The 144,179-nt window shown below is 48.8% G+C and overlaps 2 protein-coding genes across 2 annotated transcripts; one reads left to right on the plus strand and one right to left on the minus strand.

Annotated features, from left to right (window-relative positions):
* Window positions 1–6,656: 6,656 nt before the first annotated feature.
* On the minus strand, window positions 6,657–110,642 carry LOC134983845 (zinc finger protein 271-like). The gene is made up of 8 exons (XM_063949468.1): window positions 110,578–110,642; window positions 96,188–96,378; window positions 94,385–94,463; window positions 94,169–94,266; window positions 77,478–77,556; window positions 77,258–77,359; window positions 58,053–58,301; window positions 6,657–10,613 (listed from the first exon to the last, which is right to left on the minus strand). The coding sequence occupies exons 2-8, from the start codon at window positions 96,251–96,253 to the stop codon at window positions 8,290–8,292; spliced, it is 2,997 nt and encodes a 998-aa protein (XP_063805538.1). The 5' UTR covers window positions 96,254–96,378; window positions 110,578–110,642; the 3' UTR covers window positions 6,657–8,289.
* Window positions 110,643–123,911: 13,269 nt separating this feature from the next.
* LOC134983847 (oocyte zinc finger protein XlCOF6.1-like) lies at window positions 123,912–134,211 on the plus strand. The gene is made up of 3 exons (XM_063949469.1): window positions 123,912–124,004; window positions 124,161–124,416; window positions 128,846–134,211. Exons 2-3 carry the CDS (start codon window positions 124,275–124,277, stop codon window positions 129,700–129,702), a joined length of 999 nt encoding a protein of 332 aa, XP_063805539.1. The 5' UTR covers window positions 123,912–124,004; window positions 124,161–124,274; the 3' UTR covers window positions 129,703–134,211.
* Window positions 134,212–144,179: the final 9,968 nt, after the last annotated feature.

The raw sequence follows: 144,179 nt of genomic DNA on the forward strand, positions 1-144,179 counted from the left end.
ACCTTTGAGGAAGTAATACATCCCTATCCTAGTCATGTACCTCTCATCACACCCCTAGACACAAGAAACAAAAGAAAAGAGGAAAAAGAAGAGTACCCAAACAGATGTAAACAGCTACCCCTGATAGCCAGATGTATTTGTAAATATTGCGGACGAAACCCTGAACAAAGATGGATAGATTGGTGCCAAAATGATCCACTGCTTTATGGAGGTGCACGCACAGTCAGGGCCCCCATAGAACAGACCGAGTGCCACAAGATGGTAAATGTGTATAGATGTATCTGTGTACACTGTGGGAGAATCTCCCAGAATGATTGTATAGTATGGTGTTATGAAGGTGAGGAGAGGAATCAGACACAACACTCAGACACACACCTTACAATCCATGGGGGAATCAGGAATGATCAGGAATGGCCCCCCGTGGAAAGGGAAAATAAGAATAAAAACACAAAGACAGATGAAAGCCCCTATGAGGGCCCAGTGGAAAAAGCTAGGGTATATGAGAGGAACACCTTTGTAGAACTGGCCACAGCTGCCGCCCATAGTAATGCTTTCTGTGTAGTACCACCCAAACATGTGGGAGAAGCTTACAAGACCTGCTTTATATGTATTCCAATAACAATAGAAGAAATGGAGAAGATAGAATTGCTACCAGGGAAAATATCACCTTTATAGACATTAACATGGAAACATTAGGGACCAACAACCCGGAAGATAAAATCGGGCAGTATCACACCACCAGATATAAGCTGGAGATCCAGCCTAGTATATCTGAAAAGAACTGTTGGGATATTGTTGGTAAGCCACAGTTTGAGTCTTTAGGGGTTACCCCAAAGTGTACTTCCTTGGTAACAATAAGCAGCCCTAGAATTGATATATACATGCCCAGGGGCTTATTTTTAGTATGTGGGGATATTGCATATTCTTATTACCCAGCAGATCACATGGGTATTTGTTATTTGGGCAGACTCACCTTTGTAGCAGCTCACGCAAACATAACTACTTTAGACTCTCACAGTAAAGAAAAAAGGTCTTTAGATCCTGATTGCCAGTCAGACTTACCATTACTTAGCAAGGCACAATACTCAGCATTAGCCATTTCACTCATAGAAGCCCCAGGACTCAGCCTGTATAACACAAGGGTGATAAATAGCATAGCCTGCGGATTGGCTAAAACCATAAATGCCACCAGTACGGCTATTGCTCTTATAAATGAAGAACTTAGAGAAGTAAGAGATGGTATGATACAAAATAGGGTAGCCATTGAGTGGTTGTGATCAATTTAAAGGAATGTGTTGTTTTAACATCTCAGATAATTATAATCCCATTGAACAGAAGGTTAAGTTATTGCAGGATATACAAGAACATATGGCCCAATCGGCTGATTGGGACCCCTTCGGATGGATGGGAGCCGGAATCTCAAAATGGCTTTACCACATACTACACTTCAGATGGATGGGAGCCGGAATTTCAAAATGGCTTTACCACATACTACACTATGTTATGATACTACTTATAATTTGTATAAGTTATGTAACAATCAAATGCCTGCCTGTCCTTGGACGATCGTGTGGGAAAGTACTCACACGGCCTGAAAGGAAGCCAAGAACCAAGCTTATGGTAATGACTCCCGTTACCTACACTGCAGTAGCCACACACAGTGAATCAGTAGTATTATCACACATAGTAATATAGTAGTATTATCACACACAGTGAATCAGTAGTATTATCACGCACAGTGAATCAGTAGTATTATCACACACAGTGAATCAGTAGTATTATCACACACAGTCAGATTATCAGAAATATACCCCAATAGGTACTTACACGCTCATGCTTCATATATATATACACTTAGTAAGAAGGAACCTCCACCTATAGCCAGGTTGTAGAAGACAAGAACACATCCTGTCGCTACCTCTTTCATTTCTCTTATCTGTCCAAGTTTTCTGGAGGGTTGAGACTTTTCGCATCGATACTCAATGGACTCGTGCCGGCGATTGCATCCAGAGAACGGATTTTCCTTTTCCTAGCTCATATCTCACACTCATTTGAAAATTAATTTGAATATAATGAATATTTGATTTACTATATGTTGTGTTTAGAGATTAAACAAAAGACAGGAATGATGGGAGGAAAAATGAAATATACATCTGTATTGCCTCAGAAATTGTGCTTTCAGACTTATAGGCCCTACACACTGGCCGATTTTCACTCCCCCCGTTACTGCCCCCCTGCCGCCGGGTCGCTCGTCGGAAGTATCCGCCGTCCGGCAGCTCGGCGGCGGGTCGGCCAGTGTGTAGGGCCCCTTACAGTTATATATCTGTAATTGGCACTTTAATTCCCATAATGGTCATTCTTTCTTACAGTGGAGTTTTCTGTCATCCTTTGTCCTAGCTTGTGACTAAGACTGTACGTGTCTAAATAGAGAGCCTTGTATTTAGATAACCAGAACTTAATGACATTTTATGGGGTTTGATAAATAAATATCAGATGAACCTTCAGCTCTGAAAAGAGCACCATGACATAGGAACAGGAATAACCTCTTTGCTGACGAAGCTTATTGTGCGACTCTATTGATGTGAATGGGAGATCCAAGACTCATGGAACCAGTCTGCCATCTTCAGAAGATCAGCCATTTCATCTAGCCCAGCTGACCATATTTGAGATTTCCTTTTGGTGACCAACAACCAATCTATAATCCCCATGTTATCTGAATACACGCCCCATTGATTAATCAATTATGAATTATTGTATAATTATGTACTATGTATGTAAGCCTGAAATCCCCTGAAGGGACGGACATCATTGATGAAGTCTGTGTAGGGTCACGTCTCTGCGTAGAAAAATATAGGCGTGGTCTCTTCTTTGATAATAAATTCTATATGCTGAATATTATCACAATGGAGACTCCCCAATTCCTTTAAAATAATTAGGCATTAACATAGTGATTGACATTAAGTGGGTGTTTCTGGGTGTCAACTGACCGTTTTCATGGAGTGTTCAAAAAAATGCAGGCGTGCCAGGAAAAACGCAGGCGTGGCTGGCTGAACGCAGGGCGTGTTTGTGACATCAAATCAGGAACAGAACAGTCTGAAGTGATCACAAGCGCTGAGAAGGTCTGGAGCTACTCTGAAACTGCACAAAATTATTTTGCAGCTGCTCTGCGATCCTTACGTTCGCACTTCTGCTAAGCTTTTTTTTTAGCGGTTTGAAAAATTGTTGTTGGCCTTACCCTAGTCTCTTGCTCCAAGTGATCTGTATTGAGGCCATTAGTACCACAGCGTTGGTTTCTTGACCTCATTGTCTTGGACTTCTGATCATTGGCCCTCATTCCGAGTTGATCGGTCGCAATACGAATTTAGCAGAGTTACACACGCTAAGCCGCCGCCTACTGGGAGTGAATCTTAGCTTCTTAAAAGTGCGACCGATGTATTCGCAATATTGCGATCACAAACGACTTAGTTTTTGAGTAGCTCCACACTTACTCTGCCTGTGCGATCAGTTCAGTGCTTGTCGTTCCTGGTTGACGTCGCAAACACACCCAGCGTTCGCCCAGGCACTCCCACCGTTTCTCCGGCCACTCCTGCGTTTTTTCCGGAAACGGTAGCGTTTTCAGCCACACGCCCATAAAACGCTGTGTTTCCGCCCAGTAACACCCATTTCCTGTCAATCACATTACGATCGCCGGAGCGATGAAAAAGCCGTGAGTAAAAATACTATCTTCATTGTAAAGTTACTTGGCGCAGTCGCAGTGCGAACTTTGCGCATGCGTACTAAGCGGATTTTCACTGCGATGCGATGAAAAAGAACGAGCGAACAACTCGGAATGAGGGCCATTGTGATCTATGCACGTCTTGTGTTCCTTCTAAAAGCACTGTTCAGAAATCTGCACTTTATCTTCTCTCCCCAATGTACGGTGGCAGCGCTGATATTCTGTGGGATACGCCTGATTCCTCCACTGGTTACTGTTGGCATAGTCCTTGCTAAGAAGTCTCTTGTTCTCCTGCTAGAGTCAATGAGTCCAGACCAGAATTGGTGATTTTCTTCTATTTTTTATATATAAAGTTTTTTTTTTGTGGTTTTTTTTTTTACTTGCGTTGTGTTTTTCTTGTTTAATTAATGGTTGTTAATGCAAATGTCATTTTGTGTAACATATTTTTGAAAAAATCAGAGGGTCAGCGAGACGTTATGGAGACAATGTATCATTTACTATTTGCTGCTAATGCACCAAAAACAACCGGACCTCCCAAATGTAAGTAGAATGGACTGCAGCAGGTATCTCCCATACCTTCATACATGGACATTTCCAGGCAAGGGTCAGGTAAGTTTTTAAAAAAAAATACAACAACCCTAATTCACCTACAAGTTGTCAAAGTCAAATTGCACATTTCAATATTTAGAATACACTATGGAATTTACCAATGGATGCGTCTACGATGCATGCGTCAAATACGCATGCTAATGGCTAATACGGTAGGGGGCGCGAATGACAGTAACAGCAAGTTACTGTGCGCATTACGGTAGAAGATGCATTTGTGAATAAATATACTGTAACAAAATAGCAAATATTTCTTACATACACTCAAATGTATTACAGCCAGAAATACAAATTCCTATAGTGTGTAACATACAGTATCAGATTGCTCTGTCCAAACAGCCATTGTTTCCATGGAAGACAGACCTTGGACTGAGTGAATGTGTAAATACCGTTGTTTGCCCCAATTGCTAACACGAACAATTGCGTCTTGGTCCCGTGTTGCTCTGACAAACAATAAGCCAGGTACGATACAATAGCTAAAGATACGCAGATTCTTGATCGTGTGCTTAACACACATTCATGCACACCAGAATCCTGTGTATTTATATTCAATAAAATACAGACCAGATATTGATACTTGTATTAAGGGTGATATGTCATATGTATTATGTATTCTGGCTTTATGGTTTACACAGCACTGACCTGTCCCCTACACAATGAGTTATACATAGCCTTTACACAACTGGTTAACTGTGTGTGTGTGTGTGTGTGTGTGTGTGTATATATATATATATATATATATAGGTATTGTTCCATTGAATATCAAGGACACCGTGTGTGGGATCAAATTGTTCAGGGTCACATAAGTAATAATTCGGTGGTTGTGAGGATATTGTCACATATTGCGGCAACAAGTTATTAGCAATACCGGATTCATGTATATTACTGTATGATACTGTGGTCGGTTTGAACTGGTCTTTAGGTGGGAGCCCAGAAGTAAACTGTAATCACATCACAAGATTAGGTGTCGCTCAGTGTTCCAGCTGACCAATGACACATGGTGTACTGAATATGTCCCGCCCCTGGACCAACGGAAGACCTTACATTCCCCATTGTACTGTTATTGGAACATTGTATAAAAGGACGCACCTGGGCCAGGTTTCAGTCACCTTTCTCAGAGGTCATCTTGTAAGACGACTGAGGCCTGGAATCCGTTGGCGCAGCGTATGTATGAAGGTAACTGTTACTATTGTATTGGTATAGTTGTATTGCTAATTGTACTCGCATTTATTTCCCGTCTGTTGTATATTATTGTACGTATTACTGTATCTTTGAATTGTATTGTGTTGCTACAGTGCAGCATTGTTATCCCTTTGTGTCCGCTAGGGACTAATATATATAGTTAATGGGTTGGACCTCTAATCCTAATTTACCCATCTGTCTCCACTAAGTTATTTTGTTAATCTGGTGAAGCGTCAGGGACACTTCCGACACTATACTAAGGTCTAAGTGTGTGTTATATTGCTGGAGCCATATATATTCACCAAGGTAATACGAGAGCGTCAGAACGCTCAAAAGGTACGCTAAGTGGCGCTACACGTAGCGTAACATTGAGAAACTGCGCAACTGACTTATTGTCCATCGGTTTATTTTAAAAACAGTTTATCACAAAGTAAAAGAAAAAAACAGAACAGTTGAATAGACATAATTTATTTAAAACCAACAAATGATAAAATTAATTACACAGAGACCACCCCTTCCCCCCGTAATATCATCCCACTATTCAAATGAGCTGTCAAAATCGGACACAGCCAAAATTACACCAGAAATCTTGTTTTTAAACAACTTTTTTTCATATCTTTAATACACATATTTTTGTCTATATTTTAAACTTAAAAAATACTTTACCCTACACAACAGCCTATAGGGGTCATTCAGACTCTTCCGCAATAGCGTCTCCGAGCAGTTTACCCGGTGCTGGCAAAATACACATGCACAGCGGCCACACAGACACACATTGTGGTTGCATCCCTGAGGGGTGAACGCGGGCGGGCCGGGACCATTTCCCTGGGGGGTGGGGGGATTGGGCTGTGTGATGTCACATCTGCGATCATCTCTGATTAACCCCCTATAAGCTTCCAGAGTGCACCTCATATCTCATCTTTTCCAAGTTACTACAAATGATATGAGATCGGTGGCAGCACTACTTTACTACATAAAGGGTGACATAGCAAATAACAGTAACACATACAAGGAATTAATTAGAAATAAGCATAATAATCATTAGGTCTAATTATCAACTGATTCTGTCTGGCACCCATACACCTCTTTACTGTCTCCAGCAGCCCCTGGTACTGCACTGTGACCACCCGCCCCATCTCCCCCCACTATTGCCATCCACCCCGTGTCTACCCCACTACTGCCACCTGCCCTGTCTCCCCGCTCTGACACCTCAGCCCTACTTGCAGATGTTTACTCACATAGACATTGCCTCCAGCAGCTCCCACTACTGCCACCCACCCTGTCTCCCTCCTCAGCCCTGCTTGGGGACGTTTACCCACATAGACATTGCCTCCAGCAGCTCCTACTACTGCCCCCTGCCCTGTCTCCCTCCTCAGCCCTGCTTGGGGACAATATTACCCACTTAGACACTGCCTCCAGCAGCCCCCGCTACTGCACTACTGCCACCCACCATGTCTCCCCGACATCTAAACACTGCTTGGGAATTTATGGTACTGCTAACAGTCCATCAACAGATGGAAGAAACCCAGGCAGTACGGAGGCAGCAGCTGCTTCTGGTATCATGGTCATGCAAGGCTGGGACTCAGTAAGATTACTTAATAGTGGGTCTAAATTCAGTAAGGATAGCAGATGCTGCTAATTAGCAATCCTTTTCCTAGCATGCTAGGGGCCGCCCATCGCAAGGCCACCCAGCATGCTGACCACCGCCTCCCCCCTTGATGAAGCAGAAATTGCGATTGCCTCACAATTTCTGCTTTATCGTAGAAATTAGTGAAGCCTCCTGCTGCCGCTGCTTGCGCAGGAGGCCCGCTGCATTCTTCTTGATCACGGTGGCTGCATGTGATGTCACACAGCCGTGATCATGCCCGTTTGTCCACCTCTGCCCTCCGTTCGCGCCACACTGCCCCCGCACTGATCCGTCTCCTCCCTGAAAATGGAACATTGCCCGCCCACCCCCGTGACTGCCTCTGCCTGACAGGCAATCACATTTTCTGCGTCCCCTCTGCAGAAAATGCAGATGCATGCACGGGATGGGCGCAGTGGATGCGCCCGCAACTTTTTCTCAATAATTCCGTTTGGATCACACATTGCGATCAAACCTGAATTAGGCCCTGAGTCACCATTTTACAGGCAGCCAGTGAAGGGAGCATAGAATGGGTGTTATGTGGCAGGAACGGGCTGGTTAGGTAACAGCCTGGCTGCTGCATTCTCTACAAGCTACAAGCTCTGTAATTCTTTTGCTGGGAGACCTAGGTAGAGGACATTGCAGTAGTCTGCGTGATGATACAAGTACATGTATGACTGTAGGTAGATCTTCTGAGGGAAATAAGTGCTGGAGTCTGGCTATGTTCCTCAGATGAGGATCTGATTGTGGCTGATACCTGATGTCTAAGTGTCACTTACCCATCCAGGACACCAAGATTCTGCAAAGGATCAGCATTTTGTAACTCTAAACCCCCAAGTGTAAGTCTGGTTGGTTTGCAAAGCTGAGCTGTAGCCCTGCCCTTTGTTGGTGAGCTTCTACCATAAGGACATGTTTCACCAGGACTGAGTCACAGCCAACTGGCATCACCCACACCTGGAGCTCAGCTAGACAACCATTTAGGATTGGTACTGGGTTCTCAGTATCTGGAGCAAAAGACAGATCATCTGCATAGCAGTGGTAGATGAAGGCATGACATCTGATTATTTCACCATGCAGTAGCATGTATATTGCAAAAAGCATAGAAGATAGGATAAGAACCTTGAAGAACAACGCATGGCAATGATGAGTATACTCCAGAAGATTAAAATGGCTTCTTACCTGTGTGTCTTCTCTGGTGTGTAACAAATTGTGATTTGTGTGTAAAACATTTCCCACACTGAGAACATGGAAATGGCTTCTCACCTGTGTGACTTCTGTGATGTATAACAAGAGCTGAGTTGTGTGCAAAACATTTCCCACACTCAGAACATGGAAATGGCTTCTCACCTGTGTGACTTCTATGATGTACAACAAGAGCTGATTTGTCTGCAAAACCTTTCCCACACTCAGAGCATGGAAATGGGCTCTCACCTGTGTGACTTCTCTGGTGTGTAACAAATTGTGATTTGTGTGTAAAACATTTCCCACACTGAGAACATGGAAATGGCTTCTCACCTGTGTGACTTCTGTGATGTATAACAAGAGCTGAGTTGTGTGCAAAACATTTCCCACACTCAGAACATGGAAATGGCTTCTCACCTGTGTGACTTCTATGATGTACAACAAGAGCTGATTTGTCTGCAAAACCTTTCCCACACTCAGAGCATGGAAATGGGCTCTCACCTGTGTGACTTCTCTGGTGTGTAACAAATTGTGATTTGTGTGTAAAACATTTCCCACACTCAGAACATGGAAATGGCTTCTCACCTGTGTGACTTCTGTGATGTATAACAAGAGCTGAGTTGTGTGCAAAACATTTCCCACACTCAGAACATGGAAATGGCTTCTCACCTGTGTGACTTCTGTGATGTATAACAAGAGCTGATTTGTGTGCAAAACCTTTCCCACACTCAGAGCATGGAAATTGATTCTCACCTGTGTGACTTTGCTGATGTGTAACAAGATGTGATTTCTGTCTAAAACATTTCCCACACTCAGAGCAAGAAAATGGCTTCTCACCTGTGTGACTTCTGTGATGTATAACAAGAGCTGATTTGAGTGAAAAACATTTCCCACACTCAGAGCAAGAAAATGGCTTCTCACCTGTGTGACTTTTCTCATGTATAAAAAGATCTTTTTTGTGTGAAAAACATTTCCCACACTCAGGACATGGAAATGGCTTCTCACCTGTGTGACTTCTCTGATGTGTAACAAGTTCTGATTTCTGAGTATAACTTTTCGTGCACTCAGAGCAAGAGAAAGGCTTCTCACCTGTGTGATTTCTCTGATGAATAACAAGATGTGATTTGTGTGCAAAACATTTTCCACACTCAGAACATGGAAATGGCCTCGCACCTGTGTGACTTCGCTGATGTCTAACAATATCTGATTTCCGGCCAAAACATTTCCCACACTCAGAGCAAGAAAATGGCTTCTCACCTGTGTGACTTCTGTGATGTATAACAAGTTGTGATTTCCGGGCAAAACATTTCCCACACTCAGAGCAAGGAATTGGCTTCTCACCTGTGTGACTTCTGTTATGACTAACAAGATCTGATTTTTGTGCAAAACATTTACCACACTCAGGACATGGAAATGGCTTCTCACCTGTGTGACTTCTCTGATGTATAACAAGTTGTGATTTCCGGGCAAAACATTTCCCACACTCAGAGCAAGAAATTGGATTCTCACCTGTGTGACTTTTGTTATGACTAACCAGATCTGATTTTTGTGCAAAACATTTACCACACTCAGGACATGGAAATGGCTTCTCACCTGTGTGACTTCTCTGATGTCTAGCAAGTTGTGATTTCTGTGCAAAATATTTCCCACACTCAGAACATGGAAATGGTGATGTACCTGTGTGACTTCTCTTATGTGCATCAAGAGTTGATTTGTATGTAAAACAGTTCCCACACTCAGAACAGGAATATGGTTTCTCACCTGTATGTATTCTCTTATGTATTACAAGTTGTGATTTATATGTAAAACATTTCCCACACTCAGAACATGGAAATGGATTTTCACCTGTGTGACATCGCAGATGTGTAACAAGTTGTGATTTCCAGGTAAAACATTTCCCGCACTCAGAACATGAAAATGGCTTCTCACCTGTGTGCCTTCTCTGATGTGTAACAAGACCTGATTTGTATGTAAAACATTTTCCATACTCAGAACATGGAAATTGCTTCTCACCTGCCTTAGCAGGCTGATGGGTAATAAGCTTTGTATTCTCTGTAACACATTTGGCATCTATAGAACAGGGAAACACTGTATCTACTGTCAGAGCTGTAACAGATGCACCAATATCAGAGTGATCAGGAGAACATTTCCCAGGATCAGAGGGATCAGCTGATAGAGCTGGATGTATAATTGTGGTAATGGGGTTATCTCCTGGAGAATCCTGTCTACTGTCATTATCTTTTATGTCACAATCCGGGGATAACATTAGATGTCCTTCTGAGATATTCCTGCTTGTGTGTCCATCTGCTGGAAATAAAATACATTATGGAAATGTGACATTTTCTGTAACAATATTAATCTTGTAAACAATAGGAGAAGACGACTCTCTGGGACACTTAATAGTAAATGTGTGTATTAAAACATAACTTTTAATGAAGGCTTTATAATAATGTCTCCTAACATTACTCCTGGAAGCATTGGTAAGGTAGCATTCCTTTATGTGTGTGCTCATATGCTTGTAAGCCTGTACATGTGTTACTCACCCTTATATAAGGTATATTGCTACAGCAGAGTAGGTGTGGAACAAGGTATTTTACATGCAATACACCATATAATACCCTGTAATCATCATCATCTACTAGGTTATAATCCACTGTTACACCCCCATCTTCAGTGTCTTACCTCTGTTCTCTCAATAGTAATAAGGATGATGTGTGTACAGTAAGTATGATACAGAGAATTACATATCAGGATCTATACAGCTGCCACCATACTTCTGCTTCTCATACGTGTGCTACTGGCAGCAGTGAACATCTGAGTGAGAGTGCAGGGAAGACAGCAGAGTCTGATGAGAAAGAGATTGGATCTGCCTTTGGAGGGATGTACCACACTTGTTAGTATATAAAATAATAAATAAGAGGGGCCTGAATCCATCCAGACGTGCTTTCTGGAGTTCTCCTCACTAAGTGGCTTATCTACCCTCCTTGATAGCTCTCAGCCGCCGGCTGGGACCAAGACCCAATCTATTAAGCCCCCCACTCCTCCTGCCCTAAAGCCGCTCACTCCACTCAGTCCGGGCACCGTTCACTGCTGCAGCCTAGTGACACAGCTGAAGCCATGGGCTGTATTCTGGGGCTAAGTGCGCCCAGTCTTTCCTGCACGCTCTGCGCTTTTGCCTCAGGTGGGAGAACTGGCTCTTCCGCTACTGCGGGGGGCAGAATGGGCTGCGCACAGTCACCGGAGCCCATTGGAAAGTGATGTGATGATCAAGCACTCTTGCTCCATTGCCCTTTCTCCACTAGCCGACCTGCTTAGGTATCCGTGTCGCCCCCCCCAGGAACGTTGGACCTTCGGCCCTGCTAGGTATGAAACATGGCTGCTGCTAGTAGAGAGGGTGGGGCTTGTGGGTCTCACCGGTTCTGTACAAAGGTCCACTGGTAGGCCGTCCTCTTCGATGCCAACGCCCTTAGCACTCTCTACCTCCGCCAAGCTCACGAGTGCCGCCCTCATGATGCTTCTGGACGTGTTGAAAAATAAGAATTTACTTACCGATAATTCTATTTCTCGTAGTCCGTAGTGGATGCTGGGACTCCGTAAGGACCATGGGGAATAGCGGCTCCGCAGGAGACAGGGCACAAAAAGTAAAAGCTGCTTTAGGACTAGCTGGTGTGCACTGGCTCCCCCCCTATGACCCTCCTCCAAGCCTCAGTTAGGATACTGTGCCCGGACGAGCGTACACAATAAGGAAGGATTTTGAATCCCGGGTAAGACTCATACCAGCCACACCAATCACACTGTATAACTTGTGATCTAAACCCAGTTAACAGCATGATAACAGAGGAGCCTCTGAAAAGATGGCTCACAACAATAATAACCCGATTTTTGTAACAATAACTATGTACAAGTATTGCAGACAATCCGCACTTGGGATGGGCGCCCAGCATCCACTACGGACTATGAGAAATAGAATTATCGGTAAGTAAATTCTTATTTTCTCTGACGTCCTAAGTGGATGCTGGGGACTCCGTCAGGACCATGGGGATTATACCAAAGCTCCCAAACGGGCGGGAGAGTGTGGATGACTCTGCAGCACCGAATGAGAGAACTCCAGGTCCTCCTCAGCCAGGGTATCAAATTTGTAGAATTTTGCAAACGTGTTTGCCCCTGACCAAGTAGCAGCTCGGCAAAGTTGTAAAGCCGAGACCCCTCGGGCAGCCACCCAAGATGAGCCCACCTTCCCTGTGGAATGGGCATTTACAGATTTTGGCTGTGGCAGGCCTGCCACAGAATGTGCAAGCTGAATTGTACTACAAATCCAACGAGCAATCGTCTGCTTAGAAGCAGGAGCACCCAGCTTGTTGGGTGCATACAGGATAAACAGCGAGTCAGTTTTCCTGACTCCAGCCGTCCTGGAAACATATATTTTCAGGGCCCTGACAACATCTAGCAACTTGGAGTCCTCCAAGTCCCTAGTAGCCGCAGGTACCACAATAGGTTGGTTCAGGTGAAACGATGACACCACCTTAGGAAGAAACTGGGGACGAGTCCGCAGTTCTGCCCTGTCCGAATGGAAAATCAGATATGGGCTTTTGTGAGACAAAGCCGCCAATTCTGACACTCGCCTGGCCGAGGCCAGGGCCAACAGCATGGTCACTTTCCATGTGAGATATTTTAAATCCACATATTTGAGCGGTTCAAACCAATGTGATTTGAGGAATCCCAGCACTACGTTGAGATCCCACGGTGCCACTGGAGGCACAAAAGGGGGTTGTATATGCAGTACTCCCTTGACAAACGTCTGGACTTCAGGAACTGAAGCCAATTCTTTCTGGAAGAAAATCGACAGGGCCGAAATTTGAACCTTAATGGACCCCAATTTGAGGCCCATAGACACTCCTGTTTGCAGGAAATGCAGGAATCGACCGAGTTGAAATTCCTCCGTGGGGGCCTTCCTGGCCTCACACCACGCAACATATTTTCGCCAAATGCGGTGATAATGTTGTGCGGTCACCTCCTTCCTGGCTTTGACCAGGGTAGGGATGACCTCTTCCGGAATGCCTTTTTCCTTTAGGATCCGGCGTTCAACCGCCATGCCGTCAAACGCAGCCGCGGTAAGTCTTGGAACAGACAGGGTCCTTGCTGAAGCAAGTCCCTTCTTAGCGGCAGAGGCCATGGGTCCTCTGTGAGCATCTCTTGAAGTTCCGGGTACCAAGTTCTTCTTGGCCAATCCGGAGCCACGAGTATAGTTCTTACTCCTCTCCGTCTTATAATTCTCAGTACCTTGGGTATGAGAGGCAGAGGAGGGAACACATACACTGACTGGTACACCCACGGTGTTACCAGAGCGTCCACAGCTATTGCCTGAGGGTCCCTTGACCTGGCGCAATGCCTGTCCAGTTTTTTGTTAAGGCGGGACGCCATCATGTCCACCTTTGGTTTTTCCCAACGGTTCACAATCATGTGGAAGACTTTCGGATGAAGTCCCCACTCTCCCGGGTGGAGGTCGTGCCTGCTGAGGAAGTCTGCTTCCCAGTTGTCCACTCCCGGAATGAACACTGCTGACAATGCTATCACATGATTTTCCGCCCAGCGAAGAATCCTTGCAGCTTCTGCCATTGCCCTCCTGCTTCTTGTGCCGCCCTGTCTGTTTACGTGGGCGACTGCCGTGATGTTGTCCGACTGGATCAGCACCGGTTGACCTTGAAGCAGAGGTCTTGCTAGGCTTAGAGCATTGTAAATTGCCCTTAGCTCCAGTATATTTATGTGAAGTGAAGTCTCCAGACTCGACCACACTCCCTGGAAATTTCACCCCTGTGTGACTGCTCCCCAGCCCCTCAGGCTGGCATCCGTGGTCACCAGGACCCAGTCCTGAATGCCGAATCTGCGGCCCTCTAGTAGATGAGCACTCTGCAGCCACCACAGAAGAGACACCCTTGTCCTTGGAGACAGGGTTATACGCTGATGCATCTGAAGATGCGATCCGGACCATTTGTCCAGCAGATCCCACTGAAAGGTTCTTGCGTGAAATCTGCCGAATGGAATCGCTTCGTAAGAAGCCACCTTTTCTCCCAGGACCCTTGTGCAATGATGCACTGACACTTTTCCTGGTTTTAGGAGGTTCCTGACTAGCTCGGATAACTCCCTGGCTTTCTCCTCCGGGAGAAACACCTTTTTCTGGACTGTGTCCAGAATCATCCCTAGGAACAGCAGACGTGTCATCGGGATCAGCTGCGATTTTGGAATATTTAGAATCCACCCGTGCTGTTGTAGCAGTACCCGAGATAGTGCTACTCCGACCTCCAACTGTTCCCTGGACTTCGCCCTTATTAGGAGATCGTCCAAGTAAGGGATAATTAAGATGCCTTTTCTTCGAAGAAGAATCATCATTTCGGCCATTACCTTGGTAAAGACCCGGGGTGCCGTGGACAATCCAAACGGCATCGTCTGAAACTGATAGTGGCAGTTCTGTACCACAAACCTGAGGTACCCTTGGTGAGAAGGGCAAATTGGGACATGGAGGTAAGCATCCTTGATGTCCAGGGACACCATATTGTCCCCCTCTTCCAGGTTCGCTATCACTGCTCTAAGCTATCACTGCTCTAAGTGACTCCATCTTGAATTTGAACCTTTGTATGTAAGTGTTCAAAGATTTCAGATTTAGAATAGGTCTCACCGAGCCGTCTGGCTTCAGTACCACAAATAGTGTGGAATAATACCCCTTCCCTTGTTGTAGGAGGGGTACTTTGATTATCACCTGCTGGGAATACAGCTTGTGAATTGCTTCCAATACTGCCTCCTTGTCGGAGGGAGATGTTGGTAAAGCAGACTTCAGGAACCTGCGAGGGGGAGACGTCTCGAATTCCAATCTGTACCCCTGGGATACTACCTGTAGGATCCAGGGGTCCACTTGCGAGTGAGCCCACTGCGTGCTGAAACTCTTGAGACGACCCCCCACCGCACCTGAGTCCGCTTGTAAGGCCCCAGCGTCATGCTGAGGACTTGGCAGAAGCGGTGGAGGGCTTCTGTTCCTGGGAAGGGGCTGCCTGCTGCAGTCTTTTTCCCTTTCCTCTACCCCGGGGCAGATATGACTGGCCTTTTGCCCGCTTGCCCTTATCGGGAGGAAAGGACTGAGGCTGAAAAGACGGTGTCTTTTTCTGCTGAGAGGTGACTTGGGGTAAAAAGGTGGATTTTCCAGCTGTTGCCGTGGCCACCAGGTCGATAGACCGACCCCAAATAACTCCTCCCCTTTATACGGCAATACTTCCATGTGCCGTTTGGAATCCGCATCACCTGACCACTGTCGTGTCCATAAACACCTTCTGGCAGAAATGGACATCGCACTTACTCTTGATGCCAGAGTGCAAATATCCCTCTGTGCATCTCGCATATATAGAAATGCATCCTTTAAATGCTCTATAGTCAATAAAATACTGTCCCTGTCAAGGGTATCAATATTTTCAGTCAGGGACTCCGACCAAGCCACCCCAGCGCTGCACATCCAGGCTGAGGCAATCGCTGGTCGCAGTATAACACCAGTATGTGTGTATATACTTTTTAGGATATTTTCCAGCTTCCTATCAGCTGGCTCCTTGAGGGCGGCCGTATCTGGAGACGGTAACGCCACTTGTTTTGATAAGCGTGTGAGTGCCTTATCCACCCTAGGGGGTGTTTCCCAACGCGCCCTAACTTCTGTCACACACTTCATTTAATTCATCTGATTCAGGAAAAACTACGGGTAGTTTTTTCACACCCCACATAATACCCTTTTTTGTGGTACTTGTAGTATCAGAAATATGCAAAGCCTCCTTCATTGCCGTGATCATGTAACGTGTGGCCCTACTGGAAAATACGTTTGTTTCTTCACCGTCGACACTGGAGTCAGTGTCCGTGTCTGTGTCGACCGACTGAGGTAATGGGCGCTTTAGAGCCCCTGACGGTGTTTGAGACGCCTGGACAGGCACTAACTGATTTGCCGGCTGTCTCATGTCGTCAACAGTTTTTTGTAAAGTGCTGACACTATCACGTAATTCCTTAAATAAGACCATCCAGTCAGGTGTCGACTCCCTAGGGGGTGACATCAGTAATACAGGCAATTGCTCCGCCTCCACACCATTTTCCTCCTCATACATGTCGACACACGCGTACCGACACACAGCACACACACAGGGAATGCTCTGATAGAGGACAGGACCCCACTAGCCCTTTGGGGAGACAGAGGGAGAGTTTGCCAGCACACACCAGAGCGCTATATATGTATAGGGACAACCTTATAAGTAAGTGTTTCTCCCTTATAGCTGCTATATATGTTTATATGCCAAATTAGTGCCCCCCCCCCCTCTCTTTTTTACCCTGTTTCTGTAGTGCAGGACTGCAGGGGAGAGTCAGGGAGACGTCCTTCCAGCGGAGCTGTGAGGGAAAATGGCGCTTGTGTGCTGAAGAGATAGGCTCCGCCCCCTTCACGGCGGCCTTTCTCCCGCTTTTTATTAGGTAAAATGGCAGGGGTTAAATACATCCATATAGCCCAGGAGCTATATGTGATGTATTTTTGGCCATAAATAGTGTTTTCATTGCGTCTCAGGGCGCCCCCCCCCCCAGCGCCCTGCACCCTCAGTGACCAGAGTGTGAAGTGTGCTGAGAGCAATGGCGCACAGCTGCAGTGCTGTGCGCTACCTTTCTTGAAGACAAGATGCCTTCTGCCGCCGATTTCTGGACCTCTTCACTCTTCTGGCTCTGTAAGGGGGCCGGCGGCGCGGCTCCGGGACCCATCCATGGCTGGGCCTGTGATCGTCCCTCTGGAGCTAATGTCCAGTAGCCAAGAAGCCCAATCCACTCTGCACGCAGGTGAGTTCGCTTCTTCTCCCCTTAGTCCCTCGATGCAGTGAGCCTGTTGCCAGCAGGACTCACTGAAAATAAAAAAACCTAAGTCTAACTTTTATTCTAAGCAGCTCAGGAGAGCCACCTAGATTGCACCCTTCTCGGCCGGGCACAAAAACCTAACTGAGGCTTGGAGGAGGGTCATAGGGGGAGGAGCCAGTGCACACCACCTAGTCCTAAAGCTTTTACTTTTGTGCCCTGTCTCCTGCGGAGCTGCTAATCCCCATGGTCCTGACGGAGTCCCCAGCATCCACTTAGGACGTCAGAGAAATAGGTATTATCTCGAACCAATTATTTAATTAATCAATTATGACGCCGATAAGCTTTGGCTTTAAATGAGACCTCAGCCCCCTTGACGTTACGGATGTGATCAAGCTTTTTTGTGAAACGTACGTCATCCACTGAACAGCGGGACACGGACGTACACTTAACAAGGCGGTACGGGAATCACCCGACCCGGCGTCCTTCTCCCCGTCGAGCTCCAAAGAGAGACGTTACCCTTAGCGGTAACAGGACACTGGGAATTTCCACCCTTGATGAATATTACACATGGGCGCACATGACACACCAGACAGGGAAAATCATGAATTGATGTCCAGCTCTTGCAACGTTTATAGAACAGCGGGACACTGATACACAATCACCTGAACCGACGTCCATCTCTCATTGAGACTGCTGAGCGGAGAGATCCTATTTTGCAGTGGCATTAGAAGTGGTGAACGTGACAAGGGTGTTTACTATACTCCGGGCAAACGCTGATCAGATACTCAGGGCTGCCCTCTCATCCATTGCATGGTATCTTGGCCCCCCTGCAATGCTCCCAAGTAACAGGGGTGGGGGACACTAAGCGTGGACAGTAGAAGCAGCCCGCACTGTTCTTTCCCTTCAGCCCCAGGTGGACAGCTCTTCCCCGCTCTCATTGTTCCCATTCACTGCCCAAAACGGCACATGGGACAAAAGCAGAAAGGGAATCTGTTTCCACACACCTGGGACTCTTTTTTCATCTTTGGTATCTGTACCCTGGTAAGGAAATGATAATATACTTACCGTAAATGATTATATATGATTTATTTGGAAACATTAGGTGAATAACATCAGGATATAGTGTGTCTAAATAATATATTTATCTACTATGAATGTAATTATTATGAGCACTTACAAATTGATAGTGCACCCCTGTGCCGATAATTAGCCTCCCCTGTGCCGACAATTAGCCTCAATTAAGATCCAGAGAAAGATCTCAATGAATTACAATATTGTTTAAATCTCTTATACTTAGTAGATATTTTCCAGTCTGTATATGAATTTGAATAATCATGTAAACAACCCCCTTTTTTCCTTTCTTTCTGAAGAGAAAGGATTAACAATTAATTATTAGAACAGGATATAATATGAATGTTTAATTCTCACTTGTGCCATAGTTCTTTTCTGTTCTTTCTCCAGACAAGTATACTTGAGACAGTGCAACTATTACCTGGTCTCCAGTACGATTTGTTTCATTTACTATACACTGTTGCAGAATGGTGAATGAATAAATTGTATCAAATTACATTAACACTATTACCCCAGTCCTGAACAGTAGACTGATGTAAAGAGTGCACATATGTTACAAAAACACTCATGTAAATCATCGTGCTTTCTCTGTTACTTGGATTTTCTTTGATTGGTATTTGCACAAGTAATATTTTTCTTGGGTAACCGTTACGGGCTAATCGGATAGGGATATACATTCATTTTTCCCTCCATTGAAGGGCATGCTATTCACAGCCTCTCAAGAGAGCTCAGCAGTAGCTAAATTAGCACTGACTAATTTTTATTAATATTTCATAATGCTTACTTAATCACATTTTTTTTCTCTCTTGTTCTGCCTGAACAATTAATTTATTGATAATTGGTATCAGTTTAATGCTCTAATTCCATAGGCAGATAATATGAATCTTACACTGACATAGAAAAAGAAAATAAATTAAAAAACTTCCTTTTTGCACTTTTCAGGCCATCAGATAGGATAGAATTCCTGTTCGAGATGCCAATCATTTTTTAGATATGGAAATAAAAGTCTGAAATATTTTAATATACAATAATCATTTCAAAAGAGTGCGCCACACACTAACCCTCTTTTAGTGGTAGGTCCACTAGTGACCCACACTAACAAACTCCCCCCCAAAAAATACCCCTGGGATACTACCTGAAGGATCCAGGGATCTACCTGTGAGCGAGCCCACTGTGTGCTGAAATTCTTGAGACGGGCCCCCACCGTACCCGAGTCCGCCTGTAGAGCCCCAGCGTCATGCTGAGGACTTGGCGGAAGCGGGGGAGGACTTTTGTTCCTGGGAACTGGCTGTTTGCTGCAGCTTTTTTCCTCTCCCTTTGCCACGTGGCAGAAAAGAGGAGCCTTTCGCTCGCTTGCCCTTATGGGGCCGAAAGGACTGCGTATGATAATATGGTGTCTTCTTTTGCTGAGAGGTAACCTGGGGTAAAAACGTTGATTTCCCAGCAGTTGCCGTGGAAACCAGGTCCAAAAGACCTACCCCAAATAACTCCTCCCCTTTATAAGGCAATACTTCCATATGCCTTTTAGAATCGGCATCACCTGACCACTGCCGAGTCCATAACCCTCTCCTGGCGGAAATGGACATAGCACTTACTCTTGATGCCAGCCGGCAAATATCCCTCTGTGCATCACGGATCACGCATGTATAAAAAAGCATCTTTTAAATGCTCTAAAGTCAGTAATATACTGTCCCTATCCAGGGTATCAATATTTTCTGTCAGGGAGTCTGTATAACACCAGTGTGTGTGTATATACACTTTAGTATAGTCTCCTGCTTTCTGTCAGCAGGTTCCTTAAGGGCGGCCGTATCCGGAGACGGTAGTGCCAACTGTTTGGACAAGCGTGTGAGCGCCTTATCCACCCTAGGGGGTGTTTTCCAACGTGCCCTATCCTCTGGCGGGAAAGGGTACGCTGCCAATAATCTCTTAGGAATTATCAATTTCTTATCGGGAGAAACCCACGCTTCATCACACACTTCATTTAATTCCTCAGATGCAGGAAAAACTACCGGTAGTTTTTTCTCACCAAACATAATACCCTTTTTAGTGGTACCTGGGGTATTATCAGAAATGTGTAAAACATTTTTCATTGCCTCAATCATGTAACGTGTGGCCCTACTGGAAGTTACATTTGTCTCCTCGTCGACACTGGAGTCGTTATCCGTGTCAACGTCTGTATCTGCCATCTGAGGTAGCGGGCGTTTTAGAGCCCCTGACGGCCTTTGAGACGCCTGGACAAGCACAAGCTGAGTAGCCGGCTGTCCCATGTCATCAATCTTCTCATGTAAAGAGTTGACACTTTCACGTAATTCCTTCCATAAGCCCATCCACTCAGGTGTCGACCTCGTAGGGGGTGACATCACAACTACAGGCAATTGCTCCGCCTCCACATCTCTTTCCTCTTCATACATGTCGACACAGCCGTACCGACACACAGCACACACACCGGGAATGCTCTGATAGAGGACAGGACCCCACCTAGCCCTTTGGAGAGACAGAGGGAGAGTATGCCAGCACACACCAGAGCGCTATATATACACAGGGATATCACTATATAAAGTGTTTTCCCCTATAGCTGCTGATATAATGAGTACTGCGCCTAAATAGTGCCCCCCCCTCTCTTTTTTACCCTTTTCTGTAGTGCAGGACTGCAGGGGAGAGTCAGGGAGACGTCCTTCCAGCAGAGCTGTGAGGGAAAATGGCGCCAGTGTGCTGAAGGAGATAGCTCCGCCCCCTTTTCGGCTGACTTTTCTCCCACTTTTATGGAAAATCTGGCAGGGGTTAATATACACCCATATAGCCCTGGGGGCTATATATGATGTATTTTTGCCAGCCAAGGTGTTAATATTGCTGCTCAGGGCGCCCCCCCCCCCCTCCCCCAGCGCCCTGCACCCATCAGTGACCGCAGTGTGAGGTGTGTATGAGGAGCAATGGCGCACAGCTGCAGTGCTGTGTGCTACCTTGATGAAGACTGATGTCTTCTGCCGCCGATTTTCTGGACCTCTTCTTGCTTCTGGCTCTGTAAGGGGGCCGGCGGCGCGGCTCTGGGACCGGACTCCGAGGCTGGGCCTGTGTTCGATCCCTCTGGAGCTAATGGTGTGCAGTAGCCTAAGAAGCCCAAGCTGGCTGCAAGCAGGCAGGTTCGCTTCTTCTCCCCTTAGTCCCTCGTAGCAGTGAGCCTGTTGCCAGCAGGTCTCACTGAAAATAAAAAAAACTAAATCTAACTTTCTTTCTAAGACGCTCAGGAGAGCCCCCTAGATTGCACCCAGCTCGGCCGGGCACAAAAATCTAACAGAGGCTTGGAGGAGGGTCATAGGGGGAGGAGCCAGTGCACACCAGGTAGTCCTAAAGCTTTCTATTTGTGCCCAGTCTCCTGCGGAGCCGCTATTCCCCATGGTCCTTACGGAGTCCCCAGCATCCACTTGGGCGTCAGAGAAATTAGATTTACCTGCCGTAGCAGTGGAGACCAGGTCCGAGAGACCTTCCCCAAACAATTCCTCACCCCTGTAAGGTATAACCTCCATATGCCTTTTTGAGTCGGCATCACCTGTCCATTGCCGAGTCTAAAGGACTCGTCTAGCAGAGATCGACATAGCGTTGATTCTAGTACCCAATAGACCAATGTCTCTTTGAGCATCTTTCATATATAAGACAGCATCTTTTATATGTCCTAGGGTCAATAGAATGGTATCCTTATCCAGGGTATCAATATCCGCTGGTAAGGTATCTGTCCACGCTGCTACAGCGCTACACACCCAAGCCGACGCAATAGCCGGTCTGAGTAAGGTACCCGAATGTGTATAAATGGACTTCAAGGTAACCTCCTGCTTGCGATCCGCAGGATCCCTGAGGGTAGCTGTATCTTGGGAAGGCAGCGATACCTTTTTGGACAAGCGTGTCAAAGCTTTATCCACCCTAGGGGATGATTCCCACCGTATCCTGTCCGTTGGCGTGAAAGGATACGCCATAAGAATCCTTTTGGGAATCTGCAGTTCCTTATCTGGAGATTCCCAAGCTTTTTCACATAACTCGTTCAGCTCATGAGAAAGAGTAAAGGTTACGTCCGGTTTCTTTTCCCTATACATGTGTACCCACGTGTCAGGGACAGGGGGTTCCTCTGTGATATGCAAAACATCTTTTATTGCAATAATCATATATCGAATACTTTTAGCCACCTTTGGCTGTAATTTTGCATCATCATATTCGACACTGGAGTCAGACTCCGTGTCGGTATCCGTGTCAACTATTTGGGATAGTGGGTGCTTTTGGGACCCCGAAGGTCCCTGCGACATAGGTACAGGCATGGGTTGACTCCCTGACTGTTCCCTAGCTTCAGCTTTATCCAATCTTTTGTGCAATAAATTTACATTGGCCATTAAAACATTCCACATATCCATCCAGTCAGGTGTCGGCGCCGTCGGTAGCGAGACCACATTCATTTGCTCTTCCTCCTCCCTCAAAAAGTCTTCTACCTCAGACATGTCGACACACGTACCGACACACCACACACTCAGGGAACCCTCTTATCTGAGGACAGTTCCCCCACAAGGCCCTTAGGAGAGACAGAGAGAGAGTATGCCAGCATACACCCAGCGCTGTAATAACCCAGGACAAAATCACAATATGTATGTTTACCCAGATAGCGCTTTTATACTCAATGCGCCAATTATGTGCACCCCCCTCTACTTTAAAACCCTCTTGTCACCGTGATCTAAGCAGGGGAGAGTCTGGGGAGCTTCCTCTCAGTGGTGCTGTGGAGAAAAAACTGGCGCTGGTGAGTGCTGAGGGAGAAGCCCCGCCCCCTCGGCGGCGGGCTTCTGTCCCACTCTAAAATACAAAACTTTGGCGGGGGTTCGTAGGTATATACAGTGGCCAGCTGTATATACCCATCTTTTGCCAGGAGAGGTTAATTTGCTGCCCTGGGCGCCCCCCCCCCCCTGCGCCCTGCACCCTTACAGTGACAAAGTATGTGAGGTGAATGGGAGCAATGGCGCACAGCTACACTGCTGTGCGTTACCTCAGTGAAGAACAGTGCAGTCTTCTGCTGCCTCTGATGTCTTCTAACTTCTCATACTCACGTGGCTTCTACCTTCAGGCTCTGTGAGGAGGACGGCGGCGCGGCTCCGGGACGGGCGGTGAGGAAGACCTGCGTACCGATCCCTCTGGAGCTAATGGTGTCCAGTAGCCTAAGAAGCAGAGCCTTTCAAGTCACAGAAGTAGGGCTGCTTCTCTCCCCTGAGTCCCTCGATGCAGGGAGTCTGTTGCCAGCAGGATCCCTGAAAATAAAAAACCTAACAAAATACTTTCTGTCAGAAAACTCAGGAGAGCTCTCTGAAAAGCACCCAGTCTCCTCTGGGCACAGTAATCAACTGAGGTCTGGAGGAGGGACATAGAGGGAGGAGCCAGTGCACACCCAAATCCTAAAGTCTATCTTAAAGTGCCCATGTCTCCTGCGGAGCCTGTCTATCCCCATGGTCCTTACGGAGTCCCCAGCATCCTCTAGGATGTAAGAGAAATTATCAATGGAAATCAAATTTATTAACCCATGGAGGTCTGGATCTGGAGTCACACAAAATTAAAGTGGAAAAACACACTACAGGCTGATCCAACTTTGATGTAATGTCCTTAAAACAAGTCAAAATGAGGCTCAGTAGTGTGTGTGGCCTCCACGTGCCTGTATGACCTCCCTACAACGCCTGGGCATGCTCCTGATGAGGTGGCGGATGGTCTCCTGAGGGATCTCCTCCCAGACCTGGACTAAAGCATCCGCCACTCCTGGACAGTCTGTGGTGCATCGTGGTGTCCCAGATGTGTTCAATTGGATTCAAGTCTGGGGAATGGGCGGGCCAGTCCATAGCATCAATGCCTTTGTCTTGCAAGAACTGCTAACACACTCCAGCCACATGAGGTCTAGCATTGCCTTGCATTAGGAGGAACCCAGGGCCAACCGCACCAGCATATGGTCTCACAATGGGTCTGAGGATCTCATCTTGGTACCGAATGGCAGTCAGGCTACCTCTGGTGAGCACATGGAGGGCTGTGCGGCCCTCCAAAGAAATGCCACCCCACACCACCCACTGCCAAACCAGTCATGCTGGAGGATGCTGCAGGCAGCAGAACGTTCTCCTTGGCGTCTCCAGACTCTGTCACATGTGCTCAGTGAGAACCTGCTTTCATCTGTGAAGAGCACAGGGCCCAGTGGCAAATTTGCCAATCTTGGTGTTCTCTGGCAAATGCCAAACGTCCTGCACGGTGTTGGGCTGTAACCACAACACCCACCTGTGGACGTCGGGCCCTCATACCACCCTCATGGAATCTGTTTCTAATTGTTTGAGTAGACACATGCACATTTGTAGCTTGCTGGAGGTCATTTTGCAGGGCTCTGGCAGTGCTCCTCCTGTTCCTCCTTGCACAAAGGCGGAGGTAGCGGTCCTGCTGCTGGGTTGTTGCCCTCCTACGGCCTCCTCCACATCTCCTGATGTACTGGCCTGTCTCCTGGAAGCGCCTCCATGCTCTGGACACTACGCTGACAGACACAGCAAACCTTCTTGCCACAGCTCGCATTGATGTGCCATCCTGGATGAGCTGCACCAGCTGAGCCAATTGTGTGGGTTATAGGGAGGTCATACAGGCACGTGGAGGCCACACACACGACAGACTCATTTTGACTTGTTTTAAGGACATTACATCAAAGTTGGATCAGCCTGTAGTGTGTTTTTCCACTTTAATTTTGAGTGTGACTCCAAATCCAGACCTTCATGGGTTAATAAATATGATTTCCATTGATAATTTTTGTGTGATTTTGTTGTCAACACATTCAACTATGTAAAGAACAAAGTATTTAATAAGAATATTTCATTCGTTCAGATCTAGGATGTGTTATTTGAGCAGTGTATATGGTTATTGGGTTGCACCTTTAATCCAAACAAGTTATTTTGTTAATCTGGCGAAGCGTCAGGGACGCTTCCGACACTATACTAAGGTTTAAGTGTGTATTGCTGTAGACATATATATATTCACCAAGGTGTTACGAGAGCATCACAACGCTCAAAAGGTACGCTAAGTGGCGCTACACGTAGCGTAACATTGAGGAAACTGCGCAACTGACTTATTGTCCATCGGTTTACTTTAAAAACAGTTTATCACAAAGTAAAAACAACAGAACATTTGAACAGACAATTTATTTAAAGCCAACAAATTATAAAACTATTTAATTACACAGAGACCCCTCCTTCCCCCGTAATATCATCCCACTATTCAAATGAGCTGTCAAAATCAGACATAGCCAAAATTGCACCGGAAATCTTTTGCTTTTAAACGACTTTATTTCACATCTTTAATACACATATTTTTGTCTATATTTTAAACTTAAAAAATACTTTACTCTGCACAACAGCCTATGGGGGTCATTCAGACCCAGCCGCAATAGTGGCCCGCAGCAGTTTACCCAGTGGTGGCAAAATGCACATGCGCAGCGGCCACGCAGACACACACATTGTGGCCGCTTCCCTGAGGGGTAAATGCGGGCGGGGCAGGATAAGTTTCCTGCGGGGGCTGCGTGATGTCACATCTGCATTCATCTCTGATTAACCCCCTATAAGCTTCCAGAGTGCACCTCATATCTCATCTTTTCCAAGTTACTACAAATGATATGAGATCGGTGGCAGCACTACTTTCAGGATTATTACACAGAACACACATAAAGGCTGACACAGCAAATAACAGTAACACACACAAGGGATTAATTAGAAATAAGGAAGCATAATCATCATTAAGTCTAATTATCAACTGGTTCTGTGCGGGACCCATACACCTCTTTACTGCCTCCAGCATCCCCTGGTACTGCACTGCGGCCATCTGCCCTATCTCCCCACACTACTGCCACCCGCCCTGTCTCCCCCCACTACTGCTACCCACCTTGTTTAGCCACCTACTGCCACCGTCCTGTCTCCCCCCACTACTGTTACCCATCTTGTTTAACCACATACTGCCACCGCCATCTCCCCCCACTACTGCCATCCACCCCGTGTCTCCCCCACTACTGCCACCTGCCCTGTCTCCCCGCTCTGACACCTCAGCACTGCTTGGGGACGTTTACCCACATAGACATTGCCTCCAGCAGCTACCACTACTACCCCCTGCCCTGTCTCCCTCAGCGCTGCTTGGGGACAATATTACCACTTAGACACTGCCTCCAGCAGCCCCCGCTACTGCACTACTGCCACCCACCCTGTCTCCCCGACATCTAAGCACTGCTTGGGAATTTATGGTACTGCTAACAGTCCTTCATCAACAGATGGAAGCCCGGGCAGTACGGAGGCAGAAGCTGCTTCTGGTACCATGGTCATGCAAGGCTGGGAGAGTCTGTAAGATTATTTAATAGCGGGCCTAATTCAGTAAGGATAGCAGATGCTGCTAATCAGCAGAATTAGCAATCCTTTACCTAGCGCGCTGGGGGCCGCCCATCACAGGGCAAGGCCACCTAGCATGCTGACCGCCGCCTCACACCTGATGAAGCAGAAAATGCGATTGCCTCACAATTTCTGCTTTATCGTAGAAGTTAGTGAAGCCTCCTGCTGCCGCATCATAGCTGCACCTTCAGGAGGCCTCCTGCATTCTTCTCAATCATGGTGGCTGCATGTGATGTCACACAGCCACCGTGATCATGCCTGTTTGTCTGCCTCTGCCCTTCGTTCGCGCCACACGGATCAGTCTCCTTCCTGGAAATGGAGCATTGCCCGCCCGCCCATGACTGCGTCTGCCTGACAGGCAATCGCATTTTCTGCTGCCCCTCGACAGAAAATGCAGGTGCATGCGCAGGATGAGCCCGCAACTTTTTCCTCAATAATTCCATTTGGATCGCACACTGCAATCCAACCTCAATTAGGCACAGAGTCACCATCTTACAGGCAGCCGGTGAAGGGAGCAGAGAATGGGTGTTATGTGGCAGGAACGGGCTGGTTAGGTAACAGCCTGGCTGCTGCATTCTGTACAAGCTACAAGCGGTGCAATTCTTTTGCTGGGAGACCCAGGTAGAGCACATTGCAGTAGTCTATGTGTGATGATACAAGTGCATGTATGACTGTAGGTAGATCTTCTGAGGGAATAAAGTGCTGGAGTCTGGCTATGTTCCTCAGATGAGGATCTGATTGTGGCTGATAACTGATGTCTAAGTGTCACTCCGCCTTCCAGGACACCAATATTCCGCACATGATCAGCATTTTGTAACTCTGAACACACAAGCATAAGTCTGGTTGGTAACAAAGCTGAGCTGTAGCCCTGCCCTTTGTTGGTGAGCTTCTATCAGAAGGACATGTTTCACCAGAACTGAATCACAGCCAACTGGCATCACCCACACCTGGAGCTCAGCTACACAACCATTTAGGATTGGTACTGGGTTACCCGGAGCAAGAGACAGGTCATCTGCATAGCAGTGGTAGATGAGGACATGGCATCTGATTATTTCACCCTGCGGTAGCATGTATATTGCAAAAAGCATAGGAGATAGGATAAGAAACTTGAAGAACAATGCATGGCAATGATAACTATACTCCAGAAGATTAAAATGGCTCCTCACCTGAGTGGTCTATTGTGTGCAACAAGAGCTGATTTATTTCTCAGAGTAAAGAAATGGCCTCTCACCTGTGTGACTTTTGTGATGTCTAACAAGATGTGATTTGTGTGCAAAACATTTCCCACACTCAGAGCAAGAAAATGGCTTCTCACCTGTGTGACTTTGCTGATGTCTAACAAGAGTTGATTTGAGTGCAAAACATTTCTCACACTCAGAACATGGAAATGGCTTCTCACCTGTGTGACTTCTCTGATGTATAACAAGTTCTGATTTCCGTTTAAAACATTTCCCACACTCAGAGCAAGAAATTGGATACTCCCCTGTGTGACTTCTGTTATGTATAACAAGATCTGATTTGTGTGCAAAACATTTCTCACACTCAGAACATGGAAACGGCCTCTCACCTGTGTGACTTCTCATATGTATAATAAGATATGATTTCCGAGTATAACATTTTGCGCACTCAGAGCAAGAAAAAGGCTTCTCACCTGTGTGACTTCTCTGATGTTTAACAAGATCTGTTTTCTGTGCAAACAATTTCCCACACCCAGAGCAAGAAATTGGATTCTCCCCTGTGTGACTTCTGTTATGTATAACAAGATCTGATTTCCGTGCAAAACATTTCCCACACTCAGGACATGGAAATGGCTTCTCACCTGTGTGACTTCTCTGATGTTTAACAAGACCTGATTTCTGTGCAAACCATTTCCCACACTCAGGACATGGAAATAGCTTCTGACCTGTGTGACTTTGCTGATGTGTAACAAGGTGTGATTTCCGTGCAAAACATTTTCCACAGTCAGAACATGGAAATGGCCTCTCACCTGTGTGACTTCTCTGATGTCTAGCAAGTTGTGATTTCTGTGCAAAATATTTCCCACACTCAGAACATGGAAATGGTGATGTACCTGTGTGACTTCTCTTATGTGCATCAAGAGTAGTTTTGTATGTAAACCATTTCCCACACTCAGAACAGGAATATGGTTTCTCACCAGTATGTATTCTCTTATGTTTTACAAGACATGATTTGATTGTAAAACATCTCCCACACTCAGAACATGGAAATAGATTCTCCCCTGTGTGACTTCGCTGATGTGTACCAAGTTGTGATTTCCAGGTAAAACATTTCCCGCACTCAGAGCAAGAAAATGGCCTCTCACCTGTGTGCCTTCTCTGATGTATAACAAGATGTGATTTGTATGAAAAACATTTCCCACACTCAGAACATGGAAATGGATTCTCACCTGTGTGACTTCGCTGATGTTTAACAAGTTCTGATTTCCAGATAAAACATTTCCCACACTCAGAGCATGGAAATGGCCTATCACCTGTGTGTCTTCTCTGATGTGTAACAAGACCTGATTTTTGTGTAAAACATTTCCCACACTCAGAACATGGAAATGGCCTCTCACCTGCCTTAGCTGGCTGATGGGTAATAAGTTTTGTGTTCTGTGTAAAACATTTGGCATCTACAGAACAGGGAAACACTGTATTTACTGTCAGAGCTGTAACAGATGCACCAATATCAGAGTGATCAGGAGAACATTCTCCAGGATCAGGGGGATCAGCTGATAGAGCTGGATGTATCATTGGGGTAATGGTATTATCTCCTGGAGAATCCTGTCTACTGTCATTATCTTTTATGTCACAATCCGGGGATAACATTAGATGTCCTTCTGAGATATTCCTGAGTGTGTGTCCATCTGCTGGAAATAAAATACATTATGGAAATGTGACATTTTCTGTAACAATATTAATCTTGTAAACAATAGGAGAAGATGACTCTCTGGGACATTTAATTGTAAATGTGTGTGTATAATAAAACATAATTTTTAATGAAGGCTTTATAATATTGTGTCTCAGACTATCATTGTGTTCACCCTCCTGAGAAAACTCACAATAACAAATGTAATATTATAATAAGACTTAGATATATCTCTACCTCTTGTACTGGTAACTAACCATGAAGTATAAATGGAGATATAGTCACTCGCCAAGTCCTATGTCAGCACCAATGTAAAACAATGGATGGGGAACATATCGCATGAATTGGAGATTCTAGATGAACAATAACGTCAGTCATATGAGCTGATGGATCAGAGAAATGTCTCCTAACGTTACTCCTGGAAGCATTGCTAAGGTAGCATTCTTTTATGTGTGTGCTCATACGCTGGTAAGCCTGTATATGTGTTACTCACCCTTATATAAGGTATATTGCTACAGCAGAGTAGGTGTGGTACAAGGTACTTTACATGCAATACACCATATAATACACTGCAATCATCATCATCTGCTGGGTCATAATCCACTGTTACACCCCCATCATCAGTGTCTTACCTCTATATTCTCACTAGTAATAAGGATGATGTGAGCGCAGTAAGTACGATACAGAGAATTACATATCAGAATCTATACAGCTGCCGCCATACTTCTGCTTCTCATACGTGTGCTACTGACAGCAGTGAACATCTGAGTGAGAGTGAAGGGAAGACATCAGAGTCTGATGAGAAAGAGATTGGATCTGCCTTTGCAGGGATGTACCACACCCATCACACCTGTTTAAATAATAAATAAGAGGGGACCGAGTCCAACCAGACATGCTTTCTGGAGCTTTCATTACTACGTGGCTTCATATCTACCCTACCTGATAGCTCTCAGCCACCACTGGGACCAGACCCCCACTCGTACTGCCCTAAAGCCGCTCACTCCACTCACTCTGGACACCGTTCACTGCTGCAGCCTAGTGACGCAGCTGAAGCCACGGGCTGTATTCTGGAGCTAAGTGTGCCCAGTCTTTCCTGCACGCTCCGGATAGCTGACTTGGAGGCACTTTTGCCTCAGGTGGGAGCACTGGCTCTTCCGCTACTGCTGGGGGCAGAGCGGGCTGTGCACAGTCACTGGAGCCCGGCAGTGATATTGGAAAGTGAGGTGATGATCACGCACTCTTGCTCCGTTGCCCTTTCTCCGAATTCCACTAGCCGATCTGCTAAGGTATCCGTGTCGCCCCACCTGGGACGTTGGACCTCTGGCCCTTCTAGGTATGAAACATGGCTGCAGCTAGTAGAGAGGGTGGCGCTTGTGGGTCTCACCGGTTCTGTATGAACGTCCACTGGTAGGCCGCCCTCTTCACTGCCAACGCCCTTAGCACTCTCTGCCTCCACCCGGCGGGACTCCTCCAAGCTCACGAGTGCTGCCCTCATGATGCTTCTGGACACGTTGAAAGGGATATCCACACCCTTTCTCCTGATACATGATCTCCAGATCGTCCTTGGACATTCCGCTGAGGTTCGCCATCTTGAGCATTCTCCTGCGCTGCAGTTACTCCTCTCCTGAATAACCCAGCTTCTCTAATCAGGTGACCAAAAAGCCACCTAGGATTATCCCACCGCTATGCCACCAATTTCTGTGACTGGACGGTTCTGTATGAAAGCCCTAGCCCTGCCTCACATCCCGCCCCAGTCACAGAATGGATGTTTAAGTCACACGGGATCTGGCCAATTAGGGGATTCCCACTTACTGTGAGTAACCGCCTACTACTGACACCACCCACAGCGCTGGTGGCGGATACTGCACTGCCACCACCAGACTCCTTGTTGCCATGGAGTCTGGAACCATGGTACTGCTCTGTATGCGTCGACACGCTGTCTAACCACTAGTCGCTGGACTAGGCCTCTGTACGGTAGCTGGCGGGAGGCGGAGCTTGCAGACGCTGAGTGCACCCTGGACAGTCGGAAAACGGAACTATGTTTGGCACAGCGCTGCAGGTCACAACATTAAGCTGTTATCTTGAGGCAGATGTTTATTCAGCCAGTCTTAAAAAAGACTCTTCCGTATTGCTAGGGGCAACAGCAATACAGCAAGATGTTTACAGCAGAGTGAAAATGGTATAATACCTCTGGAGGCTCACAGGCCTCCTCTTTTTATCTTACTCCAATACACATACCACAGGGGGTAAGTCCACCGTGCTGTTCTCAACCAATCATTGTTTACCCATGTGATGTGCATGCCTTGGCCACATGCACAGCTATCATTGTCCTCTACGGATGGTGGGGAGTAGTCACTCTCCTTTGACTGCCCCATCGTGGAGGATTGGTATCTGCCCTGGTGACGCTCAGTCTAGGCTGGGGGAAGTTTTCCCATCTAAACTACTTCCAGGAATCTGCCCGGGTTCCCAGCTCACCATCTCCAGCCTAAACTTGGGCTCCAGAGATGGGCAGCCTAGGTGATCCCTATGGAGCTCCAGAAAACCACTTGGCTTGTTTTAAAGCTGTGCTGTTCCTCTCTTGCTCCATGATACTTCCATGTGGGAGGCTAGAGAGGAAGGCATTCCATTCTGGGGGAAAAGTACTAGGTGAATCCAACAGCCTGCACAGTAATGGATTCCCCCCTCCTGGGGGACACAACCAAGTAAGTGCATTTCACTTTAAATACAACTCAAATACACATTGTTGCTTAAATATAACACTGCAGTGCCTATATATATATATATATATATATTATATACACACATACATACATACATACCGATATAGTTACACACACATACATACAGTGTTCGCAAATACGCGCTATAGCGCATATTTTACCCAGATCGGAGGACGGGGACTCACTTTTAAAAAAATGTGTGGGTCCCCGAGGATGCGCTCCGCTGCAGCCAATTCCTGGCTCTCAATCGACTGCGCTTCGTGCCTGTAAAGAGGAGGTAGAGCCTTACCACTACCAGTCCTCTGGCGGTGCCTCCCCCTTCTGGTCACATGCAGCCGCGGCTTCACACGGGGGCTGGGCCGAGAGTGAAGACGGCTCTACGGCTGCTCTACGCTGTGCTGCGGGCGGGAGGTGAGTGCCGGTGACAGCGTAAGTGCTGTGGGGTAGGGTAAGTAGCCTTGGAGCGGGTGGCTGAACTTGGGTGGTGGCTTTCCTTGCATGCCTTGTGTGTCTTCTGGGAGTGTCATGGGCTTGTAGCCCGACCTCAGTGGTTGTTTCAGGCATCCACTACAGTAAGTTTCCCTGATATTCCCAGCGCCATTCACAACTAGACCAAGCTAAGGATCTATGAGAATATAACATGAATCTACTGTGCAGGCACTGCTGGTACCTGTGGTGCACCCGCTACTTCTGGGATCATCCTGTCAAGCTGCCTAAAACGTCTGCTTCCATCAAAAGCATATATACAAGTGATCTGAGCCAGGGCTTCATCATATAAGGCTAGAAATGAGAAAACACACCGGCATCCTAAATCGCAGCACTGCGGACGCCTAACCCTAACCTCCCCCCAGCAGTGCCTAAACCTAACCCCATTACCCACAGCCTAAACCTAACCTACCACCAGCATGGCCCAAACTTACCCACAGCCTAACCCTAACCTCCCCCCAGCAGTGCCTAAACCTGACCTCCCTTACCCACAGTCTAACCCTAACCTCCCCTCGGCAGTGCCAAAACCTAACCCCCCTTACCAACAGCCTAACCCTAACCACCCCCCTTACCCACAGCCTAATCCTAACCTCCCCCCAGCAGTGCCTAACCACCCCCCTTACCGACAGCCTAACCCTAACCACACCCCTTACCCACAGCCTAAACCTTCCCTCCCCCCAGCAGTGCCTAAACCTAACCCTCCCTTACCCACACCCTAACCTCCCCCCAGCAGTGCCTAACCCTAACCCCCCCTTACCCACAGCCTAAACCTAACCTTCCACCAGCAGTGCCTAAACCTAACCACCCCCCCTTACCCACAGCCTAACCCTAACCTCCCCCAGCAGTGCCTAACCACCCCCCTTACCCACAGCCTAAAATTAACCCCGTTACCCACAGCCTAACGCTAACCTTAACCCAGCAGTGTCTAAACCTAACCCCCCTTACCCACAGCCTAACCCTAACCTCCCCCTAGCAGTGCCTAAACCTAACCCCCCTTACCCACAGCCTAACCCTAACCTCCCCCCAGCAGTGCGTAACCCTAACCCCCCTTACCCAGTCTAAACCTAACCCCCCTTACCCACAGCCTAACCCTAAGCTCCCCCCAGCAGTGCGTAACCCTAACCCCCCTTACCCAGTCTAAACCTAACCCCCCTTACCCACAGCCTAACCCTAAGCTCCCCCCAGCAGTGCGTAACCCTAACCCCCCTTACCCACAGCCTAACCCTAACCTCCCCTCAGCAGTGCCTAAACCTAACCCCCCTTACCCACCGCCTAACCCTAACCTCCCCCCAGCAGTGCCTAAACCTAACCCCCCTTACCCACAGCTTAACCCTAACCTCCCCCCAGCAGTGCCTAACCCTAACCTCCCTTACCCACAGCCTAACCCTAACCTCCCCACAGCAGTGCCTAACCACCCCCTTACCCACAGCCTAACCCTAACCCCCCCTTACCCACAACCTAAACCTAAACCCCCCTTACCCACAACCTAACTCTAACCTCCCCCCCTTAGTGCCTAACCTTATTCCCCCTCTCTGCAGCCTAACCCTAACCTCCCCCACCCCATACCCTAACCCCCCCTGGGTGTGCCTAAACCTAACCCCCCTTCCGCACGCTAAACCTGTGGCGGCAGTACCTACTTACCTTCAGGATCCTGACTGTCAGGATATCGTAGTCAATCTCCTTATCTCCTCGGGATGCCGGCATCGGTATTCTGGCGGCTGTCAGGATTCTGGCGTCGGTATTACGGCTGCCGGGATCCTGAATGCATACCTCCGGTATGATAACAGCCCAGCAGCATTGTCACCCTCTCGCTCCCCCTGTAACACTTTTGTAGCGTCTAAGGCCCTTATTCCGAGTCGATAGCTCGCTAGCTATTTTTTGCAGCGCAGCGATCAGATAGTTGCCGCCTATAGGGGAGTGTATATTCACTTTGCAGTGTGCGATCGCTTGTGCGGCGGAGCGTTGCAAAAACATTTTGTGCTGTTTCTAAGTAGCTCTGGACTTACTCAGCCGCTGCGATCATTTCTGTCTTTTTGGAGCCGGAATGGACGTCAGACACCCGCCCTGCAAACGCCTGGACACCCCTGCGTTTTCCCAAACACACCCAGAAAACTGTCAATTGCCACCCACAAACGCCCTCTTCCTGTCAATCACCTTGCGACCGGCATTGCGAATGGATTCTTCGTTAAATCCATCGCTCAGCAACGATTCGCTTTGTACCTGTACGACCCGCCTGAGCATTGGGGTGCATACACATGCGCAGTAGTAATCTGTTCACTGTGCTGTGAAAAAATAAGATTTTACTTACCGATAAATCTATTTCTCGTGGTCCGTAGTGGATGCTGGGACTCCGTAAGGACCATGGGGAATAGCGGCTCCGCAGGAGACAGGGCACAAAATAAAAGCTTGAGATATCAGGTGGTGTGCACTGGCTCCTCCCCCTATGACCCTCCTCCAAGCCAGTTAGGATACTGTGCCCGGACGAGCGTACATAATAAGGAAGGATATTGAATCCCGGGTAAGACTCATACCAGCCACACCAATCACACTGTACAACTCGTGATCTGAACCCAGTTAACAGTATGATAAATTCAAAGGAGCCTCTGAAAAGATGGCTCAACAATAATAACCCACATTTTTTGTAACAATAACTATATACAAGTATTGCAGACAATCCGCACTAGGGATGGGCGCCCAGCATCCACTACGGACTACGAGAAATAGATTTATCGGTAAGTAAAATCTTATTTTCTCTAACGTCCTTAGTGGATGCTGGGACTCCGTAAGGACCATGGGGATTATACCAAAGCTCCCAAACGGGCGGGAGAGTGCGGATGACTCTGCAGCACCGAGTGAGAGAACTCCAGGTCCTCCTCAGCCAGGGTATCAAATTTGTAGAATTTTGCAAACGTGTTTGCCCCTGACCAAGTAGCTGCTCGGCAAAGTTGTAAAGCCGAGACCCCTCGGGCAGCCGCCCAAGATGAGCCCACTTTCCTTGTGGAATGGGCTTTTACCGATTTTGGCTGTGGCAATCCTGCCACGGAATGTGCAAGCTGAATTGTACTACAAATTCAACGAGCAATCGTCTGCTTTGAAGCAGGAGCACCCAGCTTGTTGGGTGCATACAGGATAAACAGCGAGTCAGATTTCCTGACTCCAGCCGTCCTGGAAACATATATTTTCAAGGCCCTGACAACGTCCAGCAACTTAGAGTCCTCTAAGTCCCTAGTAGCCGCAGGTACCACAATAGGTTGGTTCATGTGAAATGCAGAAACCACCTTAGGTAGAAATTGAGGACGAGTCCTCAATTCCGCCCTGTCAGAATGAAAAATTAGGTAAGGGCTTTTACATGATAAAGCCGCCAATTCTGACACACGCCTGGCTGAAGCCAGGGCCAACAGCATCGACACCTTCCACGTGAGATATTTTAAATCTACCGTATACAATGGTTCAAACCAATGTGATTTTAGAAATCTCAACACAACATTGAGATCCCAAGGTGCCACTGGAGGCACAAAAGGAGGCTGTATGTGCAGCACCCCTTTCACAAAAGTCTGAACTTCAGGTACTGAAGCCAGTTCTTTCTGGAAGAATATCGACAAGGCCGAAATTTGAACCTTAATGGACCCTAATTTTAGGCCCATAGACAGTCCCGTTTGCAGGAAATGCAAGAAACGACCCAGTTGAAATTCCTCTGTAGGGGCCTTCTTGGCCTCACACCACGCCACATATTTTCGCCAAATGCGGTGATAATGTTTTGCGGTTACTTCCTTTCTGGCTTTTACCAGAGTAGGGATGACTTCTTCTGGAATGCCCTTGTCCTTCAGGATCCGGCGTTCAACCGCCATGCCGTCAAACGCAGCCGCGGTAAGTCTTGGAATAGACAAGGCCCCTGCAGTAGCAGGTCCTTTCTTAGAGGTAGAGGCCACGGTTCGTCCGTGAGCATCTCTTGAAGTTCCGGGTACCAAGATCTTCTTGGCCAATCCGGAACCACGAGTATAGTTCTTACTCCTCTCCTTCTTATGATTCTCAATACTTTTGGTATGAGGGGCAGAGGAGGGAACACATACACTGACTGGTACACCCACGGCGTTACCAGAGCGTCCACCGCTATTGCCTGAGGGTCCCTTGACCTGGCGCAATATCTGTCCAGTTTTTTGTTTAGACGTGACGCCATCATGTCCACCTTTGGTTTTTCCCAACGGTTTACAATTTGGTGGAAGACTTCTGGGTGAAGTCCCCACTCTCCCGGGTGAAGGTCGTGTCTGCTGAGGAAGTCTGCTTCCCAGTTGTCCACTCCCGGAATGAACACTGCTGACAGTGCTATCACATGATTTTCCGCCCAGCGAAGAATCCTTGCAGTTTCTGCCATTGCCCTCCTGCTTCTCGTGCCGCCCTGTCTGTTTACGTGGGCGACTGACGTGATGTTGTCCGATTGGATCAACACCGCCTGACCCTGAAGCAGAGGTTTTGCTTGAATTAAGGCATTGTAAATGGCCCTTAGTTCCAGAATGTTTATATGAAAAGATGTTTCCATGCTTGACCACAAGCCCTGGAAATTCCTTCCCTGTGTGACTGCTCCCCAGCCTCTCAGGCTGGCATCCGTGGTTACCAGGATCCAATCCTGAATGCCAAATCTGCGGCCCTTTAGTAGATGAGCACTCTGAAGCCACCACAGGAGAGACACCCTTGTCCTTGGCGACAGGGTTATCCGTTGATGCATCTGAAGATGCGATCCGGACCATTTTCCCAGTAGATCCCACTGAAACGTTCTTGCATGGAATCTTCCGAATGGAATCGCTTCGTAAGAAGCCACCATTTTTCCCAGGACCCTCGTGCACTGATGCACTGAGACCTGTCCTGGTTTTAGGAGGTTCCTGACTAGCTCGGATAACTCCCTGGCCTTCTCCTCCGGGAGAAACACCTTCTTCTGGACTGTGTCCAGAATCATTCCTAAGAACAGTAGGAGTGTCGTTGGAATCAGCTGCGATTTTGGGATATTTAGAATCCATCCGTGCTGTCTTAGCACTACCTGAGTTAGTGCCACTCCGACTTCTAACTGTTCCTTGGTTCTTGCCCTTATCAGGAGATCGTCCAAGTAAGGGATAATTAAGATGCCTTTTCTTCGTAGAAGAATCATCATTTCGGCCATTACCTTGGTAAAGACCCGAGGCGCCGTGGACAATCCAAACGGCAGCGTCTGAAACTGATAATGACAGTTTTGTACTACAAACCTGAGGTACCCTTGGTGAGAAGGGTATATTGGGACGTGGAGATAAGCATCTTTGATGTCCAGCGACACCATATAGTCCCCCTCTTCCAGGTTCGCTATCACCGCTCTGAGTGATTCCATCTTGAATTTGAACTTTTTTATGTAAGTGTTCAAAGATTTTAGATTTAAGATTGGTCTCACCGAGCCGTCCGGCTTCGGTACCACAAATAGTGTGGAATAATACCCCTTCCCTTGTTGTAAGAGGGGTACCTTGATTATCACCTGCTGGGAGTACAGCTTGTGAATGGCTTCCAGAACTGCCTCCCTCTCGGAGGGAGACTTTGGTAAAGCAGACTTGAGGAAACGATGAGGAGGAAACGCCTCGAATTCCAGTTTGTACCCCTGTGATACTACCTGTAGAATCCAGGGATCCACTTGCGAGTGAGCCCACTGCGCGTTGAAATTCTTGAGACGGGCCCCCACCGTGTCTAAGTCTACTTGTAAATCCCCAGCGTCATGCTGAAGACTTGGCAGAAGCAGGGGAGGGCTTCTGCTCCTGGGAAGCGGCTGCGTGATGCTGCCTTTTTCCTCTTCCTCTGCCCTTGGGCAGAAAGGAGTGGCCTTTTGCTCGCTTATACTTATGGGAACGAAAGGACTGAGTTTGAAAGGACTGTGTCTTTTTCTGCTGATGTGAAGTAACCTGGGGTAAAAAGGTGGATTTTCCAGCCGTTGCCGTGGCCACCAGGTCTGTTAGACCAGCCCCAAATAACTCCTCCCCCTTATACGGCAATACTTCCATGTGCCGTTTGGAATCTGCGTCCCCTGACCACTGTCGGGTCCATAATGCTCTTCTGGCAGAGATGGACATTGCGCTTACTCTTGATGCCAGGGTACAAATGTCCCTCTGCGCATCACGCATATATAGCAATGCGTCCTTTAAATGTTCTATAGTTAACAAAATATTGTCCCTATCCAGGGTATCAATATTCTCAGTCAGGGAATCCGCCCATGCGACTCCAGCACTGCACATCCAGGCTGATGCGATTGCTGGTCGCAGTATAACACCAGTATGTGTGTATATACTTTTCAGGATATTTTCCAGCCTCCTATCAGCTGGTTCTTTGAGGGTGGCCGTATCAGGGGACGGTAACGCTACTTGTTTAGATAAACGTGTAAGCGCCTTATCTACCCTAGGGGGTGTTTCCCACCGCGCCCTAACCTCTGGCGGGAAAGGGTATAGTGCTAATAATTTATTAGAAATTAGCTGTTTTTTTATCGGGGGAAACCCACGTTTTATCACACACCTCATTTATTTCATCTGACTCTGGAAAAACTATTGGCAGTTTTTTCACACCCCACATAATACCCGCCTTTGTGGTACTTGTAGTGTCAGAAAGGTTCAATGCCTCTTTCATTGCCGTGATCATGTAACGTGTGGCCCTACTGGACATTACGTTTGTCTCGTCACCGTCGACACTAGACTCAGTATCAGTATCTGGATCCGTGTCGACCCACTGAGGTAGCGGCCGTTTTAGGGCCCCTGAGGGTGTCTGAGACGCCTGAACAGGCACTAATTGATTTGCCGGCTTTCTCATGTCGTCAACAGTTTTTTGCAAATTGCTGACATTATCACTTAATTGTTTAAACACAATCATCCAGTCAGGTGTCGACTCCCTAGGAGGTGACATCACTAACACAGGCAACTGCTCCGCCTCCACCTCATTTTCCTCCTCATACATGTCGACACACGCGTACCGACACACAGCACACACACCGGGAATGCTCTGATAGAGGACAGGACCCCACTTAGCCCTTTGGAGAGACAGAGGGAGAGTCTGCCAGCACACACCCAGCGCTATATATATATACAGGGATAACCTTATATAAGTGTTATTCCCTTATAGCTGCTGTTAATATAGTTATTTGCTGCCAAAATGCCCCCCCCTTCTCTTTTTTACCCTGAATCAGATGCAGTACTGCAGGGGAGAGTCAGGGAGCCCGTCCTTCCAGCGGAGCTGTGAGGGAAAAATGGCGCCAGTGTGCTGAGGAGATAGGCCCCGCCCCTTCACGACGTCCTTAACTCCCGCTTTTTTGTGTAAAATGGCAGGGGAAAAAATACATCCATATAGCCCTGGAGCTATATGTGATGTATTCCTTTAGCCAGCTAAGGTATATGTGTTTTATATTGCGGCTCAGGGCGCTCCCCCCCAGCGCCCTGCACCCTCAGTGACCGGAGTGTGAAGTGTGCTGAGAGCAATGGCGCACAGCTGCGGTGCTGTGCGCTACCTTAGTCTTGAAGACAGGATGTCTTCTGCCGCCGCTTTCACCGGACCTCTTCGTCTCTTCTGGCTCTGTAAGGGGGACGGCGGCGCGGCTCCGGTGACCCATCCAGGCTGAACCTGTGATCGTCCCTCTGGAGCTAACGTCCAGTAGCCTAAGAAGCCCAATCCACTCTGCACTCAGGTGAGTTCGCTTCTTCTCCCCTTAGTCCCACGATGCAGTGAGCCTGTTGCCAGCAGGACTCACTGAAAATAAAAAAACCTAACTAAACTTTTATTCTAAGCAGCTCTGGAGAGCCACCTAGTTTGCACCCTTCTCGGCCGGGCACAAAAATCTAACTGGCTTGGAGGAGGGTCATAGGGGGAGGAGCCAGTGCACACCACCTGATATCTCAAGCTTTTATTTTGTGCCGTGTCTCCTGCGGAGCCGCTATTCCCCATGGTCCTTACGGAGTCCCAGCATCCACTTAGGACGTTAGAGAAACTGCAGCGAGCGAGCAACTCGGAATGACCCCTAAATCCAGTCTGGTGCTTCTATTATAGCAGCACCATAAACCCATTACATATATAAAATGCATTATTTACTAATGTGTTTAGAATCATTTATTGTCCTGTTTTTTTAATCATATAAGTGCTCTACCTGGCGCAATGTGTATAACGCGCGCCGCCTGGCGCAAAGTGTATAACGCGCGACACGTGGCGCAAAGCGTATAACGCGCGCCACCTGGCGCAAAGCGTATAACGCGCGCCACCTGGCGCAAAGCGTATAACGCGCGCCACCTGGCGCAAAGCGTATAACGCGCGCCACCTGGCGCAAAGCGTATAACGCGCTCCACCTGGCGCAATGCGTATAACGCGCGCCACCTGGCGCAATGCGTATAACGCGCTCCACCTGGCGCAATGCGTATAACGCGCTCCACCTGGCGCAATGCGTATAACGCGCTCCACCTGGCGCAATGCGTATAACGTGCTCTACCTGGTGCAATGTGTGTAACGTGCTCTACCTGGTGCAATGTGTATAACGTGCTCTACCTGGTGCAATGCGTATAACGTGCTCTACCTGGTGCAATGTGTGTAACGCGCTCCACCTGGCGCAATGCGTATAACGTGCTCTACCTGCTGCAATGTGTATAACGTGCTCTACCTGGTGCAATGTGTATAACGTGCTCTACCTGCTGCAATGTGTATAACGTGCTCTACCTGCTGCAATGTGTATAACGTGCTCTACCTGCTGCAATGTGTATAACGTGCTCTACCTGGTGCAATGTGTATAACGTGCTCTACCTGGTGCAATGTGTATAATGTGCTCTACCTGGTGCAATGTGTATAATGTGCTCTACCTGCTGCAATGTGTATAACGTGCTCTACCTGCTGCAATGTGTATAACGTGCTCTACCTGGTGCAATGCGTAGAACGCGCTCTACCTGGCGCAAAGTGCTTCCAAGCCTTTTCTTATATTACGTAGGTGTTCACCCATTCTAATCTTTAGAGCCTTACTGGTCCGACCTATATAAAATTTATCACAACTGCACCTAATACAATAGATAATATTTACTGAATGACAAGTAATGAAGTCCTTAATGGATACGTCCTTCGACAATTGGATAGAGATGCCGCTGACCTCCTTCCGCCGGAAGCGGAACAAATGTCGGACACTGTTTCACCCAGTAAATTAGAAGCTGTGCCTTGCGGGTGGGAATGGAGACACTGGAATGGACTTTTTCGGACTGGATTTTCATTACTGGGTATGGGGTTTATAGAAAGTAGTAGGTCTTTGTCTGGTATTAGGTTTTACACAAGTTTACCAATTGGAGTTCATCAAGTGGGGTATAAATATTCCCACAGCACAACAACCTCCTACACCTTGAAAAAGAGCCTAGAGCTATCGAAACGCGTTGGTGGAGGAAACGGGAGGACACGTGGATCGCTCACTTGCCTGTATGACGGTTCCTGGGGACGCCTGGACCAGTTCATTACATGCCTTTGTCATTTTTATGTTGTCTTACAGTGATATCCAAGTAAACGGAATCGACATACGTAATGATTCATTTATAAAATTGAAGCGCTCTGACTTGTATGGTAAAATTGCCTTTTTCCTTGTTGATTGACATGTTGGTGACACTTTATTACCAACAGGACACGGCTGCTAATAGCGCACAGTCTGTTACCACAAATATTTGTTTGTATATCTTCCATAAATAGGTCTTGTATAATTTGGAGGTGTGCTTTGGGTCATTGTCCTGTTGTAGGAGGAAACTGGCTCCAGTCAAGCGCTGTCCACAGGGTATGGCATGGCGTTGCAATATGGAGTGATAGCCTTCCTTATTCATAATCCCTTTTACCTTGTACAAATCTCCCACTTTACCAGCACCAAAGCAGCTCCAGACCATCACATTACCTCCACCATGCTTGACAGATGGCGTCAGGCACTCTTCCAGCATCTTTTCACTTGTTCAGAGTCTCACAAATGTTCTTCTGTATGATCCAAACACCTCAAGCTTCAATTCATCTGTCCATAACACTTTTTCTCTTACGTCCTAGAGGATGCTGGGGACTCCGTAAGGACCATGGGATATAGACGGGCTCCGCAGGAGACATAGGCACCTAAAAAGAACTTTTAGTATGGGTGTGCACTGGCTCCTCCCTCTATGCCCCTCCTCCAGACCTCAGTTAGATTCTGTGCCCAGAGGAGAATGAGTGCACTGCAGAGAGCTCTCCTGAGTTTTCTGTGGAAAAATAATTTTGTTAGGTTTTTTATTTTCAGGGAGTCCTGTTGGCAACAGGCTCCCTGCATCGTGGGACTGAGGAGAGAGAAGCAGACCTACTTAACTGATAGGCTCTGCTTCTTAGGCTACTGGACACCATTAGCTCCAGACGTAGTCGTAACACAGGTCTCACCCTGGGGTTCGTCCCAGAGCCGAGCCACCGTCCTCCTCACAGATGCCGGAAGATAGAAGCCGGGTGAGTATGAGAAACAAGAAGACATCTCAGGCAGTAGAAGATTTCAGATCTTCATGAGGTAAGGCACGCAGCGGTAAGCAGGGCGCCATTGCTCCCATACACAACACACAGAGGCAGCACTGATGGGTGCAGGGTGCAGGGGGGTCGCCCTGGGCAGCAATAATCCTCGTTTTAGGCAATAAAGGGTCTAATTAGGCTGCGGAGGCAGCAAATAGACGATCCCCCCGCCATTTTATGAAAATTGTACAGGGACCGAAGCCCGCCGCTGGGGGGGGGGGGGGGGGGGGGGCGGAGCTTGATCCCTCAGCACTAACCAGCGCCATTTTCTCCACAGAGCTGCATGACACACACTGGCTCCCCGGACTCTAGCCTGCTGAACGCTTCAGAGGCTGGAAAAAGAAAGGAGGGGCACATTGGTAACGCAGTGAGTGGGAAATTGGATAGTTATAATATAGAAAAGCGCTGTCTGGTTTTTTCCAGTGTCATTTGGGCGCTGGCATACTCTCTCTCTGTTTCTCCTAAGGGCCTGGTTGGGGTTTTTGTCCCCTTATAGGTATATCCCTGTGTGTGTGTGTGGGGGGGGGGGGGTCTGTACGTGTGTGTCGACATGTCTGAAGTGGAAGGCTTCTCCAAGGAGGAGGTGGAGCAGATGAGTGGTGTGTCCCCGTCGGTTGTGCCGACTCAGGAATGGATGGACATGTGGCATATGTTGAATGCAAGTGTGGCATCTTTACATAAAAGGCTTGATAAGGCTGAATCAGGGGAGGCATCAGGGGGTCAATCCTCAAATTGGACCGACTCACAGGGCCCGTCAGGGTCTCAAAAGCGTCCCTTAGCACAAATTGTGGACACAACTACCGACACGGACTCTGATGAAGCTAAATTGCACCCTAAGGTGACAGAGCATTCAGTGTATGATTATAGCAATAAGAGATGTGTTGCATATTGCTGATAAACCCTATGTTCCTGACACAAGGGTACACATGTTTAAGGGAAAGAAACAGATTCTAAATTTTCCCCCATCTCATAAACTTAATGAGTTTTTTGAAAAGCTTGGGAGACCGCAGATCCCCAAAAGAATTAATATGGCATACCCCTTCCCTACACAGGACAGGGTATGTTGGGAATCCCCTCCCACTGTGGACAAGGCTTTAAACGCGTCTGTCACAGAAAGTGGCGCTACCGTCTCCAGACACAGCGGCCCTCAAGGATCCTGCGGATTGCAGGCAGGAGACTACTTTAAAGTCTATTTATTCGCATACTGGAGCTTTGCCAAGACCAACAATTGCGTCGGCATGGGTATGTAGCGCAATCTCAGCCTGGACAGATAATCTGACAGCTGACATTGATACCATGGATAGAGATACTGTTTTGTTAATTCTAGCCCATATCAAAGACGCAGTCTTGTATATGAGAGACGCTTAAAGGGACATTGGATTACTGGCTTCCAGAGCCAGCGAGAAGATCCTTATGGACCCGCCAATGGACAGGTGATGCGGATTCGAAAAAGCATATGGAGGTTCTACCCTATAAGGGTGACGTGTTGTTTGGGGATGGGCTGGCGGACCTGGTTTCCACAGCTACCACAGGTAAATCTAATTTTTTACCGTTTATTCCCCAACAGCAGAAGAAAACACCACTATATCAGATGCAGTCCTTTCGGTCGCAAAAGTCCAGAAGAGGTCGGGGATCCTCCTACCTTGCCAGAGGTAAGGGCAGAGGGAAAAGAACACCTGCTTCGCCAGGTACCCAGGAACAGAAGTCCTCCCCGGCTTCTACAAAACCCACTGCATGACGCTGGGGCTCCCCTGCGGGAGTACGCACCGGTGGGGGCTCGTCTTCGACTGTTCAGCCAGGTCTGGGTCAGGTCAGACGTGAATCCTTGGGCGTTGGAAATAGTTTCCCAAGGCTACAAACTGGAATTTGAAGAGGTGCCCCCGCGCCGATTTTTCAAGTCGGCCTTACCAGCTTCTACCCCAAAACGGAAGGTAGTGTTAGCTGCAATTCAAACGCTGTGTCAACAGTAAGTAATTATCAGGGTTCCCTTGAACCAGCAGGGAAGAGGGTACTACTCAACCCTCTTTATGGTCCCGAAACCAGATGGTTCAGTCAGACCTATTTTGAATCTAAATCCCTAAACCTGTACATGAAAAGAATCAAATTCAAGATGGAATCGCTCAGGGCGATAATAGCCAACATGGAGGAGGGGGAGTTTATGGTGTCACTGGACATAAAGGATGCGTACCTTCATGTCCCCATATATCCTTCCCATCAGGAGTACCCGAAATTCGCTGTACAGGATTGTCATTACCAATTTCAGATGTTGCCGTTTGGGCTTTCCACGGACCCAAGGATTTTCACCAAGATAATGGCGGAAATTATGGTGGTCTTGCGCAAGCAAGGAGTCACAATTATCCCATACTTGGACGATCTCCTGATAAAGGCGAGATCAAGAGAGAAATTGCTGAGCAATATTATCTAATATCCAATTAAGCTGGTGCGGGACTTCTTTGTTGTCTTTTCATCCTCTGTCCAACGTCTGTGTTCTTTTGCCCATATTAATCTTTTCCTTTTATTGGCGTTTTCTTTGCCACTCTGCCTAGAAGGCCAGCATCCCGGAGTCGCCTCTTCACTGTAAACATTGACAATGGCGTTTTGTGGGTACCATTTAATGAAGCTGCCAGTTGAGGACCTGTGCGGCGTCTATTTCTCAAACTAGAGACTCTAATGTACTTGTCTTCTTGCTCAGTTGTGCACCGGGGCCTCCCACTTCTCTTTCTACTCTGGTTAGAGCCTGTTTGTGCTGTTCCCTGAAGGGAGTAATACACACCGTTGTAGGAAATGTTCAGTTTCTCAGCAAGTTCTCGCATGGAATAGCCTTCATTTCTAAGAACAAGAAAAGACTGTCGAGTTTCACATGAAAGTTCTCTTTTTTTTGCCACTTTGAGAGTATAATCAAACCCACAAATGTGATGCTCCAGACACTCAACTAACTCAAAGATAGTCCAGTGTTATAGCTTCTCTAACGAGCAAACCCATTTTCAGCTGTGCTAACATAACTGCACAAGGGTTTTCTAATCATCCATTAGTCTTCTACCGCGATTAGCAAACACAATGTACCATTAGAACACTGGAGTGATGGTTGCTGGAAATGGGCATCTATACACCTATGTAGATATTCCATTAAAAACCAGACGTTTGCAGCTAGTACAGTCATTTACCATATCAACAATGTATAGTCTATTTCTGATTCATTTAATGTTATCTTCATTGAAAAAAACCAGTGCTTTTCCTTAAAAAATAAATGTCTAAGTGACCCCAAACTTTTGAACGGTAGTGTATGATCTGGGGCATCTGAAGATGTGAACCGGACTACTAGCTCAGGAGATCCAACTGAAATGTTCTGGCATGGAACCTTCTGTACTGGATACCCTTGTATGAGGCTACCATCTTTCCCAACAATCCTATGCAAAGATGGATGGAGATCTGATTCGGTTGTAGAACCGCTCGGGCCACATCCTGGAGCGTCCTTGCCTTGTCCTCTGGGAGGAACACTTTCTGAGCCACTGTATCCAGAAACATTCCCAGGAACAGGAGTCACTGAGTAGGCTCCTGTTCCTGGGAATGTTCCTCAGAAGTAGGGACTTCTGTAAATTGAGGATCCACCTATGATGTGACAGAAGCTGAATAGTGCGGCCTATATTGAGCAATAGAAGCTCCCTGGACCTCACCTTTATCAAGAGCTCGTCTAGGTAAGGGACAATATTGATCCCCTGGACTCGGAGCTGGAACATCATCTCCGCCGTCACCTTTGTGAAGACCGTTGGAGCTGTGGCCAGGCCGAAGGGTAGCGCCTGGAACGGGTAGTGATCATTCAAGCAGGGCAAACCGTAGGTAAGCCTGGTGATGCAGCCAAATCGAGATATGGAAATAAGCATCCTTTATATCAAACAAAACCATGAATTCTTGTTTTTCCAGACCCGCAATCATTGCTCACAAGGATTCCATTGTGAACTTGAAAACCTTTAGTTAGGCCTACTTTAGTTCCAGCGGCGGGGAGCTGCTTTCAGTGGGTCCTTGGGCGCGTGTGCGGCTTCCGGAGGTCGGGGGCCAGGTGTTGCGGCGGGTAGTTGCTGCAGCAGAGCCCTCTGGCGGTGACTGTCTCAGGAAGGCAAGGCCGGAGCTGGCTTAGCTAAAGTGCTGCAGCTGAGAATATCCCCAGTGCTGGGGGTGGCCATGTTGGAGACCTGAGATTTGCCAATGAAATCCACACTCTGTATCCAGCCAATCCAGTGTAGTCTTCTCTTATAAAGGGGGGCTGGCTCAGGGAGAGAGTGCCAGTGCTCCAAGTTACTTTCCTGTGAAAGGTGTTCCAGCTCTGTGCTCCCAGGCTGCTCCTGGTTCCCCGGTTCCGGTTGCTATCATCTGTCCATGACCCATCACTGCTGCAGTCCTGTTGTTTAACCCGTTGCCACTCATGGAGGCTCTCACGGGGGTCCCGGTCGTTAAGGGGCTTCGGGTGCTAAACAGTGGTTCCTGCGAGCGTCTTGCAAGCTCAAGCCACAGTCTTCACTTCTTCCAGATCGGAGTTCTGTCTCACTTTCCAAGCCCAAGCCACAGTCATCATTTCTTCAAAGTCAGAGTTTCTCAGCCTCGTCTACCAGTCACAAGCCAGTCTTTCAGTTCTTCAAAAACCCAGTCTCCTTCAGCCTTGTCTACCAACCACAAACCCCAGTCTTTCAGTTCCTCAACAACGGTGATCTTCAGCTCCATTGCTCACCTCGTTTAATCACAGACTTCAGTTCATTATTCCGTGTCTTTCAATTCCTCAAGTATCAGTGTACAGTTGTTTCTTCATTAAAAACACAGTTATCCTTCTACAGAGTTCTCATTCTTTTTACGCCCTCCAGCCAACTCTAACACCCACTAGGCCTCCACCTCATGAGGAAGAACTACATTCAACCTACTCGTCTACTTCCTACACAGTCAGCTGTCCTCCCAGCCAAAGCTCGATTGTCGGAACCCCAATCTCCGCCGAGCATGACAACGCAGTCAAGATCCCCTCAGGGTTGGGGGGGGGGGGGGGGCACCATCATGCTGAGGCCCTAGTGGAAGCTGAACTGGTGCTTTATTACCGAGAACCTGTGGCGGCCGGTCTTGTCTCTGGTGCCTCTCGCCGCGTTTGATCTGAACCTGGCAGTCCGAAAGGACTGGGTAAGACCTCCCGGGGTGGGAACGCCTAGCCAGTGGGGCCCCAGAGGGGAGAAACGTGGATTTACCTGCAGTAACCTTTGAAATCCATGTATCCAACTCAACCTCAAATAGCCACTCCCCTGAGAAAGGAAGAGACTCCACACTCTGCACTTGGAATCTGCATCCGCTATCCACTGATGCAGCCACAAAGTTCCGCTCGCCGACTCTGCCATGGCAGTAGTCCTAGCATTAATAGCACCTATCTCCTTGAGAGAGTCACACAGGAGGCGTGCAGAGTCCTGAATGTGCTTTATGAGAGTCACCAGGGACGTATATCTCCAGCAAGGCTTTCTTGAACTTGACTCGCCTATGTATGAATGGCATGTGTCATCCAGCAACCCGCTATCACAGGTCTTTGTGATACACCAGCCGCTGTGTAAATAGACTTTAATGTAGTCTCTATTTTCCTATCCCCAGGGTCCTTTAATGCAGAGGAGCCAGGGACTGGTAATAGCACTTTCTTTGATAGGCGAGAGACTGATACGTCTGCTGCCGGGGGCTCTTCCCAGTGTTTCCTGCCTTCTGGAGTAAATGGGAAAGTGTACATAAACCGTTTTGTCACCTGGTAATTTTTGTCAGGATTTTTCCAGGTTAACTTAAACATGTCATCTAGTTCCTTAGAATCAGGGAAAGTTACACTAATTTATTTTTCTGTGCAAATAAAAACGACTGCGGCACTGCAGCGTCTTCCAAAGGGACTTTTATCACATCCCTGATAGCAAGTATAAGGGGCTCAATACCCTGTGCAGAAGGTGAGTCCTCTGTAATAGGATCCCATTCCTCCCCCTCCTGTACCTCGTCCTCAGATTCTGAGAGTAAATCAGGCAGCCCACAATTATGTTGCCCTGAACTAGGGAGGGGGGGGGGGGCTGTTTATCATCTGCCCTTGCAGCTAGGTCTGCTACAGCCTGCTGCAGTTATTGTGTCTTTTGATTATTAGCAGTGAGCTGGGATGACATGTCCGCCATCATGATTTTTATGGCACTGAGCCAGGATGGCTCCTGACTCTCCTCACTAACTTGGGAGGACTGGCTGCATTGTTCACGAGAGGGAACCAGCCGCAGAGGGAGAGAATCTGGTGTGACATACACTGCATAATTAGTGTTTTACCATGTTTACAGTAGACAAACACACACGCACACACACACACACACACACACACACACACACACACACACAGACAAGTATATTGAATAGCGAGCCTGCCCAGACTGGTATGTGAGGAGACACAGAGAGAGAGGAACAACACACCCAAAGCCTGTCAGACTCAGTAAGACTGCAGGATGTCTGTATCACAGTATAACACCAGAGTCTTGTCCTTTTCAGGACACTATAGTGTGTATAATAGCGTCTCTCCCCTTATTTACACCCCTGTCCCAGTTTCCTGTGTATCCTGAGTGTCTGTAGGAGCCGTGTGTCCTTGCTGCTGCAGCTGTAAGCAGAGGAAAGAGCCAAAACGCCACTGGTGCCGCTCTAAGGAAGCTCAGCCCCCTGTAATGGCGTCGAAGCTCTACAGATAGGGATACCGGATAGGGGTTCTAAGCGACCTTTGGTGTTTATATATGGTTAAATATAATAAATATATAAGAAGGTATGTATAATATAATATAAATTTATTTCACAACACTAAAAATAGGCTAAAATACAATGCCAATAAGAATATATTAAAAAAAGCAGTTCCTAAAAATAACTATTCTCTAAAAAATGACCAATTTCATAAAAAAGCGGATAATGTAAAAATTCTCAATAAAGTGCAAAATATCTGTACAAATACGCTGCTTAGATATATGAAAAAATAAGAATTTACTTACCGATAATTCTATTTCTCGGAGTCCGTAGTGGATGCTGGGGTTCCTGAAAGGACCATGGGGAATAGCGGCTCCGCAGGAGACAGGGCACAAAAGTAAAGCTTTCCGATCAGGTGGTGTGCACTGGCTCCTCCCCCTATGACCCTCCTCCAAGCCAGTTAGGTACTGTGCCCGGACGAGCGTACACAATAAGGGAGGAATTTTGAATCCCGGGTAAGACTCATACCAGCCACACCAATCACACCATACAACTTGTGATCTAAACCCAGTTAACAGTATGATAACAGAGGAGCCTCTGAAAGATGGCTTCCTACAACAATAACCCGAATTAGTTAACAATAACTATGTACAATTATTGCAGATAATCCGCACTTGGGATGGGCGCCCAGCATCCACTACGGACTACGAGAAATAGAATTATCGGTAAGTAAATTCTTATTTTCTCTATCGTCCTAGTGGATGCTGGGGTTCCTGAAAGGACCATGGGGATTATACCAAAGCTCCCAAACGGGCGGGAGAGTGCGGATGACTCTGCAGCACCGAATGAGAGAACTCCAGGTCCTCCTTAGCCAGAGTATCAAATTTGTAAAATTTTACAAACGTGTTCTCCCCTGACCACGTAGCTGCTCGGCAAAGTTGTAATGCCGAGACCCCTCGGGCAGCCGCCCAAGATGAGCCCACCTTCCTTGTGGAGTGGGCCTTTACAGATTTAGGCTGTGGCAGGCCCGCCACAGAATGTGCAAGTTGGATTGTGCTACAGATCCAACGAGCAATCGTCTGCTTAGACGCAGGAGCACCCATCTTGTTGGGTGCATACAATATAAACAACGAGTCAGATTTTCTGACTCCAGCTGTCCTTGCAATATATATTTTCAATGCTCTGACAACGTCCAGTAACTTGGAGTCCTCCAAGTCACTTGTCGCCGCAGGCACTACAATAGGCTGGTTCAGATGAAATGCTGACACCACCTTAGGGAGAAAATGCGGACGAGTCCGCAGTTCTGCCCTGTCCGAATGGAAAATCAGATATGGGCTTTTGTAAGATAAAGCTGCCAGTTCTGACACTCTCCTGGCCGAAGCCAGGGCTAGAAGCATGGTCACTTTCCATGTGAGATACTTCAAATCCACTTTTTTTTAGTGGTTCAAACCAATGGGATTTTAGAAAGTCCAAAACCACATTGAGATCCCATGGTGCCACTGGAGGCACCACAGGAGGCTGTATATGCAGCACTCCCTTAACAAAAGTCTGGACTTCAGGAACTGAAGCCAATTCTTTTTTAAAGAAAATCGACAGGGCCGAAATTTGAACCTTAATAGATCCCAATTTGAGACCCATAGACAATCCTGATTGCAGGAAATGTAGGAATCGACCCAGTTGAAATTCCTCCGTCGGAGCACTCCGATCTTCGCACCACGCAACATATTTTCGCCAAATTCGGTGATAATGTTGCACGGTTACTTCCGTCCTTGCTTTAATCAAAGTAGGAATGACTTCTTCCGGCATGCCTTTTTCCTTTAGGATCCGGCGTTCAACCGCCATGCCGTCAAACGCAGCCGCGGTAAGTCTTGAAACAGACAGGGACCCTGCTGAAGCAAGTCCCTCCTTAGAGGTAGAGGCCACGGATCTTCCGTGATCATCTCTTGAAGTTCCGGGTACCAAGTCCTTCTTGGCCAATCCGGAACCACTAGTATCGTTCTTACTCCTCTTTGCTGTATAATTCTCAATACCTTTGGTATGAGAGGCAGAGGAGGAAACACATATACCGACTGGTACACCCAAGGCGTTACCAGTGCGTCCACAGCTATTGCCTGCGGATCTCTTGACCTGGCGCAATACCTGTCCAGTTTTTTGTTGAGGCGAGACGCCATCATGTCCACCATTGGTTTTACCCAACGGTTTACCAGCATGTGGAAGACTTCTGGATGAAGTCCCCACTCTCCCGGGTGAAGGTCGTGTCTGCTGAGGAAGTCTGCTTCCCAGTTGTCCACTCCCGGGATGAACACTGCTGACAGTGCTATCACATGATTCTCTGCCCAGCGAAGAATCCTTGCAGCTTCTGCCATTGCTCTCCTGCTTCTTGTGCCGCCCTGTCTGTTCACATGGGCGACTGCCGTGATGTTGTCCGACTGGATCAACACCGGTTTTCCCTGAAGCAGAGGTTCTGCCTGGCTTAGAGCATTGTAGATTGCTCTTAGTTCCAGAATGTTTATGTGAAGAGACGTTTCCAGGCTCGACCACACGCCCTGGAAGTTTCTTCCTTGAGTGACTGCTCCCCAGCCTCTCAGGCTGGCGTCCGTGGTCACCAGGATCCAATCCTGTATGCCAAATCTGCGGCCCTCCAATAGGTGAGCACTCTGCAACCACCACAGAAGAGATACCCTTGTCCTTGGAGACAGGGTTATTCGCTGGTGCATCTGAAGATGCGACCCTGACCATTTGTCCAACAGATCCCTCTGGAAAATTCTTGCGTGGAATCTGCCGAATGGAATTGCTTCGTAAGAAGCCACCATTTTTCCCAGGACTCTTGTGCATTGATGTACAGACACCTTTCCTGGTTTTAGGAGGATCCTGACAAGCTCGGATAACTCCTTGGCTTTCTCCTCCGGGAGAAAAACCTTTTTCTGAACCGTGTCCAGAATCATCCCTAGGAACAGCAGACGAGTTGTCGGCATTAACTGGGATTTTGGAATATTCAGAATCCATCCGTGCTGTTTTAGCACTTCTTGAGACAGTGCTAATCCCAACTCTAGCTGTTCTCTGGACCTTGCCCTTATTAGGAGATCGTCCAAGTATGGGATAATTAATACGCCTTTTCTTCGAAGAAGAATCATCATCTCGGCCATTACCTTTGTAAAGACCCGAGGTGCCGTGGACAATCCGAACGGCAGCGTCTGAAACTGATAGTGACAGTTTTGTACGACGAACCTGAGGTACCCCTGGTGTGAAGGGTAAATTGGAACGTGGAGGTACGCATCCTTGATGTCCAAGGATACCATAAAGTCCCCTTCTTCCAGGTTCGCTATCACTGCTCTCATCGCTATCATCTTGAACTTGAACTTCTTTATGTACAGGTTCAAGGATTTCAGATTTAGAATAGGTCTTACCGAGCCATCCGGCTTCGGTACCACAAATAGAGTGGAATAATACCCCTTTCCTTGTTGTAGAAGAGGTACCTTGACTATCACCTGCTGAGAGTACAGCTTGTGAATGGCTTCCAAGACCGTCTCCCTTTCGGAGGGGGACGTTGGTAAAGCAGACTTCAGAAAACGGCGAGGTGGATCTGTCTCTAGTTCCAACCTGTACCCCTGAGATATTATCTGCAGGATCCAGGGATCTACCTGCGAGTGAGCCCACTGCGCGCTGAAATTCTTGAGACGACCGCCCACCGCCCCCGAGTCTGCTTGAGAAGCCCCAGCGTCATGCTGAGGCTTTTGTAGAAGCGGGGGATGGCTTCTGTTCCTGGGAAGGAGCTGCCTGTTGCTGTCTCTTCCCCCTTCCTCTGCCTCGTGGCAGATATGAATATCCCTTTGCTCTCTTGTTTTTAAAGGAACGAAAGGGCTGCGGTTGAAAAGTCGGTGTCTTTTTCTGTTGGGGAGTAACTTGAGGTAAGAAGGTGGATTTCCCGGCTGTAGCCGTGGCCACCAAATCTGATAGACCGACTCCAATAACTCCTCCCCTTTATACGGCAAAACATCCATATGCCGTTTTGAGTCCGCATCGCCTGACCACTGTCGTGTCCATAAACTTCTTCTGGCCGAAATGGACATAGCACTTACTCGTGATGCCAGTGTGCAGATATCCCTCTGTGCATCGCGCATATAAAGAAATGCATCCTTTATTTGCTCTAAAGACAGTAAAACATTGTCCCTATCCAGGGTATCAATATTTTCGATCATGGACTCTGACCAAGCTACTCCAGCACTGCACATCCAGGCTGTCGCTATAGCTGGTCTTAGTATAACACCTGTATGTGTGTATATACTTTTCTGGATATTTTCCATCCTCCTATCCGCTGGATCTTTAAGTGCGGCCGTCTCAGGAGAGGGTAACGCCACTTGTTTAGATAAGCGTGTGAGCGCCTTGTCCACCCTAGGAGGTGTTTCCCAGCGCGCCCTAACCTCTGGCGGGAAAGGGTATAGAGCCAATAACTTCTTTGAAATTAGCATCTTTTTATCGGGGGCAACCCACGCTTCATCACACACCTCATTTAATTCTTCTGATTCGGGAAAAACTATAGGTAGTTTTTTCACACCCCACATAATACCCTGTTTAGTGGTATCTGCAGTATCAGCTAAATGTAACGCCTCCTTCATTGCCAAAATCATATAACGTGTGGCCCTACTGGAAAATACGGTTGATTCGTCACCGTCGCCACTGGAATCAGTGCCTGTGTCTGGGTCTGTGTCGACCGACTGAGGCAAAGGGCGTTTTACAGCCCCTGACGGTGTTTGAGTCGCCTGGACAGGCACTAATTGATTGTCCGGCCGTCTCATGTCGTCAAACGACTGCTTTAGCGTGTTGACACTATCCCGTAATTCCATAAATAAAGGCATCCATTCTGGTGTCGACCCCCTAGGAGGTGACATCCCCATATTTGGCAATTGCTCCGCCTCCACACCAATATCGTCCTCATACATGTCGACACACACGTACCGACACACAGCAGACACACAGGGAATGCTCTTAACGAAGACAGGACCTACTAGCCCTTTGGGGAGACAGAGGGAGAGTTTGCCAGCACACACCAAAAAGCGCTATATATGACAGGGATAGCCTTATAATAAGTGCTCCCTGTATAGCTGCTCTTATATATAATTTTTTGCCACTATTTTGCCCCCCCTCTCTGTTTTACCCTGTTTCTGTAGTGCAGTGCAGGGGAGAGACCTGGGAGCCGTCCTGACCAGCGGAGCTGTGTAAGGAAAATGGCGCTGTGTGCTGAGGAGATAGGCCCCGCCCCTTTTTCGGCGGGCTCGTCTCCCGCTCTTTAGTGTATACAGGCAGGGGTTAAATATCTCCATATAGCCCCCGGAGGCTATATGTGAGGTATTTATTTAGCCAAATAGGTTTCATTTGCCTCCCAGGGCGCTCCCCTCCCAGCGCCCTGCACCCTCAGTGACTGCCGTGTGAAGTGTGCTGAGAGGAAAATGGCGCACAGCTGCAGTGCTGTGCGCTACCTTTAGAAGACTGAGGAGTCTTCTGCCGCCGATTCTGGACCTCTTCTTGATTCAGCATCTGCAAGGGGGCCGGCGGCGCGGCTCCGGTGACCATCCAGGCTGTACCTGTGATCGTCCCTCTGGAGCTGATGTCCAGTAGCCAAGAAGCCCAATCCACTCTGCACGCAGGTGAGTTCACTTCTTCTCCCCTAAGTCCCTCGTTGCAGTGATCCTGTTGCCAGCAGGACTCACTGTAAAATAAAAAAACCTAAGCTAAACTTTTTCTAAGCAGCTCTTTAGGAGAGCCACCTAGATTGCACCCTTCTCGGCCGGGCACAAAAATCTAACTGGCTTGGAGGAGGGTCATAGGGGGAGGAGCCAGTGCACACCACCTGATCGTAAAGCTTTACTTTTGTGCCCTGTCTCCTGCGGAGCCGCTATTCCCCATGGTCCTTTCAGGAACCCCAGCATCCACTAGGACGATAGAGAAATAATGAGAGTCTTAACTGATATATCAGGAGGTCTCTGGGTGAAGGCCCAACGCGTTTCGTCTCTAGGACTTCTTCATGGGGTAAGCTCTACAGATATTTATACTGGCAATGTCTCCTAACAGGTTTAAAACGTAACATGAATCCCTGTTTCCACCACCGCTGCCAGTGTACACAGGGGGGCTATAGCGGATACCTCCGTACAGCATCCACATGCCGCCCCTGTAATCGCGCCGCACCAAGAGCCGGGGGACCCCCTTGTGGGTCCCCTGGTTTGTACTCGCCACTCTTCTCACCTCACGTCATTGTTAGGGGTGTGCGGCGTGCTGCGATTGCGTTTGGTAAGGCACAATGCCCTGCAGTACCAACAACCTCTCAGGACGGTGGTCATGCAGCGGGGAAGCGGCTCTGACGCCTGAAGAGACCGGTAACCGCCCCCAACTCCCTCAGTGCAGGTATACTGTTATACTGTTGCCCAAACAGCATATGACAATAACGTTTAAAATAAACTAAAGAAAAACTTCCGGAGCTCCAGAGCGGCATCCTCTCCTGGGACGCATAGTTATAAACTGGATGTAGGAGGGGGCATAGAGGGGAGGAGCCAGCACACCCAGTGGAAGATATTTAAAGTGCACCGGCTCCTTTGGACCCCATCTATACCCCATTGGAATAAGTCCCCAATATCCCTTGTGGATGTTAGAGAAAAAATAAATAAAGAGGAGTATAATAGGGGCTGATGGCTCCTGATGTATGAGATACACCTGAGAGTGTGGGGAGGAGACTGGTCAGATCTCTGGGCTGGTAACACACAGTGACATGATGTGAGGGGGAGAGCAGGAGTATAATAGGGGCTGATGGCACCTGATGTATGAGATACACCAGAGAGTGTGGGGAGGAGACTGGTCAGATCTCTGGGCTGGTAACACACAGTGACATGATGAGAGGGGGAGAGCAGGAGTATAATAGGGGCTGATGGCTCCTGATGTATGAGATACACCAGAGAGTGTGGGGAGGAGACTGGTCAGATCTCTGGGCTGGTAACACACAGTGACATGATGTGAGGGGAGAGCAGGAGTATAATAGGGGCTGATGGCTCCTGATGTATGAGATACACCAGAGAGTGTGGGGAGGAGACTGGTCAGATCTCTGGGCTGGTAACACACAGTGACATGATGTGAGGGGGAGAGCAGGAGTATAATAGGGGCTGATGGCACCTGATGTATGAGATACACCAAAGAGTGTGGGGTGGAGACTGGTCAGATCTCTGGGCTGGTAACACACAGTGACATGATGTGTGGGGGAGAGCAGGAGTATAATAGGGGCTGATGTCTCCTGATGTATGAGATACACCAGAGAGTGTGGGGAAGAGACTGGTCAGATCTCTGGACTGGTAACACACAGTGACATGATGTGAGGGGGATAGCAGGAGTATAATAGGGGCTGATGGTTCCTGATGTACGAGATACACCAGAGAGTGTGGGGAGGAGACTGGTTAGATCTCTGGGCTGGTAACACACAGTGACATGATGTGAGGGGGATAGCAGGAGTATAATAGGGGCTGATGGTTCCTGATGTACGAGATACACCAGAGAGTGTGGGGAGGAGACTGGTCAGATCTCTGGGCTGGTAACACACAGTGACATGATGTGTGGGGGAGAGCAGGAGTATAATAGGGGCTGATGTCTCCTGATGTATGAGATACACCAGAGAGTGTGGGGAAGAGACTGGTCAGATCTCTGGACTGGTAACACACAGTGACATGATGTGAGGGGGATAGCAGGAGTATAATAGGGGCTGATGGTTCCTGATGTACGAGATACACCAGAGAGTGTGGGGAGGAGACTGGTTAGATCTCTGGGCTGGTAACACACAGTGACATGATGTGAGGAGGAGAGCAGTAGTATAATAGGGGCTGATGGCACCTGATGTATGAGATACACCAGAGAGTGTGGGGAGGAGACTGGTCACATCTCTGGGCTGGTAACACACAGTGACATGATGTGAGGGGGAGAGCAGGAGTATAATAGGGGCTGATGGCTCCTGACTCCCCCACTGGGAAAATACATATTCCTCATTAGTTTGTACTGACAGAGGAGGGTGTAGGAAAAGAGATTGCTGTAGTGACTGAGCAAGGAGAATATATTACTCTTTTCTGTAATAAGTGTTTATTACTCACCTGTGCTGATATCTGTAGGGATCTCCTCCTCCTTACACTGCTTATCACCCTTCATATACGTCTCTTCTTCTCCCCCTATATCTTCTGCCTTCATATCAGTCACATACGTCTCTTCTTCTTCCTCTGTATCTTCTACCTTTATAACAGTTAGATACATATCTTCTCCCTCTATATCTTCTGCCTTTATAACAGTTAGATACTTCTCTTCTTCTCCCTCTATATTTTCTGTTTTAATATCAGACACACGTTCTACCTAAAAAAAAATAAAAAAAAAAAGCAAAAACCCGAGATTTTACTGTTAAATCTTTCTGCGAGGTACACTGGGTTCCACAGGGAATAACATTGGGGTGTAAAGTATGATCTTGATCCGAGCAACCAGCAGGCTAAAAGCTTTGACTGTTCCCAGAATGCATAGCGCTGCCTCCTCTATAATCCCGCCTCCATGCAGAGGAGTTCAGTTTTTGTTAACCAGTCCAATGCAGTAGCAGGTAAAAGAGACGACAATCATTAGTAGCCACATACACCACACTCTCACGACAGGAGAAGGTGTCAGCAGCTACTGCCATACCAACCAAAAGAAGCCAAGTGCGTCAGGGTGGGCGCCCTGTGGAACCCAGTGTACCTCGCAGAAAGATTTAACAACTGTAAGTTCTTACCATAAATCTTGTTTTCGGCTGCGGGGTACACTGGGTTCCACAGGGAACAACATCGGGGATGTCCTAAAGCAGTTCCTCATGGGAGGGGATGCACTGTAGCGGGCACAAGAACCCGTCATCCAAAGGAAGCATCCTGGGAGGCGGAAGTATCGAAGGCATAGAACCTTATGAACGTGTTCACTGAGGACCAAGTAGCCACCTTGCACAATTGTTCAAGGGTCGCACCACGGCGGGCCGCCCAAGAAGGTTCAACAGACCGAGTAGAATGGGCATTGATAGTCGCAGGAGCTGGACGACCAGCCTGTACATAAGCACGTGCAATCACCATTCTAATCCATCTGGCCAAGGTTTGCTTGTGAGCAGGACAGCCACATTTGTGAAAACCAAACAGTACAAAGAGAGAATCAGACTTCCGAATGGAGGCAGTTCTCTTCACATAGATACGTACCACATCCAAAGACCGCTCTTTGGAAGACAATTCAGGAGAGGCAAAGGCCGGAACCACAATCTCATGATTAAGGTGGAAAGAAGAAACCACCTTAGGTAGGTACCCGGGACGTGTTCTATGAACCGCCCGCTCACGGTGAAAAATCAGATATGGAGACCTACAAGACAAGGCACCCAAATCCGACACCCGCCTAGCAGAGGCAATAGCCAGCAAAAAACGGAGACCCTTGTAATGCCTCCAGAACCACCGACAAGTCCCAAGAAGCCACAGGCGGGACGTAAGGAGGTTGAATCTGCAACACACCCTGAGTGAATGTATGAACATCAGGTAGAGTCGCAATTTTCCTCTGCAACCAAACCGACAAGGCAGAAATATGAACCTTGATGGAGGCCAGACGAAGGCCCAAGTCCAGGCCCTGTTGTAGAAAGGCCAAAAGTTTGGCCGTACTAAATTGGTAAGCATCATGATTGTTAGTGGTGCACCAAGCAAAGTAAGAACTCCAGACCCTATGATAAACCAGAGCAGAAACCGGTTTCCAGGCCTTCAACATGGTTTGAATGATAAAATCCTTTAGCCCTCAGAATGGAAGCTCCAAGAGCCACTCAGTCAAAGCTAACTGGGCCAAATCATGATATACACAGGGGCCCTGAACGAGGAGATCTGGGCGCTGCGGAAGTAGAAGGGGACGCTCTATCAATAGTCCCTGAAGGTCTGAGAACCAATGCCGTCTGGGCCACGCTGGAGCGATCAGAAGTAGGATTCCTCCTTCTTGCTTGAACTTCCTTATTACTCTGGGCAGGAGTGACCACGGAGGGAACACGTATGGCAGCTGAAAGTTCCATGGAACTGCCAATGTGTCCACGAACGCTGCTTGAGGATCCCTTGTCCCGAAGACCGGAAAATTGTGATCCGTGTCAAGGCGCCATCAGGTCCACATCTGGGTGGCCCTATTTTTCCACGAGGAGTTGAAATACTACTGGATGGAGGCTTCACTCTCCGGCATGTACGTCTTGACGACTGAGGAATTCTGCTTCTCAGTTTAGGACCCCCTGAATGAACACTGCCAATATAGCTGGCAGATGGCGTTCCGCCCACTGAAGAATCATTGATACTTCCCTCATTGCCATGCGGCTTCGAGTGCCACCATGACTATTTATGTACGCCACCGTGGTGGCGTTGTCTGACTGTACTTGAACAGGTCTGTTCTGTATCAACTGCTGGGCCCAGTTCAGTGCATTGAACACCGCCTGCAGTTCCAGAATGTTTATCGGGAGGAGAGACTCCTCCTTGGTTCACCGACCCTGAAGGAACTGATGCTCCAAAATCACGCCCCAACCTCTCAGACTGACATCCATCGTCAGAATGACCCAGTTGGAGATCCAGTTGGAGATCCAGAAGGGACGACCCCTGCTCGGGACGACCCCTGCTCAATCGTTGGTCCTGTAGCCACCAGCTTAGTGACAGACGGACCTCCGGAGACAAGGAGATCATATGAGACCTGATCCGGTGAGGCAGGCCATCCCACTTGGCAAGTATCAATTTCTGCAGAGTGCGGAAATGGAATTGAGCGTACTCCACCATGTCGAACGCAGACACCTAGCACTTGCATCGCCGAATGTATCGACACATGCGGATGAGATAGAAAGCATTGAATCCTGTCCTGAAGCTTCAGGACATTCTCCTGAGACAAGAACAACCGCTGGTTGTGAGTGTCCATCAACGCCCCCAGGTACACCATGCTCTGAGCAGGGACCAGGGAAGATTTCTTCCAGTTGATGAGCCACCCGTGGGCTTGCAGAAACTGGAGCGTCATATCTATGTGGCGTAGGAGAATTTCTGGGGAATTCGCCAGGATCAACAAGTTGTCCAGATACGGTAGGATCCTGACCCCTTGACGGCGGAGTACAGCCGTCATTACCGCCATGATCTTGGTGAAGACTCGCGGGGCCGTGGTCAAACCAAAAGGTAACGCCCGAAATTGGTAATGGAGGTTGCCAACAGCAAATCCTCAGGTACTGCTGATGCGACATTGCGATACGAATATGCAGGTAAGCATCCTGTATGTCCAGGGAGACCATATAATCCTCGGGCTCCAAGGCCAGAACAATAGAGCGGAGAGCTTCCATACGAAACTTGGAGAATCTCACATATTTGTTCAAGGACTTGATGTAGAGAATGGGCCGAGAGGACCCATTCGGTTTCGGGACTAGGAACAGCAGTGAATAGTACCTCTTGCCTCTCTGAACCAGAGCCACCTGTCCAGGAGGGACTGTACCACCGAAAGAAGAGTTTTTGCATTCATCTGATCCGAAGGGATGTATGTCAGGCAAAATAGACGAGGGGGACAACTTTTGAAGGATACGGCGTAACCTCGAGTGACGACTTCCTGTATCAAGGCATCGGAAGTGGTCTTCAACCATTCCTGGGTAAACCCTAGAAGTCGGCCCCCCACTGGGATCCCGCAGAGGGAGGCCCTCCCCGCAATGCAGCAGGCCGACGGGCAGCCCAAGCCCATTAAGGTTTGGGCTTAGTGGGTTTGGAAGTGCGAACCTGTTTCAGGTACGCCTGACTTTTTGCTTTCCCTGAAGGATGAAAGGAAGTACTCTTAGCCTTCGGTGTCTACCTAGCAGTACTAGGTAGACACGCTGTTTTAGCAGAAGCTAAGTCAGCCATTATCTTGTTGATGTCTTCTGCAAAAAAAATGTCTCCCTTAAAAAGGGAGCACATCCAGGGTTTTCTTAGAATCCAGATCCACAGACCAGGATCGTAATCAAAGAATTCGGCGAGCCAAAATGGACGCAGTAGAAGCCTTGGCCGGCAGAATACCGGCATCAGAAGCCGCCCCCGTAATGTAATGAGAAGCTGTGACAATATACGATAGACATTGTCTAGCACTATCAGAAAAGTTGGAAGGCAGCTCCGCTTCCACCTACTGAGCCCACGCTTCAATAGCCTCTCCAGCCCATGTCGCTGCAAGAGTGGGCCGATACACAGCTCCTGCTAGGGTGTAAATCGCCTTTAAACAACCCTCCACACGCTAATCAGTCGGTTCTTTCAGAGACGTTACGGTAGTTACAGGCAGAGCCGAGGATACCACCAGCCGTACCACCTGCGAATCGACTGGTGGGGGTGTTTCCCAATTCTTACTTAGCTACGCAGCGAGGAGATGGCGAGCCAGCATCTTCTTGTGAGGCGTGAGTTTATTTCTTGGATTTCCCCAGGATTCCTGACGTATGTCAACTAAATGGGCAGAATGAGGTAAAACTTGTTTAACGACTTTCTGCCGTTTAAATCTGTCCGGTTTCTTAGAAGCAGCGTCAGGCTCTGGGTCATCAGTAATTCGAAGAATGAGCCTGATAGCCTCCAACAAGTCAGGAACATCCACCTGTGCAACAGATTCCCCATCAGAATTATCTGGATCAGTGTTTGTGGGGTCAGTATAGACGCCATCCTCAGACGAGGTGTCTGGGACGTGGGTGGATTGTGAGGAAGTAATGGCCCGCTTAGGGGACACCTTGGTCTAAGGCGGGCGAGGATTAGATTTCTGTTTAGTCAGTGATTGGTTCAATTGCTATAACTGAGTGGATAGGTGATCTGCCCACAGCGGATTAACCGCAGGGACCATAAGCGGTTGTACCAGCACATGAGGTCCCATAGGTGGCGTAAATTTAGTTACCAGTGTACTTAACGTGGAAAAAGTAGCCCAAGGTGGGTCATTTTGAACCCCCGTTGCTACGGTCCCACTGGGGGTGTAAGGAACCCCCAGAACCTCAACCCTCTGCTGCTACGTTTTCCTCTAACGTGTCTGCAGTGTCACCACCACGCATTGTGGGATCAGCCGCAGCACCATAGCCCTCTGTAGCTGACATATCTGAAAGCTCAATCCAAGGCAACACAGTACAATAACAGCAGCTCAATACCTGACAAGAACCCCCTGTGCAGTGTATCAGCACAACCAGAGGATTCATGAGATATATGGTGAATAAAAATAAGAGAAAAAATAAGATTTTAAACCTACCGGTAAATCTTTTTCTTCTAGTCTGTAGAGGATGCTGGGGACTCCGTAAGGACCATGGGGTATAGACGGGCTCCGCAGGAGATATGGGCACTATAAAGAACTTTTAGTATGGGTGTGCACTGGCTCCTCCCTCTATGCCCCTCCTCCAGACATCAGTTAGAGAAACTGTGCCCAGAGGAGATGGACAATACGAGGAAAGGATTTTGTAAATCTAAGGGTAAGATTCATACCAGCCCACACCAATCATACCATATAACTTAGAATATACGTAACCAGTTAACAGTATGAACGAAAAACAGTATCAGTCAAAGACCGATTCCAACTGTAACATAACCCTTATGTAAGCAACAACTATATACAAGTCTTGCAGATTTAGTCCGCACTGGGACGGGCGCCCAGCATCCTCTACGGACTAGGAGAAATAGGTTTACCGGTAGGTTTAAAATCTTATTTTCTCTTACGTCCTAAAGGATGCTGGGACTCCGTAAGGACCATGGGGATTATACCAAAGCTCCAAACCGGGCGGGAGAGTGCGGATGACTCTGCAGCACGATTGAGCAAACGTGAGGTCCTCATCAGCCAGGGTATTAAACGTGTTTGAACCCGACCAAGTAGCTGCTCGGCACAACTGTAATGCCGAGACGCCTCGGGAAGCCGCCCAAGAAGAGCCCACCTTTCTAGTGGAATGGGCCTTTACCGAATTTGGTACCGGCAAACCAGCCGTAGAATGAGCCTGCTGGATCGTGTTACAGATCCAGCGAGCAATAGTCTGTTTAGAAGCAGGCGTGCCAATCTTGTTGGCTGCATACAGGACAAACAGAGCCTCTGTTTTCCTAACCCTAGCCGTCCTGGCTACGTAAATTTTCAAGGCCCGGACCACATCCAGGATTTTGGAGTCCTCCAAGTCACCACAATAGGTAGGTTCAAATGAAAAGAAGAGACCACCTTAGGCAGAAATTGAGAACGAGTCCTCAACTCTGCTCTATCCACATGAAAAATCAAGTAGGGGCTCTTGTGCCGAGCAGATGCCAATATAGAGATGAGCGGGTTCGGTTTCTCTGAATCCGAACCCGCACGAACTTCATGTTTTTTTCACGGGTCCGAGCAGACTCGGATCCTCCCGCCTTGCTCGGTTAACCCGAGCGCGCCCGAACGTCATCATGACGCTGTCGGATTCTCGCGAGACTCGGATTCTATATAAGGAGCCGCGCGTCGCCGCCATTTTCACACGTGCATTGAGATTGATAGGGAGAGGACGTGGCTGGCGTCCTCTCCATTTAGATTAGGGTTGAGAGAGAGAGAGAGAGATTGACCTGAGGCTGTGATACTGTAGAAGAGAGTGCAGAGTTTAGTGACTGACGACCACAGTGACCACCAGAGCAGACAGTGCAGTTGTTTCTTGTTTTATTTAATATATCCGTTCTCTGCCTGAAAAAAACGATACACACAGTGACTCAGTCACATACCATATCTGTGTGCACTGCTCAGCCCAGTGTGCTGCATCAATGTATATATATATCTGACTGTGCTCAGCTCACACAGCTTATAATTGTGGGGGAGACTGGGGAGCACTGCAGTGCCAGTTATAGGTTATAGCAGGAGCCAGGAGTACATAATATTATATTAAAATTAAACAGTGCACACTTTTGCTGCAGGAGTGCCACTGCCAGTGTGACTAGTGACCAGTGACCTGACCACCAGTATATATAATATTAGTAGTATACTATCTCTTTATCAACCAGTCTATATTAGCAGCAGACACAGTACAGTGCGGTAGTTCACGGCTGTGGCTACCTCTGTGTCGGCACTCGGCAGCCCGTCCATAATTGTATATACCACCTAACCGTGGTTTTTTTTTCTTTCTTTATAGTCATACTAGTTACGAGTATACTATCTCTTTATCAACCAGTCTATATTAGCAGCAGACACAGTACAGTGCGGTAGTTCACGGCTGTGGCTACCTCTGTGTCGGCACTCGGCAGCCCGTCCATAATTGTATATACCACCTAACCGTGGTTTTTTTTTCTTTCTTTATAGTCATACTAGTTACGAGTATACTATCTCTTTATCAACCAGTCTATATATTAGCAGCAGACACAGTACAGTGCGGTAGTTCACGGCTGTGGCTACCTCTGTGTCGGCACTCTGCAGTCCGTCCATAATTGTATATACCACCTAACCGTGGTTTTTTTTTCTTTCTTTATACATACATACATACTAGTTACGAGTATACTATCTCTTTATCAACCAGTCTATATATTAGCAGCAGACACAGTACAGTGCGGTAGTTCACGGCTGTGGCTACCTCTGTGTCGGCACTCGGCAGCCCGTCCATAATTGTATATACCACCTAACCGTGGTTTTTTTTTCTTTCTTTATACATACATACTAGTTACGAGTATACTATCTCTTTATCAACCAGTCTATATATTAGCAGCAGACACAGTACAGTGCGGTAGTTCACGGCTGTGGCTACCTCTGTGTCGGCACTCAGCAGCCCGTCCATAATTGTATACTAGTATCCAAGCCATCCATCTCCATTGTTTACCTGAGGTGCCTTTTAGTTGTGCCTATTAAAATATGGAGAACAAAAATGTTGAGGTTCCAAAATTAGGGAAAGATCAAGATCCACTTCCACCTCGTGCTGAAGCTGCTGCCACTAGTCATGGCCGAGACGATGAAATGCCAGCAACGTCGTCTGCCAAGGCCGATGCCCAATGTCTTAGTACAGAGCATGTCAAATCCAAAACACCAAATATCAGTAAAAAAAGGACTCCAAAACCTAAAATAAAATTGTCGGAGGAGAAGCGTAAACTTGCCAATATGCCATTTACCACACGGAGTGGCAAGGAACGGCTGAGGCCCTGGCCTATGTTCATGGCTAGTGGTTCAGCTTCACATGAGGATGGAAGCACTCAGCCTCTCGCTAGAAAAATGAAAAGACTAAAGCTGGCAAAAGCAGTAGCACCGCAAAGAACTGTGCGTTCTTCGAAATCCCAAATCCACAAGGAGAGTCCGACTCCAATTGTGTCGGTTGCGATGCCTGACCTTCCCAACACTGGACGTGAAGAGCATGCGCCTTCCACCATTTGCACGCCCCCTGCAAGTGATGGAAGGAGCACCCGCAGTCCAGTTCCTGATAGTCAGATTGAAGATGTCAGTGTTGAAGTACACCAGGATGAGGAGGATATGGGTGTTGCTGGCGCTGGGGAGGAAATTGACCAGGAGGATTCTGATGGTGAGGTGGTTTGTTTAAGTCAGGCACCCGGGGAGACACCTGTTGTCCGTGGTAGGAATATGGCCGTTGACATGCCTGGTGAAAATACCAAAAAAATCAGCTCTTCGGTGTGGAAGTATTTCACCAGAAATGCGGACAACAGGTGTCAAGCCGTGTGTTCCCTTTGTCAAGCTGTAATAAGTAGGGGTAAGGACGTTAACCACCTCGGAACATCCTCCCTTATACGTCACCTGCAGCGCATTCATAATAAGTCAGTGACAAGTTCAAAAACTTGGGCCGACAGCGGAAGCAGTCCACTGACCAGTAAATCCCTTCCTCTTGTAACCAAGCTCACGCAAACCACCCCACCAACTCCCTCAGTGTCAATTTCCTCCTTCCCCAGGAATGCCAATAGTCCTGCAGGCCATGTCACTGGCAATTCTGACGATTCCTCTCCTGCCTGGGATTCCTCCGATGCATCCTTGCGTGTAACGCCTACTGCTGCTGGCGCTGCTGTTGTTGCTGCTGGGAGTCGATGGTCATCCCAGAGGGGAAGTCGTAAGACCACTTTTACTACTTCCACCAAGCAATTGACTGTCCAACAGTCCTTTGCGAGGAAGATGAAATATCACAGCAGTCATCCTACTGCAAAGCGGATAACTGAGGCCTTGACATCCTGGGTGGTGAGAAACGTGGTTCCGGTATCCATCATTACTGCAGAGCCAACTAGAGACTTGTTGGAGGTACTGTGTCCCCGGTACCAAATACCATCTAGGTTCCATTTCTCTAGGCAGGCGATACCGAAAATGTACACAGACCTCAGAAAGAGAGTCACCAGTGTCCTAAAAAATGCAGCTGTACCCAATGTCCACTTAACCACGGACATGTGGACAAGTGGAGCAGGGCAGGGTCAGGACTATATGACTGTGACAGCCCACTGGGTAGATGTATGGACTCCCGCCGCAAGAACAGCAGCGGCGGCACCAGTAGCAGCATCTCGCAAACGCCAACTCTTTCCTAGGCAGGCTACGCTTTGTATCACCGGTTTCCAGAATACGCACACAGCTGAAAACCTCTTACGGCAACTGAGGAAGATCATCGCGGAATGGCTTACCCCAATTGGACTCTCCTGTGGATTTGTGGCATCGGACAACGCCAGCAATATTGTGTGTGCATTAAATCTGGGCCAATTCCAGCACGTCCCATGTTTTGCACATACCTTGAATTTGGTGGTGCAGAATTTTTTAAAAAACGACAGGGGCGTGCAAGAGATGCTGTCGGTGGCCAGAAAAATTGCGGGACACTTTCGGCGTACAGGCACCACGTACAGAAGACTGGAGCACCACCAAAAACTACTGAACCTGCCCTGCCATCATCTGAAGCAAGAAGTGGTAACGAGGTGGAATTCAACCCTGTATATGCTTCAGAGGTTGGAGGAGCAGCAAAAGGCCATTCAAGCCTATACAATTGAGCACGATATAGGTGGGATGCACCTGTCTCAAGCGCAGTGGAGAATGATTTCAACGTTGTGCAAGGTTCTGATGCCCTTTGAACTTGCCACACGTGAAGTCAGTTCAGACACTGCCAGCCTGAGTCAGGTCATTCCCCTCATCAGGCTTTTGCAGAAGAAGCTGGAGACATTGAAGGAGGAGCTAACACGGAGCGATTCCGCTAGGCATGTGGGACTTGTGGATGGAGCCCTTAATTCGCTTAGCAAGGATTCACGGGTGGTCAATCTGTTGAAATCAGAGCACTACATTTTGGCCACCGTGCTCGATCCTAGATTTAAAGCCTACCTTGGATCTCTCTTTCCGGCAGACACAAGTCTGCTGGGGTTCAAACACCTGCTGGTGAGTAAATTGTCAAGTCAAGCGGAACGCGACCTGTCAACAACATCTCCTCCTTCACATTCTCCCGCAACTGGGGGTGCGAGGAAAAGGCTCAGAATTCCGAGCCCACCCGCTGGCGGTGATGCAGGGCAGTCTGGAGCGACTGCTGATGCTGACATCTGGTCCGGACTGAAGGACCTGACAACGATTACGGACATGTCGTCTACTGTCACTGCATATGATTCTCTCAACATTGAAAGAATGGTGGAGGATTATATGAGTGACCGCATCCAAGTAGGCACGTCACACAGTCCGTACTTATACTGGCAGGAAAAAGAGGCAATTTGGGGGCCCTTGCACAAACTGGCTTTATTCTACCTAAGTTGCCCTCCCACAAGTGTGTACTCCGAAAGAGTGTTTAGTGCCGCCGCTCACCTTGTCAGCAATCGGCGTACGAGGTTACATCCAGAAAATGTGGAGAAGATGATGTTCATTAAAATGAATTATAATCAATTCCTCCGCGGAGACATTGACCAGCAGCAATTGCCTCCACAAAGTACACAGGGAGCTGAGATGGTGGATTCCAGTGGGGACGAATTGATAATCTGTGAGGAGGGGGATGTACACGGTGATATATCGGAGGGTGATGATGAGGTGGACTGAAGAGTATTGAACCGCGTTGGACAGGGGTCTTTTGGAGTCTGGAATCAATCCGTAAGAAGAAGTGCGAGGAGCTGGGGACACCTGGTGCTTAATTTTATCTGCCTTGTATTTTCTACCATACGGTGAGAGTCCAGTCATTCCGATTGGCCTTTTTAAATTTTATCATTAAAAGCAGTATTGCACTATGTTTGCTTTTATTCTTTTGTGAGATATACTGAAAATGGAGTGACGGACGGATGATACATTTGGAATTCCAATAGGATCGTATCCTCTCTCCCACACACGCATATTGTCTATTAGTTAGACATTATCATACGGTACGGATTCTACCTACACACAGAAGGATCGTACATATTTTTGTATTAACAATATTACACTATTGTATCTTTATTTTTTCTGTTTGAGGGTTGATACACTGATGGTCAGATAGATCATTGAGAAGTACCCCATATGACTTACATCAGCGGCTGAAGATTATTCGGTGATATTTTTTTTTTACAATGTTAGGGATGTAGGAGTGCTTGACAAATTCTCCTCATCACTTTTGCCGCTCACAGACATGGTAATAATCTGTTATTGACTACACAATTTTGTGACTGAACCACACCCTATAATCAGTATATAGAGGTGAGATCAATCTGACCACAGTCCACCTGATTTGAGGGTCAGAACAGGACTGACATTACACAGAAAAGTCAGCACACATACTAGCAGTCAGTCACATGTTAAAGCATTAGACACATAGACTTATACATAAGTAGGAAAATTGTACTTCTGTTTAACTGGTTCTTTTTCAACATAACATGCAGAAAACACAGTAATATACAGGTCTCATATGCAACAGGTACTAAAAATTAACAGTGCACACTAAGAAGTAAAATAAGATTTTACTTACCGATAAATCTATTTCTCGTAGTCCGTAGTGGATGCTGGGACTCCGTCAGGACCATGGGGAATAGCGGCTCCGCAGGAGACAGGGCACAAAATAAAAGCTTAAGGATCAGGTGGTGTGCACTGGCTCCTCCCCCTATGACCCTCCTCCAAGCCTCAGTTAGGATACTGTGCCCGGACGAGCGTACATAATAAGGAAGGATATTGAATCCCGGGTAAGACTCATACCAGCCACACCAATCACACCATATAACTCGTGATCTGAACCCAGTTAACAGCATGATAATGCAAAGGAGCCTCTGAAAAGATGGCTCAACAATAATAACCCGAATTTTTGTAACAATAACTATATACAAGTATTGCAGACAATCCGCACTAGGGATGGGCGCCCAGCATCCACTACGGACTACGAGAAATAGATTTATCGGTAAGTAAAATCTTATTTTCTCTGACGTCCTAGTGGATGCTGGGACTCCGTCAGGACCATGGGGATTATACCAAAGCTCCCAAACGGGCGGGAGAGTGCGGATGACTCTGCAGCACCGAATGAGAGAACTCCAGGTCCTCCTCAGCCAGGGTATCAAATTTGTAGAATTTAGCAAACGTGTTTGCCCCTGACCAAGTAGCTGCTCGGCAAAGTTGTAAAGCCGAGACCCCTCGGGCAGCCGCCCAAGATGAGCCCATTTTCCTTGTGGAATGGGCTTTTACTGATTTTGGCTGTGGCAATCCTGCCACGGAATGTGCAAGCTGAATTGTACTACAAATCCAACGAGCAATCGTCTGCTTAGAAGCAGGAGCACCCAGCTTGTTGGGTGCATACAGGATAAACAGCGAGTCAGATTTTCTGACTCCAGCCGTCCTGGAAACATATATTTTCAAGGCCCTGACAACGTCAAGCAACTTAGAGTCCTCTAAGTCCCTAGTAGCCGCAGGTACCACAATAGGTTGGTTCATGTGAAATGCAGAAACCACCTTAGGTAGAAATTGAGGACGAGTCCTCAATTCCGCCCTGTCAGAATGAAAAATTAAGTAAGGGCTTTTACATGATAAAGCCGCCAATTCTGACACACGCCTGGCTGAAGCCAAGGCTAACAGCATCGACACCTTCCATGTGAGATATTTTAAGTCTACCGTGGAAAGTGGTTCAAACCAATGTGATTTTAGAAAACTCAACACAACATTGAGATCCCAAGGTGCCACTGGAGGCACAAAAGGAGGCTGTATGTGCAGCACCCCTTTCACAAATGTCTGAATTCAGGTACTGAAGCCAGTTCTTTCTGGAAGAAAATCGACAAGGCCGAAATTTGAACCTTAATGGACCCTAATTTTAGGCCCATAGACAGTCCTGTTTGCAGGAAATGGAGGAAACGACCCAGTTGAAATTCCTCTGTAGGGGCCTTCTTGGCCTCACACCACGCAACATATTTACGCCAAATGCGGTGATAATGTTTTGCGGTTACTTCCTTCCTGGCTTTGACCAGGGTAGGGATGACTTCATCTGGAATGCCTTTTTCCCTCAGGATCCGGCGTTCAACCGCCATGCCGTCAAACGCAGCCGCGGTAAGTCTTGGAACAGACAAGGCCCCTGCAGTAGCAGGTCCTTTCTTAGAGGTAGAGGCCACGGTTCGTCCGTGAGCATCTCTTGAAGTTCCGGGTACCAAGTCCTTCTTGGCCAATCTGGAACCACGAGTATAGTTCTTACTCCTCTCCTTCTTATGATTCTCAATACTTTTGGTATGAGAGGCAGAGGAGGGAACACATACACTGACTGGTACACCCATGGCGTTACCAGAGCATCCACTGCTATTGCCTGAGGGTCCCTTGACCTGGCGCAATATCTGTCCAGTTTTTTGTTTAGACGTGACGCCATCATGTCCACCTTTGGTTTTTCCCAACGGTTTACAATCAGTTGGAAGACTTCCGGGTGAAGTCCCCACTCTCCCGAGTGAAGGTCGTGTCTGCTGAGGAAGTCTGCTTCCCAGTTGTCCACTCCCGGAATGAACACTGCTGACAGTGCTATCACATGATCTTCCGCCCAGCGAAAAATCCTTGCAGTTTCTGCCATTGCCCTCCTGCTTCTCGTGCCGCCCTGTCTGTTTACGTGGGCGACTGACGTGATGTTGTCCGATTGGATCAACACCGCCTGACCCTGAAGCAGAGGTTTTGCTTGACTTAGGGCATTGTAAATGGCCCTTAGTTCCAGAATGTTTATATGAAGGGATGTTTCCATGCTTGACCACAAGCCCTGGAAATTCCTTCCCTGTGTGACTGCTCCCCAGCCTCTCAGGCTGGCATCCGTGGTTACCAGGATCCAATCCTGAATGCCAAATCTGCGGCCCTCTAGTAGATGAGCACTCTGCAGCCACCACAGGAGAGACACCCTTGTCCTTGGCGACAGGGTTATCCGCTGATGCATCTGAAGATGCGATCCGGACCATTTGTCCAGTAGATCCCACTGAAACGTTCTTGCATGGAATCTTCCGAATGGAATCGCTTCGTAAGAAGCCACCATTTTTCCCAGGACCCTCGTGCACTGATGTACAGAGACCTGTCCTGGTTTTAGGAGGTTCCTGACTAGCTCGGATAACTCCCTGGCCTTCTCCTCCGGGAGAAACACCTTCTTCTGGACTGTGTCCAGAATCATTCCTAGGAACAGTAGACGTGTCGTTGGAATCAGCTGCGATTTTGGAATATTTAGAATCCACCCGTGCTGACGTAGCACTACCTGAGATAGTGCCACTCCGACTTCGAACTGTTCTCTGGTTCTTGCCCTTATCAGGAGATCGTCCAAGTAAGGGATAATTAAGATGCCTTTTCTTCGTAGAAGAATCATCATTTCGGCCATTACCTTGGTAAAGACCCGAGGCGCCGTGGACAATCCAAACGGCAGCGTCTGAAACTGATAATGACAGTTTTGTACTACAAACCTGAGGTACCCTTGGTGAGAAGGGTATATTGGGACGTGGAGATAAGCATCTTTGATGTCCAGAGACACCATATAGTCCCCTTCTTCCAGGTTCGCTATCACTGCTCTGAGTGACTCCATCTTGAATTTGAACCTTTTTATGTAAGTGTTCAAAGATTTTAGATTTAAGATTGGTCTCACCGAGCCGTCCGGCTTCGGTACCACAAACAGCGTGGAATAATACCCCTTTCCCTGTTGTAAGAGGGGTACCTTGATTATCACCTGCTGGGAATACAGCTTGTGAATGGCTTCCAGAACTGCCTCCCTGTCGGAGGGAGACTTTGGTAAAGCAGACTTCAGGAACAGACGAGGAGGAAACGCCTCGAATTCCAGTTTGTACCCCTGTGATACTACCTGTAGAATCCAGGGATCCACTTGCGAGTGAGCCCACTGCGCGTTGAAATTCTTGAGACGGGCCCCCACCATGTCTGAGTCTGCTTGTAAAGCCCCAGCGTCATGCTGAAGACTTGGCAGAAGCAGGGGAGGGCTTCTGCTCCTGGGAAGCGGCTGCATGGTGCAGTCTTTTTCCTCTTCCTCTGCCCTTGGGCAGAAAGGAGTGGCCTTTTGCTCGCCTGTACTTATGGGAACGAAAGGACTGAGTTTGAAAAGACGGTGTCTTTTTCTGCTGATGTGAAGTAACCTGGGGTAAAAAGGTGGATTTTCCAGCCGTTGCCGTGGCCACCAGGTCCGATAGACCAGCCCCAAATAACTCCTCCCCCTTATACGGCAATACTTCCATGTGCCGTTTGGAATCTGCATCCCCTGACCACTGTCGCGTCCATAAAGCTCTTCTGGCAGAGATGGACATTGCACTTACTCTTGATGCCAGGGTACAAATATCCCTCTGTGCATCACGCATATATAGCAATGCATCCTTTAAATGTTCTATAGTTAACAAAATATTGTCCCTGTCCAGGGTATCAATATTCTCAGTCAGGGAATCCGTCCATGCGACTCCAGCACTGCACATCCAGGCTGAGGCGATTGCTGGTCGCAGTATAACACCAGTATGTGTGTATATACTTTTTAGGATATTTTCCAGCCTCCTATCAGCTGGTTCTTTGAGGGTGGCCGTATCAGGGGACGGTAACGCTACTTGTTTAGATAAACGTGTGAGCGCCTTATCTACCCTAGGGGGTGTTTCCCACCGCGCCCTAACCTCTGGCGGGAAAGGATATAGTGCTAATAATTTATTAGAAATTAGCTGTTTTTTATCGGGGGAAACCCACGCTTTATCACACACCTCATTTATCTCATCTGACTCAGGAAAAACTATTGGCAGTTTTTTCACACCCCACATAATACCCGTCTTTGTGGTACTTGTAGTGTCAGAAAGGTTCAATGCCTCTTTCATTGCCGTGATCATGTAACGTGTGGCCCTATTGGACATTACGTTTGTCTCGTCACCGTCGACACTAGATTCAGTATCTGTGTCTGGATCCGTGTCGACCCACTGAGGTAACGGCCGTTTTAGGGCCCCTGACGGTGTCTGAGACGCCTGAACAGGCACTAATTGATTTGCCGGCTTTCTCATGTCGTCAACAGTTTTTTGCAAATTGCTGACATTATCACTTAATTGCTTAAACACAATCATCCAGTCAGGTGTCGACTCCCTAGGGGGTGACATCACTAACACAGGCAACTGCTCCGCCTCCACCTCATTTTCCTCCTCATACATGTCGACACACGCGTACCGACACACAGCACACACACCGGGAATGCTCTGATAGAGGACAGGACCCCACTTAGCCCTTTGGAGAGACAGAGGGAGAGTCTGCCAGCACACACCCAGCGCTATATATATATATATGCAGGGATAACCTTATATAAGTGTTAATCCCTTATAGCTGCTGTTTTATATTGTTATCTGCTGCCAAAATGCCCCCCCCTTCTCTTTTTTACCCTGATTCAGAAGCAGGACTGCAGGGGAGAGTCAGGGAGCCGTCCTTCCAGCGGAGCTGTGAGGGAAAATGGCACCAGTGTGCTGAGGAGATAGGCTCCGCCCCTTCACGACGTCCTTATCTCCCGCTTTTTCTGTGTAAAATGGCAGGGGATAAAATACATCCATATAGCCCAGGAGCTATATGTGATGTATTCCTTTAGCCACCTAAGGTATATTTCTGTTATATTGCGTCTCAGGGCGCTCCCCCCCCAGCGCCCTGCACCCTCAGTGACCGGAGTGTGAAGTGTGCTGAGAGCAATGGCGCACAGCTGCGGTGCTGTGCGCTACCTTAGTCTGAAGACAGGATGTCTTCTGCCGACGATTTCACCGGACCTCTTCGTCTCTTCTGGCTCTGTAAGGGGGATGGCGGCGCGGCTCCGGTGACCCATCCAGGCTGTACCTGTGATCGTCCCTCTGGAGCTAATGTCCAGTAGCCTAAGAAGCCCAATCCACTCTGCACTCAGGTGAGTTCGCTTCTTCTCCCCTTAGTCCCACGATGCAGTGAGCCTGTTGCCAGCAGGACTCACTGAAAATAAAAATAAAAAACCTAAACTAAACTTTTATTCTAAGCAGCTCAGGAGAGCCACCTAGATTGCACTCTTCTCGGCCGGGCACAAAAATCTAACTGAGGCTTGGAGGAGGGTCATAGGGGGAGGAGCCAGTGCACACCACCTGATCCTTATGCTTTTATTTTGTGCCCTGTCTCCTGCGAAGCCGCTATTCCCCATGGTCCTGACGGAGTCCCAGCATCCACTAGGACGTCAGAGAAAGAGAAATTTTAGTACTGTATACCATGCCTCCAGGGAGCGGGATACAGGGAGACTCACCACACTTCCATATCCAAGCAAAGACGCTCTAAAGACGCTGGGTGGATTCAGACGCTACTGGTGTACACTGCCGCTCTTGGTAACTGATAACGGACAAGGACGCTCACCAACGGACACGGACGCTGAGCGACTCCACCTGCATGCAGACGCTAAGGCCTGCGACTCGGTCTGGGCGGGTTTATATCCAGTGTACACAACCGCAGCGTCTAAGCTGCGACCGAGTACCCTCGTGGTAGCGTCTGAGCCGGAAGTGAGGTCATTTAGTTCATGAAACGAAAGACACGCAGGAACTGGCCATGAACTCGGAGGAGGGACGGCCAGGAGAGCGTCTGAATCCCCCTGTTGACTTAAACTCCCAGGATCGCGGCCTCACCTAGTCCTGGCGCCTATAATCCTGGAGCATATCGCTGTCGCACTCAAATGTTCGGCGCATCAACACACTGTAGTCTCCACCAAATCAGCGTAGCTGTGTCCTGACCCCTCTAGTAAGAGGAAGTCTAGTGTTCACTCTAGGCTGTTTTAGCAGGGCGCCGGTTTTTACCAGGCAAAACCCGCCCTGCCCCTTTTGCGGCGCCCTGCTAGAACAGCCGCCCGCTTCCTGCCCTCCCGGCGTGTATAGATGCCGTGCGCATGCGCGCGGCATCCATTCACGCACTGGGAGAGGGCTGGGGGGGAAGCCCAGCACAGACGGAGGTGCTGGGCACGCCCCCAACAGTGACGTTGCCAGCCACAGACGCTCTCTATAGTAGCGTCTGTGGGCCGCACCGCCCCCTAAGATGACGTAGGCGTGGCCACACCCCCCTAATTTGCGCGCATGTGCCCCCGGATTCCGGCGCCCTGCCCCATTTCACTCCTAGAGTGAACACTAGAAGTCCATAGACTCATCGTCTCCCCATGCTCCGGCCACAGCCTGGTAACGTCTGCTGGACATGGTAACGTCTGCTAGAACATCCGACACAGACGCCCGTCGAGACAGCACTGATACCCGAAGGTAAGCGTAGTTGCGACCCGGTGGGGAGTTGTTGGAGCGACTCTTTCTAGTATGCGTTTAAGACGCTGTTAAGAGAAATCGCTCAAAAAACATATAGTAAGTCTATAAAAATAAAGTAAAGTAAAAGCTTGAGGCTGCTCTCTCAGCAGCCCCGTGACCATGCGGCTTCCTGCCGCACCAAGCAAAAAACTGATCTGACTGATGCAGTGGGCGGGACTATATAGTGGAGGCCCCAATGCATCCTGGGAGGTCAGAAAGCTTGTGGCCGTGTTGGTGCCATTTTCGCTGTCGCTCGACAATATCCCAATGTTATCCTGTGGATAACCCTGTGGACCCAGCCAGAGAAATACACAATAAGCATTTCCTGTGAACTACCTATATTAAACAATAACCCTGACGCACTTAGCCCACTCAGGGTATAGAATATATGGATAGCAGGAGTGAGATACACGGAGTAGATATCACAGAGCAGTTACAAGCGGGGTTATAGAGGAGGCGCTATGCATTCTGGGAACAGTCAAAGCTTTTAGCCTGTTAGTGGTTCAGATCAAGATCCTACTCTACACCCCAATGTTATTCCTTGTGGAACCCAGTGTACCCTGCAGCAGAATAAAAAACACAACACTATAATGACATTTGCATACAGTCAGATTAAACTGAGGTGAAACAGTATAATATCAGTGTATAATACACACAGCTCCTCTACACAACATATAGTGACAGTCACTTTGGTATATTGGGGAGACCCTAAATCCCACCTACCTGATCCTCCTGTGGGATCCTGTGATTCTCCTCTGTACAATCCTGGGAATACAGAGGACGGGGACATCTCTCTGGGGTATCTCTGTTACTGGGCCCATCTGTAGGAGACACACAGTGACTGAGTACAGTGTATATATGTGATTATCAGATGATGTGTGTATATAGGGGCCCCCATACCTGCTCTCCCCTGTACAATACATGACAGTCTCCTCTTACCCAGTGATGTGAGGGGCCGGTGATTCTCCATCATCACGTCCTTGTACAGACCCCTGTGTTCCTCTATAAACTCCCCCTCCTGCATGGAGACATAGACAGTGACATCCTGACACCTTATAGGAACCTGACACACACAGTGATACAGTCATCACCCAGACACATCCCCTGGTGTTACTGTATAATGCCCCATTCCCAGCAGTCACCTCTCCAGTCATCACCCAGACACATCCCCGGTGTTACTGTATAATGTCCCATTCCCAGCAGTCACCTCTCCAGTCATAACCCAGACACGTCCCCCGGTGTTACTGTATAATGCCTCATTCCCAGCAGTCACCTCTCCAGTCATAACCCAGACACGTCCCCCGGTGTTACTGTATAATGCCTCATTCCCAGCAGTCACCTCTCCAGTCATCACCCAGACACATTCCCTGGTGTTACTGTATAATGCCCCATTCCCAGCAGTCACCTCTCCAGTCATCACCCAGACACATCCCCTGGTGTTACTGTATAATGTCCCATTCCCAGCAGTCACCTCTCCAGTCATAACCCAGACACGTCCCCCGGTGTTACTGTATAATGCCTCATTCCCAGCAGTCACCTCTCCAGTCATCACCCAGACACATTCCCTGGTGTTACTGTATAATGCCCCATTCCCAGCAGTCACCTCTCCAGTCATCATCCAGACACATCCCCTGGTGTTACTGTATAATGCCTCATTCCCAGCAGTCACCTCTCCAGTCATCATCCAGACACATCCCCTGGTGTTACTGTATAATGTCCCTCTCCAGTCATCACCCAGATACGAACCTTGGTGTTACTGTATAAGGTCCCATTCCCAGCAGTCACCTCTCCAGTCATCACCCAGACACATCCCCCGGTGTTACTGTATAATGTCCCATTCCCAGCAGTCACCTCTCCAGTCATCAACCCAAACACATCCCCTGGTGTTACTGTATAATGCCCCATTCCCAGCAATCACCTCTCCAGTCATCACCCAGACACATCCCCTGGTGTTACTGTATAATGCTCCATTCCCAGCAGTCACCTCTCCAGTCATCACCCAGACACATTCCTGGTGTTACTGTATAATGTCCCATTCCCAGCAGCCACCTCTCCAGTCATCAACCAGACACATCCCCCGGTATTACTGTATAATGTCCCATTCCCAGCAGTCACCTCTCCAGTCATCACCCAGACACCCACCCTGGTGTTACTGTATAATGCCCCATTCCCAGCAGTCACCTCTCCAGTCATCACCCAGACACATCCCCTGGTGTTACTGTATAATGTCCCATTCCCAGCAGTCACCTCTCCAGTCATCACCCAGACACATCCCCTGGTGTTACTGTATAATGTCCCATTCCCAGCAGTCACATCCCCCGGTGTTACTGTATAATGCCCCATTCACAGCAGTAAAATCAACCAGAGTTACTGTATAATGTCCCATTCCCAGCAGTCACCTCTCCAGTCATCACCCAGATACGTCCCCCGGTGTTACTGTATAATGCCCCATTCCCAGCAGTCACCTCTCCAGTCATCACCCAGACACATCCCCTGGTGTTACTGTATAATGTCCCATTCCCAGCAGTCATCTCTCCAGCCATCACCCAGACACATCCCCTGGTGTTACTGTATAATGCCCCATTCCCAGCAGTCACCTCTCCAGTCATCACCCAGACACGTCCCTTTGTGTTACTGTATAATGTCCCATTCCCAGCAGTCACCTCTCCAGTCATCACCGAAACACCTCCCCCGGTGTTACTGTATAATGCCCCATTCCCAGCAGTCACCTCTCCAGTCATCACCCAGAAACATCCCCCGGTGTTACTGTATAATGTCCCATTCCCAGCAGTCACCTCTCCAGTCATCACCCAGACACGTCCCCCGGTGTTACTGTATAATGTCCCATTCCCGGCAGTCACCTCTCCAGTCATCACCCAGACACGTCCCCTGATATTACTGTATAATGTCCCATTCCCAACAGTCACCTCTCCAGTCATCACCCAGACACATCCCCTGGTGTTACTGTATAATGTCACATTCCCAGCAGTCACCTCTCCAGTCATCACCCAGACGCATCCCCTGGTGTTACTGTATGTCCCATTCCCAACAGTCACCTCTCCAGTCATCACCCAGACACCTCCCCCGGTGTTACTGTATAATGCCCCATTCCCAGCAGTCACATCCCCCGGTGTTACTGTATAATGCCCCATTCACAGCAGTAAAATCACCCAGAGTTACTGTATAATGTCCCATTCCCAGCAGTCACCTCTCCAGTCATCACCCAGATACGTCCCCCGGTGTTACTGTATAATGCCCCATTCCCAGCAGTCACCTCTCCAGTCATCACCCAGACACATCCCCTGGTGTTACTGTATAATGCCCCATTCCCAGCAGTCACCTCTCCAGTCATCACCGAGACACATCCCCTGGTGTTACTGTATAATGCCCCATTCCCAGCAGTCACCTCTCCAGTCATCACCCAGACACGTCCCCCGGTGTTACTGTATAATGCCCCATTCCCAGCAGTCACCTCTCCAGTCATCACCCAGAAACGTCCCCCGGTGTTACTGTATAATGTCCCATTCCCAGCAGTCACCTCTCCAGTCATCACCCAGACACGTCCCCCGGTGTTACTGTATAATGTCCCATTCCCAGCAGTCACCTCTCCAGTCATCACCCAGACACGTCTCCCGGTGTTACTGTATAATGCCCCATTCCCAGCAGTCACCTCTCCAGTCATCACCCAGACACGTCCCCTGGTGTTACTGTATAATGTCCCATTCCCAGCAGTCACCTCTCCAGTCATCACCCAGACACATCCCCCGGTGTTACTGTATGATGTCCCATTCCCAGCAGTCACCTCTCCAGTCATCACCCAGATACGTCCCCCGGTGTTACTGTATAATGCCCCATTCCCAGCAGTCACATCCCCCGGTGTTACTGTATAATGCCCCATTCACAGCAGTAAAATCACCCAGAGTTACTGTAAAATGCCCCATTCCCAGCAGTCACCTCTCCAGTCATCACCCAGACACATCCCCTGGTGTTACTGTATAATGCCCCATTCCCAGCAGTCACCTTTCCAGTCATCACCCAGACACTTCCCTGATATTACTGTATAATGTCCCATTCCCAACAGTCACCTCTCCAGTCATCACCCAGACACATCCCCTGGTGTTACTGTATAATGTCACATTCCCAGCAGTCACCTCTCCAGTCATCACCCAGACGCATCCCCTGGTGTTACTGTATGTCCCATTCCCAACAGTCACCTCTCCAGTCATCACCCTGACACATCCCCTGATGTTACTGTACAATGTCCCATTCCCGGCAGTCACCTCTCCAGTCATCAACCAGACACATTCCCCGGTGTTACTGTATAATGTCCCATTCCCAGCAGTCACCTCTCCAGTCATCACCCAGACACGTCCCCTGGTGTTACTGTATAATGTCCCATTCCCAGCAGTCACCTCTCCAGTCATCACCCAGACACATCCCCCGGTGTTACTGTATAATGCCCCATTCCCAGCAGTCACATCCCCCGGTGTTACTGTAGAATGCCCCATTCCCAGCAGTAAAATCACCCAGAGTTACTGTATAATGTCACATTCCCAGCAGTCACCTCTCCAGTCATCACCCAGACACGTCCCCCGGTGTTACTGTATAATGCCCCATTCCCAGCAGTCACCTCTCCAGTCATCACCCAGACACATCCCCTGGTGTTACTGTATAATGCCCCATTCCCAGCAGCCACCTCTCCAGTCATCACCCAGACACATCCCCCGGTGTTACTGTATAATGTCCCATTCCCAGCAGTCACCTCTCCAGTCATCACCCAGATACGTCCCCCGGTGTTACTGTATAATGCCCCATTCCCAGCAGTCACATCCCCCGGTGTTACTGTATAATGCCCCATTCACAGCAGTAAAATCACCCAGAGTTACTGTATAATGCCCCATTCCCAGCAGTCACATCCCCTGGTGTTACTGTATAAATGTCCCATTCCCAGCAGTCACATCCCCCGGTGTTACTGTATAATGCCCCATTCACAGCAGTAAAAATAAGATTTTACTCACCGGTAAATCTATTTCTCGTAGTCCGTAGTGGATGCTGGGAACTCCGTAAGGACCATGGGGAATAGCGGCCCCACAGGAGACTGGGCACAAAAGTAAAGCTTTAGGACTAGCTGGTGTGCACTGGCTCCTCCCCCTATGACCCTCCTCCAAGCCTCAGTTAGGATACTGTGCCCGGACGAGCGTACACAATAAGGAAGGATTTATGAATCCCGGGTAAGACTCATACCAGCCACACCAATCACACCGTACAACCTGTGATCTGAACCCAGTTAACAGCATGATAACAGAGGAGCCTCTGGATAGATGGCTCACAACAACAATAACCCGATTTAGTTAGGCAATAACTATATACAAGTATTGCAGACAATCCGCACTTGGGATGGGCGCCCAGCATCCACTACGGACTACGAGAAATAGATTTACCGGTGAGTAAAATCTTATTTTCTCTGACGTCCTAGTGGATGCTGGGAACTCCGTAAGGACCATGGGGCTTATACCAAAGCTCCCAAACGGGCGGGAGAGTGCGGACGACTCTGCAGCACCGAATGAGAGAACTCCAGGTCCTCCTCAGCCAGGATATCAAATTTGTAGAATTTAGCAAACGTGTTTGCCCCTGACCAAGTAGCTGCTCGGCAAAGTTGTAAAGCCGAGACCCCTCGGGCAGCCGCCCAAGATGAGCCCACCTTCCTTGTGGAATGGGCTTCTACAGATTTTGGCTGTGGCAGGCCTGCCACAGAATGTGCAAGCTGAATTGTATTACAAATCCAACGAGCAATAGTCTGCTTAGACGCAGGAGCACCCAATTTGTTGGGTGCATACCGGATAAACAGCAAGTCAGATTTTCTGACTCCAGCCGTCCTGGAACATATATTTTCAGGGCCTTGACTATGTCCAACAACTTGGAGTCCTCCAAGTCACCAGTAGCCGCAGGTACCACAATAGGTTGGTTCAGATGAAACACTGAAACCACCTTAGGGAGAAAATGAGGACGAGTCCTCAATTCCACCCTGTCTGAATGGAAGATCAGATAAGGGCTTTTTCAGGATAAAGCCGCCAATTCTGACACGCGCCTGGCCGAAGCCAGGGCCAACAGCATGACCACTTTCCATGTGAGAGATATTTTAACTCCACAGATTCAGGTGGTTCAAACCATTGTGACTTTAGGAACCCCAAAACTACATTGAGATCCCAATGGTGCCACTGGAGGCACAAAAAAGGAGGCTGTATATGCAGTACCCCTTTAACAAACGTCTGAACTTCAGGAACTGAAGCTAGTTCTTTCTGGAAGAAAATTGACAGGGCCGAAATTTTAACCTTAATGGAACCCAATTTTAGGCCCATAGACACTCCTGTTTGCAGGAAATGCAGGAATCGACCTAGTTGAAATTCCTCCATCGGGCCTTACTGGCCTCGTACCACGCAACATATTTTCGCCAAATGCGGTGATAATGTTGTGCAGTTACATCCTTCCTGGCTTTGATCAGGGGAGGGATGACTTAATCCGGAATGCCCTTTTCCTTCAGGATCCGGCGTTCAACCGCCCTGCCGTCAACGCAGCCGCGGTAAGTCTTGGAACAGACAGGGTCCTTGCTGGAGCAGGTCCCTTCTTAGAGGTAGAGGCCACGGGTCCTCCGTGAGCATCTCTTGAAGTTCCAGGTACCAAGTCCATCTTGGCCAATCCGGAGCCACGAGTATAGTTCTTACTCCCCTCCGTCTTATAATTCTCAGTACTTTTGGTAAGAGAGGAAGAGGAGGGAACACATACCCTGACTGGTACACCCACGGTGTTACCAGAGCGTCCACAGCTATTGCCTGAGGGTCCCTTGACCTGGCGCAATACCTGTCCAATTTATTTATTTATTTATTTATTTATTTATTTTGTTTAGGCGGGACGCCATCATGTCCACCTTTGGTTTTTCCCAACGGTTTACAATCATGTGGAAGACTTCTGCTGAGGAAGTCTGTTTCCCAGTTGTTCACTCCCGGAATGAACACTGCTGACAATGTTATCACATGATTTTCCGCCCAGCGAAAAATCCTTGCAGCTTCTGCCATTGCCCTCCTGCTTCTTGTGTCGCCCTGTCTGTTTACGTGGGCGACTGCCGTGATGTTGTCCGACTGGATCAACACCGGCTGACCTTGAAGCAGAGGTCTTGCTAAGCTTAGAGCATTGTAAATGGCCCTTAGCTCCAGGATATTTATGTGAAGTGATGTCTCCAGGCTTGACCATAAGCCCTGGAAATTCCTTCCCTGTGTGACTGCTCCCCAGCCTCGCAGGCTGGCATCCGAGGTCACCAGGACCCAGTCCTGAATGCCGAATCTGCGGCCCTCTAGAAGATGAGCACTCTTCAACCACCACAGGAGAGACACCCTTGTCCTTGGTGACAGGGTTATCCGCTGATGCATCTGAAGATGCGACCCGGACCATTTGTCCAGCAGGTCCCACTGGAAAGTTCTTGCGTGGAATCTGCCGAATGGGATTGCTTCGTAGGAAGCCACCATTTTTCCCAGAACCCTTGTGCATTGATGCACTGAGACTTGGCTCGGTTTTATGAGGTTCCTGACTAGCTCGGATAACTCCCTGGCTTTCTCCTCCGGGAGAAGCACCTTTTTCTGGACTGTGTCCAGGATCATCCCTAGGAACATAAGACGAGTCGTCGGAATCAGCTGCGATTTTGGAATATTGAGAATCCAATCGTGCTGCCGCAACACTACCTGAGATAGTGCTACACCAACCTCCAACTGTTCCCTGGATCTTACCCTTATCAGGAGATCGTCCAAGTAAGGGATAACTAAAACTCCCTTCCTTCGAAGGAGTATCATCATTTCGGCCATTACCTTGGTAAAGACCCGGGGTGCCGTGGACCATCCAAACGGCAGCGTCTGAAACTGATAGTGACAGTTCTGTACCACAAACCTGAGGTACCCTTGGTGAGAAGGGTAAATTGGGACATGTAGGTAAGCATCCTTGATGTCCAGAGACATCATGTAGTCCCCTTCTTCCAGGTTCGCAATCACTGCTCTGAGTGACTCCATCTTGAATTTGAACCTCTGTATGTAAGTGTTCATAGATTTTAGATTTAAAATCGGTCTCAACGAGCCGTCCGGCTTCGGTACCACAACAGTGTGGAATAATACCCCGTTCCCTGTTGCAGGAGGGGTACCTTGATTATCACCTGCTGGGAATACAGCTTGTGAATGGCTTCCAAAACTGCCTCCCTGTCGGAGGGAGACGTTGGTAAAGCCGACTTTAGGAAACGGCGAGGGGGAGACATCTCGAATTCCAATTTGTACCCCTGAGATACCACCTGAAGGATCCAGGGATCTACTTGCGAGTGAGCCCACTGCGCGCTGAAATTCTTGAGACGGGCCCCCACCGTGCCTGAGTCCACTTGTAAAGCCCCAGCGTCATGCTGAGGGCTTGGCAGAGGCGGGAGAGGCTTCTGTTCCTGGGAACTGGCTGATTTCTGCAGCCCTTTTTCCTCTCTCTCTGTCACGGGGCACAAATGAGGAACCTTTTGCCCGCTTGCCCTTAAGGGAACGAAAGGACTGCGCCTGATAATACGGCGTCTTCTTATGTTGAGAGGCGACCTGGGGTAAAAATGTGGATTTCCCAGCTGTTGCCGTGGCCACCAGGTCTGAAAGACCGACCCCAAATAACTCCTCCCCTTTATAAGGCAATATTTCCATATGCCGTTTGGAATCCGCATCACCTGACCACTGTCGTGTCCATAACCCTCTTCTGACAGAAATGGACAGCGCACGTACTCTTGATGCCAGTCGGCAAATATCCCGCTGTGCATCACGCCTATATAGAAATGCATCTTTTAAATGCTCTATAGGCAATAATATACTGTCCCTATCTAGGGTATCAATATTTTCAGTCAGGGAATCCGACCACGCCAACCCAGCACTGCACATCCAGGCTGAGGCGATTGCTGGTCGCAGTATAACACCAGTATGTGTGTAAATACATTTTAGGATACCCTCCTGCTTTCTATCAGCAGGATCCTTAAGGGCGGCCATCTCAGGAGAGGGTAGAGCCCCTTGTTTTGACAAGCGTGTGAGCGCTTTTTCCACCCTAGGGGGTGTTTCCTAACGCACCCTAACCTCTGGCGGGAAAGGATATAATGCCAATAACTTTTTAGAAATTATCAGTTTTTATCGGGGGACACCCACGCTTCATCACACACCTCATTTAATTTCTCAGATTCAGGAAAACTACAGGTAGTTTTTCCTCACCAAACATAATACCCCTTTTTGGTGGTACTCGTATTATCAGACATGTGTAAAACATTTTTCATTGCCTCAATCATGTAACGTGTGGCCCTACTGGAAGTCACATTTGTCTCTTCACCGTCGACACTGGAGTCAATATCCGTGTCGGCGTCTGTATCTGCCATCTGAGGTAACGGGCGCTTTAGAGCCCCTGACGGCCTATGAGACGTCTGGACAGGCACAAGCTGAGTAGCCGGCTGTCTCATGTCAACCACTGTCTTTTATACAGAGCTGACACTGTCACGTAATTCCTTCCAACAGTTCATCCACTCAGGTGTCGACCCCCTAGGGGGTGACCTCACTATTACAGGCAATCTGCTCCGCCTCCACATCATTTTCCTCCTCATACATGTCGACACAAACGTACCGACACACAGCACACACACAGGGAATGCTCTGATAGAGGACAGGACCCCACTAGCCCTTTGGGGAGACAGAGGGAGAGTTTGCCAGCACACACAAGAGCGCTATATATATATATATATATATATATACACAGGGATAACCTTATATAAGTGTTTTTCCCCTTATAGCTGCTGTATTGTTAATACTGAGCCTAATTAGTGCCCCCCTCTCTTTTTTAACCCTTTCTGTAGTGTAGTGACTGCAGGGGAGAGCCAGGGGAGCTTCCCCCCAACGGAGCTGTGAGGGAAAATGGCGCCAGTGTGCTGAGGAGATAGGCTCCGCCCCTTTTTCGCGGACTTTTCTCCTGCTTTTTTATGGATTCTGGCAGGGGTTAAAATTCATCCATATAGCCCTGGGGGCTATATGTGATGTATTTTCGCCAGCCAAGGTGTTTTTATTGCTGCTCAGGGCACCCCCCCCTAGCGCCCTGCACCCTCAGTGACCGAAGTGTGAAGTGTGCTGAGGAGCAATGGCGCACAGCTGCAGTGCTGTGCGCTACCTTGGTGAAGACAGGATGTCTTCTACCGCCGATTTTCCGGACCTCTTCTTGCTTCTGGCTCTGTAAGGGGGCCGGCGGCGCGGCTCCGGGACCGGACTCCATGGCTGGGCCTGTGTTCGATCCCTCTGGAGCTAATGGTGTCCAGTAGCCTAAGAAGCCCAATCCACTCTGCAAGCAGGTGAGTTCGCTTCTTCTCCCCTTAGTCCCTCGATGCAGTGAGCCTGTTGCCAGCAGGTCTCACTGAAAATAAAAAAAACCTAAAACTAAACTTTTCACTAAGCAGCTCAGGAGAGCCACCTAGTGTGCACCCTTCTCGTTCGGGCACAAAAATCTAACTGAGGCTTGGAGGAGGGTCATAGGGGGAGGAGCCAGTGCACACCAGCTAGTCCTAAAGCTTTACTTTTGTGCCCAGTCTCCTGCGGAGCCGTTATTCCCCATGGTCCTTACGGAGTTCCCAGCATAGGACGTCAGAGAAAATAAGATTTTACTTACCGATAAATCTATTTCTCGTAGTCCGTAGTGGATGCTGGGACTCCGTAAGGACCATGGGGATATAGCGGCTCCGCAGGAGACAGGGCACAATAATAAAAGCTTTAGGATCAGGTGGTGTGCACTGGCTCCTCCCCCTATGACCCTCCTCCAAGCCTCAGTTAGGATACTGTGCCCGGACGAGCGTACACAATAAGGAAGGATATTGAATCCCGGGTAAGACTCATACCAGCCACACCAATCACACCGTACAACCTGTGATCTGAACCCAGTTAACAGTATGATAACAACGAAGGAGCCTCTGAAAAGATGGCTCACAACAAGAATAACCCGATTTTTGTAACAATAACTATATACAAGCATTGCAGACAATCCGCACTTGGGATGGGCGCCCAGCATCCACTACGGACTACGAGAAATAGATTTATCGGTAAGTAAAATCTTATTTTCTCTGACGTCCTAGTGGATGCTGGGACTCCGTAAGGACCATGGGGATTATACCAAAGCTCCCAAACGGGCGGGAGAGTGCGGATGACCCTGCAGCACCGAATGAGAGAACTCCATGTCCTCCTCAGCCAGGGTATCAAATTTGTAGAATTTAGCAAACGTGTTTGCCCCTGACCAAGTAACTGCTCGGCAAAGTTGTAAAGCCGAGACCCCTCGGGCAGTCGCCCAAGATGAGCCCCCTTCCTTTTGGAATGGGCTTTTACAGATTTTGGCTGTGGCAGGCCTGCCACAGAATGTGTAAACTGAATTGTAATACAAATCCAACGAGCAATCGTCTGCTTAGAAGCAGGAGCACCCATCTTGTTGGGTGCATATAGGATAAACAGCGAGTCAGATTTTCTGACTCCAGCCGTCCTGGAAACATATATTTTTCAGGGCCCTGACAACGTCAAGTAACTTGGAGTCCTCCAAGTCCCTAGTACCCGCAGGTACCACAATAGGTTGGTTCATGTGAAAAACAGAAAACACCTTAAGGAGAAATTGAGGATGAGTCCTCAATTCTGCCCTGTCAGAATGAAAAATTAAGTAAGGGCTTTATATATGATAAAGCCGCCAATTCTGACACACGCCTGGCTGAAGCCAGGGCTAATAGCATCGTCACCTTCCATGTGAGATATTTTAAGTCCACAGTGGTGAATGGTTCCAACCAATGTGACTTTAGGAAACTCAAAACAACATTGAGATCCCAATGTGCCACTGGGGCACAAAAGGAGGCTGTATATGTAGTACCCCTTTTACAAACATCTGAACGTCAGGCACTAAAGCCAGTTCTTTCTGGAAGAAATTCGACAGGGCCGAAATTTGAACCTTAATGGACCCTAATTTTAGGCCCATAGACAGTCCTGTTTTCAGGAAATGTAGGAAACTACCCAGTTGGAATTCCTCTGTAGGGGCCTTCTTGGCCTCACACCACGCAACATATCTTCGCCAAATGCGGTGAAAATGTTTTGCGGTTACATCCTTCCTGTCTTCGACCAGGGTAGGGATGACTTCATCTGGAATGCCCTTTCAAGATCCGGCGTTCAACCGCCATGCCGTCAAACGCGGCCGCGGTAAGTCTTGGAACAGACAAGGCCCCTGCTGGAGCAGGTCCTTTCTTAAAGGTAGAGGCCACGGGTCTTCCGTGAACATCTCTTGAAGTTTCGGGTACCAAGTCCTTCTTGGCCAATCCGGAACCACGAGTATTTCTTACTCATCTCCCTCTTATGATTCTCAGTACTTTTGGTATGAGAGGCATAGGAGGGAACACATACTCTGACTGGTACACCCACAGTGTTACCAGAGCGTCCACCGCTATTGCCTGAGGGTCCCTTGACCTGGCGCAATATCGGTCTAGTTTTTTGTTCAGGCGGGACGCCATCATGTCCACCTTTGGTTTTTCCCAACGGTTTACAATCATGTGGAAGACTTCCCGATGAAGTCCCCACTCTCCCGGGTGGAGGTCATGCCTGCTGAGGAAGTCTGCTTCCCAGTTTTCCACTCCCGGAATGAACACTGCTGCGAGTGTTATCACATGATTTTTCGCCCAGCGAAGAATCCTTGCAGTTTCTGCCATTTCCCTCCTGCTTCTTGTGCCGCCCTGTCTGTTTACGTGGGCGACTGCCGTGATGTTGTCCCACTGGATCAATACCGGCTGACCTTGAAGCAGAGGTCTTGCTAAGCTTAGAGCATTGTAAATTGCCCTTAGCTCCAGTATATTTATGTGGAGAGAAGTCTCCAGACTTGATCACACTCTCTGGAAATTTTTTCCTTGTGTGACTGCTCCCCAGCCACTCAGGCTGGCATCCGTGGTCACCAGGACCCAGTCCTGAATGCCGAATCTGCAGCCCTTTCATAGATGAGCACTCTGCAGCCACCGCAGAAGAAACACCCTTGTCCTTGGAGACAGGGTTATCCGCTGATGCATCTGAAGATGCGATCCGGACCATTTTTCCAGCAGATCCCACGGAAAGGTTCTTGCGTGAAATCTACCGAATGGGATCGCTTTGTAAGAAACCACCATTTTTCACAGGATCCTTGTGCAATGATGCACTGATACTTTTCCTGGTTTTAGGAGGTTCCTGACTAGCTCGGATAACTCCCTGGCTTTCTTCTCCGGGAGAAAACATCCTTTTCTGGACTGTGTCCAGAATCATCCCTAGGAACAGTAGACGTGTCGTCGGAAAAAACTGCGATTTTGGAATATTTAGAATCCACTCGTGCTGTCGTAGAACTACTTAAGATAGTGCTACTCCGACCTCCAACTGTTCTCTGGACCTTGCCCTTATCAGGAAAGCGTCCATATTTCTTTTAAGAAGAATCATCATTTCGGCCATTACCTTGGTAAAGACCCGGGGTGCCGTGGACAATCCAAACGGCAGCGTCTGAACTGATAGTGACAGTTCTGTACCACGAACCTGAGGTACCCTTGGTGAGAAGGGCAAATTTGGACATGTAGGTAAGCGTCCCTGATATCCAGTGACACCATATCGTCCCCTTCTTCCTGGTTCGCTATCACTGCTCTGAGTGACTCCATCTTGATTTGAACGCTTGTATGTAAGTGTTCAAATATTTCAGATCTCACCGAGCCGTCTGGCTTCAGTACCACAATATAGTGTGGAATAATACCCCTTCCCTTGTTGTAGAAGGGGTACTTTGATTATCACCTGCTGGGAATACAGCCTGTGAATTGTTCCCAATACTGCCTCCCTGACGGAGGGAGACGTTGGTAAAGCAGACTTCAGGAACTTGTGAGGGGGAGACGTCTCGAATTTCCAATGTACACCTGGGATACTACGTGTAGGATCCAGGAGTCCACTTGTGAGTGAGCCCACTGCGTGCTGAAACTCTTGAGATGACCCCCCACCGTACCCGAGTCCGCTTGTACGGCCCCAGCGTCATGCTGCGGACTTGGCAGAAGCTGTGGAGGGCTTCTGTTCCTGGGAATGGGCTGCCTGCTGCAGTCTTCTTCCCTTTCCTCTACCCCTGGGCAGATATGACTGGCCCTTTTGCCCGCCTGCCCTTATGGGGACGAAAGGACTGAGACTGAAAAGACTGTGTCCTTTTCTGCTGAGATGTGACTTGGGGTAACAAAAGGTGGATTTTTCAGCTGTTGCCATGGCCACCAGGTCCGATGGACCGCCCCTTTATACGGCAATACTTCCATGTGCCGTCTGGAATCTGCATCACCTGACCACTGTCGTGTCTTCGTCTGGCAGATATGGACATCACTTTTACTCTTGATGCCAGAATGCAAATATCCCTCTGCGCATCTCGCATATATAGAAATGCATCCTTAAAATGCTCTATAGTCAATAAAATCTTGTCCCTGTCAAGGGTATCAATATTTTCAGTCAGGAAATCCGACCAAGCCCCCTCAGCGCTGCACATCCAGGCTGAGGCGATTGCTGGTCGTAGTATAACACCAGTATGTGTGTATATACTTTTAGGATATTTTTCAGCTTCCTATCAGCTGGCTCCTTGAGGGCTGCCGTATCTGGAGACGGTAACGCCACTTGTTTTTATAAGCGTGTGAGCGCCTTATCCACCCTAAGGTGTGTTTCCCAACTCGCCCTAACTTCTGGCGGGAAAGGGTATACCGCCAATAATTTTCTATCGGAGGAAACCCACGTATCATCACACACTTCATTTAATTTATCTGATTCAGGAAAAACTACAAGTAGTATATTCACACCCTACATAATACCCTTATTTGTGGTACTTGTAGTATCAGAAATATGTAACACCTCCTTCATTGCCCTTAACATGTAACGTGTGGCCCTAAAGGAAAATACGTTTGTTTCTTCACCGTCGACACTGGAGTCAGTGTCCGTGTCTGTGTCGACCGACTGAGGTAAATGGGCGTTTTTACAAGCCCCTGACGGTGTCTGAGACGCCTGGACAGGTACTAATTTGTTTGCCGGCCGTCTCATGTCGTCAACCGACCTTGCAGCGTGTTGACATTATCACGTAATTCCTAAATAAGCCATCCATTCCAGTGTCGACTCCCTAGAGAGTGACATCACCAATACAGGCAATTTGCTCCGCCTCCTCACCAACATCGTCCTCCTACATGTCGACACACACGTACCGACACACAGCACACACACAGGGAATGCTCTGATAGAGGACAGGACCCCACTAGCCCTTTGGGGAGACAGAGGGAGAGTTTGCCAGCACACACCAAAAAACGCTATAATTATACAGGGACAACCCCTTATACAAGTGTTTTCCCTTATAGCATTTTTATATATGTAATCATATCGCCAAATAAGTGCTCCCCCCCTCTCTGTTTTAACCCTGTTTCTGTAGTGCAGTGCAGGGGAGAGCCTGGGAGCCTTCCTCACAGCAGAGCTGAGCAGGAAAATGGCGCCATGTGCTGAGGAGAATAGGCCCCGCCCCCTTTTCGGCTGGCTCTTCTCCCGGAGTTTGTGAGATCTGGCAGGGGTTAAATACATCCATATAGCCTCAAGGGCTATATGTGATGTATTTTAGCCATAAAAAGGTATTATACATTGCTGCCCAGGGCGCCCCCCCCCAGCGCCCTGCACCCTCAGTGACCGCTGGTGTGAAGTGTGCTGACAACAATGGCGCACAGCTGCAGTGCTGTGCGCTACCTTATGAAGACTGAAAGTCTTCTGCCGCCTGTTTCTGGACCTCTTCAACTTCGGCATCTGCAAGGGGGGTCGGCGGCACGGCTCCGGGACCGGACTCCATGGCTGGGCCTGTGTTCGATCCCTCTGGAGCTATTGGTGCCCAGTAGCCTAAGAAGCCAATCCATCCTGCACGCAGGTGAGTTCCCTTCTCTCCCCTAAGTCCCTCGTAGCAGTGAGCCTGTTGCCAGCAGGACTCACTGAAAATAAAAAACCTAAAAACTTTTTCTAAGCAGCTCTTTAGGAGAGCCACCTAGATTGCACCCTTCTCGTCGGGCACAAAAATCTAACTGAGGCTTGGAGGAGGGTCATAGGGGGAGGAGCCAGTGCACACCAGGTAGTCCTAAAGCTTTCTATTTGTGCCCAGTCTCCTGCGGAGCCGCTATATCCCCATGGTCCTTACGGAGTCCCAGCATCCACTAGGACGTCAGAGAAATGTGTTTACCCAGTAGCTGCTGATTTATACTGTTTTGCGCCTAAATTTATGTGCCCCCCCCCCCCTCTCTTTTTGCCCTTGGAGTACCTGGATACTGCAGGGGAGAGCCTGGGGAGCTGCTTCCTGCTTGTGAAGGAATAATGGCGCTGGTGTGCTGAGGAAGAAGGCCACGCTCCCCCAGCGGCGGGCTTCTGTCCCACTTAAACTGTGAGGAATAATGGCGGTGGTATCCCTATATACAGTCTAGGACTGTATATATGGGTGCTTTTTGCCAAAAGGTACATTATTGCTGCCAAGGGCGCCCCCCCCCCCCCAGCGCCCTGCACCCTACAGTGACCGGAGTATGTAAGTGTGCTGGGAGCAATGGCGCACAGCTGCAGTGCTGTGCGCTACGTTAGTGAAGACAGAAGTCTTCATGCTGCCGATTTCAAAGTCTTCTTGCTTCTCCTGGACTTCAGTGCTTCTGGCTCTGTGAGTGGGACGGCGGCGCGGCTCCGGGAACGGACCGCCTGTGTTCGATCCCTCTGGAGCTAATGGTGTCCAGTAGCCTAGAAGCGCAACCCGGCTGCAAGCAGGCAGGTTTGCTTCTCTCCCCTCAGTCCCTCGTAGCAGTGAGTCTGTTGCCAGCAGAGCTCACTGAAAATAAAAAAACTTTACAAATACTTTCTTTACCTAGGAGGCTCAGGAGACCCCCTAAAGTGCAACCAGCTCTGGCCGGGCACAGACTCTAACTGAGGTCTGGAGGAGGGGCATAGAGGGAGGAGCCAGTGCACACCAGATGTAGTACTAAATCTTTCTTAAAGTGCCCAGTCTCCTGCAGAGCCCGTCTATTCCCCATGGTCCTTACGGAGTCCCCAGCATCCACTTAGGACATTCGAGAAAAACAAAAAACACTATACAGGTTGAGTATCCCTTATCCAAAATGCTTGGGACCAGAGGTATTTTGCATATGGGATTTTTCTGTATTTTGGAATAATTGCATACCATAATGAGATATCATGGTGATGGGACCTAAATCTAAGCACAGAATGCATTTATGTTACATATACACCTTATGCACACAGCCTGAAGGTCATTTAATACAATATGTTTAATAACTTTGTGCATTAAACAAAGTTTGCGTACATTGAGCCATCAAAAAACAAAGGTTCCACTATCTCACTCTCACTCAAAAAAGTCCGTATTTCGGAATATTCCGAATTTCGGAATATTTGGATATGGGATACTCAACCTGTAATGATATTTCAATACAGTCAGATTATACTGAGGTGAAACAGTATAATATCAGTGTATAATACACAGCTCCTCTACAGATCATATAGTGACAGTCACTGAGGTATATTGGGGAGACCCTAAATCCCACCTACCTGATCCTCCTGTGGGATCCTGTGATTCTCCTCTGTACAATCCTGGGAATACAGAGGACGGGGACATCTCTCTGGGGTATCTCTGTTACTTGGCCCATCTGTAGGAGACACACAGTGACTGAGTACAGTGTATATATGTGATTATCAGGTGATGTGTATATATAGGGGCCCCCATACCTGCTCCCCCCTGTACAATACATGACAGTCTCCTCTTACCCAGTGATGTGAGGGGCCGGTGATTCTCCATCATCACGTCCTTGTACAGACCCCTGTGTTCCTCTATATACTCCTCCTCCTGCATGGAGACATAGACAGTGACATCCTGACACCTTATAGGAACCTGACACACACAGTGATACAGTCATCACCCAGACACATCCCCTGGTGTTACTGTATAATGCCCCATTCCCAGCAGTCACCTCTCCAGTCATCACCCAGACACATCCCCCGGTGTTACTGTATAATGTCCCATTCCCAGCAGTCACCTCTCCAGTCATCACCCAGACACATCCCCCGGTGTTACTGTATAATGTCCCATTCCCAGCAGTCACCTCTCCAGTCATCACCCAGACACGTCCCCAGGTGTTACTGTATAATGCCCCATTCCCAGCAGTCACCTCTCCAGTCATCACCCAGACACATCCCCTGGTGTTACTGTATAATGTCCCATTCCCAGCAGTCACCTCTCCAGTCATCACCCAGACGCATCCCCTGGTGTTACTGTATAATGTCCCATTCCCAGCAGTCACCTCTCCAGTCATCACCCAGACACATCCCCTGGTGTTACTGTATAATGTCCCATTCCCAGCAGTCACCTCTCCAGTCATCACCAAGGCAAGTCCCAGGGTGTTACTGAATAATATCCCATTCCCGTCAGTCACCTCTCCAGTCATCACCCGGACACATCCCCCGGTGTTACTGTATAATGTCCCAATCCCAGTAGTCACCTCTCCAGTCATCACCCAGACACATCCCCCGGTGTTACTGTATAATGTCCCATTCCCAGCAGTCACCTCTCCAGTCATCACCCGGACACATCCCCTGGTGTTACTGTATAATGTCCCATTCCCAGCAGTCACCTCTCCAGTCATCACCCGGACACATCCCCCGGTGTTACACATCCCCCGGTGTTACTGTATAATGTCCCATTCCCAGCAGTCACCTCTCCAGTCATCACCCAGACACATCCCCCGGTGTTACTGTATAATGTCCCATTCCCAGCAGTCACCTCTCCAGTCATCACCCGGACACATCCCCCGGTGTTACTGTATAATGTCCCATTCCCAGCAGTCACCTCTCCAGTCATCACCCAGACACGTCCCCCGGTGTTACTGTATAATGTCCCATTCCCAGCAGTCACCTCTCCAGTCATCACCCAGACACATCCCCTGGTGTTACTGTATAATGCCCCATTCCCAGCAGTCCCCTCTCCAGTCATCACCCAGGCACATCCCCTGGGGTTACTGTATAATGTCCCATTCCCAGCAGTCACCTCTCCAGTCATCACCCAGACGCATCCCCTGGTGTTACTGTATAATGTCCCATTCCCAGCAGCCACTTCTCCAGTCATCACCCAGACACATCCCCTGGTGTTACTGTATAATGCCCCATTCCCAGCAGTCACCTCTCCAGTCATCACCCAGACACATCCCCCGGTGTTACTGTATAATGCCCCATTCCCAGCAGTCACCTCTCCAGTCATCACCCAGACGCGTCCCCTGGTGTTACTGTATAATGTCCCATTCCCAGCAGTCACCTCTCCAGTCTCACCCAGACACGTCCCCTGGTGTTACTGTATAATGCCCCATTCCCAGCAGTCACCTCTCCAGTCATCACCCAGACACATCCCCTGGTGTTACTGTATAATGTCCCATTCCCAGCAGTCACCTCTCCAGTCATCAGCCAGACACATCCCCTGGTGTTACTGTATAATGCCCCATTCCCAGCAGTCACCTCTCCAGTCATCACCCAGACACGTCCCCTGGTGTTACTGTATAATGTCCCATTCCCAGCAGTCACCTCTCCAGTCAGCAGCTGAATGATCTTTTTAGGGAGTTCCAGGATCTTCTGGTCAATGTGTCTCATGTGTCAGTGAGTGAGGTGGAGGCACCGTGTTGGGGCTCTGGGTCCTGCGCAGTCCTCCTGACACACGGGTGGTGGCTGCTCGGTGTCTCACACTCACCGGATCTCTTCTTCACTACTGTGTAACCCTGCGAAATGGGGGAGACATCACTGTAAATACTCACAGATCCCCTCACCTCCCCAGTCATGTCCCTGTATTATTAATATAGATATGTGATGTCACTGTGCCACTCCCAGTTCCCCTCACGTCCCCAGTCATGTCCCTGTATTACTACTGTGCCAATAGACACACTCATCCCAACCCACACAGTGAACCTGTCCTGTAACGGGCACACTTACCTCTGCATTATGGTTACCTCCTTTCTACTCAATGTACCTACCAGACATACACACCAGGGATGTGCGGTGAGGTACATTTATCAGGAGGCAATGGCTAGTACCAGAGCCAGATTTCCGCACAATATATGAGCCCAAGGATTACACACAGGTGCAGCGGTATGCACACGTGGGCATTACACACAGGGGCAGCGGTATGCACACGTGGGCATTACACACAGGGGCAGCGGTATGCACACGTGGGCATTACACACAGGGGCAGCGGTATGCACACGTGGGCATTACACACAGGTGCAGAGGTATATACACGTGGGCATTATACACAGGTGCAGCAGTATACACACGTGGGCATTATACACAGGGGCAGCAGTATAAACACGTGGGCATGATACACAGGTGTACACACGTGGGCATTATACGCAGGTGCAGAGGTATATACACGAGGTCATTATACACAGGTGCAGAGGTATACACACGTGGGCATTATACACAGGTGTACACACGTGGGCATTATACACAGGTGCAGCGGTATATACATGTGGGCATTATACACAGGTGCAGTGGTATATACATGTGGGCATTAGACACAGGTGCAGCTGTATATACATGTGGACATTATACACAGGAGGAGTAGTATAAATTTGGTGAGTGCGGGTAAGGTAGGTGGAGGGGGGGGGGGGGGGGGCACTGCCTCACCTACCATAGAATTTTTACTTCAGACTTTTGACTACAGAAATTATTAGAATAATAGAAATATGATATTTATATGTTCTTTGTATTTTTTATATACTGGATACAGTCAAAACTGTGGCGTATATGTTAGTATGACAGGAAAAGCTCCGTCTCCCCGCACGTCACTGATACACAGGTACACCCAACCCCGTGTGTGCGGAGCGTTCTACCCTCACTTCTGCTGTGCACACTTCTCCAACCACAACCTGTGATGTGTGCGCATCCTACCCTCACTGATGTGCCTACTGGTCACCTACCCCGCACCCATGTAGCCACCTGACACGCACCCCTCCCCCATGCAGCCACCGGTCACACATCCCACCCTCACTGATGTGCCTACTGGTCACCTACCCGGCACCCATGTAGCCACCGGTCATGCACCCCTCCCCCATGCAGCCACCGGTCACACATCTCACCCTCACTGATGTGCCTACTGGTCACCTACCCGGCACCCATGTAGCCACCTGACACGCACCCCTCCCCCATGCAGCCACCGGTCACACATCCCACCCTCACTGATGTGCCTACTGGTCACCTACCCGGCACCCATGTAGCCACCGGTCATGCACCCCTCCCCCATGCAGCCACCGGTCACACATCTCACCCTCACTGATGTGCCTACTGGTCACCTACCCCGCACCCATGTAGCCACCTGACACGCACTCCTCCCCCATGCAGCCACCGGTCACACATCCCACCCTCACTGATGTGCCTACTGGTCACCTACCCCTCACCCATGTAGCCACCTGACACACCCCCCTCCCCCATGCAGCCACCCGTCACGCCCCCCTCCCCCATGCAGCCACCGGTCACGCCCCCCTCCCCCATGCAGCCACCGGTCACGCACCCCTCCCCCATGCAGCCACCGGTCACGCACCCCTCCCCCATGCAGCCACCGGTCACGCACCCCTCCCCCATGCAGCCACCGGTCACGCACCCCTCCCCCATGCAGCCACCGGTCACGCACCCCTCCCCCATGCAGCCACCGGTCACACACCCCTCCCCCATGCAGCCACCGGTCACACCCCCCTCCCCCATGCAGCCACCGGTCACACCCCCCTCCCCCATGCAGCCACCGGTCACACATCCCTCCCCCATGTAGCCACCGGTCACACACCCCTCCCCCATGCAGCCACCGGTCACACACCCCACCCCCATGCAGCTACAATCACACATCCCACCCTCACTATGCTGTGCCTGCTGGTTATACCCCAATGCAGCCACCGGTCACGCAACCTCACCCCCATGCAGCCACAGGTCACGCAACCTCACCCCCATGCAGCCACCGGTCACGCAACCTCACCCCCATGCAGCCACCGGTCACGCAACCTCACCCCCATGCAGCCACCGGTCACGCAACCTCACCCCCATGCAGCCACCGGTCACGCCGACAGGTGACGGCCAGGGGAGGGGGGGGCGACAGGTGACGGCCAGGGGGGACGGACGACGACAGGTGACAGCTAGGGGACGGGGGGGACGGGGGACGACAGGTGACGGCCAGCGGGGGGGGGGGGGGGGACGCCAGGTGACACGGCAGGTGATGAAAAGGGGGTGGCAGGAGAGGAAGATGTGTCAGGGTACAGCCAGGCAGATGCAGGAGAGGCAGGTGATGAGTAGGGGGCTGCAGGTGAGGCAGCAGGGTACAAGCAGGAGAGCCAGGTGACGGACATGTGGGTGGCAGGAGATGCAGGTGGTGAAAGATGACGGGCAGGGGGTGGTAGAAGAGGCAATGGAGGAAAGGTACAGGCAGAGAGGCACAGGTAAGACAGGCGGTGGCAGGTGACAGACAGGGGGTGATAGGAGAGGCAGGGGGCAGCAGGAGTGTCAGGCAACTGGCAAGCGGCTGCAGACGACTGGCAGGGTACAGGACAGGGTGGTAGGGTATAGACTGAGGACGGCATGTGGTGGCAAGAGAGGTTGGTGATAGACGGGGTGGCAGGGGTGTGGTAGAGGCAGGTGGTGGCAGGTGACAGACAGGGGGTGGTAGTAGAGGCAGGTTACAGGCAGGAAAGTGGCAGGTGATGGGCAGGGGGGGTGGTAGGAGAGGCAAGTCGTGGCAGGTGACCGACAGGGTGGTAGGAGAGGCAGGGGGCAGCAGGAGTGCCAGGCGACTGGCAGGGTACAGGAAGAGGGTGGCAGGGTTCAGGACAGGGTGGTAGGGTATAGACTGAGGACGGCAGGTGGTGGCAAGAGAGGCAGGTGACAGACGGGGTGGCAGGGTACAGGCAGGGGGTGGCAGGAGCGGTGGGTGACAGGCAGTGGTTGGCAGGGTACAGGCAGGGGGTGGAAGGAGAGTGGGTGACAGGCAGCGGGTGGCAGGGTGTGGCAGGAGAGGTGGGTGACATACAGGGAGTGGCAGATGACATGCAACGGATGGCATGAGAGGTGGGTGACATGCAGGGGGTTGCAGGAGAGGCAGGTGACATACAGGGAGTGGCAGATGACAGGCAGTGGATGGCATGAGAAGTGGGTGACAGACAGGGGGTGGTAAGGTACAGGACGGGGTGGTAGGGTATAGACTGGGGGCAGCAGGAGAGGCAGGTGACAGACGGGGTGGCAGGAGCGGTGGGTGACAGGCAGTGGGTGGCAGGGTACAGGCAGGGGGTGGAAAGAAAGGTGGGTGACAGGCAGCGAGTGGCAGGGGGAGGCAGATGACATGCAGGGGGTGGCATGAGAGGTGGGTGACAGGCAGGGGCTGGCAGGGGTGGCAGCAGAGGGGAGTGACATACAGGGAGTAACAGATGACAGGCAGGGGATGGCATGAGAGGTGGGTTACAGGCAGGAGTGGCAGGGTAGAGGCCGGGTGACAGACGGGGTGGGTTACAGGCAGGAGTGGCAGGAGAGGCGGGTGACAGACGGGGTGGTAAGGTACAGGCAGTCGGTAGCAGGTGACAGGCAGGGGGCAGCAGGTGAGAGGGCATTAGGAGAATGTGAGGGGCAGCAGGTGAGGGGGCATTAGGAGAATGCAGAGGCAGCAGCTGAGGGGGCATTAGGAGAATGCAGGGGCAGCAGCTGAGGGGGCATTAGGAGAATGCAGGTAGGAGGCAGGAGAGGGGGTATTAGGAGAGGTGGGGCAGGAGAGGAGGTATTAGGAGAGGATGGGGGCAGGTGAGGGGGTATTAGGAGAGGATGGGGCAGGAGAGGGGGTATTAGGAGAGGATGGGGCAGGAGAGGGGGTATTAGGAGAGGTTGGGGCAGGAAAGGGGGTATTAGGAGAGGATGGGGGCAGGAGAGGGGGTATTAGGAGAGGATGGGGGCAGGAGAGGGGGTATTAGGAGAGGATAGGGCAGGAGAGGGGGTATTAGGAGAGGATGGGGGCAGGAGAGGGGGTATTAGGAGAGGATGGGGGCAGGAGAGGGGGTATTAGGAGAGGTTGGGACAGGAGTGGTGGTATTAGGATAGGTTGGGGGCAGGAGAGGGGGTATTAGGAGAGGTTGGGGGCAGGAGAGGGGGTATTAGGAGAGGATGGGGGCAGGAGAGGGGGTATTAGGAGAGGATGGGGCAGGAGAGGGGGTATTGGGAGAGGTTGGAGGCAGGAGAGGGGGTATTAGGAGAGGTTGGGACAGGAGAGGGGGTATTAGGAGAGGTGGGGGCAGGAGAGGGGGTATTAGGAGAGGTTGGGGCAGGAGAGGGGGTATTAGGAGAGGTAGGGGCAGGAGAGGGGGTATTAGGAGAGGTTGGAGGCAGGAGAGGGGGTATTAGGAGAGGTTGGAGGCAGGAGAGGGGGTATTAGGAGAGGTTGGAGGCAGGAGAGGGGGGATTAGGAGAGGTTGGAGGCAGGAGAGGGGGGATTAGGAGAGGGGGGATTAGGAGAGGATGGGGGCAGGAGAGGGGGTAGTAGGAGAGGATGGGGGCAGGAGAGGGGGTATTAGGAGAGGATGGGGGCAGGAGAGGGGGTATTAGGAGAGGATGGGGGCAGGAGAGGGGGTATTAGGAGAGGTTGGGGCAGGAGAGGTTGGGGCAGGAGAGGGGGTATTAGGAGAGGATGGGGGCAGGAGAGGGGGTATTAGGAGAGGATGGGCCCCACATGATAGAGTGATAGAGGCCCATGGGGAAAAAATGTAGTGACAGGGGCCCATGGGGGGGGGGGGGGGGGTAGTGACAGAGGCTCATGGGGGGAAATGTAGTGACAGAGGCCCATGGGGGACATGCAGTGACAGAGGCCCATGGGGGACATGCAGTGACAGAGGCCCATGGGGGACATGCAGTGACAGAGGCCCATGGGGGACATGCAGTGACAGAGGCCCATGGGGGGGTTGTAGTGACAGAGGCCCATGGGGGAATGTAGTGATAGAGGACCATGGAGGGAAATGTAGTGATAGAGGACCATGGAGGGAAATGTAGTGACAGAGGCCCATGGGGGACATGCAGTGATAGAGGCCCATGGGGGGGTTGTAGTGACAGAGGCCCATGGGGGAATTTAGTGATAGAGGCCCATGGGGGGGTGTAGTAATAGAGGCCCATGGGGGAAGGTAGCGACAGAGGCCCATGGGGAGAAAGTAGCGATAGTGGCCTATGGGGGGAATTTAGAGGCCCATAGGGGTGAAATGACAGAGGCCCATGGGGGGTTGTGATATAGACCCCACATGATAGAGTGATAGAGGCCCATGGGGGAAAATGTAGTGACAGGGGCCCATGGGGGGGTGTAGTGACAGAGGCCCATGGGGGGACATGTAGTGATAGAGGCCCATGGGGGGGTTGTAGTGACCAAGGCTCATGGGGGGAAATGTAGTGACAGATGCCCATGGGGGAATGTAGTGATAGAGGCCCATGGGGGGGTGTAGTAATAGAGGCCCATGGGGGCATGCAGTGATAGAGGCCCATGGGGGGGTTGTAGTGACAGAGGCCCATGGGGGAATTTAGTGATAGAGGCCCATGGGGGGGGGGGGGTGTAGTAATAGAGGCCCATGGGGGAAGGTAGTGACAGGGACCCATGGGGAGAATGTAGTGACAGGGGCCCATGGGGGAATGTAGTGATAGAGGACCATGGGGGGAAATGTAGTGACAGAGGCCCATGGGGAAATGCAGTGACAGAGGCCCAAGGGGGATGCAGTGACAGAGGCCCATGGGGGGGTGTAGTGACAGAGGCCCATGGGGATGGGGGGTGTAGTGACAGAGGCCCATGGGGAGAATGTAGCGATAGTGGCCTATGGGGAAAATGTAGTGATATGGGCCCATGGGGGATAGTGATAGAGGTCCATGTGGGGGAATGTAGCGACAGAGGCCCATAGGGGTGAAATGACAGAGGCCCATGGGGGGTTGTGATATAGGCCCCACATGATAGAGTGATAGAGGCCCATGGGGAAATGCAATAATAGAGGCCCATGGGGGGAATGCAGTGACAGGGACCCATGGGGAGAATGTAGTGACAGGGGCCCATGGGGGGGGGGGGGTGTAGTGACAGAGGCCCATGGGGGACATGTAGTGATAGAGGCCCATGGGGGGGTTGTAGTGACAGAGGCTCATGGGGGGAAATGTAGTGACAGAGGCCCATGGGGAAATGCAGTGATAGAGGCCCATGGGGAAATGCAGTGACAGAGGCCCATGGGGGGATGTAGTGATACAGGCCCATGGTGGGAAATGTAGTGATACAGGCCCATGGTGGGAAATGTAGTGATACAGGCCCATGGTGGGAAATGTAGTGATACAGGCCCATGGTGGGAAATGTAGTGATAGAGGCCCATGGGGGGAAATGTAGTGATAGAGGCCCATGGGGGGAATTTAGTGAGAGAGGCCCATGGGGGGAATTTAGTGATAGAGGCCCATGGGGGGGTGTAGTGACAGAGGCCCATGGGGGGAATGTAGTGATACAGGCCCATGGGGGGAAATGTAGTGATAGAGGCCCATGGGGAGAATGAAGTGACAGGCCATGAAGGAATGTAGTGATAGAGGCACTTGGGGGAGGGATGTAGTGATAGAGGCCCATGGGGGGGATGTAGTGATAGAGGCCCATGGGGGGAGGGATGCAGTGATAGAGGCCCATGTGGGAAATGTAGTGACAGGGACCCATGGGGAGAATGTAGTGATAGAGGCCCATGGGGGGTTGCAGTGATAGAGGCCAATGGGGGAATGCAGTGACAGAGGGCCATGAGGGGAATGTAGTGACAGGGACCCATGGGGGGAATGCAGTGATAGAGGCCTATGGGAGGTGTAGCGATATAGGCCCATGGGGGGTGTAGAGATAGAGGCCCATGGGGGGGGGGTGTGTAGCGATAGAGGCCCATGGGGGGAATGTAGTGACAAAGGCCCATGGGCGGGGAGTTAGTGACAGGTATCCATGGGGGGGAATGTAGTGACAGAGGCCCATGGGGGAAATGTAGTGATAAAGTCCCACGGGGGGAGTGTAGTGATAGAGGCCCATGGGGGGGTGTAGTGATAGAGGCCCATGGGTGGATGCAGTGACAAATGCCCATGGGGGGTAGTGACAGAGGCCCATGGGCGGGTGTAGTGACTGAGGCCCATGGGGGGGTGTAGTGACTGAGGCACATGGGGAGAAAGTAGCGATAGTGGCCAATGGGGAGAATGTAGTGATATGGGCCCATGGGGGATAGTGATAGAGGCCCATGGGGGTGAAATGACAGAGGCCCATGGGGGGTTGTGATATATACACATTACGGCAGACAGCGTCCCCTTTTTTACACATTACAGCAGACAGCGTCCCCTTTTTTACACAGTACGGCAGACAGCGTCCTCCTTTTTACACATTGCGGCAGCCAGTCCCCCTTTTTACACATTACAGCAGACAGCGTCCCCCTTTTTTACACATTACAGCAGACAGTGCCCTCTTTTTACACATTATGGCAGACAGCGTCCTTTTTTACACATTACGGCAGACAGCGTCCCCTTTTCTCTGACGTCCTAGTGGATGCTGGGAACTCCGTAAGGACCATGGGGAATAGCGGCTCCGCAGGAGACTGGGCACAAAAGTAAAAGCTTTAGGACTACCTGGTGTGCACTGGCTCCTCCCCCTATGACCCTCCTCCAAGCCTCAGTTAGATTTTTGTGCCCGAACGAGAAGGGTGCAGACTAGGTGGCTCTCCTGAGCTGCTTAGTGAAAAAGTTTAAGTTTAGGTTTTTTATTTTCAGTGAGTCCTGCTGGCAACAGGCTCACTGCACCGAGGGACTAAGGGGAGAAGAAGCGAACTCACCTGCGTGCAGAGTGGATTGGGCTTCTTAGGCTACTGGACATTAGCTCCAGAGGGACCGATCACAGGCCCAGCCATGGATGGGTCCCAGAGCCGGGCCGCCGGCCCCCTTACAGAGCCAGAAGAGGTCCGGGAAATCGGCGGCAGAAGACGTCCTGTCTTCAATAAGGTAGCGCACAGCACCGCAGCTGTGCGCCATTGCTCTCAGCACACTTCACACTCCGGTCACTGAGGGTGCAGGGCGCTGGGGGGGCGCCCTGAGACGCAATAAAAACACCTTAGATGGCAAAAAATACATCACATATAGCTCCTGGGCTATATGGATGCATTTAACCCCTGCCAGTTTTCCATAAAAAAGCGAGTGAAAGGCCGCCGAGAAGGGGGCGGAGCCTATCTCCTCAGCACACAAGCGCCATTTTCCCTCACAGCTCCGCTGGAAGGACGTCTCCCTGACTCTCCCCTGCAGTCCTGCACTACAGAAACAGGGTAAAACAAGAAAGGGGGGGGGGCACTAAATTGGCAGATAAATAAATACAGCAGCTATATAAGGGAAAGACACTTATATAAGGTTATCCCTGTATATATATAGCGCTCTGGTGTGTGCTGGCAAACTCTCCCTCTGTCTCCCCAAAGGGCTAGTGGGGTCCTGTCCTCTATCAGAGCATTCCCTGTGTGTGTGCTGTGTGTCGGTACGTTTGTGTCGACATGTGTGAGGAGGAAAATGGTATGGAGGCGGAGCAATTGCCTGTAATAGTGATGTCACCCCCTAGGGAGTCGACACCTGACTGGATGGTCTTATGGAAGGAATTACGTGATAGCGTCAGCACTTTACAAAAGACTGTTGACGACATGAGACAGCCGGCAAATCAGTTAGTACCTGTCCAGGTGTCTCAAACACCGTCAGGGGCTCTAAAGCGCCCGTTACCTCAGATGGTCGACACAGACCCAGACACGGACACTGACTCCAGTGTCGACGGTGAGGAAACAAACGTGATTTCCAGAAGGGCCAGCACAGTGAGTGTCACTGAAGTTGATCAGTCAGCACATAAATTACAGGCAGCATGACTCAAATCCAGTGGTTGTACCAAGTGTCCGAAGTCGTCGTCAGGATGTTGGCATTTAGTATACCGACACCAGCATCCCAATCGCAGCAAAGCCGACAAGAGTGACGAGTGCAGAGGGTACCCTAACCTCCCACCCCTAACCCTCCGTTTCCCGCAGCCTAAACCTAACCCACCCCCTTAGTGCATAACACTTATACCCCCCCCCCCCCTCTGCAGCCTAACCCTCCCCAACACCATATCCTAACCCCCCCCCCTTCCCACCCGCACGCTAAACCAGTGGCGGCAGTGCATACTTCCCTTCAGGATCCTGACTGTCAGGATATCGTTGCCGGGATCCTGATCACCTCTGGATGCCAGCGTTGGTATTGTGGCTGCTGTCAGGATTCCGGCATCGGAATTACGGCTGCTGGGATCCCGACAGCCAGGATCCTGAATGCATACTTCCGATATGATAACAGCCCAGCAGCATTGTCACCCTCCCTCCCCCACAACACTTTTGTAGTGTCTAAATCCAGTCTGGGCCTCTATTATAGCGGCACCATAAAGCCATTACATATAGAAAATGTATTATTTAATAATGTTGTCCTGTTTTTTAATCATATAATTGTTAAGTGCTCAGTACCTTGGGTATGAGAGGCAGAGGAGGGAACACATAAACCGACTGGTACACCCACGGCGTTACCAGAGCGTCCACAGCTATCGCCTGAGGGTCCCTTAACCTGGCGCAATATCTTTTTAATTTTTTGTTGAGGCGGGACGCCATCATGTCCACCTTTAGTTGTTCCCAACGGTTTACAATCATGTGGAAGACTTCTGGGTGAAGTCCCCACTCTCCCGGGTGGAGGTCGTGCCTGCTGAGGAAGTCTGCTTCCCACTTGTCCACTCCCGGAATAAACACTGCTGACAGTGCTATTACATGATTTTCCGCCCATCGGAGAATCCTTGCAGCTTCTGCCATCGCCCTCCTGCTTCTTGTGCCGCCCTGTCTGTTTACGTGGGCGACCGCCGTGATGTTGTCTGACTGGATCAGCAACGGCTGGTTCTGAAACAGAGGTCTCGCTTGGCAAATGGCCCTTAGCACCAGGATATTTATGTGAAGTGAAGCTTCCAGGTTTGACCATAGTCCCTGGAAATTTCTTCCCTGTGTGACTGACCCCCAGCCTCGAAGGCTGGCATCCGTGGTCACCAGGACCCAGTCCTGAATGCCGAATCTGCGGCCCTCTAAAAGATGAGCACTCTGCAGCCACCACAGTAGAGACACCCTTCTCTGTGGCGACAGGGTTATCCGCTGATGCATATGAAGATGCGATCCGGACCATTTGTCCAGCAGGTCCCACTGGAAAGTTCTTGCGTGGAATCTGCCGAATGGAATTGCTTCGTAAGAAGCCACCATTTTTCCCAGGACTCTTGTGCATTGATGCACTGATACCTGACCTGGTTTTAGGAGGTTTCTGACTAGATCGGATAACTCCCTGGCTTTTTCTTCTGGAAGAAATACCTTTTTCTGGTCTGTGTCCAGAATCATCCCTAGGAACAGGAGACGTGTCGTCGGGATCAGCTGTGACTTTGGAATATTGAGAATCCAACCGTGCTGTTGTAACACTTCTTGAGATAGTGCTACCCCCACTAACAACTGTTCTTTGGATCTCGCCCTTATCAGGAGATCGTCCAAGTATGGGATAATTAAAACTCCCTGTCTTCGAAGGAGTATCATCATTTCGGCCATTACCTTGGTAAAGACCCTCGGTGCCGTGGATAATCCAAATGGCAGCGTCTGGAACTGAGTCCTGTACCACAAACCTGAGGTACCCTTGGTGAGAAGGGTAAATGGGGACATGTAGGTAAGCATCCTTGATGTCCAGTGATACCATATAATCCCCTTCCTCCAGGCTCGAGATAACCGCTCTCAGTGACTCCATCTTGAATTTGAACTTCTTTATGTAAGTGTTCAATGACTTCAGATTTAAAATGGGTCTCACCGAACCGTCCGGTTTCGGTACCACAAACATTGTGGAATAATACCCCTTTCCTTGTTGCAGGAGAGGTACCTTGGTTATCACCTGCTGGGAATACAGTTTGTGAATAGCCTCTAACACCGCCTCCCTGTCGGAGGGAGTTGTCGGTAAGGCAGATTTTAGGAAACGGCTGGGAGGAGACGTCTCGAATTCCAGCCTGTACCCCTGAGATACTACCTGAAGGATCCAGGGATCTATCTGTGAGCGAGCCCACTGTGTGCTGAAATTCTTTAGACGGGCCCCCACCGTACCTGAGTCCGCCTGTAGAGCCCCAGCGTCATGCTGAGGACTTGGCGGAGGCGGGGGAGGACTTCTGTTCCTGGGAACTGGCTGTTTGCTGCAGCTTTTTTCCTCTACCTTTGCCACGTGGCAGAAAGGAAGCGCCTTTTGCCTTCTTGCCTTTATGGGGCCGAAAGGACTGTGTATGATAATACGGTGCCTTCTTTTGCTGTGAAGTAACCTGGGGTAAAAATGTGGATTTCCCAGCTGTTGCTGTGGAAACCAGGTCCGACAGACCTGCCCCAAATAACTCCTCCCCTTTATAAGGCAATACTTCCATATGCCTTTTAGAATCGGCATCCCCTGACCACTGCCGACTCCATAACCCTCTCCTGGCGGAAATGGACATAGCACTAACTCTTGATGCCAGCCGGCAAATATCCCTCTGTGCATCACGCATGTATAAAAGTGCATCCTTTATATGTTCTAAAGTCAGTAATATACTGTCCCTATCAAGGGTATCAATATTTTCTGTCAGGGAGTCTGACCATGCCGCCCCAGCACTGCACATCCAGGCTGAGGCGATCGCTGGTCGTAGTATAACACCAGTGTGTGTGTATATACACTTAAGGATAGTCTCCTGCTTTCTGTCAGCAGGTTCCTTAAGGGCGGCCGTATCCGGAGACGGTAGTGCCACCTTCTTGGACAAGCGTGTGAGCGCTTTATCCACCCTAGGGGGTGTTTCCCAACGTGCCCTATCCTCTGGCGGGAAAGGGTACGCTGCCAATAACCTTTTAGAAATTACCAATTTTCTATCGGGAGAAGTCCACGCTTCCTCACACACTTCATTTAATTCCTCAGATGCAGGAAAAACTACAGGTAGTTTTTTCTCACCAAACATAATACCCTTTTTAGTGGTAGCAGGGGTAATATCAGAAATGTGTAAAACATTTTTCATCGCCTCAATCATGTAACGTGTGGCCCTATTGGAAGTTACATTTGTCTAATCGTCGTCGACACTGGAGTCGGTATCCGTGTCAACGTCTGTATCTGCCATCTGAGGTAGCGGGCGTTTTAGAGCCCCTGATGGCCTTTGAGACGCCTGGACAGGCACAAGCTGAGTAGCCGGCTGTCCTATGTCTTCAAACTTCTTGTGTAAGGAGCTGACACTTTCACGTAATTCCTTCCATAAGTCCATCCACTCAGGTGTCGACCCCGTAGGGGGTGACATCACATTTACAGGCATTTGCTCCGCCTCCACATCATTTTCCTCTTCATACATGTCGACACAGCCGTACCGACACACAGCACACACACAGGGAATGCTCTGATAGAGGACAGGACCCCACCTAGCCCTTTGGAGAGACAGAGGGAGAGTATGCCAGCACACACCAGAGCGCTATATATACACAGGGATATCACTATACAGAGTGTTTTCCCCTATAGCTGCTGTTATATTAAATACTGTGCCTAAATAGTGCCCCCCCTCTCTTTTTTACCCTTCTCTGTAGTGCAGGATTGCAGGGGAGAGTCAGGGAGAAGTCCTTCCAGCGGAGCTGTGAGGGAAAATGGCGCCAGTGTGCTGAGGGAGATAGCTCCGCCCCCTTTTCGGCTGACTTTTCTCCCGCTTTTTTAGACAATCTGGCACGGGTTAATTTACACCCATATAGCCCTGAGGACTATATGTGGTGTATATTCGCCAGCCAAGGTGTTAATATTGCTGCTCAGGGCGCCCCCCCCGAGCGCCCTGCACACGTCAGTGACCGCAGTGTGTGGTGTGCATGAGGAGCTATGGCGCACAGCTGCAGTGCTGTGCGCTACCTTGGTGAAGACTGATGTCTTCTGCCGCCGATTTTCTGGACCACTTCTTGCTTCTGGCTCTGTAAGGGGGCCGGCGGCGCGGCTCTGGGAACGGACTCCGAGGCTGGGCCTGTGTTCGGTCCCTCTGGAGCTAATGGTGTCCAGTAGCCTAAGAAGCCCAAGCTGGCTGCAAGCAGGCAGGTTCGCTTCTTCTCCCCTTAGTCCCTCGGTGCAGTGAGCCTGTTGCCAGCAGGTCTCACTGAAAATAAAAAACCTAATTCTATACTTTCTTTCTAGGAGCTCAGGAGAGCCCCTAGTGTGCACCCTTCTCGGCCGGGCACAAAAATCTAACTGAGGCTTGGAGGAGGGTCATAGGGGGAGGAGCCAGTGCACACCAGGTAGTCCTAAAGCTTTCTATTTGTGCCCAGTCTCCTGCGGAGCCGCTATTCCCCATGGTCCTTACGGAGTTCCCAGCATCCACTAGGATGTCAGAGAAATAATAACAACAGGACACCACAGGATGCTCCTCCTATATAATCATAATATTATTAATAATAATAATAATAATAATAATAATAATAATAATAATAATACACCACTGGCTGCTCCCCAAGTATATTATTATTTTTATTATTATTATACAGGAGGGCCTATGATGTCCTGTTAATAAAAAAAACAACAACAACAGTACACCACAGACTGCTCAACCTGTAAAATAATAATAACAACAACAGGAAACCACAGGCTTCTCCCCCTGTATAATACTAACTGGACACCACAGGCTGCTCTTCCTGTATATTAATACTAACAGGACACCACAGGCTGCTCCCCCTGTATAGTAATAATAATGACAGGACACCAAAGGCTGCTCACACTGTATAGTAATAATAATAGCAGGACACCACAGGCTGCTCCCCCTGTATAATAATAATAACAGGACACCACAGGCTTCTCCCCCTTTATAATACTAACTGGACACCACAGGCTGCTCCCCCTGTATAGTAAGACGCCATTACCTGATCTCTACGGACAACGAGTCCTGTACGTGTGTGGAATGGAGGTACAGTGACCGGAAGTAAGGAGGAAAGCACAGGCAGGAAGTAGGGCATGATTGGCACGGGCCGCTTCCTGGTGACTGGCCCCTGGCCTCCCACACCACGCTCACAGCCCGTGTTCTGTAATAACTATTACTATACATGTCCTCAGTGCAGGAGGCCGGCGGCCATTTTCTTGTAGACCAGTCCGGCAGCAGGAATAGGTTCCCTGGCCGGGTAGTGACGTCAGGAGCGGCGGCCATTTTCCCCTGGTCTGAGCTCCGCCTTCCTTCTATCATTCCCACAAGGCAGCAGGAGCAGAGAGCAGCCATTGCTGTGTCTGGCAGCAGGTAATGATATTATTATTATTATTCTATAGGCTGAGCAGCTCTGGTGTCAGGTTCTGTACTACAGGGGGAGCAGCCTCTGGTGCCTTGTTATAGCGCAGCTGGAGCAGCCTCTGGTGCTGCATTATCCCTGTACAGGTGGCTGACACTCTAGTGTCCTATTACTGTAATACAGGTGGCGCAGACCCCGCCATTACTGTAATACAGGTGGTGCAGATCCCGCCGTTACCGTAATACAGGTGGAGCAGACCCCGCCATTACCGTAATACAGGTGACGCAGACCCCGCCGTTACCGTAATACAGGTGGCGCAGACCCCGCCGTTACCGTAATACAGGTGGCGCAGACCCCGCCGTTACCGTAATACAGGTGGCGCAGACCCCGCCGTTACCGTGATACAGGCGGCTCGGACCTCGCCGTTACGGTAATGCAGGTGGCGCGGATTACGCCGTTACCTTAATGCAGGTGGCGCAGACCCCGCCGTTACCGTAATACAGGTGGCGCAGCCCCTGCCGTTACCGTAATACAGGGGGGCGCAGACCCCGCCGTTACTGTAATACAGGTGGTGCAGACCCCGCCGTTACCGTAATACAGGTGGCGCAGACCCAGCCATTACCGTAATACAGGTGGCGCAGACCGCGCCGTTACCACAATGCAGGTGGCGCGGACCGCGCCGTTACCGCACACACAAGACATTAATGTGTTCTGTCCTGTGGCATTGTACTATACAGGGGTAGCGACCTGTATTGTCTTGCTATACAGAGATAGGGGCCTGTGTTTTATTACTATACAGAGGGAGTGGACTGTGTTGTTCTAATATACAGAGGAGCTGTTTAATATACAGGGGAGCAGCATGTGTTTTCCTACTCTACAGGGGGAGTGGCCTGTGGCATCCTCCTATACAGGGGTAGTGGATTGTGACGTCCTACTATACAGGGGAAGGGGGCTGTGGTGTCTTGTTACTAATATTATATAGTGTGAGTGGCATGTGTTGTCTTTCTATACAGAAGGAGTGGCCTGTGTTGTCATAATAGACAGGAGAAGTGGCATGTGTTATAATATACAGGGGTAGCATCCTGTGCTGTCATAATATACAGGGGGAATGGCCTGTGTTTTCATAATATACAGGGGTAGCATCCTGTGCTGTCATAGTATACACGGGGAGCGGCCAGTGTTGTCATAATATATAGGGGTAGCATCCTGTGCTGTCATAGTATACACGGGGAGCGGCCAGTGTTGTCATAGTATACAGAGCGAGCGGCCTGTGTTGTTATAATATACAGGGGGAGTGTCCTGTACTGTCATAATATACAAGGGTAGCATGCTGTGCTGTCAAGGTAAACGGGGAGCGGCCTGTGTTGTCATAATATACAGGGGTAGCATCCTGTGCTGTCATAGTATACAGGGGTAGCATCCTGTGTTGTCATAGTATACAGGGGGAGCGGCCTGTATTGTCATAATATACAGGGGGAGTGGCCTGTCTTGTCATAATATACAGGGGTAGCATCTTGTGTTGTCATAGTATACTGGGGTAGTATCCTGTGTTGTCATAATTTACAGGGGTAGCATCCTGTGTTATAGTATACAGGGGGAGTGGCCTGTGTTGTCATAATATACAGGGGGAGCGGCCTGTGTTGTCATAATATACAGGGGTATCATCCTGTGTTGTCATAATAGAGAAGAGGAGAGGCCTGTGTTGTCATAATAGACAGGAGGAGCGGCCTGTGGCATCCTACTCTACAGGGGCAGCGGCCTGTGTTATAATATTTACTTCCTTTCGTTCCTCACACTCACTGCTTGACCCATTCCAGTCTGGCTTCCGTCCTCCCCACTCCAGTGAACTGCCCTTACAAAAGTCTGCAATGACCTCCATGCTGCTAAATCCTACTCTCTACTTGTTCTTCTTGACCTCTCTGCTGCTTTTGACACTGTGGACAACCCTCTCCTACTGCAAATCCTTCACTCCATTGGTCTGCGTGATACTGCCCTCTCCTGGCTGTCTTCCTGCCTCTCTGACCATTCTTTCTCTGTCTCCTCTCATGACTCCAGCTCCTCCCTCTTCCCCTAACTGTAGGTGTCCCCCAAGGTTCTGTCCTTGGTCCTCTTCTTTTCTCTCTCTATACGTCCTCACTAGGTAAGCTCATTAGTTCTTTTGATTACCAATATCATCTTTATACTGATGACACTCAAATCTATCTTTCCTCTCTCCGGACCTCTCTCCTGCTCTCCTTACTCGTATCTCCAACTGTCTCTGGATGTTCCAGCGCTTTATTACACCTAACATGTCTAAGACCGAGCTGATCATCTTCCCTCCCTCCCGCATAACCTCACCTCCTACAATCTCATTATCTAGTGATGGCACTACTATCTCCTCTAGCCCCCAAGTGCGCTGTCTTGGAGTAATCCTTCCATCCTCCCTCTCCTTCACACCACACATTCAGCATCTCTCACGGTGCTGCCGTTTTCATCTAAAAAATATTTCTAAGATTAGACCCTTTCTCACCCAGAATTCCACCAAGTCTCTGATCCACTCATTGGTCATACCCAGACTGGACTACTGTAATCTCCTCCTGACTGGCACCCATAACACATACATAACTCCACTCCAATCTACCCTCAATGCTGCTGCCTGGCTCATCTTCCTCACCAAATGTACTACGTCCACCTCCCCTCTCCTACAAGCCCTTCACTGGCTCTCCTTCCCCTTCAGAATCCAATTCAAACTTCTCACACTCACTTACAAAGCACTCACCCACTCCTCTCCCATTTACATCTCTGACCTTATCTCCCTTTACACCACCACCTGTCCTCTTCGCTCTTCTAATGCACGCCGCCTCCTTACCTCCTCCCACTCCTACCTACAAGATTTCTCACGAGCTGCTCTCTTTCTCTTGAACTCTCTACCTCTCCCCATCCGACTCTCCACCTTCCTACAAATCTTCAATTGGGCTCTCAAGACCCACTTCTTCACCAACCCCAGCCAACTATCCTCCTAACCGTTTGTCCACGCTCACAGTCTAACCCTTCTATGTCACCCTCGTGTCTTAGCCCTTCATCTTTTAGATTGTAAGCTCGCAAGAGTAGGGCCTTCTCCATCATGTGCCTTGCCTTCTCTTACTTACACTATCTTATACTCCATACTCCCTTTGATGGCACATAACCCCCGGTTTTCTGTATATATCTTGTATTTTTCCTATATTGTCTCAAACTGTAAGTTTATTTTATTTTTGCTCATTTGTTTATGTACTGTGTAATGGGTGCTGTGGATCCCTTATGGCACCTTATAAATACAGGATAATACTAAATAGTTTTCTTTAACTGATAAAATTCACCATTATTGTTTCTTTTAAATACTTTGTATCCATTTATTGTTGAAACTTTAGTATCCAAGTGACATAACTGGGGAGGTGAGGGGATCTGGGTGTATCACTGTGACGTTGCTTATATCTCTAGTAATAATACAGGGACACGACTGGGGAGGTCAAGGGATCTGGGAGTGTCAAAGTGACATCACCTATATCTATAGTAATAATAAAGGGACATGACTGGGGAGGTGAGGGGATCTGGGACCATCACAGTGATGTCACTTATATTTATAATAATAATACAAGGACATGACTGGGGAGGTGAGGGGATCTGGGAATGTCACTGTGACATCACTTATATCTATAGTAATAATACAGAGACATGACTGGGGAGGTGAGGGGATCTGGTAATGTAACAGTGACATCACTTATATATGTAATAATAATAATAATACTGGGACATGACTGGGGAGGTGAGGGGATCTGGGAGTGCCACAGTGACATCACTTATATCTATATTAATACAGGGACATGACTGGAGAGGTAAAGGGATCTGAGAGCGTCACAATGATGTCACTTATATTTATAGTAATACAAGATCATGACTAGAGAGGTGGGGGAGTCTGGTAGTGTCACAGTGACATCACTTATATCTATAATAATAATACAGAGACATGACTGGGGAGGTGGGGAGGTGAGGGGGTCTAGGAGGGTCACAGTGACATCACTCATATCTATAGTAATAATATAGGGACATGACTGGAGAGGTGAGGGGATCTGGAAGTGTCAGTGACATCACTAATATCTATAGTAATACAGGGACATGATTGGGGTGGTCAGTGGATCTGGCAGCATCACAGTGACATCATTTATATCTATAGTAATAATACAGGGACGTGACTGGGAGGTGAGAGGATCTGGGAGTGTCACTGTGACATCACATATCTATAGTAATAATTCGGGGACATGACTGGGGAGGTGAGGGGATCTGGAAGTGTCACAGTGACAGCACTTATATCTATAGTAATAATACAGGGACATGACTGGGGAGGTGAGGGGATTTGGGAGCATCACAGTGACCACTTATATCTATAGTAATAATACAGGGACATGACTGGTGAGGTAAGGGGATCTGTGAGTGTCACAGTGACATCACTTATATATCTAGTAATAATACAAGGATATGACTGGGGAGGTGAGTGGGTCTGGGAGCATCATAGTGACATCACATTTTTATAATAATAATACTGGGACTTGACTGGGGAGGTGAGTCGCAGTGACATCACTTACTACTGTAGTAATAATACAGGGACATGACGGGTGGTGAGGGGATCTGGGAGTGCCACAGTGACATCACTTATATCTATAGTAATAATACAGGGACATGACAGTAGGTGAAGGGATCTGGGAGCGTCACAATGATGTTACTTATATTTATAGTAATAATACAAGGACATGACTGGGGAGGCGGGGGAGTCTGGTAGTGTCACAGTGACATCACTTATATCTATAGTAATAATACAGGGACATGACTGGGAAGGAGAGGGGGTCTGGGAGTGTCACAATAACATCACTTATATCTATAGTAATAATATAGGGACATGACTGGGGAAGTGAGGGGATCTGGTAGTATTTACAATGATATTGATGGGGCATTATACAGTAACACAAGGGGATGTTTCCGGGTGATGACTGGAGAGGTGACTGCTGGGAATGTGGCATTATACAGTAACACCAGGGGATGTGTCCGGGTGATGACTGGAGAGGTTACTTCTAGGAATGGGACATTATACAGTAACACCAGGGGATGTGTATGGGTGATGACTGGAGAGGTGACTGCTGGGAATGGTACATTATACAATAACACCAGGGGACGTGTCTGGGTGATGACTGGAGATGTGACTGCAGAGAATGGGACATTATACAGTAACACCAGGGGACGTGTCTGGGTGAGGACTGGAGAGGTGACTGCTGGGAATGGGACATTATACAGTAACACCAGGGGATGTGTCTGGGTGATGACTGGAGAGGTGACTGCAGAGAATGGGACATTATACAGTAACACCAGGGGACGTGTCTGGGTGAGGACTGGAGAGGTGACTGCTGGGAATGGGACATTGTACGGTAACACCAGGGGACGTGTCTGGGTGATGACTGGAGATGTGACTGCTGGGAATGGGACATTATACAGTAACACCAGGGGACATGTCTGGGTGATGACTGGAGTGGTGACTGCTGGGAATGGGGCATTATACAGTAACACCAGGGGACATGTCTGGGTGATGACTGGAGATGTGACTGCTGGGAATGGGACATTATACAGTAACACCAGGGGACATGTCTGGGTGATGACTGGAGAGGTGACTGCTGGGAATGGGACATTATACAGTAACACCAGGGGACATGTCTGGGTGATGACTGGAGAGGTGACTGCCGGGAATGGGACATTATACAGTAACACCAGGGGATGTGTCCGGGTGATGACTGGAGAGGTTACAGCTGGGAATGGGACATTATACAGTAACACAAGGGGATGTGTATGGGTGATGACTGGAGAGGTGACTGCCGGGAATGGGATATTATACAGTAACACCAGAGGAAGTGTCTGGGTGATGACTGGAGAGGTGACTGCTGGGAATGGTACATTATACAGTAAAACCAGAGGACGTGTCTGGGTGATGACTGGAGAGGTGACTGCTGGAAAAGGGGCATTATACAGTAACACCAGGGGATGTGTCTGGGTGATGACTGTATCACTGTGTGTCTATAAGGTGTCAGGATGTCACTATGTCTCTGTCACAACTGAGGGCCTGAGCTGACGGGAGGCAGCCTCAGTTGTAGGGGCTGAGATGTACCGGAACCTGGGAGGTTGTATCAGACCCCTGGACATGTAAGTAACATGAATAATAACTGCCCGAAGGCGTGACCACGACAACTTGGATAAAAGTCAATGATGTTTATTATGACAACTCCGCAACACAGCAGCAGTAAAAGAAAACGTAAAAGTCAGCAAAGAATAAATACAGTTCCTGAGTACTACAGGATGGCAGGAGCCACAGGGCACTGGTAGTGTGAGATAGTTCTTATGATCTTCTAGATGGAAAGTCCTTACCAGGCCCGACTGTAGCAATGGAGATAACCCAGGATTGTGCCAGCTGGTGTTCCAGGAAAAGCTGGGTTGCTGAAGGTAAAACAGCTGCTGTGGATACTGGCTGGAACCAGACTGTTGTTAGCACGGAGTGGATACTGGCTGGAACCAGTTAAATAATAAATGAACTTGGGAGCGATGAAATATGAACTGAAATGTGGAACTTGAGAGCGGAGAAATAATAATACCGGTGGAGAGTGATAAAGTGTAGAAAGGACACCGGCCCTTTAAGGGAAGCTGTACTCTGCTGGAAGCTGATGCTGGAAGCAGGTAATGTTGTAGCTGGAAACAGATGAATCCACAATGGATTGGAGAGTCAGGCTACACCGCAGGTGGAATGCTGGTGCGGGTCTCTATGGTGGAAGTCTTGAGACAGGAGCTGGAACCTGGAAGACAATCACAGGAGAGAGACAAACAGGAACTAGGTTTGACAACCAAAGCACTGACGTCTTCCTTGCTCAGGCACAGCTTACTTATACCTGCAGCAAGGAAGGGGTTGGCTAGGCAATTATGCAAATCAACAATACAAACAGCAGATTGGTGGAAATGATCAGATGACAGAATCCAAGATGGCTGCGCCCATGCAGACACTTGGAGGGAAGTTTGGTTTGTAATCCATGTGGTCTGGGAAACAGTAATGGCGGCGCCGGCCACCGGAGACAGGAGACGCCAGGCTGATAGATGCACATTTAACCACGCGGGCACAGCGGAGGCCGCGGCTGATGAAAACACCACTCTGACACTCTGCATGTGGAAACTCAGGAACAGCGGAATCCGGTCCTGGAACGCTGAGCCCGCCTTAGGAGGCATCTGAAGGGTAAGTAATGGCGTCCAGATACCCGGATCGTGACAGCACCCCCCCCTTTAGGAGTGGCCCCAGGACACTTCTTAGGCTTTAAAGGAAACTTTGCGTGGAAATTTCGGACCAAGGCAGGAGCATGGACGTCAGAGGCATTGGTCCAAGAGCGTTCTTCAGGACCATAGCCCTTCCAGTCAATGAGATACTGAAGTTGACCGTAACGGTGACGTGAGTCCAGGATCTTGGCCACTTCATACTCAACGCCTCGTTGAGTTTGGACTTTCGGAGTTGGTGGAAGTGAGGAATGAAACCGATTCAAGATTAGCGGTTTCAACAGGGAAACATGGAATGTCCTGGGTATTTTTAATAAGGGAGGTAACTGGAGTCTGTAAGCAACAGGATTGATGACTTGATCAATTTTAAAAGGACCGATTTAGCGAGGTGCAAACTTCATACTGGGAACTCTTAACCTCAAATTCTTCGTGGATAACCATACCCGATCACCCACCTTGAGAGCAGGAACTGCTCGACGCTTCTTATCCGCAAACTTCTTGTACCTGAACGATGCCTTGAGCAGAGCTGATCGTACGCTCTTCCAGATATTGGCAAACTGATGCAAGGTGATATCCACTGCGGGAACAGAAGTTGCTGGAAGCGGTTGGAACTCAGGGACTTTAGGGTGGAATCCAAAGTTGGTGAAGAATGGTGTTGAAGAAGATGAAGAATGATACTGGTTGTTATGACAGAACTCGGCCCAGGGAAGTAATTGAACCCAGTCATCTTGAGAGGAGGACACATAGATGCGGAGGAAGGCCTCCAAGTCCTGATTCACCCTCTCAGTTTGACCATTGGTCTGAGGATGGTAAGCCGTGGAAAACTTTAACTTGACTTGGAGGACTTGACATAAACTTCGCCAGAATTTGGCTGTGAATTGAACTCCTCGATCTGAGATAATTTCTTCTGGAAGACCGTGGAGTCGGAAGACCTCTTGTATGAATACTTGAGCCAACTTGGAAGCTGACGGAAGACCGGTGAGAGGAATGAAGTGTGCCATCTTGGTGAACCGGTCAACTACCACCCAGATGGTATTGAACTTGTTGCACATGGGCAAATCTGTAATAAAATCCATCGACAAATGGGTCCATGGTCGACGGGGAACAGATAGTGGAACCAGTTGCCCCGCAGGCGACTGGCGGGATACTTTATGTTGAGCACACTTTGGGCAAGATGCAATAAACTCCAAAACGTCCTTTTTCAGAGTTGGCCACCAATAGGACCTAGAGATAAACTCCAGGGTTTTTTGGATACCTGTATGTCCGGCAAAACGGGAAGCATGGGCCCAATGCATGAGCTTCTTCCTTAGTGTCGGCTTCACAAAACTTTTCCCTGATGGGGGCGTAGAGTCCATCCCTACCGTGGAGAATGCCAACGGATTTATAATAGGATGCTTGTCTGAAGACTCTGACTCATTTTCTTGCTCCCATGAGCGGGAAAGGGCATCGGCCTTGCGATTCTGAGAGCCCGGACAGAACTGGAGTTTAAAGTCGAACCTGGAAAAGAAAAGTGCCCATCTGGCCTGACGAGGGTTGAGACATTGTGCGCCTTTTAGATATAGAAGGTTCTTGTGGTCTGTAAGGATGGTGATTGAATGAGAAGCTCCCTCCAACAGATATCTCCACTCCTCTAGAGCGAGCTTGATGGCTAGCAACTCCTGGTCGCCAATGGCATAGTTGCGCTCCGCTGGGGAGAACTTCCGTGAGAAGAAACTGCAAGGATGTAAATGACCATCTTTAGCCCTCTGAGATAACACCGCTCCTACTCCAACGGAGGAGGCATCCACCTCTAAGATGAAAGGAGAGTCGACGTCAGGCTGTTTCAGGACAGGTGCAGAGATGAACCTCTGTTTTAAAAGATGAAAAGCTTGCATGGCTTCTTCAGACCACTTGGACGGGTTAGCACCCTTCTTGGTGAAAGCAGTAATAGGCGCCACAATGGTGGAAAAGTCTCGTATAAACTTTCGGTAATAATTGGCGAACCCTAAGAACCTCTGGACCCCTTTGAGGGTTAAGGGTACCGGCCAATTCTGGATTGCTTGTAGTTTCTCAGGATCCATCTCTAGTCCGGAACCGGACACAATGTACCCTAGAAACGGAATGGACTTGACTTCAAAGACGCATTTCTCTAATTTGCAGTAGAGATGATTGACACGGAGACGGGACAGAACCTCCTTTACCCAGAAACGATGTTCCTCTAAATCGTTGGCAAAAATGAGGATATCATCTAGATAGACCACGACATGACGGTATAGAATGTCTCTGAAGATCTCATTGACGAAATGCTGGAAGACAGCTGGAGCATTGCTCAATCCGAAGGGCATGACGAGGTACTCATAATGTCCGTCACGGGTGTTAAATGCGGTCTTCCACTCGTCACCCTCACGGATCCGGATGAGATTGTATGCACCTCTCAGGTCCAGCTTTGTAAAGATGGTAGCTCCGCTAACTCTGTCAAAGAGCTCAGTAATCAGGGGTAAAGGATAGCGGTTCTTGATGGTAATGTCGTTCAAACCTCTGTAGTCGATGCACGGCCGCAGACCACCATCTTTCTTCTTTACAAAAAAGAAGCCTGCGCCGGCTGGAGAAGAAGAAGGTCGAATGAACCCCTTTGCTAGGTTCTCCTTAATGTATTCCTCCATAGAATGCGTCTCGGGGAGAGACAACGGATAAGTTCGGCCTCGAGGTGGAACCTTCCCTGGAACGAGATCAATCGGGCAGTCCCATTCTCTATGAGGAGGAAGGATATCAGCAGAAGCTTTACTGAACACATCCGTGAAATCTTGATATGGAGGAGGTGGAACATCAGACGACCTGGGGGAGGAAGAACAGACAGGCAACACTTTAAACAAACATGTCTTAGTACAGGAGGAACCCCATGCCAGGATTTGCGTAGTCGTCCAATCAATTGTAGGATTGTGAAGACGGAGCCATGGAAGGCCCAGGACCACAGGATGTGTGGCTCTTGGAATCACTAAAAGTGAAATAAGTTCGGAATGAAGAACTCCCACTCTCAGACGAACTGGTAGAGTCCTTAGAGAAATAACTGTATCAAAAATTTTACTGCCATCCACAGCAGTTAAGGAAAAGGACGAAGGAAGTCTCTCGGTGGGTAGGGACCACCGTTTAACATAGGCTTCGGTAATAAAGTTCCCAGCTGCTCCGGAATCCAGGAGGGCAATGACGTTCTGATAACGTTGAGCAACTTGAAGCGAGACTGGGAGGTTACAATCTTGAGGAGATGGAGAGGAGATCATTACTCCTAGCCGGCCCTCTCCTTGGCGAGCTAGGATTTGGAGTTTCCCGGACGTTTGGGACAGGCATTAATGGTGTGAGACGGAGCTGCACAATACAAACAGAGAAACTCGGAGAGACGTCTTCGGCGCTCAGCAGGAGTTAAACGGGAACGGCCAATTTGCATGGGTTCATCTTTAGTTGGTGACAGTTGGCGAGGAGGAGGAGCAGAAGATTTTGGAGCAGATGATCTTCCACGCTCAGTTGCTCTCTCTCTGAAACGTAAGTCAACTTTCGTACAAAGTGAGATTAACTCATCTAACTTGGAGGGTAAGTCTCTGGTAGCTAACTCATCTTTAATACGCTCGGATAAACCATGCCAGAATGCAGCATACAGGGCCTCGTCGTTCCATGCCAGTTCGGATGCCAGGATCTGGAACTGTATAAGATATTGTCCTACAGTATGTGATCCCTGGCGTAAACGGAGAATCTCAGACGAAGCTGAAGTTACCCGGCCTGGCTCGTCGAAGATGCGCCTGAATGTTGACACGAATGCAGTGTAAGAAGATAGCAGGGTGTCGGACCTCTCCCATAACGGTGATGCCCAATCAAGGGCTGAGCCACTGAGAAGAGAAATAATGTAGGCAATTTTTGTACGGTCACTGGGGAAATTGCCAGGTTGTAGCTCAAACTGAATCTCACACTGGTTGAGAAATCCCCTGCAGAATCTTGGAGATCCGTCAAATTTTGCTGGCGTTGGAAGATGAAGACGTGGAGCAGAAATGGGTAAGGTGGGTGGGGTTATAGCTGGAGTCACTGTGGTTGACGCACCAGATGCGCCTGATCCACGGAGAGTTGTCTGAATCCCATCCAGCCGAGTAGAGAGATCCTGGAGACAGCGGATGATGTGGCCCTGTGCAGCCTCCTGATGTTCTAGTCGGGCTGCCAGTTCTTGCATCGGCCTGGCCGCTTGATCCTGGTCTCCGGCTGGATTCATTAGGTCAGTGCTTACTGTCACAACTGAGGGCCTGAGCTGACGGGAGGCAGCCTCAGTTGTAGGGGCTGAGATGTACCGGAACCTGGGAGGTTGTATCAGACCCCTGGACAAGTAAGTAACATGAATAATAACTGCCCGAAGGCGTGACCACGACAACTTGGATAAAAGTCAATGATGTTTATTATGACAACTCCGCAACACAGCAGCAGTAAAAGAAAACGTAAAAGTCAGCAAAGAATAAATACAGTTCCTGAGTACTACAGGATGGCAGGAGCCACAGGGCACTGGTAGTGTGAGATAGTTCTTATGATCTTCTAGATGGAAAGTCCTTACCAGGCCCGACTGTAGCAATGGAGATAACCCAGGATTGTGCCAGCTGGTGTTCCAGGAAAAGCTGGGTTGCTGAAGGTAAAACAGCTGCTGTGGATACTGGCTGGAACCAGACTGTTGTTAGCACGGAGTGGATACTGGCTGGAACCAGTTAAATAATAAATGAACTTGGGAGCGATGAAATATGAACTGAAATGTGGAACTTGAGAGCGGAGAAATAATAATACCGGTGGAGAGTGATAAAGTGTAGAAAGGACACCGGCCCTTTAAGGGAAGCTGTACTCTGCTGGAAGCTGATGCTGGAAGCAGGTAATGTTGTAGCTGGAAACAGATGAATCCACAATGGATTGGAGAGTCAGGCTACACCGCAGGTGGAATGCTGGTGCGGGTCTCTATGGTGGAAGTCTTGAGACAGGAGCTGGAACCTGGAAGACAATCACAGGAGAGAGACAAACAGGAACTAGGTTTGACAACCAAAGCACTGACGTCTTCCTTGCTCAGGCACAGCTTACTTATACCTGCAGCAAGGAAGGGGTTGGCTAGGCAATTATGCAAATCAACAATACAAACAGCAGATTGGTGGAAATGATCAGATGACAGAATCCAAGATGGCTGCGCCCATGCAGACACTTGGAGGGAAGTTTGGTTTGTAATCCATGTGGTCTGGGAAACAGTAATGGCGGCGCCGGCCACCGGAGACAGGAGACGCCAGGCTGATAGATGCACATTTAACCACGCGGGCACAGCGGAGGCCGCGGCTGATGAAAACACCACTCTGACACTCTGCATGTGGAAACTCAGGAACAGCGGAATCCGGTCCTGGAACGCTGAGCCCGCCTTAGGAGGCATCTGAAGGGTAAGTAATGGCGTCCAGATACCCGGATCGTGACAGTCTCCATGCAGGAGGAGGAGTATATAGAGGAACACAGGGGTCTGTACAAGGACGTGATGATGGAGAATCACCGGCCCCTCACATCACTGGGTAAGAGGAGACTGTCATGTATTGTACAGGGGAGAGCAGGTATGGGGGCCCCTATATACACACATCATCTGATATTTACATATATACACTGTACTCAGTCACTGTGTGTCTCCTACAGATGGGCCCAGTAACAGAGATACCCCAGAGAGATGTCCCCGTCCTCTGTATTCCCAGGATTGTACAGAGGAGAATCACAGGATCCCACAGGAGGATCATGTAGGTGGGATTTAGGGTCTCCCCAATATACCAAAGTGACTATCACTATATGATCTGTAGAGAAGCTGTGTGTCTTATACACTGATATTATAATGTTTCACCTCAGTTTAATCTGACTGTATGCAAATGTCATTATAGTGTTTTTTTTATTTTTAGGTACAACTTCTGTCTGATATTAAAACAGAAGATATAGAGGGAGAAGAAGAGACGTATGTGACTGATATAAAGGCAGAAGATACAGAGGAAGAAGAAGAGACGTATGTGACTGATATGAAGGTAGAAGATATAGAGGGAGAAGAAGAGACGTATGTGACTGATATAAAGGCAGAAGATATAGAGGGAGAAGAAGAGACGTATGTGAGGGGTGATCAGCAGTGTAAGGAGGAGGAGATCCCTACAGATATCAGCACAGGTGAGTAATAAACATTTATTACAGAACAGAGTTACGTATTCTCCTTCCTCAGTCACTACAACAATCTCTTATCCTACACCCTCCTCTGTCAGTACAACTAATGAGGGAAATGTATCTGCCCTGTGAGGGAGTCAGGAGGCATCAGCCCCTATTATACTCCAGCTCTCCCCTCACATCATGTCACTGTGTGTTACCAGCCCAGAGATCTGACCAGTCTCCTCCCCACACACTCTGGTGTATCTCATACATCAGGAGCCATCAGCCCCAATTATACTCCTGCTCTCCCCCTAACATCATGTCACTGTGTTACCAGCCCAGAGATCTGACCAGTCTCCTCCCCACACTCTCTGGTGTTTCTCATACATCAGGAGCCATCAGCCCCTATTATACTCCTGCACTCCCCCCTCACTTCATGTCAATGTGTGATACCTGCCCAGAGATCTGACCAGTCTCCTCCCCACACTCTCTGGTGTATCTCATACATCAGGACCCATCAGCCCCTATTATACTCCTGCTCTCCCCCTCACATCATATTACTGTGTGTTACCAGCCCAGAGATCTGACCAGTCTCCTCCCCACACTCTCTGGTGTATCTCATACATCAGGAGCCATCAGCCCCTATTATACTCCTGCTCTCCCCCTCACATCATGTCACTGTGTGTCACCAGCCAAGAGATCTGACCAGTCTCCCCACACTCTCTGGTGTATCTCATACATCAGGGGCCAGCAGCCCCTATTATACTCCTGCTCTCCCCCTCACATCATGTCACTATGTGTTACCAGCCCAGAGATGTGACCAGTCTCCTCCCCACACTCTCTGGTATATCTCATACATCAGGAGTCATCAGACCCTATTATACTCCTGCTCTCCCCCTCACATCATGTCACTGTGTGTTACCCGCCCAGAGATCTGACCAGTCTCCTCCTCACACTCTCTGGTGTATATCATACATCAGGAGCCATCAGCCCTTATTATACACCTGCTCTCCCCCTCACATCATGTTACTGTGTGTTACCAGCCCAGAGATCTGACCAGTCTCCTCCCCACACTCTCTGGTGTATCTCATACATCAGGAGCCATCAGCCCCTATTATACTCCTGCTCTCCCCCTCACATCATGTCACTGTGTGTCACCAGCCAAGAGATCTGACCAGTCTCCCCACACTCTCTGGTGTATCTCATACATCAGGGGCCAGCAGCCCCTATTATACTCCTGCTCTCCCCCTCACATCATGTCACTATGTGTTACCAGCCCAGAGATCTGACCAGTCTCCTCCCCACACTCTCTGGTGTATCTCATACATCAGGAGCCAGCAGCCCCAATTATACTCCTACTCTCCCCCTCACATCATGTCACTGTGTGTTACCAGCCCAGATATCTGACCAGTCTCCTCCCCACACGCTCTGGTGTATCTCATACATCAGGAGCCAGCAGCCCTAATTATACTCCTGCTCTCCCCCTCATATCATGTCACTGTGTTACCAGCCCAGAGATCTGACCAGTCTCCCCACACTCTCTGGTGTATCTCATACATCAGGAGCCATCAGCCCCTATTTATACTCCTGCTCTCCCCCTCACATCATGTCACTGTGTGTTACCAGCCCAGAGATCTGACCAGTCTCCTCCCCATACTCTCTGGTGTATCCCATACATCAGGAGCCATCAGCCCCTATTATACTCCTGCTCTCCTCTCACATCATGTCACTGTGTGTTACCAGCCCAGATATCTGACCAGTCTCCTCCCCACACTCTCTGGTGTATCCCATACATCAGGAGCCATCAGCCCCTATTATACTCCTGCTCTCCTCCTCACATCATGTCACTGTGTGTTACCAGCCCACAGATCTGACCAGTCTCCTCCCCACACTCTCTGGTGTATCTCATACATCAGGAGCCATCAGCCCCTATTATACTCCTGCTCTCCCCCTCACATCATGTCACTGTGTGTTACCAGCCCAGAGATCTGACCAGTCTCCTCCCCATACTCTCTGGTGTATCCCATACATCAGGAGCCATCAGCCCCTATTATACTCCTGCTCTCCCCCTCACATCATGTCACTGTGTGTTACCAGCCCAGAGATCTGACCAGTCTCCTCCCCATACTCTCTGGTGTATCCCATACATCAGAAGCCATCAGCCCCTATTATACTCCTGCTCTCCACCTCACATCATGTCACTGTGTGTGTTACCAGCCCAGAGATCTGACCAGTCACTTCCCCACACTCTCTGGTGTATCTCATACATCAGGCGCCATCAGCCCCTATTATACTCCTGCTCTCCCCTCACATTATGTCACTGTGTGTCACCAGCCCAGAGATCTGACCAGTCTCCTCCCCACACTCTCTGGTGTATCTCATACATCAGGAGCCATCAGCCTCTATTATACTCCTGCTCTCCCCCTCACATCATGTTACTGTGTTACCAGCCCAGAGATCTGACCAGTCTCCTCCCCACACTCTCTGGTGTATCTCATACATCAGGAGACATCAGCCCCTATTATACTCCTGCTCTCCCCTCACATCATGTCACTGTGTGTTACCAGCCCAGAGATCTGACCAGTCTACTCCCCACTCTCTCTGGTGTATCTCATACATCAGGCGCCATCAGCCCCTATTATACTCCTGCTCTCCCCTCACATTATGTCACTGTGTGTTACCAGCCCAGAGATCTGACCAGTCTCCTCCCCACACTATCTGGTGTATCTCATACATCAGGAGACATCGGCCTCTATTATACTCCTGCTCTCCCCCTCACATCGTGTCACTGTGTGTTACCAGCCCAGAGATATGACCAGTCTCCTCCCCATACTCTCTGGTGTATCCCATACATCAGGAGCCATCAGCCCCTATTATACTCCTGCTCTCCTCCTCACATCATGTCACTGTGTGTTACCAGCCCAGAGATCTGACCAGTCTCCTTCCCACACTCTCTGGTGTATCTCATACATCAGGAGCCATCATACCCTATTATACTCCTGCTCCTCCCTCACATCATGTCACTGTGTGTTACCAGCCCAGAGATCTGACCAGTCTCCTCCCCACACTCTCTGGTGTACCTCATACATGAGAAGCCATCAGCCCCTATTATACTCCTGCTCTCCCCCTCACATCATGTCACTGTGTGTTACCAGCCCAGATATCTGACCAGTCTCCTCCCCACACGCTCTGGTGTATCTCATACATCAGGAGCCAGCAGCCCTGCTCTCCCCCTCATATCATGTCACTGTGTTACCAGCCCAGAGATCTGACCAGTCTCCCCACACTCTCTGGTGTATCTTATACATCAGGAGACATCAGCCCCTATTATACTCCTGCTCTCCCCCTCACATCATGTCACTATGTGTTACCAGCCCAGAGATCTGACCAGTCTCCTCCCCACACTCTCTGGTGTATCTCATATATCAGGAGCCATCAGCCCCTATTATACTCCTGCTCTCCCCTCACATCATGTCACTGTGTGTTACCAGCCCAGATATCTGACCAGTCTCCTTCCCACACTCTCTGGTGTATCCCATACATCAGTAGACATCAGTCTCTATTATACTCCTGCTCTCCCCCTCACATCATGTCACTGTGTGTTACCAGCCCAGATATCTGACCAGTCTCCTTCCCACACTCTCTGGTGTATCTCATACATCAGTAGACATCAGTCTCTATTATACTCCTGCTCTCCCCCTCACATCATGTCACTATGTGTTACCAGCCCAGAGATCTGACCAGTCTCCTCCCCACACTCTCTGGTGTATCTCATACATCCGGAACCATCAGCCCCTATTATACTCCTGCTCTCCCCCGCACATCATGTCACTGTGTGTTACAGGACGATAGTATAAGGTATATAGTCACGGGAAGAGATGTGTCACATAAATGTAATGTACATCAGAGCAGCATGGACAGTAGATCAATGTTTCCATCAGTAGTTACTGGAGAAGCATCTCCGAGTATACTCAGACAGTGGGTGTGCCAGGAAAGCAATGGGATTATGGCAGAGGTGGGAAAGATGATATATTGTGTAGAGAGAGTCACCTCACGCGTTCCATGTATCAGGCTAGGAGTATACAGTGGCCGAATAGCTGAGACTGAGGCAGGATGTTCCAAGGGACTGGTCCCTACATCAGGAAGTCTTCCAGCTACTGATAGAAAGATTTGGGCTTCTTCAAGTAGACATTATGGCAGCAGCTCATGTCACCTGTAGTAATCCCATGTGATCTCTCAGTGTTAGTTATACTCCAGTCCAATCGTCCTAGTTTAAAAAAATAATAAACATAACCGCAATGCTTACATGTAATAATGTCACTTATATAATTATATATTATACACTGTAACACCCTGGGTCTCGTCTACTCATTTTATAGTAAACAGACATTTTTCATTATAAGATTAATGTTACAGGAAAATGTCACATTTTCATAATGTATTTTATTTCCAGCAGATGGACACACAAGCAGGAATATCTCAGAAGGACATCTAAAGTTATCCCCGGATTGTGACATAAAAGATAATGACAGTAGACAGGATTCTCCAGGAGCGAATCCCATTACCCCAATTATACATCCAGCTCTATCAGCTGATCCCTCTGATCCTGGGAAATATTCTCCTGATCACTCTGATATTGGTGCATCTGTTACAGCTCTGAGAGTAGATACAGTGTTTCCATGTTCTATAGATGCCAAATGTTTTACACATAACACAAAACTTATTACCCATCAGCCAGCTAAGGCAGGGCAGAGGCCATTTCCATGTTCTGAGTGTGGGAAATGTTTTACATACAAATCACTTCTTGTAAGACATGAGAGAAGTCACACAGGAGAGAAGCCATTTCCATGTTCTGAGTGTGGAAAATGTTTTATACAAAAATCAGCTCTTGTTATACATGAGAGAAGTCACACAGGTGAGAAACCATTTCCATGTTCCGAGTGTGGGAAATGTTTTACACTGAAATCACATCTTCTTAGACATGTGAAAATCCATACAGGTGATAGGCCATTTCCATGTTCTGAGTGTGGGAAATGTTTTATAGATAAGTCACATCTTGTTAGACATGAGAGAAGAAGTCATACAGGTGAGAAACCATTTCCATGTTCTGAGTGTGGGAAATGTTTTCTAGAGAAATCACATCTTGTTATGCATGAGAGAAAACACACAGGTGAGAAACCATTTCAATGTACTGAGTGTGGGAAATGTTTTGTACAGAAATCATATCTTGTTACACATCACAGAAGTCACACAGGTGAGAAGCCATTTCCATGTTCTGAGTGTGGGAAATGTTTTATACATAAGTCATAACTTGTTAGACATGAGAGAAGTCATACAGGTGAAGAACCATTTCCATGTTCTGAGTGTGGGAAATGTTTTTTAGTTAAGTCACAACTTGTTAGACATGAGAGACGTCACACAGGTGAGAAGCCATTTCCATGTTCTGAGTGTGGGAAATGTTTTGTACAGAAATCAGAACTTGTTACACATGGGAGAATACACACAGGTGAGAAACCATTTACATGTTCTGAGTGTGGGAAATGTTTTATACAAAAATCAAATCTTGTTAGACATGAGAGAAGTCACACCTACAAAGGGCAAGGCGTTACCAACCAACATGGGGGAAGCTTTCTCTCTGACCTCTCATTACACAACGTATCCTGATCCCGGCTCTATGTGACCTCTCACATCTATCACTTGTGTTACATTACATCTTATACCTGTAGTTTTATGTTTCTGTTGTTTCCCTGTTACCTGTTCTGTAAGATCTCCTGCTGTCATTGTGTGAGGGGAGGGGAGTCACTTTCTAGCATGAGTAGTAGTTTCTGGAACTGGATTGCCCAGAGGAGTGAGGGAGTACCATCCTGGAGGTGACGGGGTGAGCGCTTATTACCTAATGATAGGGATACGGTCTGATTGTCATGTTCCTGCTACACCTCCGCTCTGCCAAATAATGAGTGCCACTTTACATATGGGCAGCTGTGCCAGTGTCGCCCCACATCTGTATCTCACAGGCTGTCACATAAGCCCCTATATCTGTTGTAGATGCAATAATCAGCCTTGGGCACAATTATATATATAAGTCAATTTGTGGCAGCACTCCCACGACATGAGTTAAAGTCCGGTACCCATGCAGCGACGGGACAAACATACAAAGCAATGGGCGGCACTCAGGTCACAGAAAATACAAACAGACATTCCTTATATACCCCCTCATGTGCAATGAATTTCGGCGTGGTTGCAGCGTTCTGACGCCCACAGATGACGTCTTCATGCCGCCCGCCTACCGGAGATTTCATAATAGATACAAACTGAAACATAGAAACAAGAATTGTTATACACAAAACAATTTAAACAAACCAGGAACAAGTACAGATGCCATGTAATAAATACAGATCACATATGTAGATACACACTTCTAGATGATTATGAATATAAAGGTTGCTGACCACATCTATACATCATTATAAAAAGCAATGAAGACCAAGAGACTCGTTAAGGCCTTTGGGAGAAAGAGTTTGCAGCTCTTGAATCCATCTGGATTCTTTCTGCAATAAAGTGATCTATTCACACCTCTCAGATTCGCAGGTTTGTGATCTATAATGATATATTTTAAACAGGCGATGTTATGTTTGGCTAGGGCAAAGTGCAGAGCGACCGGCTGGTCACTAGTCCCACTTTGTATGGCCTTTCGAATGGCCAATTTGTGATTAGCCATACGTTCCCTTAGTGTACAGTCGGTTACACCGACATAATGCAATCCGCATGGGCAGCTGATAAGATATATAATAAATCTAGTAGTGCACGTGACCCTATGCTTAATGATGTATTTTCTTCCACTGAACGGATGCCTCAACGTGCTCCCATTAAGGAGAGATCTACATGTAGTGCAATCAAGGCATCTAAAGTAACCTTTTTGTAAAGACAAAAAGATGTTTTGTTCACTCTGTTTGGAGTGCAGACCAGTCACATCAGATCTGACTAGCCAGTCATGTAAATTACAACTTCTCGTGTATGTGGGCATGATGGTTGTTCCCATAAGATTCAGATCCTTGTCAGTCTCTACCATGGGCCACAGGGATTTGGTAGTTTTGGCAATTGCCCTACTGTTAACATTATAGTGATTAACCCATGGAAACCGGGTGCTGCCAATTTTTTTCTCTTTTTGGCCAATAAAGTATCCCGATTCATATTGAGAGCTTTGTTCTTAGCGCAAAAACGTTTCAAGAGGGTATCCCCTCTGTCTAAATTTGCTAATCATGTTGTCAATTTGTATGGTAGCTTTGGATTTATCACTGCAAATCCTCACCGCCCGCAGGAACTGAGAATAGGGTAAACCCAATTTGCATGAGAGGGGGTGAAAACTTTCAAAGTGAAGCAGCGTATTGCTGTCAGTGTTTTTGTGATACAGGTCGGTGGACAAAATGCCCTTCTTACACTGTACTAGTACATCAAGGAAATTGACACACTCTTTGCTGATATTAAAGGTAAATTTGATTGGATGTTCCGTAGAGTTATGAAAATTCATAAATTCCCGGAACATCTCTGACTGTGACCAAATGACAAACACGTTATCTATGTACCGTACGTACATGATGGTGGATTCCGAGACAGACCTGTCCCTGAAAAAGATATCTTGCTCTGCAGAGAACATGTAAGCATTTGCATATGACGGGGCCACAGGGGACCCCATTGCACAACCTGCTGTCCGCAGGTAAAACCTGCCATCGAAAACAAAATAATTATATGTTAGCGTCATAGTTAGAAGATCTAGTACAAACTTAATATCTGGACCAACATATAACGGGTTGCCTGTCAGTAATTTTCGTACAGCGCATATACCAGCCTCACTGGGAATGACGGTGTACAGACTGGCAATATCTATACTATACTGCATACAATATAGGAATGTTCTAATTGGACAATCTGGAATCGCGCAACAAACCAAAAATGAAGCAGCCCAGAGGTAAAACAAACCCCGCGGAGTCTTTCTCCAGATAACGCCAAAGTAACAAGGGTATATATGGCTGGTGGGGATGTATCACCTCAGGCGCTAATGATGAGAGTAACTTATTAGAGTGACTAAGTGAAATTACAAATCCAGCATAATAGTGAACAAGGTGAAGCAATAAAATAATTTCTTATCTTGAAAATAGATAGCCAGGAGTAATTTTTCCTCAATTAATATTTTTCAATTCACAGGTTCACATGTGAAAAAGAGAAAGAAATATCATGTGTAGCACAGTAACAACACTTTAATACTGACATACAAACATGACATAGATATGCAAATATAACAAGAAAGGACTAGCACAGTCTCTGTATGAGGGGAGTCAGAAAAATTACCAGCAGGTCAGAGAACCAATGAAATAGTTCTCAAACAAGTTCTTAAAATGTCCAATGGCCTCTCCGGATAAGCTGACCGGACTCCGTTCTTGGCAAAAGTCTGCAACCCAAATGTACCACAGAAGCTGCAAGGTCCACTGCTGATCCCTCAATAACTAACGCATTTCCACCTGCTTTGCTGCAGGTCTTTTTCAAGGTGAGATGAGGGGCAGTCTGATGATAGAGAATTTAAACATGTTCAACCAATCCTCGTTTTTGTGCAATTATTTTGAACAGCTGTGTGTTCCCATAGTTACAATCTCCTCCAATCATATTAAGGGGCTGATCATGATTGCGTCGTGTCACTTCCGGGAAAGCTGTGGAGGCCAATCGCATCTATCAAAAGGACTATTTCTTTCTCTTATTGGTGATGTCTAGTCCCCGCTTCCGCCAACCTGCCTAGTGCATGTTCGCCAACCGGAAGTCTCGGGCACCGGCTTCCGTGGTGAACTGAGGCCGGATGATCCCGGCTGTTCACTTCCGACCGCCTTGTTGCGCCAACCAAGGCCAGAAGTGCTGTGGTTTAGACGATCCCTGCTTCCGCCAACCATTCTGGGAGCAGGATTGCCAACCAAACCCAGAAGTGCCTCTTCACAATCATATCAGTCCTCGTAAATCATACGTCCAATATCAAAATGAAAACATAGGGGACTGTAAGAGAGTTTCTTCTTGGCTTCTGTCCAGATAGGCTAGAATTTAAAAGACATACATAAATATCCAGAAATAAATGCATAAAAATACATTTTATTAAAAAATTCTAAAAAAACATTTCAATTCAAAATCATTACTCAGTCCAGATGGGTGTAGTGTATTAAGTTCATATATAACCTGCATTTCATTTTTAGCTAAAATCGACATAATATCCCTTTGTCTGTTGGAGCATTTAATTAATTTAAAACCCGCAAATCTAATGATGTGTTTTAGAGATTTGTTGTGATGGATTTTAAAGTGGTTAGACAGAGCGTGTGTAGTCAATCCATATTTTTATATTTCTGCAATGTTCGCTTATTCGTACTTTGAGTGGTCTGGTAGTACGGCCAATATAAAATAAATGACAAGAGCACTCAATAAAATATAAAACATTCTTAACGTTACAAGTTATAAAATCATGTATTTTGGCAGTTTTTCCATTAATGCATATTTAATCTAATTTCTTGGAACCGTCATTTTTATTTCCCTACACCCGATGCAAATCCCGCATCGGTGAAACCCTTTTGTTAAAATCCTGCCTCTCTCCTTTTTGGTGGGAGATAACTTCTTACCAAGGAGTTTTTCAGATTCGGGGCTTTTTTTATAAATAAAAATAGGGTGGTCTAGAATTACATCCTTAACTATTGGGTCCTCTTTCAGGATGTTCCAATTTTTTTCTGAAAGACCTTTCTAGTAACTTATGTTGTGTGTTAAAACTTGTAATAAAAGCCCATTCATAATTTCCTTCCTTCTGATGTTTTATATCATTACCTAATAGAGTTTTTCTGTCCAGTACCTCTACATCACCCAGTGCTTGCTCAATTCTCTTACTGTCATAGCCACTTTTTTCCAATCTACACTTTAACTCCTCAGCTTTTTGTTGATAAGACGGTTACAATCACTTACCCTTATAATTCTGTGAACAGCGATGATTTCCTGGGGGTTCATTTATATTTAGTGAATGGTATACCAATGACAAGCTCTAGAGGTCATATTGTAGACTGAATAGATATGTTGTAACATCACACCATCAAGTCATTTGAATATTTACAACATAGCAAAATAATTTTGTGAAATTGGTACAGCAAAGAATCACACGTGGACACGTTTTTTTAATCTTTCATTCACATTTCTTTATTTTTTCTATTCACATGTTTGTTTTGTGATTTTAAATCTTATGTTTCACTGCGCGTTTGGGATAAACATATCAACGTATGTCTCATTTTAATGTATATCTAATAAAGGTTATTTCTCTGACGTCCTAGTGCATGCTGGGACTCCGTAAGGACCATGGGGAATAGCGGCTCCTCAGGAGACTGGGCACTCTAAAGAAAGATTTAGGACTATCTGGTGTGCACTGGCTCCTCCCCCTATGACCCTCCTCCAAGCGTCAGTTAGATTTCTGTGCCCGGCTGAGCTGGATGCACACTAGGGGCTCTCCTGAGCTCCTAGGAAGAAAGTATATGTTAGGTTTTTTATTTTCAGTGAGACCTGCTGGCAACAGGCTCACTGCACCGAGGGACTAAGGGGAGAAGAAGCGAACCTACCTAAGTGGTGGTAGCTTGGGCTTCTTAGGCTACTGGACACCATTAGCTCCAGAGGGATCGAACACAGGACCCGACCTCGTCGTCCGTTCCCGGAGCCGCGCCGCCGTCCCCCTTACAGAGCCAGAAGCAAGAAGAGTCTGGAAAATCGTCGGCTGAAGACTTCTGTCTTCTCCAAGGTAGCGCACAGCACTGCAGCTGTGCGCCATTGCTCCTCATGCACACCACACACTGCGGTCACTGATGGGTGCAGGGCGCTGGGGGGGTGCCCTGAGCAGCAATATTAACACCTTGGCTGGCAAAACTGACACCATATATAGCCCCAGGGGCTATATAGGTGTTTATTAACCCCTGCCAGTAATTTTACAATAGCGGGAGAAAGCCCTCCAAAAAAGGGGCGGAGCCATCTCCCTCAGCACACTGGCGCCATTTTCCCGCACAGCTCTGCTGAAGGGATCGCTCCCTGGCTCTCCCCTGCAGTCCTGCACTACAGAAAAGGGATAAAAAGAGAGGGGGGGGGGGCACAAATTAGGTGCAGCATAAATATATTATGCAGCTATAAGGGAAAACACTCTATAGGTGATATCCCTGTGATATATAGCGCTCTGGTGTGTGCTGGCATACTCTCCCTCTTTTTCTCCAAAGGGCTTTGTGGGGTCCTGTCCTCTGTCAGAGCATTCCCTGTGTGTGTGCTGTGTGTCGGTACTGCTGTGTCGACATGTATGATGAGGATAATTATGTGGAGGCGGAGCAAATGCCTGTGAATGGGATGTCACCCCCTGCGGGGTCGACACCGGTGTGGATGGACTTATAGAAGGAATTACGTGACAGTGTCAACTCCTTGCATAAAAGGTTTGACGACATAGGACAGCCGGCTGCTCAGCTTGTGCCTGTCCAAGCGTCTCACATGTCATCAGGGGCTCTAAAACGCCTGCTACCTCAGATGGCAGACACAGATGTTGACACGGATACCGACTCCAGTGTCGACGACGATGAGACTAGTGTACCTTCCAATAGGGCCACCCGTTACATGATTGAGGCAATGAAAAATGTATTACACATTTCTGATTAATACCCCAGATACCACAAAAAAGGGTATTATGTTTGGTGACAGAAAACTACCAGTAGTTTTCCTGCATCTGAGGAATTGATATGAGGTGTGTGAGGAAGCGTGGACTTCCCCCGATAAGAAATTGATAATTTCTAAGCAGCGTACACTTTTCCGCCAGAGGATAGGTCACGTTGGGAAATACCCCCTAGGGTAGATAAAGCGGTTACACGCTTATTAAAAAAGGTGGCACTACCGTCTTCAGATACGGCCGCCCTGAAGGACCTGCTGATAGAAAGCAGAAAACTACCCTTAAAGCTATATACACACACACGGGCATTATATTGAGACCTGCTATTGCCTTGGCATGGATGTGCAGTGCGGCAGCTGTGTGGTCAGATTCCCTGTCGGATAATATTTATACTATAGATAGGGACAATATTTTGCTGAAAATAGAGCATATAAAAGACGCTGTCTTATACATGCGTGATGCACAGAGGGATATTTGCCGACTGGCATCACTAATAAGCGCTATGTAAAACCATTGCCGCCAGACGGGGGTTATGGACTCGTTAATGGTCGGGCGATGCCGATTCAAAACGGCACATGGAAGTTTGCCCTAGAAGGGGGTGGAACTGTTTGGGGATGGTCTTTCAGACCTCGTTTCCCCAGCTACGGCTGGGAAATCAAAACTTTTGCCGCAAGCTACCCCACAGCAAATTTAAGCACTGTATTATCAGGTACAGTCCCTTCGGCCCCAGAAAAGTAGAGGGCTAGAGGCTCATCTTTTCTGCCAAGAGGAAAAGGTAGAGGGAAAAAGCTGCAGCACACAGCTAGTTCCCAAGAGCAGAAGTCCTCACCTGCGTCCGGTAAGTCCACAGCATGACGCTGGGCTGCTCAGGCGGACCCGGGTACGGTGGGGGCCCGTCTCAGAAATTTCAGCGCACAGTGGGCTCTCTCACAGGTGGATCCCTAGGTTCTTCAAACAGTATCTCAGGGGTACAGGCTGGAATTCGAGACGTCTCCCCCCGCCGTTTCCTAAAATCTGCCTTACCGGCAACTCCCTCTGCCAGGGAGGCAGTGTTGGTGGCTATCCAAAAAACTGTATTCACAGCAAGTGATTATCAAGGTACCCCTCCTTCAACAGGAAAAGGGTTATTTTTCCACAATGTTTCTGGTACCGAAACCGGACGGTTCGGTGAGACCCATCTTAAATTTAAAATCCTTGAACACATATAACAAAAGATTCAAGTTCAAGATGGAATCGCTCAGGGCGGTTATTTCAAGCCTGGAGGAAGGGGATTACATGGTATCACTGGACATCAAGGATGCTTACCTGCATGTCCCCATTTACCCTCTTCACCAGGAGTACCTCAGGTTTGTGGTACAGGACTGTCACTATCAGTTCCAGACTTTGCCGTTTGGATTATCCACGGCACTGAGGGTCTTTACCAGGGTAATGACCGAAATGATGATACTCCTTCGCAAGAAGGGAGTTTTAATTATCCCGTACTTGGACGATCTCCTGATAAACGCGAGGTCCAAGAAACAGTTGGTAAGGGGGTAGCACTTTCTCGGGAAGTGCTGCAACAGCACGGCTGGATTCTCAATTCCAAAGTCACAGCTGGTCCTGACGACACGTCTTCTGTTCCTGGGAATGATTCTGGATACAGACCAGAAAAAAGTGTTTATTCCAATGGAAAAAGCCGAGGAGTTGTCATCTCTAGTCAGAAACCTCCTAAGACCAGGACAGGTGTCGGTACATCAATGCACACGAGTCCTGGGAAAAATGGTAGCTTCGTACAAAGCAATTCCATTCGGAAAAGCAAGGATTTTCCAGTGGGACCTGTTGGACAAATGGTCCGGGTCCCATCTCCAGATACAGCAGCGGATAACCCGGTTGGCAAGAACCAGGGTGTCGCTGCGGTGGTGGCTGCAGAGGGCTCATCTACTAGAGGGCTGCAGATTCAGAATACAGGACTGGGTCCTGGTGACCACGGATGCCAGCCTTCGGGGCTGGGGTGCAATCACACAGGGAATAAAATTCAAAGGACTGTGGTCCAAACAGGAGATTTCACTTAACATAAATTTCTCTGACGTCCTAAGTGGATGCTGGGACTCCGTAAGGACCATGGGGAATAGCGGGCTCCGCAGTAGACTGGGCACATCTAAGAAAGATTTAGGACTACCTGGTGTGCACTGTCTCCTCCCACTATGACCCTCATCCAGTTAGAATCCTGTGCCCGGCTCGAGCTGGATGCACACTAGGGGCTCTCCTGAGCTCCTAGATAGAAAGTATAATTTAGGTTTTTTATTTTACAGTGAGACCTGCTGGCAACAGGCTCACTGCAACGAGGGACTAAGGGGAGAAGAAGCGAACCTACCTAACTTTGGGTAGTTTGGGCTTCTTAGGCTACTGGACACCATTAGGTCCAGAGGGATCGACCGCATAGAACCGGCCATTGATGTTCGGTCCCGAAGCCGCGCCGCCGGCCCCCTTACAGAGCCAGAAGCAAGAAGAGTCCGTAAAATCGTCGGCTGAAGACATCAGTCTTCTCCAAGGTAGCGCACAGCACTGCAGCTGTGCGCCATTGCTCCTCATACACACTTCGGTCACTGAGGGTGCAGGGCGCTGGGGGGGGGGCGCCCTGAGCAGCAATAAATACACCTTGGCTGGCAAATATATCACAATATATAGCCCCAGGGGCTATATATGTGATAATTACCCCTGCCAGAATACAGAAAACAGCGGGAGAATAGTCTGCCGAAAAAGGGGCGGAGCTATCGCCTTCAGCACACTGGCGCCATTTCTCCCTCACAGCTCCACTGGAAGGAAGCTCCCTGGCTCTCCCCTGCAGACTACACAACAGAAAGGGTAAAAAAGAGAGGGGGGGGGCACTAAATTTAGGCGCAATATACATATACAGCAGCTATAAGGGGATATAATTTAGTTAATCCCTGTATTATATAGCGCTCTGGTGTGTGCTGGCATACTCTCACTCTGTCTCCCCAAAGGACTTTGTGGGGTCCTGTCTTCTATCAGAGCATTCCCTGTGTGTGTGCGGTGTGTCGGTACGGCTGTGTCGACATGTTTGATGAGGAGGCTGATGTGGAGGAGGAGCAGATGCCTGTAAATGTGATGTCACCCCCTGCGGGGCAGACACCTGAGTGGATGGACTTGTGGAAGGAATTACGCGAAAGAGTCGACTCCTTAAATAAAAAATTTGACGACTGCCAAATGCGGGACAGCCGGCTTCTCAGCTCGTGCCCGCCCAGGCGTCTCAAAGGCCATCCGGGGCTCTAAAGCGCCTGCTACCTCAGATGGCAGACACGAATGTCGACACGGATACTGATACCAGTGTCGACGACGATGACGCAAATGTAATGTCCACTAGGGCCACTCGTTATATGATTGAGGCAATGAAAAATGTTTTACACATTTCTAATGTAACCCCAGGTACCACAAAAAAGGGTATTATGTTTGGGGAGAAAAAACTACCTGTTGTCTTTCCTCCTTCTGAAGAATTAAATGATGTGTGTGAGGTAGCATGGGCTTCCCTCGATAGAAAATTGGTGATTTCAAAAAAATTACTAATGGCGTACCCTTTCCCGCCAGAGGATAGGTCACGTTGGGAAACACCACCTAGGGTGGATAAAGCGCTTACACGTCTATCAAAAAAGGTGGCACTACCGTCTCCGGATACGGCCGCCCTAAAGGAACCTGCTGATAGAAAGCAGGAGGCTCTCCTGAAGACTATATACACACACTGGTGTTATACTGAGACCAGCTATTGCTTCAGCCTGGATGTGCAGTGCTGCAGCTGCGTGGTCAGAATCCCTGTCAGAAAACATTGATACCCTAGACAGGGACACTATATTGCTTAACATAGAGCATATTAAAGACGCGGTCTTTTACATGAGAGATGCACAGAGGGATATTTGCCGGCTGGCATCTAAAATCAGTGCACTGTCCATTTCTGCCAGGAGAGGGTTATGGACCCGGCAGTGGACAGGGGATGCAGATTCTAAAAGGCACATGGAAGTTTTGCCTTACAAGGGTGAGGAGTTGTTCGGGGATGGTCTTTCGGAGGGAAAAGCTGCAGCATTCAGCCAGTTCCCAGGAACAAAAGTCCTCCCCCGCTTCATCTGCTAAGTCCGTCGCATGACGCTGGGGCTCAACAGGCGGTGCCAGGTACGGTGGGGGGCCGTCTCAAACACTTCAGCAATCAGTGGGCTCGCTCACAAGTAGATCCCTGGATCCTTCAAGTGGTATCTCAGGGGTACAAGCTGGAATTCGAGACATTACCCCCACGCCGTTTACTAAAATCTGCCTTACCAACGACTCCCTCAGACAGGGAGGCTGCGTTAGAGGCAATTCACAAGCTGTATTCCCAGCAGGTGATAGTCAAAGTACCCCTACTTCAACAAGGACGGGGTTACTATTCCACAATGTTTGTTGTACCGAAACCGGACGGTTCGGTGAGACCCATTATAAATTTAAAATCCTTGAACACATATATAAAAAAATTCAGGTTCAAGATGGAATCGCTCAGGGCGGTTATTGCAAGCCTGGAAGAGGGGAATTACATGGTATCTCTGGACATCAAGGATGCTTACCTACATGTCTCCATTTACCATCCTCACCAGGAGTACCTCAGATTTGTGGTACAGGATTGTCATTACCAATTCCAGACGTTGCCGTTTGGCCTGTCCACGGCACCGAGGGTATTTACCAAGGTAATGGCCGAAATGATGATACTCCTTCGAAAAAAGGGAGTTTTAATTATCCCATACTTGGACGATCTCCTGATAAAAGCGAGATCCAGAGAGCAGTTGTTAGTGGGCGTAGCACTATCTCAGGAGGTGCTACACCAGCATGGTTGGATTCTGAATATTCCAAAGTCACAGCTGGTTCCTGCGACACGTCTACTGTTCCTGGCAATGATTCTGGACACAGTCCAGAAAAAAGTGTTTTTACCAGAGGAGAAAGCCACGGAGCTGTCGTCTCTAGTCAGAGGCCTTCTAAAACCGAAACAGGTGTCGGTGCATCACTGCACGCGAGTCCTGGGAAAGATGGTGGCTTCCTACGAAGCAATCCCATTCGGCAGATTCCATGCCAGAATTTTCCAGTGGGACCTTCTGGACCAATGGTCCGGATCGCATCTTCAAATGCATCGGCTGATAAACCTGTCTCCAAGGACCAGGGTGTCTCTCTTGTGGTGGTTGCAGAGTGCTCATCTCGTGGAGGGCCGCAGATTCGGCATACAGGACTGGGTCCTGGTGACCACGGATGCCAGTCTTCGGGGCTGGGGGGCAGTCACGCTGGGAAGAAACTTCCAAGGACTTTGGATAAGTCAGGAAACTTCCCTACACATAAATGTTCTGGAACTGAGGGCCATTTACAATGCCCTGAGTCAGGCAAAGGCCCTGCTTCAAAACCAACCGGTTCTGATCCAGTCAGACAACATCACGGCGGTCGCCCATATAAACCGACAGGGCGGCACAAGAAGCAGGGCGGCGATGGCAGAAGCCACAAGGATTCTCCGATGGGCGGAAAATCACGTGTTAGCACTGTCAGCAGTGTTCATTCCGGGAGTGGACAACTGGGAAGCGGACTTCCTCAGCAGACACGACCTTCACCCGGGAGAGTGGGGACTTCATCCAGAAGTCTTCCTACAGATAGTAAACCATTGGGAAAAGCCACAGGTGGACATGATGGCGTCCCGCCTAAACAAAAAACTAGAAAAATATTGCGCCAGGTCAAGGGACCCTCAGGCGATAGCTGTGGACGCTCTAGTGACACCGTGGGTGTGTACCGGTCGGTTTATGTGTTCCCTCCTCTTCCTCTCATACCCAAGGTACTGAGGATAATAAGGAAAAGAGGAGTAAAAACTATACTCATTGTTCCGGACTGGCCAAGAAGGTCTTGGTTCCCGGAACTTCAAGAGTTAATCTCAGAGGACCCATGGCCTCTGCCGCTCAGACAAGACCTGCTACATCAGGGGCCCTGCCTGTTCCAAGACTTACCGCGGCTGCGTTTGACGGCATGGCGGTTGAACGCCGGATCCTAAAGGAAAAGGGCATTCCGGAGGAAGTAATTCCTACGCTGATTAAAGCCAGGAAGGATGTAACTGCAAAGCATTATCACCGCATATGGCGGAAATATGTTGCTTGGTGTGAGGCCAAAAAGGCCCCAACAGAGGAATTTCAACTGGGTCGATTTCTACACTTCCTACAAGCAGGAGTGACTATGGGCCTGAAATTAGGCTCTATTAAGGTACAGATCTCGGCTCTGTCGATTTTCTTTCAGAAAGAACTAGCTTCACTACCTGAAGTTCAGACATTTGTAAAAGGCGTGCTGCATATTCAGCCCCCTTTTGTGCCTCCAGTGGCACCTTGGGATCTCAATGTGGTGTTGAGTTTCCTAAAATCACATTGGTTTGAGCCACTAAAAACCGTGGATCTAAAATATCTCACGTGGAAAGTGGTCATATTATTGGCCTTGGTTTCGGCCAGGCGTGTATCAGAATTGGCGGCTTTGTCATGTAAAAGCCCTTATCTGATTTTCCATATGGATAGGGCAGAATTGAGGACTCGTCCCCAGTTTCTCCCTAAGGTGGTGTCAGCTTTTCACTTGAACCAACCTATTGTAGTGCCTGCAGCTACTAGGGACTTGGAGGATTCCAAGTTACTGGACGTAGTCAGGGCCTTGAAAATGTATGTTTCCAGGACGGCTGGAGTCAGGAAAACTGACTCGCTATTTATCCTGTATGCACCCAACAAGATGGGTGCTCCTGCTTCTAAGCAGACTATTGCTCGCTGGATTTGTAGCACAATTCAGCTGGCGCATTCTGCGGCTGGACTGCCGCATCCTAAATCAGTAAAGGCCCATTCCACAAGGAAGGTGGGCTCATCTTGGGCGGCTGCCCGAGGGGTCTCGGCTTTACAACTTTGCCGAGCTGCTACTTGGTCAGGGGAAAACACGTTTGCAAAATTCTACAAATTTGATACCCTGGCTGAGGAGGACCTGGAGTTCTCTCATTCAGTGCTGCAGAGTCATCCGCACTCTCCCGCCCGTTTGGGAGCTTTGGTATAATCCCCATGGTCCTTACGGAGTCCCAGCATCCACTTAGGACGTCAGAGAAAATAAGATTTTACTCACCGGTAAATCTATTTCTCGTAGTCCGTAGTGGATGCTGGGCGCCCGTCCCAAGTGCGGACTGTCTGCATTACTTGTATATAGTTATTGTTAACAAAACGGGTTCTTGTTGAGCCATCTGTTAAGAGGCTCTGTTATGTTCATACTGTTAACTGGGTATAATATCACGAGTTATACGGTGTGATTGGTGTGGCTGGTATGAGTCTTACCCGGAAGTCTAAATCCTTCCCTATTGTGTCAGCTCTTCCGGGCACAGTATCCTAACTGAGGTCTGGAGGAGGGTCATAGTGGGAGGAGCCAGTGCACACCAGGTAGTCCTAAATCTTTCTTAGATGTGCCCAGTCTCCTGCGGAGCCCGCTATTCCCCATGGTCCTTACGGAGTCCCAGCATCCACTACGGACTACGAGAAATAGATTTACCGGTGAGTAAAATCTTATTTTTCTGGATCTAAGAGCCATTTACAAGCAAAACAAGGCCCCTGCTTCACCAGCCGTACTAATCCAATCAGACAACATCACGGCGCTCGCCCATGTAAACAGGCAGGGCGGCACAAGAAGCAGGAGGGCAATGGCAGAAGCCACAAGGATTCCCCGTTGGGCGGAAAATCATGTGATAGCACTGACAGCAGTGTTCATTCCGGGAGTGGACAACTGGGAAGCAGACTTCCGCAGCAGACTCCACCCGGGAGAATAGGGACTTCATCCAGAAGTCTTCCAAATGCTGGTAAACCGTTGGGAAAGACCACAGGTGGACATGATGGCGTCCCGCCTCAATAAAAAAGATATTGCGCCAGGTCAAGGGAACCTCAGGCGATCGCTGTGGACGCTCTAGTACACCGCGGGTGTACCAGTGCGGTTTATGTGTTCCCTCCTCTCCCTCTCATACCCAAGGTACTGAGGATAATAAGAAAAATTGGCCAAGAAGGGCTTGGTACCCGGAACTTCAAGAGATGATCTCAGA

Source organism: Pseudophryne corroboree (genome assembly GCF_028390025.1).
Source record: "Pseudophryne corroboree isolate aPseCor3 chromosome 3 unlocalized genomic scaffold, aPseCor3.hap2 SUPER_3_unloc_26, whole genome shotgun sequence".
NCBI classification, from domain to species: Eukaryota; Metazoa; Chordata; class Amphibia; order Anura; family Myobatrachidae; genus Pseudophryne; species Pseudophryne corroboree.

What these genes read in the sequence shown, in the direction of transcription:
- LOC134983845 (XM_063949468.1), bottom strand. Translation starts at nt 96,253, where the DNA reads ATGAGACACATTGACCAGAAGATCCTGGAACTCCCTAAAAAGATCATT. An exon ending in CCGGCCCCTCACATCACTGG is followed by an intron (nt 77,360 to 77,477) that starts GTAAGAGGAGAC and finishes TGTCTCCTACAG; the next exon opens with ATGGGCCCAGTAACAGAGAT. An exon ending in CCCTACAGATATCAGCACAG is followed by an intron (nt 10,614 to 58,052) that starts GTGAGTAATAAA and finishes TATTTCCAGCAG; the next exon opens with ATGGACACACAAGCAGGAAT.
- LOC134983847 (XM_063949469.1), top strand. Translation starts at nt 124,275, where the DNA reads ATGAAGGTAGAAGATATAGAGGGAGAAGAAGAGACGTATGTGACTGAT. An exon ending in CCCTACAGATATCAGCACAG is followed by an intron (nt 124,417 to 128,845) that starts GTGAGTAATAAA and finishes TTTTATTTCCAG; the next exon opens with CAGATGGACACACAAGCAGG.